Source organism: Diabrotica virgifera, chromosome 2, assembly GCF_917563875.1.
Source record: "Diabrotica virgifera virgifera chromosome 2, PGI_DIABVI_V3a".
Taxonomy (NCBI): domain Eukaryota; kingdom Metazoa; phylum Arthropoda; class Insecta; order Coleoptera; family Chrysomelidae; genus Diabrotica; species Diabrotica virgifera.
This window is the reverse complement of record NC_065444.1, coordinates 85,711,665-85,855,843: the sequence shown is the minus strand read 5'-3', so window position 1 is coordinate 85,855,843 and position 144,179 is coordinate 85,711,665. Positions and strand designations below refer to the sequence as shown.

General features: G+C 33.4%; 2 protein-coding genes across 2 annotated transcripts; one reads left to right on the top strand and one right to left on the bottom strand.

Moving 5' to 3' along the window:
• Positions 1-34,299: 34,299 nt before the first annotated feature.
• LOC114329744 (uncharacterized) lies at positions 34,300-118,127 on the bottom strand. Its single transcript, XM_028278939.2, has 3 exons — positions 117,947-118,127; positions 52,639-52,775; positions 34,300-36,871 (listed from the first exon to the last, which is right to left on the bottom strand). The coding sequence occupies exons 1-3, from the start codon at positions 118,125-118,127 to the stop codon at positions 34,304-34,306; spliced, it is 2,886 nt and encodes a 961-aa protein (XP_028134740.2). The 3' UTR covers positions 34,300-34,303.
• LOC114329745 (chondroadherin-like) lies at positions 108,978-110,093 on the top strand. The gene has a single exon (XM_028278941.2). It carries the CDS (start codon positions 109,047-109,049, stop codon positions 110,076-110,078), a length of 1,032 nt encoding a protein of 343 aa, XP_028134742.2. The 5' UTR covers positions 108,978-109,046; the 3' UTR covers positions 110,079-110,093.
• Positions 118,128-144,179: the final 26,052 nt, after the last annotated feature.

Genomic DNA, 144,179 nt, shown 5'->3' with positions numbered 1-144,179 from the left:
TTTTGCTCAATATCTCCGCCATTTTCAATTTTTTGATAAAAAGTGTAGAAACTGAAATTGTTGAAAATACGATTTTCTATAATTTCATTTAGTATAATTTTTTCGTGCGGTCGATAATTTCCGAGTTATGAGGGGAAAATAGTGACAGTTGGAGCATAATTATTGAATTATTAAATTATCTCGTTTATTATTAGTTTTGCAACAAATATGTACCTGTACAAAAATGAAGAGAATTAAATTCTACATAATTTTGGTCTCTTTTATTTTTTTGCTAAAATTAATATTTAAGGTAGTACGTATGCGGAAATGGCGCGAGCGTAAGACCGGATTGATTTTATAGCAATTGTTTTTGTTCAATATCTACGCCATTTTCAACTAAAATTGTTCAAAATATAATTTCCTCTAATTTCTTTTTAACAATTTTTTTCATGCGGTTGATATTTTCCGAGTTACATGGGAAAATAGTAAAAAGTGGTGGGGGGAGCATAATTATTGAATTGAATTTTGTATCCGAGCTGCCCCAAATTTTATAATTGTATCCTTTAGGAGAGATCAATAGTAGTGTAAATTTAAAATCTCGACTGAATTCCGCAGTTGCATTAGCCGCCATAATGATTTTAAAGGAGAACCGTTGTTGCTTAATATTTCCGCCATTTTCAGCTTTTCGGCATTTCAGCATTTTGGAAATGCAATTTCCTACAATTTTATACGATTTATACGATATTTTTATACGATCAATATTCTCCGAGTTTAGGGGGAAAATAATGGAAGCAGAGGGGAAGCATAATTATTGAATTGTCTCATTTATTATTAATTTTACGACATAATTGTACATAAACAAAAATAAAGAAAATTATATTTTATACAATTTTTGAAACTAGCAATGAAACATCAACCAAACTAAGTATATAAAAGACATAAAAAACATTATATATATTAAGTTCATTTAATTTTATTAACTAGCGGGTTTTATTGGTTGAATTTGTCTGTCGATATTTTAAGTTTGATGTCAGCTAATATATCGTGATGTTCCAACAATTTTTTTTTTAATTTTGGACCCTGTTGGGTGGAATTTTCCCATTGCCAACAGCGGCGGGTGCTGGTTCTCTCGAAAAATTGTAGTAAATCGTAATTGCAACAATTACAGTTCTTACAGTTTTTGTCGAAAAGTTGAAAATGGCGGAGATATTGAACAAAAACAATTGCTACAAAATCAATCAGACGCTCGCACTTTTACCACATACGTACTACCTTAAATATTGATTTTATCAAAAAAATAAACGGCATCAAAATTGTACAAAATTTAATTCTCTTCATTTTTGTGTAGGTAAATATTTGTTGTAAAACTAATAATAAACGAGATAATTCAATAATTCAATAATTATGCTACAACTGTCACTCTTTTCCCCTCATAACTCGGAAAATATCGTCCGCACGAAAAAAATTATAATAAATGAAATTATAGAAAATCATATTTTCAACAATTTCAATTTGTATATTTTTTGTCGAAAAGTTGAAAATGGCGGAGATATTGAGCAAAAACGGTTCTGGTTTAAAATCAAGATGGCGGCTAACGCAATGGTGGAATTCAATGGAGATTTTAAATTTATACTAATACTGACCATCCCTAAAGATTAGAAAAATAAAATTTGGGGAAGCTCCTAATGCAAGGTCAAATGCTATCCCGACTGGGCTATTTTAGTCATTGCTATTCTACGTTTTATTTCTATATCTGGATCTAGTTGGTCATCCGTACTGAGTTTATTTTGTTAATACCATTATGGCTTTAATGATTTAAACACCCTCGTATGATCCCCGGTTTGCTCTGGCTACGTTTCGGATCTGAAGTTCATTAAATATTGTTTGGTATTTATTTTTCTTAGTGTGCCTATCGATTGTGTCAATCATCGGCGTTGTTTGGACTTATCCACCGACTTTCTGAATAATTATGTCCATCAATAATATAATCCATCGCCGTTAATTCTTCGGAATAAACTGATTAATAATTAATTGAACCAACAAATGAGGCTTGTCGGGGTTTGCTTGATTTACACTTGCAGCTAAGAATACCTTTATTGATTTTTATTTTTCAAAGTCTTCTTTGTTCGTCTCCCATCCACTATTTTGTTTTAGTTCGCGTTTCATATTTGTGTTTTTTGGTGACTTTATTTATGGCTTATTTTAATTCTTTTCCATGTTAATTCAGCATCTTCTCTGTTGATATCGGTGGTTTATAGCTTTATAGGTCTGGATCCCGCGTATGAAAAAAAAGTTGATTAATAGCAAGCTGAAAATTTGTTAATAGCTTAAGGGTGTCTAGTCGGATAAACTTTGATATATGGGAACACTGGAACAGGGGTAGTTTTAACTGTGGAACAGGTTAAAAATTTGGAACGGTCAGACCACGAAAACGGCACATTTATTTTGTCCGACAGAATAGACTTAAACTCTCCGAACAGAGATTAAACTCTCATGCAAAAATCAGACTGCTATTTATCACCAAATGGGCGTTTTAATGAGTGGAACATGTAGAATATGTCAAATGACAGGAATTATGACAGGTGATAAATAGCAGTCTGATTTTTGCATGAGAGTTTAATCTCTATTCGGAGAGTTTAAGTCTATTCTGTCGGACAAAATAAATGTGCCGTTTTCGTGGTCTGACCGTTCCAAATTTTTAACCCGTTCCACAATTAAAACTGCCCCTGTTCCAGTGTTCCCATATATCAAAGTTTATCCGACTAGACACCCTTAAGCTATTAACAAATTTTCAGCTTGCTATTAATCAACTTTTTTTCATACGCGGGATCCAGACCTATTAAGTTAAGTATATACGTAAAATTTTTGGTTTTTATAGCCTTTATTATTGTACTTAAAAATCTTCATTGTATCATTTAGTTGCAGCCTGTCAAATGCCCTAGCGATATCACCAAAACAATAAAAAAGAGAATGCTGAGCTCTATTTTTTTCCATCTGTTCGCTCTCGACAAAAATTACACCTTCGGTATCTGTATGAAAAATTTATGGTTTAGATATGAAAGAAAATACAAAAAATTAAAAACGCAAAACATGGCATTATCATCAGTTCGCTTATATTTGTCCACGGCTGAACGCAGGCCACTGAATCTTGAGGTTCTTGCATCCAATTTATGATCATCCGTCCATCTAGTTGGTGCTCTGCTCGAAATGCCTCTTGTGTTGGTCGTCATTCCAGAATCTTTGTGGTTCATCTATCATCCGTCAATCTGGCAATATGTACGGCCCAAGCCCATTTAGTCATGGCTATTTTTTCAAGTGCATCCGTTATTTCCGTTCTTCTTCTTATTGAAATTTTTGGTACTTAATCTCTGGTAATACCTAACATTGGTCTTTCCATAGCGTCTTGTGTAAAATGGATATGAAAAAACCGGTAAAACACATTGGTCAAAAACCTTTCTTTTTAAACAAAGTGGAATATTACACTTGAAAATATTTTTTAATCTACTAAAGGCAACCTATGTAAGACTTATCCTTCTTTGTATTTCAGGTGTCTAATTATCTCAGCCTAAGCGAATCTCGTAACCTATATATATTTGTAAGCTATTTATTGGTCGATTTGAATTTTATCGCCGACTCCAAGGTTGGTCATAAATTTTGTCTTTGCGGTGTTAATTTTGAGACCGATTCTTTTTGATCATTCATAGCGGGTTTCCAGCATTTTGTAGCTTTATCAACTCAGATATAAAAATTATCAGATATTAAAATTATGTCATCGGCAAATCTTAGATGATTCAGGTCCTCTCCATTTATATTATCCTCTCGTTCCATTCGCTTGAACACATATTCAATTAAAGCTGTAAATCATTTCGGGGAGACAGTATAACCCTGTATAATTCCACGTTATATTTGGAAACTTTTGGTATCTTCATGAAGTCGGGCACAAGCTGTACCAGTTTCAAAACTATGTAATAAAATTCAAAATTAAAAAGAAGTATGTGGCACTAACATAGTTACTAACATGTAAAGTATACGATACTAACTTGGAAAGTGCTTATTAGTACCATATTCAATTTTTTATATTTGCTAATGATTTTTCTAAAATGTTATCAAATGTGTTCAAATTTCTCTTATTAAAAAAGCTCAGTATATTGAAAACTTTCAATAAAAAATCTTTACCACGAATTTCTATAAATTCAAATACAAAATAAAACCAATACAAAAATATCCACTCAAGCTGCATAAACCTCGCCTAAGGTGATTTCTGACGATTTTCTACCCGTCTAAAAGTAGACATAATTTCTTTTTTTACTTTATTTTATATATATCATCGACAGACTTTATAAGTATGTGCATAGAACTACAAAAAATAAAAGACAATGTGTACGATGATCGATGAGAATACCTTAAAATTTTCTACGTATTTACAAATGAATAACTTGATGTTATAAAGTACGAGGTACACAATGGACCAATTGTTTTCTAAAATATGATATTAAGTTATTTTAACGTTCGAATAGGATTTTTACAGTTATCTTCATTATTCTTCATTTTACAGTAATCTACATATTTATTACAGTTACTCATCACTAGAAGGGAGAAACCTAACAAAAATTATAACACCTAGCCGCAGGATGTTAAATAAGTGATGTTGAGAAAGAGAATAAAGTTTTCCAATAGAAAAATGTTAAATATATGCTAGCATTTCTACAGTAAAATTTCTAGTCCATATCAATAAAACATATGGAAGAATGGAGGTGGCGCAGGAATATTAAAGAGCAAATGACGTATTCCTTACTGTATAAATATGAATGTTATCCTTTTGTTTCTTAATATTTCTACACTCTTTATAAACATGACTGTATCTTCAACATATTATCTATAAGAGGGGTACAATATCAGAGGCGGCTCTAGCCCATGTAGCGCCCGTGTGCAGTCGATGCTCTGGAGCCCTTTGGCGCCAAAGCAAATTGGAATAGTCGAATAGGTACCTACCTATTCCTAGTACTAGTACATAGGGTATTAGAGGGTATTAGGTACACTTATATTGTAAACAAAAATCCGGACGTAAATAGTCCAATATTAAATGATGTCGGGAGCCAATAGGTATTCACGGCGTCAGAACATCCTACCTAAAAGAGCCCCTGCAGACTTTTTATCGGCAGATAGTTTGCCTTCAAACTAATTTCTCGGCCAAATATCGGCCGACAGTTTAATCAGTGTGAGCTAACTAGAACTTGCGCATACACGACAATTGTTTATCGGTTGATAGTTCAATTCTCTCCTAGTTTTGGTATCCAATACTTGTGCAGTACGAATAATTTTTGAAAATTTTGAGAAAAAATGGCGTCGTCTAATTCACAATCGTTAATTGTAGAAACCTGCATGGCCCAATTAGCATGACTAGTTAATTGAAAGTGACTAAGATCATCCGATAAAAGGCGAAAAACTTTTTTGGGTAATCAAGTAATTTAGAATAAATTGTGTAGAATTTGCCACTAAATAATCTATCACTGAGAATTCATCATCAGCATCATCAACAGCTATTCCATCCATCGCCAGAAGGAAGCCTTCCTCAGGTATTCATTTTAGTTTGTTTTTTGCATCCATTCGTGACCAGCCATTCACTTGATGTCATCAGTCCATCTTGTTTGAGGTCTGCCTCTACTTATTTTGCCAGTCCTTGGTCGCCATTTAAGAATTTGCTTCGTCCAACGGTTGTTTTCCATTTTTATTATGTGTCCTGCCCAGTTCCATTTTAACATGACAATCTTCTGGATCACGCCTGTTACTTTTAACCGTCACGTCGTCTTATTTCTTTCAATGTAAATTATGATGCACTCAATACTCTCGGAATCTCTTCTTGAATTTCCTCCTCCGTTATATGAGAGCGATAATAACATGTCTGGATAATTTTTTCATTGTGCGACTACTAACTTCAACAGTCAAATAAGAACTTTAGTACTAAATCGTTCGAGAATAGTCGGTCGGCTATTGATAGTGTGCGCCCTCTTCACCAACCCGACTGTTTAGTTGGCTCAGTAAGCGAACTAACAGCCCATCCCGACTAAACTATCTGGCGATAAAAAGTCTGCAGTATGCGGGGCTCCGCTTACTTCAGTGTTTTATCCTTCCAGTGTTTTAATTTTTGAAGGAACGAAAAAGTGTCATTATTTTGCTTTAAAAGTTTGAAGCGTTCGTCAAATTTAGTAATTGCGGTATCTAATAGGTAATAGTAAAAGTTTACTTTAAAATGTATTTTCGCGTCAGTTACTGATTCACCTTCCGCCTCCTATTTAAAAAAATTTCATATTTTATGTTGAAACAAAGTAAAGGACCCGCTCCTTGGCGCTCGGCGCCCCCAATATCCTGGCGCCCGTGTGCACCGCACACCCTGCACAATAGGTAAAGCCACCCCTGTACAATATGCATCTCTGTTGTGTTCCACTTGGTGTTGATAAGATATGTGTTAACTGGATATACAGTGTGGAAGGCACTTATTTCTGTCCTTGTATCAAAAAATTATAAAAAACGCTGAGACCCGTCGATTTTTAAATAAAAATGTGCACTTTTCAAACATAAATTTAAATGTACAGGGTGATTCTTGCAAGTCTAACAGAGTCCATATGCTTTATTTTTAACGAAACACCCTGTATATTCTTTAATTTTTAAAAGCTGCTTAACAACCTGATTTCAACAAACTATATCATGTAGGGTGTATTATGAATAATACAGGGTGAAATTTTAAACTTAAAGAGTATGGAAACCACTTATGGAATAAAATTGCTTGTCTTTATTTTAAAAAATTATAAAAAATACTGGTATTACATGTCAACTTTTAAATTCCAATGGGCGTTTTACACACACAAGAATTAAAATATACAGAGTGATTCACGCAAGTACAGCATAGTCCATGATCTTTAGTTTTAATGGATCACCCTATATATTTTTATATTTTTAGAATCTGCTAAACAACCTCATATCAAAAAAGTGTATACCTATTATGTAGTGCCTATTATGAATAATACAAAGTAAAATTTTAAAATTATGTTTAAGTTTAGGCAATATATTAAATACCTACATAAAATTTTTAAATCAATACTTGATTATGCTTTAAATAATGGTATATATTTTAAATTAGCTAAATAAAGGCACCAATTTTCTAACCTAAGTATTAAATCTATTGAGTTTTGTATTTAATGTCTTGACAAAATTTATAAATAACTTCAAAATTTCACCTTGTATTATTCATAAAGGACCTTACATAATACACTTTTTTGATATGAGGTTGTTTAGCAGATTCTGAAATATAAAAATGTAGAGGGTGATCCATTAAAACTATAATACTGTATTGTTCATAATACACCCTACATGATACAGTTTGTTGAAATCAGGTTGTTAAGCAGCTTTTAAAAAATATAAGAATATACAGGGTGTTCCATTAAAAATAAAGCTTACGGACTCTGTTAGACTTGCAAAGGTCACCCTGTATATTTAGGTTTATGTTTGAAAAGTGCACATTTTTATTTTAAAATCGACGGGTCTCAGCGTTTTTTATAATTTGTTGATACAAGGACAAAAATAATTTTATTCCATAAGTGCCTTCCACACTGTATATTTTTGTGCTGGCAGTTTGATTCTGATATTATATTATTTTTAATAATTTTATGGATTTTATCGTCATACCAACTTATTTCGCTATCGCAATAAATTTTTCATCCTATATTCCGTCGGATACATGTTGGTAGTATATAAGACATATCTGGACTCAAGAATGAATAACCATTTTCCATTTCGTTACAACACGAAACTACAGCCGCATCATATTCTAGTTCAATCAGAGAGTGCAGCAAGCACCTCTACCGGTTTCGAAACTTATTAGTCACTATCAGGAGCCACATATGCTGCTCTCTCTGCTAGCAAAAAACTAAGTTTTCAATCTAATACCACATAAAATAATACTAAAAATATTACTCTACATCCCACCAGATTGAAAACAATCCCACATATATGTGAACATTTAATGCCTCTGCGTCTTTGAAATATATCCTGCGTGGTTTATGGGGCTTCTAGTGTCTCCAAAGCGTCATGGAATCCAAACTACGCACGTGATACATGTTCTTCACTGTTTTTGTAGATCCTGCCGCTAAATACTCTAAAAAAGGTCTTTAGTAGGTGGTTTAAGACGTAAATAAGTAAAAGTTAGCTTAAAAGATTGGTACCTATATAATGAATGAACAATGGAACAGATAATACGAAAGGAGGGAGAAACTACCATACATAGCCTTGATGTTGATGTATGTGAAATTATTGGTGTCATGAGCCGAATATCACGTATTGAGCTAAGAAAAATATCCTTTTGAAGATTCTAGGGAACAGATGCAGGAACTAATCGTTTGAATCAAGATAAGAACTAATGGAAGAGTGGAAGAGAACCAATTGTGCAAGGTAATTACTAATCCTATTTGCCCACTGTCAAAAACCTTAGTGATTTTCTATATATACATAACTTTAACTACAACGTCTTAAGAAATTCTGGAGAAAAAAGAGATGTCATAGTTGTGAAACTTAAGAAAATAGATTCTTTCCAGCTACAGCCATGTTTTGGAATACTATATTTAAGGAAAAAATACAGAGAACAATCAAGATTAATAAATAAGGCAACAATTTTCCTGACGTTTATAGATCTTAAGAAAGCTTTCGATTATGTGAAACATCAGGTATTACAGGATGTTTTGATTCTAATATGATATGAAATTAACATTAGAAGTGGCATATGTGATAGATTTCAATATCAATATTAAATAGGGAAATTCAATGGGATTTTATCAGTTATTTAAGTAACCTCGATATTACTGACTACATCTATCTTGTAGCGCAAAGTTTGCTGGCATGAAACTTAAATATGACTACTCTTAAGACCAAGGAGATAAGTTTTTAGGCTGCAAACATCGACCGGTCCTGAAATGTAAGATGAGACAGTAGACTAGCAGCTGACTTTTTTCTATATATAGGAAACTTGTAATGGCAGATAGAGAGGTCTTAGATTATGTAAAGTCAGATAAATCTTTAGAAATCTCAAGCTTTGCATCTTTAACACTTACGTTAAGTCTGTTTTATGCTTATCAGATATGAAAAATAAATAGATAAAACATCACAGCTCCAGATGTTAATAAATCAGAGTTTGAGGTGGAGAAATACAGGACAGATAAGCTTTGAAATCTAGATAAGAGGACTAAAGTGGACGCGGTTTGGCCACACTCTTAGGAAAGCAAATCCTTTTATAAAAGAGAGAATTTTAAGTTGGAACCTTCAATGAATGAGAAGGCGAGGTAGGCCTGAGGCACCTGAAGATGAACTATTGATAAAAAAACCATAAATAATTTAGAAGACTTGGAGCGAGTTGAGAAACCAGCTGGGAATATAGATGTATAGCAAAATCTTATTGGATTCCCTATGCACCTAAGGGTGTTAGAGGAAATAAGTTTTACCGGTTAGGTCCCGATTAGGAGTTTAATCGGGACAGAAACTACCGGCCCTTAATGATACAAGTACGACAAAAATATCCACTTTAATCATTGATTGATTTAAAAACTTTAAATTCTTTAGAAAAGAACTAAATATAGAACAGTTTAACTCCTCATAGTCATATTATTTACACAGAATAGTCTATTTGTTTTTACATGTTATATTTATACCATCATTTGAAACAAAACTCGACAAGTAGCTTGTCGATTAAAAAACAGATAATATCATTATATGATTGATTAAAAAAAAACAGATAATATCATTCATCCCGCATATTAATATCCTTCAAAAACAATTGGCCCAGTTTGTACAAATAAACTTTTATAAAATACAGAAATTTTGAATTTCAACATATAAAAGGTGTTCTAACAAATCTTAAAGCTATCAACTCTCTAATATTGTAAAATTGGTGGGATAAAACTGTCACTGTTTACTGCAGTTCTTTCATTAGAAGTTTTTAAGCCATCTTTTGTTCTTTATAGATTAAAATTGATTTATATTAATTGAGAAGAATAGCGTGGTAAATAGAAATTTTTTTAATAATATACCTATGTGTCTTGGTGGATTCTATTAATAAGGTTGTTATATAAACGGACAAACATTAAAAAAATGAATTAAACAAATGTACTGTAGTAGATTTTTTAAAAATCAAATAATATAGTATAAAGAAAAATAGAGCAACATAACACGAAAAAAGAACAAGAGGAAAATGGTTCTCTCTCCTCCCTTTTTCTCAGACTTTGTGTATCGAAATTATGACATTTATCTTCTTCACGGCTCTCTACTTTTTCTATCTTAAGCTTTCTGTATTTAGTCGCGAATTCTTTTTACGCCACAATACTACTTTGGTCTTTGGTCCTCATTGGCTCCTGTTTTATTTTATGTTTTATGTTAAATGTGTTACATTTTTGTCTTATACCTTGACATGCTGTTTCTTGTTTTGACTCGTAAAAATATAGTCAGCATTCTTTTTTCTTTCATGGTTGTCACTTCAAGTCAATAACAATATTTTCTTCGTTAGTATCTAAGGCTTTTGCATGTCAAGATCAGAAGATGCATTGTTTAAAAAATCAGAAATCGCTGATACATAACCTTTTTTGGTTTTTCGTAGATGACCTAATCTTCCTAAAGCCCCAGCCTCTTTTTACGAACTGGTCTTTCTATTTTCTAAGTTTAATTTAAGCTCATAATTATTATATTAGGATTTGGCAGCCGTTGTATTTAAATTCCCAAACAGCAGCATACTATTATTATTTCAAGATAATCCTCTATCATCAGGCATAGGAAGGATTGCACAAACTCAAATCCAGACACCATCCACTGTTACATTCTTCCTCCAGTACCCAATGTGTTCAATTTAATTAAAATATTTTTAAAATCTGTACAATACATTTTAATTCTTTTAATTTCTTACTTAATACTTTTCCAGATGCAGCTGGCTCGCTTTAGTTATTGTCGAGTTTCTAATGGATCTAATCCTAAACAATAATTTGAAAAACTGAGACAGCAAACTTATGAGCAGCTAACTCCGAAAGTCTAAAGATCGATCTTTTTCTTCTTCAGTCTGTTTACATCCACTTAAGACTTCCCATAGAGTTCTCTATCCTTTTCTGATTTGACATCAGTTTCAGTATTATAGATTATATCTCGTCGATCTATAAGAAAAATATTGCAGCACTTCTTCTTCTTTCTCTCGATAAGCAAATCTGCTTGTTCAGTCTGGCGAATTATCTGGTTGTGGTAATATGGTGGGTTGTCACTATATCTATTGCGGTTTGCACTATACAGGGTGTCCCGAAAAGATTGGTCATAAATTATACCACAGATTCTGGGGTCAAAAATAGGTTGATTGAACCTCACTTACCTATATACAATAGTGCACACAAAAAAAGTTACAGCTTTTTGAAGTTACAAAATGAAAATCGATTTTTTTTTCACATATCGAAAACTCTTAGAGATTTTTTATTGTAAATGGACATGTGGCATTATTATAGCAGTAATATCTTAAATAAAAATTAAATTGAAATTTGTACAATCCATAAAAATTTTATGGGGGTTTTGTTCCCTTAAACCCCCCCAAACTTTTGTCTATGTTCCAATTCAATTATTATTGTGGTACCATTAGTAAAACACAATATTTTTAAAACTTTTTTGCCTCCTAGTACTTTTTCGATAAGCCACTGTTTATCGAGATATTTTGAATATTTGTCGAATCCACCACATATTTGTATATGGTCAAATACGATTATAGAGACCTGTTAATAATCTGAAAATTTATTTATAATTTACATTTTTAGGTATATTTTTAAAAAGAAGCCACATCTCGATAAAAGGTGACTTATCAAAAAAAGACCAATAGGCAAAAAAGTTTTAAAACACTGTGTTTAACTAATGATACCAAAATAATAGTTTAATTGGAACGTACACATACATTTGGCGGGTTTAAAGGAACAAAACCCCCATAAAATTTTTATGTAAATATATTAAAAAATAAGCCGCATCTCGATAAAAACTGGCTTATCGAAAAAATACTAAGAGACAAAGAAGTTTTAAAAACGTTGTGATTAACTAATGGTACCACAATAATGAATCAATTGGAACGTACACAAAAGTTTGGGGGGGTTTAAGGTAACAAAACCCCAATAAAATTTTTATGAGGTGGACAAATTTCACTATAATTTTGTTTTAAGATGTTCCTGCCATAAGAATGATACATGTCCATTTTCAATAAATCTAATAGTTTTCGATATATCGATTTTCATTTTGTAACTTCAAAGGGCTGTAACTTTTTTTATGAGCACATTTGTACTAAGGTAAGTTAGGTTCAATCAAACTATTTTGGACCCCAGAATGTGTGGTATAATTTATGACCAATCTTTTCGGGAAGCCCTGTATATATTATTATATCGGTTTTATAGCGTTTTACGCCTTTCCGTTCCTAATCGCCACTTCTTTCTATTGTGACGGTCTTCCTCTCTTAGATTTGTTTCCGGCATCGCCTTGGAGATGTCCTTTATCCATGTAGTTGCTGGTCTTCCTCGTTTTCGTTTTTCTGTGGGGGTCCATTCTAACACTTTTTGGGGGATTCTCCTTTCGTCCATTCGTCTTACGTGTCCGTACCAAACTAGCTGTTGTCTTTCGATGTCATCTATGATTGTTCTTTCCATTTTCCATTTATTGTCTGATGTCGTCGTTTCTTATGTGTTCCAGTCTAGATCTTCTTGCTGACTTTCTCCAAAAATCTATCTCAGAGGATAGTAATTTATAATTGTACTTGTTGGTTAATTGCCAGACTTCAGCTCCATAGGTTAACACTGGTTTTAATATTGTGTTGTAAATTCGTTTTTTATTTTCTGTTCTTATATATTTTTTGGTATATTGATTTATATGTTGCTATTTTCTTCTTTTTCTTCTTCTTCCTCTTTATAAGAAATTCTTCTTGTTCATTGGCGGATATATACCTCTATGGAAGGTTAATGGAGGATTTATCTCTTGCTATTTTGACTTCCATTCTGCTTATTTGGTTGTTCCAATTCCAGAGTATTTTATTTCCATTACTTGTTGAATACTGATTTCTATTTTAGATCTGATTGGTTCTTTACTGATTACTATGGTTTTAGTTTGCTTTTTGTTTAGTGTTACTACTTTGACCAATCTGATTTACTGCATTCTACTTAATATGTATATCTCCTTTCTTTATTGACTTTTTTGATGATTCTATCCATTATTACATTGAATAGTATCGGGCTTAATGAGTTTACCTATCTTATTTCGTTACCTGACCAATCTTGTTGTCTTGGTATTTGTTTTGAATAATTTTTATGATATCCAACTTCTCCATTATACAAAAGATCAGTTATATTCTTTGAGTATTACCCTGTCGAATATGCTATCTTTTTAAATCGACCAAACATAGAAGCTCAATACTGCACGTATACACAATTTATTTCTTTTTGTTAAATTTGAGTTGTAAGTTTCAGGATGATAATTACCAATATAATGCTGCTGTAACTTTCTGGTCCTCTTTTTTCGTAAGTTTTTTAACAACAGCATTATTAACAATACTTTTCAATTGTGCAAAAATAAGTACCTAATTTATAAATTTACTAGTGTATATGATAAGAAGTGTACAAAAATACCGATAATGGTGTTTTAACTCAGCAACTTGACGTTCCTCATTAAATATTTCGTGTTTTATCTCCCTTATATCGATTTGTTATGTTTATGGCCAAACTGCGTTCCTTTATGATTCTTTTAAACGCGATAATATATATTTTTATTTAGCGTTACATAAAATTGGATAATAATTTTCCACGCTACCATTAATTTTATTTATCTGTGAGTTTATGAGCTAATTTGTAAGTGTATGTTTTTTTGGCGAGAGTATAAAGATTTTCCTATTGTTCCGCTAAAAGATAAAACTTAACGCCTTCATAAAATACTTAATTCAACGCTCAAAATTAACACGATTTAAAATTTGCTCCTTATTTTATACTGGAAATGTGAAATATGTAAAAATAGACGAACGGTTAAACGGTTTTCTTCTTCTTGATGTGCCTGCCTATAACAAGTGTTGGCGATCGTCATGGCAATATTTATCTTATATGCAGAAGTGCGGAAAAACTGTACAAACAACAGTTTTTGTTGAACCAGTCTCTAAGGTAGAGCTTCACGATTTTCGATAAAAATATCGATATTGTATTGATATCGTATCGAAAATCAATATGATACCGATACAATACACACCTTAGCAATAATAATGTCGATACGATACTCATTATCTGAAATCAATACAATACTCTTGTATTGTCGATACGCTTGCCTCGATATTATTGAGAATATTGATATCGAGAAAAAACTTATTATGGTGGAAATCATATATTATGTAGTAGTGTTTCCCCGTTTTTTCTCGGTTGGTTAGAGATATTTTGTGTGTCTAAGCGACGTCCGTACCAGTCGAGCGGTTTTTTTCTGAAGCAGCTCCTAACGAATAAAACATGCTCTTTAAAGATTAAAATATCAAAGAACTCATTTGTATCTTGCGTGAACAGATAGATGAAGAGTTTCTTAAGGAATAATATTTGTGAGGTTACAATGTAATTTATTCTATTTCTTGTATATTTTAAGAGATTTTTTAATAAAGATAAGTGATAAATTATAAAGAATCGTTTATTTATTAATTTAATCCTTTCTATGTCGATATTTTATCGAGTATTGTATCGATATCGTATCGAAATCGATATCAATACGATATTTTTATAAGAAAATATTGCCGATACTTAAAGAGTACCAATATTGTATCGTATCGCGAAGCTCTACCCTAAGATGATTTAACCAGGATATTCTTCTTCTTCCTGGACCTCACTTTCCAAATATCTTTCCTTGCAGAGTGGCTTGTAGGAGGGCATATCTGGATTCATTTCGCATAATATGTCCGAAATATTCTACCAATCGAGATTAGATTTTGATCAGTACCTCTCAGTTCTTATTCATTCTTATGAGGACCTCCTCATTTATGACCCGGTCAGCCCACGGGATTTTCAGTCCACTATATTCTATAATAAGTGTGAATTAGAAGTTCGGAGACGTATTGGTATGGCAAAAAATGAGATGAGTCGCCTAACTAAAGTTTGGAACGACAGATCTATCTCTCAAAATATCATGATGAACTGGTGAATGCCCCTGTATTCTCAATATTTCTATACGGAGCAGAGACTTGGAATCTTCGCGCATGCAAGCGCCAAAAAATTGATGCCTTTGAGATGTGGTGCTGGAGAAAAATGCTGCGCATACCTTGGACAGCTCATAGGACAAACGTTTCCATTCTAAACCAACTCAAGATTAAAAAAGACTGTCCACAATATGTCTGCAACGAATACTGCAATTCTTTGGTTACGTGGTTCGAAGAGGTGACGACAGTTTGGAGAGATTAATAGTTTCTGGAAACGTTCTGGGGAGAAGATTAAGAGGACGATCACCAACTAGATGATCCGACCAAATAAATAATTCAGCTAGAAACTCATTCTGCAAAGCTCTTAAAGCAGCTGAAGATAGAGACCAATAGAGAAACATTGTTAGGAATATTGGAAAAAATCACGATCCTCAGTAATGGGAAAACGACAAGAGAGAGATATTCTATGACATAATTACATCTAAAATGCTTAAAATTTTCTGTACGTACCTATCTTCGTTCAAGGTCCACGATTTAACGCCATAAAAAAGGACAGAGAAGGCGTAGCATCGCAGCATTCTTACTTTTGAGCCAAGAGAGAGGTTGTGTCTCTTGAAGAAGGCCCGTATCCGGTTGAAGGTGAATCTAGCTTTTTCGACGTGTGCTCTTATTTGATGATTAAAAGAATTGCTTGTCTAGGTGCCGTCTCCGCTTCGAAGGATGGCAATCATCAGAGCGTTTCTTACTTTTGAGACCGCGCTATAAATAATTCGTTGTTACTACATCCAAACCTATTGCCAAGGTTCTTCAGTTATGAATTACTTCTCCTTCCTATGGATCTTTTTTGCTGGAATTTTCCTCGCATAATGACCTGGAGTATTAGATATTTATCTTCTCTCATCACATGTCCCATATATCTCAGTTTTCTTATGCATCTCTTTCCTTATGCATACGTTATGAAAGAACTAGAGGATATTAATGCATCCACACTAGAGTCCCCATTTACTTCCTTGCGATTTTCATGTCTTTTGGCCACTGAAAAAGGCGTCACAAGGTTATCGTTTTCAGTCGGACGAAGAAGTACAAGATAGTGAAAAAGAATTCTTAGAGCAACGGTCACATGAATTCTTTAAGCAAGGTATACATCAGTTTGTGAAACAAGGAGACATGTACCTTAATAATTGTAGTGATTATTTTTTGATGATTTTAACTTCCAATCGTATAGTAAGATATTTGATCACGTGTTTAATTCTGTCCAATCAGATTAAAATTATACTGAGAATTGTCTACTGTAGAAAGATAGCGATAGAATTTTTTTAAGTAGATTGTTTCTGTTTAATGGCAACCAGTTTCCTAGTTTTGACAACTGTCACATTTAAGAAAATATCCATAATATACGTATTAAAAAATAATCTTACGAATATCACACGACAGTAAGAGTAAATAAGAAAACAATGCTTCATTTTTACTCAAATTTTTGTTGTCATTGGGCAATAGCCACTCGAACCCTGCGGGCTCTCGTGTCTATTGCCAGCCAACAAATTTTCGAAAAACTGTCGCATTATTTTCAATTTATTCCCACTCTCTTGTGATATTATACCCGATAATTATTTGTAAATATATTTTCCAATAATTTTTTGCTGGACCAACGATGGTCTCAATTGAACAAACCTCGCATATTATGTCCTGTGAAATTTTTTTTGGAAATCATTTCGCGACCACTTATTTAGTTTCACTCTTTTAGGAACTCACACAATTTAGGAACCACCGTTCTAGTTCTTAGAGGAGCATCGGGAATATATAACTGTACACCGTAAGCCTACAGATAGTTTTGGTGATGATACTAACCTTTTTAAACCAATCTATCTTTCTACGGGATTGTGGTGAAGATCTCTGGATTGTGGTGAAGATTCTCGTTCAAACAGCTGCCAATGCCCAACCAGTTTATTTGCTTTCAAATTTATGTATACCTAGTTAATCTATTTTTGTTTCTTTCTGTAAATATTGCGATGTTTAATGTCCTTTTATGATTTTTATCATCTTAGTAATTTCTTCCGCTTAAATATTATCACTTATGTCCAGAGAATGAGAGGAGAGGTAAGTTCAGGAAGTGATCAGCGAGCTTAGAGGGCCATTCTTGTGTTGTATTTCAACAAAATGAATTTTTATTACCAATAAATACCAGCGCACCTTCTTACAACATAATTAATATAAATTAACTTCTTATTTAATTACCTTCCTAACCAGATCCCCGAAGATTTTCTCAAACACCCTTTACTGTTAAGTTTTAACCCACCAAATTAGTTATTGTTAGATTTTCTTCAAAACTCTCAACATTACAAATAAAATCATTTCATCACTTCGTCTTAGACAAAAGTTAATAACCAAAATCAATGCCCTGCAATGAATTCAAGCTCACCTTAATCATTATTCGCTAAGATTGCTTTGTTAACTTTTAATTTGCAACGGTTTGTATCGATATTTTTACGAGTAGTTTCTCAAGTTTAGAGCCCTTTAGGAGGAGAATATTTTATAGAGTTATATTTAGGTTATTGTGAAATTTGCGAAGAATAAATAGGTTTAAATAAAAATTGTAGTAGCTGAAATTTAGAAACCGAAGTTGCGATTCAAAGAAGTAGCCTAAGTTAAAAATGAGGATTACCGTCTTGTACTTTGTACCATGATACTATAAATAAAGAGATAGTATTTTCCCGTAGCGCAAATACGTCCGAGTTCGCGCATTGATGACGTAACTGGAGACCGGAAGTTGAATTTGAATTCTTGTTAAATTTAAATGGGATTTGTATGCATTATGTGATGAAATTATTCAATTAGCAAAATAACATTAAACTTCAATGTATTCGAAAAACATTTAGTGTCGAGATTCCAGTCAAAATAACTGTCAAAAATAAAATATAAAATACAACCGCGAACAATTCAAAGTAATCGGACATTACGAATGATTACGAACCATGACGAACTTGTCGGTCTCCAGTTACGTCACGACTTCCGGATGTGCAATATATTTTAGCCCTATTCTGTAACTTTTAACAAATCGAATAGAAATGACCAAGTCGAATCGTAATTACCCAAAATCGGAATGTTTGATATCTATCGCGTCATTTTTGTGTTTGGATTGGTATTCTGTAACTCATATCGTAATCGAAATCTCTGACTTCTATTTCACGCGGTTCTGAGGAGGCGGCAACCGCGCATTAACCAGTGTTCTGTGACCTGATTGTTACTCGAAATATGCCACCGTTGCCATATCCTCAATGTTTTCATACTTTCTTCATACTATCCTCAAGTTTTGAAAAGTAAATAAAATATTAGTGTAAATACTGGATGCAAAAAGCTCAAAAGAGAATAAATGGTTTTAAATTAGAGTTAATTAAAATTGATATAAAAAAGAAGATAAACTGATAAATAAAAATATAAGTGAAAGTGAATATAAGAAGTATATATGCTTTTAACGCTCGGTTTTATAATCAGTTAAAGTGGACTTTAAATCTTAAGTTGGTACCTTTATCAATGCAATTCATACGGGTAAATGTCAACTTTAAAGTGAACTTTAGTTAATGTTCACTTTAAGTTGATTATGAAACCGGGCGTTTTAAATCAAAGATATTTAAATTGATGTTATTAGGTTTGTTTCAACATAAACTTTTGGACGGTCCAGAAACCGTCACGAAGCTACTTGTACCGTTTGTTGTGCGCATGTTCGTAATTGTGTCGCCCAGTTATCGTCCGATGACGGTAATTTGGAAACTGATGTTGGAACGGTTACCTGACTCATAACTGATTTATCTATCAATATGTATATTGTTGTTGGTATATCCAATGATAAAAACCAAAGACGTATGCCGTAGATATATTAATTATTATGTGACACATGACAGAGGCTCGAAACAAATGACAATCAATGAAAAACTTGAAAACTTGAACAATGAAAAAAAATGATTACTGAAATGGTCATCACGAAACCACAGTATAAAGAGGGACAGTAGAACCACTCTCCGAAAAATTGGAAGTAAAATCTGTAGTCGCGCATGGCGACCGCGCAATGTTCTTAGTCGCTTTTGTCCCACTCTCGCATTGCTAGTCGCATAGAAAAGTACGGGTTTTAACAGGGAAAACCCGCATCCACCACTGGTAAACTACCAATTGCGTACTGCCGGTATTACTTCTTGAGATCAAAGTGCCGACAGAGAAGTGGTTTTACTGTCCCTCTTTATACTGTGACGAAACTGTCACTACAAGAGCACAATTCTTGTTGGAACAGTGGGAAGGACGATCCGATGACGATCATATTTTGTTGGAACGGATTTTGTTTAAATAAATTTTTAAAATTGATATTACTAATAATATGCAATCTTTAAGTTTCGACTCCAGCTGAAATAACTGCTAAACAACTTTTCCCAAAAATGACAACTTTTCTATAATTTGTTCAGACTATGAGCGTTGACTGATAAATATACAAGTAGGTATACTAGTATAATATACAAATATATATATTTATCAATCAACTCATAAGAAGTCTACTGTATGCTATTCTCGTAAATTATACCATTGATTGAAATTGTACAAGAAATAAAAGCAAAAACAATATGGCAACATTGCGAGTGGCAAACATTCAGATGTCACATAGCAAATAAATAAGGTTAGGTCCTACAACATGTCTAAATTAAATATATAATTATCTAAACAAATAAAACCACAGACTAAAAATGAAGCAGCTAAAAAAAAGGTAGAAATACTATAAATAATTATAAATAAGTAGTAATCAATTATTTTTATATATAAAATATAAACGCCAAAACAAAACAAAATGCGTTTGCGTCAACCACAATTCCGATAATCGAAATCTCACCTCGACAGGGTAAATGCTGTCGAAGTGATTTCTATTCACTATTACGATTGTAGAGATTCCGAAGTAGTTATGGAATACGGATTTGGACTATTTCTATTCGACTTAGCCACTTCTATTCGATTTTACTGACTTCTATCATCGAAATGAGTTATAGAATAGGCTTGATTATCTTGTTATTTATAGTATCATGCTTGGTACAATAATACATATAATGATCCCTAAAAGGGTGTGCTCACTACGGAGAGCAATGGATTGTATCCTTGCTCCGACCCTTGCTCCCTGGTATTTATATTCGTGAATTCTCGCATTTAAAATAATGTATTTATTTTACATAGCGATCGAAACTATATTATTATCGATCGCTATGTAAAATAAATACATTATTTTAAATGCGATAATTCACGAATATAACGAATATAAATACCAGGGAGCAATGGTCGGAGCGAGGATACAATCCATTGCTCTCCGTAGTGAGCACAACTTACAGGTGCGCACTGAGTAAAGCATTTTCTTTCGAATAAACGTAACGAACAGAAGGCGCACAAACAAGAAAATTCTTCTCATTTTATTTCAGTGCTAGTCCGACCGCGAATTTACAAAAGCTATACTAATTCAGTCATGGGGGCGACTGAATTCGAGTAGGTTTTGTATGCAGAATATTAGTTACATATTCTATGCTATTACGGTCCACAAATTAACTGTATTGGTGAAGGATTTGTAAACGAAATATTTGATTATTATTGAGTAAATGTATTTACTGTTTCAGCCATGTAGGTAAGTAAAACTAATCAAGTATTTACTTATAAATGTAATGAATAATATTGATATATTTGAATATAATTAAAAATTAAAAACAAATGAATAACTACTAATGTACGAGTATATACAGTATGTCCCTGAAAGTTGTAACCATATGGAAAACTTTTTTTCCGCAAATCGCCAGGAAATTTTGACATTCCTGTCAAAATTTCTTGAAGAAAAAGTCAGGACTTCCTTACTGTAAGGAAATGTCATTTCCTTACTGTAAGGAAATGATATTTCCGTACAGTTGTTAGTGTTCTACATAAATGATAGAAAACACATTGCTATTAAAACCTTGTAAATTACCTTAATCATTAAATTTTCTTTATCTGGAGCTTCCTGGATAAATTTTTCAATTTCTTCCTTCGTTAAAATCTTAGATTTCTTTGCCCTATAACCTTGAGCTTGCCGTTTCAATAAAGAACGAAGTTTTGAGTATGTAGATATATCTACATTGTGTTTAAGTGCAAGGGTTGACTTCAGCATTGAATAATTGGCCCATAATGTTGAAGATTTCATCTTTAAACAAAGGTCTAGGAAGTATGCCATTACAACATTTTCTGAGAAAGAACTCGTATTTTTACTCATGCGATAATCCATAAAACGTCTGTATGCATTTTCGTACTTTTCTCTTGATTTCTTTGGCAATAATTCTAATGAAGCAGTATTCACTGCATCAACCAGCTCTGGAGGAGTCCCAGGAATGGAAATTTCATCATCACTTATCATTTTACTTTCGAGAACACCAGCAATTAAATTTATAAGCGTCAAGTTTGACAATTCAACCTCAATACGTTTCCATAGTAACCCAAGTAATTTTATTAAGAATTTCAAAGCACCATTTATTTGGGAATAAAATTATCGCGTTTTTTTTAAATCAATCAATATCTGTCGAATTTTAAACGATTTGCGGAAAAATAGTATGTTTACCTCGTAGGAAAAGCCACATTCCTGGACTCTGTGTTGCTAAGTCTCGGCTTGCGCCTCGACTTAGCAATATTCACAGTCGTCCAGGAATGTTAAGCTTTTCCTACCCGGTAAACAATGTACTATTATTATTGATTTTACGAGAAAAAGCTATTCTTCATAAAAATTTCTGCGTGGTCTAAAACCTAAGACGCAATCATCTGATATCAAGTTTTATCAATAGGATGCGAGGAATATCAAGAAATATGAATGTATTTCAAGAGTAAAGTAACTTTATATATTTCACACGATTGAAAATTGTTATTACGAAAATTTGTTTGGACTTAAAAATAATGTTCTAATATGCAATTACATTCTTCTAATTGAAAGAAAAATTGAAATTTTTTCTCAAATTACAGATACCCAACATCATTTTTATTTATGATAACTCCGATACTTATTACCTATTAGTTTTACGATAAAAAGTTATTTTTTATAAAAAGTTTTGTATGGTTTGGAAACTAAGATACAACCATATTTTATTACATTTTATCAATTTTTTACGAGGTTTGTCAAAAAATATGAAATTCGTTCAAGAGTAAAGTACTTTTATAGTTCACAATATTTCAATTTAAAAGATGTAATTGTATAATCATAAATATTTTTTAATTCTGAACTACTTTTTATAATATAATTTTACAATATTTTTCAAAATAAAGGTACTTTACTCTTGACCGAAAGTCATTTTTTGACATTCCCCGTATAAAATTGATAAAATGTGAAATATTATGATTGAAGCTTATTTTGTAGAACGTGCAAAACTTTTTATAAAGAATAACTTATTTTGGTAAAATTAATAATTTCGGAGTTATCATACTTACTTAAATAAAATTTTGTGACTCGCCCATTTCCTTACGCCCCGCTCAAATCGTCAGATTTTTTAAATATACACTGTTTTGCATGTACTTAACTTACCCTATCTTAATCTGACGATTTTGAGTTTCTCTAAGAATAGATTTTTTTTCGGACCCCACTTAACTAACTTCCCTGTATTAAGATCCAATATATGGTAGAAGTACATTTACAGGGTACAAGGTTTCTCCCCATGTGATAATCTGACGCGCTCGAGTAGCTGCAAAAATCCCCGCGTGGGCTCCCCTACCATTAGGCAAAGGCGTCAGGAACGATGTTATACCAGAGAACAACGACCACCATTGTGGTCGTTGTTCTCTGGTTATACTCTATACATAATGTCATAGAGAGGCCAGAGCACACTTTATTTCATTTAAACTTAAAGATTTAACTTTAGTTAAAAAGTTTAACTACAAGCAGTTCGACAACAAGCAGATTGAAAATGTGGAGAACTTCACGTACCTTGGAAGTGTCATAACAGAAAGCGGAGGTACAGAAGACGATATTCGTATGAGGATACGAAAAGCTCAACAAGCTTTCAGCATGCTTAACCCTGTTTGGAGGTCTGGAGAATATACTACAAGGACAAAGATCCGAATATTCCAGTCAAATGTTATGTCTGTTCTACTCTATGGATGTGAAACCTGGAAAGTGACAAAATACCTTACAGACAAATTGCAGGTCTTTGTTAACAAATGTCTACGAAGAATTGTTCGTATTTTCTGGCCAAACACCATCAGAAACGAAGATCTGCTACACCTGACCCAACAAAAGAGGGTAGAAAATGAAATAAAATACAGAAAGTGGGGGTGGATAGGTCACACACTCCGAAAAGATAGTTCCAGTATTGCAAAAAATGCCCTAGAGTGGAATCCCCAAGGAAAGAGAAAAAGAGGTCGCTCAGCACAAACTTGGAGAAGATCCATCATGGACGAGATAAGAAGTCAAGGAAAGTCTTGGAATGAGGTGAAGGCCCTAGCGCAAAATAGAACCCGATGGCGCGTTTTCACTGAAGCTCTATGCTCCACTTAGGAGTTCAAGAACATTATATAAAAAGTTTAACTAAATACCTTATTTTCACTAATAATCTTCCATTGCCAATCGTTGTCAGTTATAATAACCTGCAACTATTTTTCTAGCATCATCTACACCATACTTCCATCTATTAGCCTTACTTAATTCTTATATCGGGTATGATATGAAGATTCGTATAGGAGGGTTATTTTGCTGCAATCTTACCAGATGTGCATATTCTGCATAGTGCTGTAAATCCTAGTCTTCCTATTTTTATGAGAGATATCATGAATTTACCACCAAATATCTATTTGTATTTGTGGTAAATCTCCTAGTTGTATCTCCTCCTCTAAATACCGTTTTCAGTAGTAATAACCCAAGGACATTGATAATTGTTCGAAAAAATTTTATAACAGATTTCGAAAGCTTGTTGCTTGGAAACAGACCGACGCCGTAGGCGGAGGTCTGTTGCCTGTAAGCAACAAGCTTGAGAAAGTTGTTAAAAAATTTTTGAGCATTTATCAATGTTCGAGGGTTATTCGGATAGAAAATTTTTTGCTGGTTATGAAAAAAAAATACAGAGCAGAAACAATTTATTTAAATGTGCAATTAACATACAAATTTTTTACTGTAAACAGTATTCTTTGGTATATTTGATTCGATAATTTCATTAATATTCTCATCAGTATTACAACCAAATCGTGACATTTTGAAATATTGAATATTTGAAATGTCAAAATCGAAATGAAACGAAATGTAGGTATCCATAGCTACATGATTGAGTGAAAACAGCCCATGGGATCTGTTTTCAGTATAATGCTGGTTTTATTGGTTGTATTCAATCAGATGACCACAAATTAATTGATTTCATTGGATTTCTAATTGAGCAAAAAATTTTCAGAGATACAAACTAATAATTCCTCACAGGATTATTCGTTCAATTATTCGTTTATCTTTTATTATTTGAGACGGTCCATGTTTCCGATCCATATATGTCAGCACTGGCAAAATCAGGGTTTTATATATTGTTATTTTTGTTTTCTGAAGTAAGTTTCTACCTTCCACATGTACGCGTATCCCAAAATAGTACTTGTTCTAGCCGTTACTTCCTCTTCAAGTGCCATCTCCGCGATGAAGGTTGGCAATCATCATGGCTATTTTGACCTTCGAGGCAGTTGCTTTGAACAGTGGCCTTGAGCTGCAACCAAACCGTTCTCTAAGGAAATGCGTCTCCTTCCTACGCTTCTAGTACCCTCTAATTTTTCTTGAATTATGAGTCTCAAGATGTTATATCTTTCGCCTATCATCACATGTCCGAGATATTCGAATTTCCTTTATTTCATTGTGTTTTCAACTTCCCACTCTCTGCCTATTCTCCTTAACACTTCTATATGCGTGACTGTATCTACCCATTAAATCCTTAACACTCTTCTAAATGTCCACATTTCAAACGCGTTAAGTCGATTTATCGCATTTTAATGTCTATGATTCTGCTCCGTAGTAATGCACACTGTATACTGTATACATAACATTTAATTAGTCTTAGTCTGAGGGCCAATGTCAAATCTTTGCTGCATAAAATCTTTTTCATTATTACGAAGTTGGCACGTGATTTTTCAATTCTCACTCTTATTTCTGCAGTATAGTCGTTATTTTCTGTGATTACCGTTCCAAAGTAAGTATATTTTTTACTCTCTCAATGTGCTGGCCGCCTACCGTTAATATTTTTTCGTTTGTATTGTTGTTCTTGATAATTTTCATAAATTTGGTTTTTTTGGTGTTAATACGTTGACGGACAGTGCGCCAAATGTATAAGCAAGTGTTGTGACACTATATTATGTATTTTGCAAAGTAGAATAGGGAAAATTCAACGTCTATAGACGTTCTGTCACATTACATCAATCGAAATTAGACGTCTATAGACGTTCTGTCAATGAAAGTGTTAAGAGAGAGTCTGTATTCTCCGCTATATCTTAATATTTTGTTCATTACTTTTTATGACTGTATCGTCGGTATACCTAATGTTATTAATGAAACTTCCATTCACTTTTATGCCGACTCTCTCGTTTACCAAAATTTCTTGTATGATTTCTTCAGAATAAGCATGGCAATAATAACGACAATAACGCAATAACGGCGACAGTATGAAATCTTGCCTGACCCCTCTCCTTATCTCCATTTCTTCTGACATTTTTCTACCAATTTTTACATTTGATCGTTGGCTGTAAATGATACATCCCTCATATCTAGATTTTTGTTGTTGAGTACTTGTATAAGTCGGTCATGTTTTACCTTATCGAATGCTTTGTTGCAGTCTATAAAGCATTCATAAAGATGTCGGGTAACATCCAAGCATCTTTGGGTTAGCACATTAAAAGAAAATAGTGCCTCTCTTGTACCCACTCCATTCCGAAATCCAAACTGGTAATCACTAATATCCATCTTCAGCTTAGCGTGTATTCTATTATGGATGATTTTTAGCTAGTCCAGAAAGCTACTGCGCATCCGCTAGGAAAAATATTCCGATTCGGATTTTTTGCACAATCTTACTCAAAAAGGACCCCTTTTAACAAATTTGCATGTTGCCAGGACCAAAAGTGGGTCAAAATTTTTTTAAATGTTTTTTTTGTTTTTTTCCTAAAATTATTATTTTTTGTATGAACAAAGTTTTTTTTAGGTTTTTTGGATCATTCCAAACAGAAAAGGTCTTTAGTGACTTTTCTCTAAAGTTGACAGTTTTTGACATATAAGCGATTAAAACTTGAAAAATTGCGAAATCGGCCATTTTTAACCTCAAAAACTATGTGAAAAACTGAAAATTTTAATGTTGCCAAGGTAGTTAGATATTCTTTAAACATCGATTGATGAAATCCCGAAGAGTTTTTTGCAACACAGTATTCAAAACTCCTTTGTTTTTTAATTGCTAATCAAGCGTGCGGGACAATATTTTTCACCGACAGTATGGTGCGAATGAAAGGAATAAATTCCTTATTTCGCAAACCGGCGACTTTAAGGAAAAATCCCGAAACATGTCGATTTTTATTTTTAAGTTATGATATTGTGGCATATATGGTATACTAGTGACTTCATCCGTCTGGGCGTGATGACGTAATCTATGATTTTTTTAAATGGGAGTAGGGGTCGTGTGGTAGCTCATTTGAAAGGTTCTTCAATTCTCTATCCAGTAATGTAAACATTTATATAATTACTTGCCTACTTGCATAGCCTCTTTGATAAGGGGTAGAGACCCCGAAACACGGTGTCAGAGGATGGCAAGAGACTCGAATTGAATCAAAACGAAAACTATTATTTTCTTTTCTATTTATATAATTATTTATACAGGGTGTCCAAAAATTTTTTATTAAATTAAATTATTTGACAAAAAAAGAAATAAAAGGACACCCTGTAAAACTAATTATATAAATGTTTATATTACTGAATAGAGAATTGAAGAACCTTTCAAATGAGCTAGCACACGACCCCTATTCTCATTTAAAAAAATCATCGATTACGTCATCACGCCCAGATGGATGACGTCACTAGTATACCATATATGCCACAATATCATAACTTAAAAATAAAAATCGATCTGTTTCGGGATTTTTCCTTAAAGTCTCCGGTTTACGAAAAAACGAATTTATTCCTTTCATTTGCACCATACTGTCGGTGGAAAATAGTGTCGCACACGGTTGATTAGCAATTAAAAAACAATGGAGTTTTGAATACTGTATTGCAATAAACTCTTCGGGATTTTATCAATCAATGTTTAAAGAATATTTACCTACCTTGGCAACATTCAAATTTTCAGTTTTTCACATCGTTTTTGAGGGTTAAAAATGGCCAATTTCGCAACTTTCCAATTTTTAAAAATTTTTGACCCACTTTTGGACCTGGAAACAAGAAAAATTGTTAAAAGGGGTCCTTTTGAGTAAGATTGTGCAAAAAATCCGAATCGGAATATTTTTCCTAGCGGATGCGCAGTGGCTTTCTTACTAAGCAGAGTTTTTAAGGTATGTAACATTAGACTGATCGTTCGATAATCATTACATTCTTTAGCATTTACTTTCTTTGGTAAATAAATAAGCCCTTACTAGTCTTAGTAATTTATCGGGAATGTAGAATTTGTTCATTGGTTCCTACAACTTACTTCGTAGCTAAAATGAAATAAATTATCAAAAGTTAAAAAAAAACATTGTTCTGAAGTATTTTATGATGGCATCTTATGTAATTTGACTAATTAAATTGGAAATACGCCACAATCCTAATTTGAAATTAAATTTTTTTGACATTTCAACTTACACTTCGGAAATCGTTATCAAAATACAAAACATTAATAAATTAAACAAGTCATCTACTTTAAAATGTATAATATAATGTTTGAATTGTCAATATGAATGGAAGAAACAAAAAAAAATTGTTTAAGTTATTAATGTTTTGTATTTTAATAACGATTTCCGAAGTGGAAATTGAAACGTCAAATAAATTCAATTTCAAATTAATTTTGTGGCATATTCCCAAAGAAAAATAGTAAATTTAGTTAAAGAAGCAAGCTAAAATTATTGCTGTACCATAAACTTTTCCGCATACTATGGTGGTTTATTTACAGGTAGGTATACGAATATCCTCGTTTTATGCTCAACTGGGAAAAGAAGAAAATGTGTAGATGTTATATCTAACAGTTTAGCGATAAAAATTCTCACATCGTTAACTTTTAAAAGTGCTTTTCAATGGTGTATATCGTTACGGATATAAAAATAAAGTTGTGCGGATCGTTAAAATTCTCCTAAAGCTGAGCATTAATATTTTGTGATGATATTAAAAGGTAGTAAATACCCTGTCCTGTAACTATGAGCAGTAAATATATACATAATTTGTAGGGCAATTTATTGATTTTGAATTGAAGTTTGGGTGGATCTTTCTAATATAAATAGGTACCAGTTTTTTTTTGAAATAATATTAAAGACTTGAGATTTTTAAGAAAGGACATTCAACTAAGTGCTGCAACTACAGAGTAATTATGCTACTAAATACAACGTATAAGATACTGACCATAATTATAAGAAACCGACTAGGTAAATCAATACACAGAAAAAATTATAGGACCATACCAACAGGGCTTTAAAAAAGGAAAATCAACAATATATTCAATACAAATACTAACACAAACAATTGAAAAAAGCTATGAGCATGACATAGATTTACACATAGGTACTATTCATCGACTTCCAACAGGCCTTCGACAGTATATACAGACAACAATTATTAAAGGAAATGAAAAAATGAAGATTCCGGCAAAATTAATAAGACTAACTAGAATGGCAATGAAAGAATAGCAAAAGTTAAAACAAATGAGGGAGATACAAACGACATCAAAATAGAACTTCGGGTAAGACAAGGAGACAGTCTGTCAACGACACTATTTAATATCGCTCTAGAAGGAGTAATTACGGACACAGGGCTGAAAAAGACAATTATTCAAAGCTCAACACAGATCATAGGATACGCGGATGACCTGGGACTGGTAGCACGAGACAAAAAAAGACTAGAAGAGGCATTTTTAGCCCTGGTACGAGAAGCAAAGACGAGAGGATTAATAGTCAATCAGAATGAAACAAAATACCTTATAAGCACAAGAGACAATGTAAATAGAATAACAGAAATAAAGATAGTTGAAAATACATTCCAGAGAGTAGATTGATGCAATTACCTGGGGTGATGGTGGACGGCAAAAACGGAAGGAGTATAGAGATAAACGAAAGAATTAAAGCAGGTAATAGAGTATATTGGAAATATCACAATAATAATATATTGAACAGCTAATAAAAATAGCTGAAGACATAAAAGAGTTTTAAATTGTAGTAGCCAACCTTAAGAAAAGGAAAGCAGAATAATCTTCTTGTTAGTAGACAAACATATATTTTGTCTGCACACTCCTAGAAATGAATACAGTCATCTCAATACAAGAAAACCAAGGAGAAAAGTTAACACAGTTTCATTATTTTTTAAATACGCTTTGTCAAAATTTGGTTTTCATGAGTTTTTAGGTAGTTATGTGATACCGGATGAAAACTGGATCCATTATTTTACTTTACAGTCAAATTTGCTATCTGCTGGATGAACAGTGACAGACGAAAACTATCCAAAGCCACTAAAGAAGCAAAGATCAGCATCAGATGTAAAGCTTGTACCTACGCAAGTAATTTTGTTCATTAATTTCGTTGTTAAATGAAGAACCATTAACAGCGAGAATATATAGTGTTGTTGCGCATTTGGAGGAATACATTACCTAAAAATACAATGAAGTGATGCATTTTTCGAACCTTGGAGCAACTGCAACTTTTACACACCAATGTTAGTTACTATAATCTACACACGAACTTTCTTTAAAGTTTCATTAATTAATACAGTATTGGCTCTTTACAAGCTTTTTAATATCGCCGTTAAAACTAGGAAAGCAAAGTTTAATATCTCTGCAAGTTTTTGAGTAATTTGAAACTCTTATAATAACAAAAAACGAACAGACTTATTCTAATAATCCTTCCACGCTAAGTTTCCAAATGTAATGCTTTAGACGTTTTGTGTTAAATATTTAATTAACAAAAAATATAATTAGAAGTTGTACCCAAAAAACGTCCATGAAAAATTAATAAGGATTACACAAAGCCTATATAGGGCAGTCAATGAGGTTATTTGGCTCCAAATTCCATCCTACTACATCGATTTACTTGATATTTTTAAAATAAGTAAAGAATAGCTCAAGAAACAAAGTCTACCCTATGTGGTTCCCACCCCTTCTCGGTGTTGTAAAATTTTTGGTTAAAATAACCACGGAAGTGGCTAGAGAACCTAATTCTAAGCAAAAACGGTTCAATAATTTTTTTTTGAAAACTCAATAATTTTTTAGTTATTCGTGGTTAAAAATTGGCCGTTTCCATTGAAAAATGACACCTTTCGGGCGGTTTTTTGCGAATATCTTAAAATCTATGCATACTATACACATTTTAACATTTTTACATTTTTATAGCTTATAAAAAAACAAAGAGATTAGTTCCTTCATATACCTTCTAGTTATATTACAAAAAGAGGTATGGTAGGTGAGAAGAGTTTGTTTCTTTTGGTGCATGCTGAAATCGGTGTATTCAACTTGAAATAAAAGAGAAACGGTCGATTTTAGTTGTATAATGCTACCAATACCTTTTGTAGTGATTGAAAAGACCTTTAGAATGAGCCACATTAAATATCGATTACATTCAAAGTAAGCGAGATGTTCTGCAAAAAAATTGATGACTAATGGAATTAAAAAAAAAGTGAAGTACATTTAACCCCTCATCCATCAGAATTTAAATGCATCGTTTTCCTTCCACAACATTTTTTATTATAGTGTTATTTCTATGTTCAAAAAGTTGGACGGGCTTAAAATTGATTGTTTTTGAAAAAAATAAGATCAAATTATATAGCGCATTTTTAAATTTTCTAAACAGTCTTCCTTTTTCTCCATGTAACTCGAAAATGATAAGAGATACAAAAAATGGTATCATACAAAAATGTAGCATTTTGTTAAGTAAAAATTTTGTTTTATGTTTCATTATTTTACCTCTTATCATTTTCAAGTTATATGTAGAAAAAAAGATTTTTAAGGAATTCTAAAAATGCGCTCTATAAATTAATCTTATTTTTTTTTTCAAAAACCATACATTTTAAACCCGTCCAATTTTTTGAACCCGTCCATAATACTATAATAAAAGGTTTGCAGAAGTAAAATGATGCATTAAAATTCTGGTGGATGAGAGGTTAAATATATTTCTCATTTTTTCTTAAAATACATTAATCATCAGTTTTTTGTAGCAAATCTCGCTTAGTTTGAATGCAATGTACCTTTAATATTGCTCATTTTAAAGATCTTTTTAAGCACTACAAAAGATATTGGTAACATTATACACCTAAAATCGACCGTTTGTCTGTTATTTCAAGTTGAATACAACGATTTGAGCATGCACCAAAAAAATAAACTATTTTCACCTACCATATCCCTTTTTATATTATAACTAGAAGATTTATGAAGGAATTAATCTCTTTGGTTTTTTATAGGCTACAAAAATGTTTTTTATAGTTTTTTTAGTTAGATGGATAGTTTTTAAGATATTTGCAAAAAACCGTTCGAAAAAGTGTTGTTTCAATAAAAATTGCCAATTTTCAACCACGAATAACTCAAAAAATATTGAGTTTTCAAAAAAAAACTATAGAGCAGTTTTTGCTTATAATTAAATTCTCTAGCCACTTCCGTGGTTATTTTAACCAAAAAATTTTCTACCCCCGAGAAGGGGTGGGAACCACCCCAAGATAAAAGCACACATCGGCATAGGGTAGACTTTACCATAGCATCGGCATACCAAGTTTCCCATGCAGTGGGATAGAATTCAGAGGTAATATCCTATTTTTGCTCCCATTGACTGGCGTAATATCAAAATAATGTTAATTGTGTCATAAGCTAAAATTCAAAGTTAACTACTTTCAAAACCGCTGAAGGTCTGAGGCAAGGTGGTGTGATGAGCCCTTTACTATTCATTATCTTTATGGATAATATCCTGAAACAGTGTAACAATAAAATATAAAGAAAGTTGTATGTAGGATTTAAAAATCTTCAGAGAATAGAATTCACGGAATGTGCATTTGCAGACGATATTGTCATTACAACAGAAAATAAAAGAGATTTGCAAGAAAACCTTACAATATGACAAAATACTTACAAAAATTTAATTATAAAAATTAAATTACAAGATGAGGAACTGGAGCAAGTGTCGCAGTATCGCTATTTGGGAATAAATATAGGCGGAGAAGAATGGTGAACTATCGGAAAATTACAGTTGATCCAGAGAAAACCCAAGCAGGGATGTTTAGGAAGAGATACGGCGTACCAGCAAAACAACTAGAGATATTGGACACTTCCATCGGATGGTCAAAGGAAGCAGATACCTCGGGTCACCATGGACAAGAGACTCAAATTCACATCCCATGTTAGAACAACAGTACAGAAACAATGTAATGGTAAACAATGAAGAGTGCAAAAATGGTACAAGCGAATATCAAAAGCATGATTATGAGAAGAAACACATTAGCATTCAGAACAAAGATAAGGCTTATTACCAGCATCATACCCATCCTGACATACGCATCTCTCGCATGGGAACAAACCTGTAAGACGCACAGAAAAAAATTCAAGCTGTCCACCAATGGAGTACTATGAGAAGCAGCAAATGTCCCTCGATACGTAGCGGTAAGATTCTTTATAAAACACCCAACAGATCAAAGTATTGAACCAATATTGGAAGCAAGAACAAAATTCGCCGAACTAATAGATAATCTCAGCCACTTAAAATCCCAAAAAAATTGTCATTTATTATTATTTTTCAGTTTCCTGCAAATATGGCTTTACTGAATTTTGTGTTATTTCTTAAAAATTTCAAAATTCCTACTAATTAATTATTTTCTGGAACTAAATGATTGGTTGTGTGTTCATATAGATTTTTAAGACCCTTAAACCTGTGGACAAAAAGAAGAAAAATATAAATGGAATCAGCAATTAAAACATAAAACAGGCATTATTAATAAGGCAGGAAGACCTAAAAAGACTGTATAACGGTTTGCATTTTTTACATGAAGTAACTAACCAAATTTTTTTCAAAAATTATCTTTATATTTTGGTTAAATGAGAGATATTATTGAGATTTTTATATTATTTAGAAAGATTAATTATATCAAATAACATTAATTGGTGTTTGATATTAATTTCGCTCAAGATTGTGTATGGTGTAATGTTGTACGTCCGCTATAACTTTTCCCATGCGTCACGATTCATTTTCAAACAAATTAGGTCAAAACATAAAGTGAAACGAACGTCGATGTGTATATACATTTTGTATACTGTATACTATATAGTACACACATCGGCGTACGTTTCACTGTATGTTTTGACTTAATTTGTTTGAAAATGAATCGTGACTCATGGGAAAAGTTATAGCGGACGAACAATATCTAGTAATTTTAACTATATTTTTTTTTAAACGTGAAGTGCCCTAGTTTTTTAAGCACGTACCTACCCGCGTATATTGTTTGCAAGAATGCACTTTTACATTATTTCTATTAAAAAATATTATTTTAAATAACTAGAATAAACTGGGGTTTCGCGCAATAAAGATGTATTTTATTCTTCCTTAGCTACTTAACATTGAAAATAACTTTCCTCCATATTTCTTACAATATGTCTACCTACTGAGAAATGTACTAATAGGTGAGTTTTTAAGAATATAGAATGTTTAACTAAAATATTTCCGTATTGTTTTAGTGTAAAAGTTGATAGAAATAAAAAAGTTTTTCTTTTCTCTGAGCCGCGTATTCCCTCTCTTAGAAAAGCAAAATTTAAACTCGTAATGACTTCGATACAAACAGTTGCTGAGTCTTATCTAATTATGGTGTAAATGTGAAGATATCACGTGTAACCGTTGTAAATCACAGAAAGGCACCGGTAGATAAAATGTGAGCATTGGGACGGATGAATCGGTTAACTCCTGAACTCATACGGTTGTCTCCCGATCCACATGTATATATTCTACAGGAGGAGTCTTGTGTCAAGAACTTATACTAGAATTCAATAATTTAGGACCAGTGAGTAACTTTTTTTTAGCCAGCCTTCGTCTCCGTCGAGCGCGTGACCTGTGCAACGTTAAGCAAACTAGAAGAATGATTGAAGATATCACAGCTGTTGCTGCAGCCATAGCACTCAGTGGTAGAGAATTTAGTAGCTTCGAAGTGGCGCCACAATGGCTCTCAGATTCATCATAACCAGACGGGCAATGGTCTTTTCCGTCACACCAGAGGGAAGAACTTATGCAAGCATCTAATTCAGGACATTTGTAAGCACATTCCAAGTCAGTTTCATTACTGCTAGCGTTAATGGGGACCTGCAGTTGGTGAAGGAGCGATGAACGAGATCTGGAGATCTCTAACCAACTAAAAGCTGCTTCTCCGCTCTCAGATCCTATCCAGTCAATCATGAAATTAGGAGGTCGTTGAACGATATGAGCTTGGCCTTCTCCCCACCATTCTTCACTGAATACGTGAACAGCTAGAGGACGAGTACCTGGTTCCGCTGGACAAACTACTCGAACTAATTTTGGAGGACGACCTGAATATATCATGATACGATTCGAAGTGGGACAGCGAGTTGATTCTTCAAGTCGGGGTTTTAAGGGTAGAAAAGCTCCCCAACTTAACAAAAATAAACTTCTATTATATCTTGCCTCTACGATCCAAGGCATGCCTTGACATAAGCTGTCGTCATTATCAGAGGGAGGAGAATGCAACTGTACATCGCCCCCATATCCCCTAAGTCTTTGTTTTCTTGGACATTCATCCATTTTTATTATTTCAAACAAAATGTGGAAATGTATAAAAGTAAAGTCTTCGGTTATATTCATATCTTTGGCAGTAAATTGGAGTTCTAGGACTCTAGAGGCAGAAATGAATACCAGTGGTTTATTTGAAAGTGTAACATTATCACAGATACAAGTTTTATGAATTCTAATATCGTCCCAAGGCTTTTCAAATATATTTAGTTCGGCAGTACGAGCTCCTGATGAATACTCACATATCTGTCTTCCCGTATGAGGGTCGTTGACAGTTTCACAAGTAGGATTCACCCCAAAAGAAGCATTGTTTAAAATCAATCGCACTCTTTCGTTGACACTAGCTTCAAATCTATAAACGCAGTCTAAATCTTTCGCACCGCCTCTACCGTAAAGGAAGATATTTCGTGGAGATGTTACTTCTCCTACGTGCTGATGTTTGAACACTCTGTGACAAGGACCACCTTCAAATCTTTTAGGCCATGGTTCTCCTCCTAACTTAGTATCTACAAATTCATACATCAATTTAAATGAGGCTGGATGCAAGGCAGTGCCATCTTCCGTATAATGTCTTATAACTAAACTCTTATCTACTGTCAAGTAACTTTCCTCTCTTAAACAAGGTCTAGTGATTCTAGTATTATTGCTTAACGCGCTATGGTCACACAGTCTGGGAGGTTCGTCACATCTATCTTCTACTAATCTATTCCCATCCCAAATACTTATCCTCGTTGAACAACCATTGTTAGACGTATCATTTCGGAGCAAAGCATGCGCATTCTCTCCGACCAGTAACGCCTTATGGCTGTATGAGATAAAGGCAATCCAAACTAAGTCTTCGGGATATCCGCTAAACTTATAAGTGCAAGTGGTGTTTGGTGGCAAGGAATGTTTAGGACTCAAAAGTTTACCTTTACGGCCTCTACCAGTCCAAATTTCGTCGCTATCGGGACTAGTAGCGTTGATATGAAATACACAGTCTACTTTATGGCGCGAAAAATCTAGCGAATCCGAATCTACAAAAATAACTTCAACATCTAGTTCAAATCCTCTTAAAGTTGATTGAGACGAAGGCGAATGCAACGGTATACTAAACGGGGATGAATGAAAAGCAACCAACATTTCAGGACCACGGGAAACTACTCGTGGGAGCCAGTCACCTCCGCAGTACTTGGCTAACACAGCATCATTTGTTGAACCGCCGTCGTAAAAAATCAGATGATCTCTCTCGCCAGTGCAGTCTCTCCAGGCTTTTAGCATTCTTTCAGTTTTGTTCAAGCCAGCAACATTGATTGATCTCTTCATCTGCATTTTATGCACAGCTTCCTGCCTCACAGAAATCATAGCATGTTTACAAGTCGGTACAAACTTCTGCCTCAAACTCCAGTAACACGAAACATTTCGGGGATACATACCAGGATAATTGGGTGATTGTAATCTACAAGGCTTTCTATAACACTCTTCGAATTGTCTAGTACAGTAAGTACCAGGAGCTATCTGGCCCCTCTCTAAAGGAGACACCGGCGAACCGAACCTAACTATAGCTTCTCTTTTGGAGAAGAACCTATATCTAAGACGAAAAGCAAACGGAATTTCTACTGAGCCAAACAGCTTTACTGTTACTGTTATTGTTGATGTTTCACTGTAGTAAGCAGCTGGACCAGATGACGTACCACACCAGGAGCCTCCAGTGAAGGGTCGGCCTAGTTCGCTGAGTTGCATGTAACCATCTGGACAGCCGTCAAGAGCAGAGGCTTCGTATCGACCTACTTTGAATTCGTCGAATATCAACTGAAACAAAATTTAATGTCATTATAAGAAAACAATATCAGTTACTGCATCAATCCTAATGGATTATTAGGGTATTTTACTAAAAATGTTTAAATAGTATATTGTGCAACAAGTGCAGAAAGGTACTAATTTCTCACGAGTTAGTGCCGCAATTTAAACAAGTGAGAAATTACCATTCTGCACGTGTTACACACTATACTTTTTCTACAACCACAGTTTTTGCTAAAAATAAAAATCACAATTTCCAAACGAAGATTATATACTAATCAATTAATAATAATTAATACTAATTAATACGAATTAATACTAATTAATACTAATCAAATTAAATTCGTTATACCTAACCAAATTACCCAGAAATCAGTTTAAAAATTAATGTACTGCCGCCTTAATAGGCATATTATGTCGTATAATCTGTGTATATTAATATTATACACATATTATAGAACATTTTTGACAGAATCTCGAAACAAATGACAATCGATGAAAAGCCCTATTGTAATTATAATTCACTGTAAAATTGGATTTCTTAAAATTTAAAATTTTAAAATTCACTTAGTATTCACGTAATCAGCAGGTATAGTCGGTTCGCTAAACTCAGACACAGTTGGCTAGTGATTTTAGTAGGTAATTTTTTTGTTTTTGACCAATTTTGCCAAAATTGGCAAAATTACTAACTATTTAGTAATTATTAACTGTTTAGTAATTATTTTTTGCCAATTTTACAAAATTCGCAAAATTACTTACTAAAATCACTAGCCAGTTGTGTCTGAGTTTAACGAACCGACTATAACTAGATAAACAATTATATTTATGCAGTCACGGATTTCCACCATATTTAATTCACGTATCTTGCTGAGGTTGCTGAATCCTTATTGATTAATTATTGGTAATTATAAAGTGTTTAATAATAACAACATTGTAAAATAAAACAGTTGTAATATCCATAATTTAATTTCTAAACGATAATTTCACTCATAGAAAATTCTAACCAATAGAAAGCTTCAGAAATAAAAATTAAAGTGATTATTTTTTAATGATTTTAACTTCCAATCGTATAGTAAGATATTTGATCACGTGTTTAATTCTGTCCAATCAGATTAAAATTATACTGAGAATTATCTACTGTAGAAAATTACCGATAGAATTTTTTAAGTACATTGTTTCTGTTTAATGGCAACCAGTTCCTAGTTTTGACAACTGTCACATGAAAATATCCATAATACTCGTATTAAAAAATAATCTGACGAATATCACATGACAGTAAGGATAAATAAGAAAATAATGCTTCATTTTGACTCAAATTTGTTGTCATCGGGTCATAGCCACTCGAGCCCTGCGGGCTCTCGTGTCTATTGCCAGACAACAAATTTTCGAAAAACTGTCGCATTATTTTCAATTTATTCTTACTCTCTTGTGATATTATACCCGATAATTTTTGATAATATCCCGTCGTCAAGTATATTACGTCAGATCCCCTTCGTTGCTACGAAAAAATACATTCAGTGACTTTAATGAAAATTAATGTTCTAAAGGTTATAAAAGTGATGTCTTTCAACCGTCAAATATTTATAACAACTGTGTGTTTAATAAATTGTACTAATTTGTACTTACATAAATAAATTACAATAAAATTTTGGTTTTAAACAGTTTTATTCATGAAATAATCGCAGCAAATTGCACTCGATCTCTAAAATTATTATCGAATTGTTGCCTTCGTGACACTTTGACATAATTTCACTACCCTTCGGGTCGTGAGATTAAAACTGCCACCAAAATTCGATAATTTTAGAGCTCTTGTGCAATTACTACTGATAATTAAGTCTAATACCTACTCTCTTACAGGTTATATTTGTCTACACTTTCACCACATATTATGTAAACGGAATATAATATACCGTTACTCAGAATAAGGTAGTCATTTGTAGAATACTAAATGCAAAGTTCAAAAATGTGTTAAAGTAGCGAATTTTCCAGATTTCTCGGACATGAGATGTAGTTAAATCGGTTCTTTTTTGAAAAGTATTATCAAATCTAATATCTTAAATAAAACCATTTCATCAAAACATGTTATAATTATATTTATGATTTTTTTGTGGAATGTAATGGTACTGTACAGAAAAGAACTTTCCGACACAGAAACATTACTGTCCTGCACACTAATGTCATCTATCTTATATTGTGAGAAAATATCAATTAAAAAGTCTCCCTGATTTTGTGATAAAATTATGTTTTTAACGAAAAAGAACATAAGTCGGGCTTTTATCAGTCTCTCAATAATTTTGGAAAGTACCTACTGATGGTAAGGCAATAGGTCTTGAGTTTGCAGACATTAGATTTTTCACCACCCTTATGAAGGTAAAGGTTAGGAAGGTAAAGGAAGATTAAAGATAAATTAAAAATTTACCTTTATCAAAGGATATAATACTGATATAAATAATAATAAGTAAAACAAAAATAATACTCATCTGTATAATTAAAGTGTGCTTCAAATTTCTTATAGGTATAGCAGTATTGTTCTATACGTAATATCTGGTAGAACATTTTTTTTCCGATTTTAAAAGAACTATCCGATTTAAATCAGCAATTTTGCCCATCTTATCGTCTGAGACTGTGTAAAATTGTTTCAAAACTATTATTATATTGGCGCTCTGCTCTGAAGTCACACAGCCACTGAACAAGTTATTAAACTCCTGCTGCTTATACTGAAAAGCTACCAAAGAAGCTAAGAATTACTTTTAATAACTCGAGCATGAAAAGAATACTGAGAATATTCGAAGCGCGAACAAAAGAAAAAGTAAACAAATCGGGATCGATATTAACAAATAGAAAATTTTCCTGCTTCCTTTTCGGCGCGAGATTCGCACGTCAGTTGGTTTTTGTAAAACGTGTTATTATGGATTTTTTAGGATTGTGTAGGTATTCGTTAGATATGTTATTTAATGAATAAAATTTTATATAGATTTCTTTTTCCTGTATGTCGAATATTTAGTCTGAATATGACGAATTCTCCCTTAAAGGAAGGCGATAAACAACGTGAATCAGTTATTTTTAGTGTTTTTTGATTAGCCTGGTATTCATGAACACATTCTGCAAAATTAGAATACAACAAACTAAAGTATTTTTTATTTTTCGCAGACCTTAAAAATGCATTTGACAGGGTCACAAAAATGATGAGCGGCTCACCGTGCTTCGGAGGGTACGTTAAGCCGGCGGCTCCCTTGGGCTAGTGTGCATCGACATTCGCTACTTCAAACAGGGTTAAAGATGCAGTGGCGCCGGACCCTGTCCGAAAGGATCTCCCCGGTAAAAATGTTATACGATATTATTATTTACAGCGTCAAATTACGCAATACGCAAGAAAGATACCTCTACAAATAATCAAAATAATCGAAAATATCTACCAGAACAACACAATAAAAGTAGGAGTAGAGGAACTAACTGACCTAATTGAAGATGACAATGGGATAAGACAGTGCTGTTGATTCCCTCAGCTTAGAAACTAAGAAAAGATGAAGTGTCCTAGTCTTCCTTATTGAATTCTTCTTGATTTTTGTGAGTTCTATTTGTGTGGAATCTCCCACATGGTTCTTGTATCGTTTCCTTTCATTATCTTCTATTTCTTCTTGTGTTTTTGAATAATTCACCCCATCTTAGTCCAATTTTTTCATATTCTCTGGTTGTAGTTCTTTTCCAGCTTTTGTCTGATCTTCCATTCTTTCTTTTCATCTCAGGCTGGTATTCAAGTGCTTGTCTCCTATTATATTATTTTGATCTTTCCTTAAGATATGTCCAATTAGTTTCTATTTTTTTCCTTGATTTTAGTAGAGATATGTTAGTATGTATGTTGTTTCCTTTTCCCAAGTTTTGTATTGGTTATTTGGTTGGTCCAGCCTATTTTCAGAATCTTTCATAAAGGTTTCTTTACAAAAGTTGGTAGCTTGCTAGTTATAGTTTGATGCTCTTTCACTGTTTCTGCTCCGTAAAGTAGTATACTTTTTATGCAGCTTTAAAGATTTTAATTTTTGTTGTTTCCGCTTGCTAAATTTTGTTTAAAGCATGGAATGCAGGCATTGATGTTAAAAACCCTTTATTAGTACTTTATATATGATTTTTATACACTCTTCCTCTTCTTCTTCTTCTTCTTCTTCTTCTTCTTCTTCTTCTTCTTCTTCTGGTTCCTATCCGTTTCGGATGTTGGAAATCATATTGTCAATCATAACCTTGCTTGCTGCGGCTCGAAACAGTTCCGTTCAGGTTTTCTTAAACTATGTTCTCAAATTCCGCAGCCATGATATTCTCCTTCTACCGGGTCCATGCTTACCTTTGACTTTACCATGCAATATGGACTGCAGCAGATACTGCAGTTTTATGCGTTTGATGGTAAACACGCTTATACACTCACAAACAAATATGTTGCATATTTTGAAATTAACGTGTGAAATAAAAATTTTTGTGCTGCCCCCGGTGTCATAGGAATAGGATTTTTTTTCCGAATGTCATGATTTGACGTATCATATAAATGGTGTAATCTGATTTAAATTTGATATGGGCTATATGGTGACCAATTAATTTTTAGATTGAATCTCATCAAGGTAAGTATTCCCTATGCCACCGAGATGAAGATCTGCGTCATGGTCCATTAACACGAATTTGTTATCCAATGTACATGTACATGTTTTTAATGTACATATCAGCTGTCATTCACCCAATCACCTATACAAGTTCGGTATCCCATTTCCAAAAAATACCACTCCATAGCACTATGCCGCCACCACAGTATATAGAGGTTCCACAGTAAAATCACTCTTCTGTCTGCGCTTTGATCTCAGGAAGTAATACCGGTAGTACGCAATTGGTAATTAACAAGTGGTTGATGCGGGTTTTCCCTGTTAAAAGCCGCATGTTTCTATGCGAATAGCAATGCGAGAGTGGGGCAAAAGCGACTAAGAACATTGCGCGGTCGCCATGCGCGACTACATATTTTACTTCCAATTTTTCGGAGAGTGGTTCTACTGTCCCTCTTTATACTGTCCCGCCACCAACAAAATTAACACTATGTATTAGGTTACATCTGGCATAGCGTTCATCATATGGAAGTAAGATTTACAAAATGTCGTCTACAGAAGAGTTGGCGAACAGTATGTTAGTTGTAACCTCATACAGTGCGTTAGTTTTGGTGGTGGCGCCATAGTGTTACAGAGCGGTATTGTTTTGAAAGGACATACCGAACACGTGGAGGTGGTTAGGCGAATGCCAACTGATATGTACATTGAAAACATTTAAGAAGGTCATGTTTTGCTATTAGAAAGCCATATTGGAGATGACATATTGGTGTTAATGCACGTCTTCATATCGCTAGCATAGCAAAGACTTACCTTCATCATCATCATCAATAGCGCTACAACTCTTCGTGAGTCTTTGCCTCGTTTAATATTGCCTTCCATGATTGTCGGTCCTGTGGCACTAATAGTAGGCCGCCCTACTGACCTTCTTCCACCTGTCCTTTCCCAGAACACATTGTTTATAATGCGATTTTCGTTATTGCGTATTACATGCCCTGCCCATCTGAGTCTATTGGCCTTTATATATGTGACTAGATTTTCTTTTCCGAATAGAGACTCTAGCTCGTTATTGTATCTGCTCCTCCATTCGTTTGTCACTCTGTCTCTGCAAGGACCATATATCATTCGAAGGATTTTACGTTCCCAAACCATCAATTTATTAACTTCTCTTTTTTTCTCTTACCTTGATGAGGTTTAATTTAAAAATTATACTGGCCAGCATAAAGCCCAGATCAGATTTAAATCCGATTATAGCATTAAAAAAGTTACTTGTGGTTAGTAAACAAGACGTCGGGCCTATGCAACTAATTGTCAGTGATGAACCAATAACAAAAGTTAACAATTTTAAATACCTAGGATGTTGGATAAACGAGACACTAAATCCGGATGAAGAAATTAAAACTCGTATAGAAATTGCAAGAGGAGCATTGATGAAACTTAGATCTATTCTGAGCAACTCTCAGCTATACTTACAACTAAGAATCAAGTTCCTAAAATGTTATGTGTATCCTCTATTACTATATGGATATGAAACCTGGATCATGAAGGTTAACATGATGAACAAATTAGAAGCCTTTGAGATGTGGTCGTATCGTAGAATGCTCAGAATAACTTGGGTTCAACGCATTTCAAACAGAGAAGTCTTAAACAGAGTAGGTCAAGGCGAAGGTGATTTAACCAAGATGATAAAAAAAAACTTGCATATCTAGGGCATATAATGAGAGGTAGCAGATACAGTATGCTGCAGTTAATACTCAATGGAAAGATCGACGAAAAAAAAAAAGAATTGGTCGGAAGAAATATTTATGGCTCCGAAACCTTCGTCAAGGGACTGGCTTATCAGCAGATCAATTGTTACATACCGCACAATATCGAGAACGATATCGGAAAATTGTTATGGAAGCTACCCACGCCTAAAAATTTGGGCACGGTACTTAAAGAAGAAGATAGCATTAAAATAATACTTTAAAACATCACATTCGGAAAAGAAATCACATTCCTATAATGCAGGCGGGCTAAGGATATCAGCACAAAAAATTTCATTCCACATGCATATGTAATAATGAGTATATTATAATCATTTACAACGATTTCGATTTATAGTTATATTTTCAGTCTCCATATTTTCCATGCGAAGGTTGTTCCTCATTTAGTTTTTTAAAATGGCGTCCAGTTTCAAATTTTTAACAAATTTTTTGTTCATTTAGTTCTCTTCATAGTTTTATTTCTTACACCCTTCCCTATTACTTACTTTCTTGTTTATTATTACCTACTTCTTATAGTCAAATACATCTATACTAAGCATCTTTAGTAAATAATTTCGGTACGAAAAGTTTTTAGGACATATTTTATGTACATAAAAAATATATCACTGCGTCCAATTATCTGTGCTCCCTTTTTACCGAAACAAGTCGGGATAAACATGTTTTTCAAATTTACAAGACATCTGAAAGTTTGAAAAACTGAGACTTTGTTTAGTATAATATAGGTATTTTCAGAAAAAGAACTGAATTTGATTATAAATCGTATATGTTTTTCTTACCATTAAAAAAAATCGTTATAACTATTATCTAGCCGTTACCGACAAAAGCAAATACGTCAATAACATAATATTTATATCTTATTCACATTTTCTGAATTCTATAAGAATTCAGCACACAATGAATATGGAAACGCGGTATTTGTTGGATCCCAAATCATAATTTTATATGTTGAAATAACGAACGTAAACGGTATAGAAATTATAACCATTGCGATTGGAAAAGCACTATAACCCCTATTAATCGATATATAAACCTCCAAACCAGCCGATTATATTTCAACCCCACAACCCCCACTTCCAACATAATGTGGTTTCACGTCAATTCATGATCCTAAACTCACAGCATCCTTTCAAAATAGAGGTTGGAAAAGAGGATATAACCCGGATATCTGTTTTTTAAGTACTAACCTCGAATATAGATGTACCAGAGTGGTATATGACCCCTTACCAACAACTCAGCATAGACCAATTGGTATAAACAGGTTTTTAATTGTCTGGGAACTGGGAAGCCAGCAAACTACGAAACAGTTTTAGAATTCCTAAAAAAATTGTCTACGAAAGTTATTTCCGACGGATTTAGACAACAATATCTTCCCAGAATTTTCAGCGAGACTAAACAACTAATGAGATCATACGAAATCATCTATACATCTGACTCTTTTAGCCAAGATACGGTTAACTGCTCTACTCCAACAGCCATGTCAAGTTAGAAAGGAAAAGTGGATCGAAACCCTTAGTCCTGTTCCCAAGGGGGGTACAACGGCCTCCTTTATTCAGCTGGACTTACCCAAGTTTTTTATGTATTTTGACCCTTAGAACACGAATTTTTTGGGTAACAGTTAATCCGGATGTCGATAAGATTGTTATAAACAAAGAACTTGAAGAATTACATAACAGCGGTTTTTCGCAAAACAAAATATTTGTGTGTATTTTTTGGGTCATTCTGAGTAAAAAGTGTTCTTACATGTTTATTTGTAGGATGCATAGTTTTCGAGATAAACGCGGTTGAACGTTCAAAAAATCGAAAAGTTGCAATTTTTGAACCCGAATAACTTTTGATTAAAATATAAAATAGCAATTCTGCTTACCGCTAAGAATCAATTGTTTTATTGTTAAACAAAGCTATAAACACATAGTACTTGAGTAATGTTCTCAATGCATTTCTCATTTAAAATCGAACGAGTAGGCGAGTCTACAAACAGCAATTTCTACATAATATAATAGCCTGCATTAAAACGCATGCATTGACCACGGGAAACACTATTTCTTTTTAGCTTTGTTTGACAATAGAAAAATTAATTTTTAGCAATGAAAATAATCAAAACCGGTATAATTTGACTTGATCTTTCAAATGCGGTACGCAGAATTGCTATTTTATTTTTTAGTCAAAATTTATCCGGGTCGAAAAATTGCAATTTTTCGACTTTTTGAAAGTTCAACCGCGTTTATCTCGAAAACTATGCATCCTACGAAAAAACTTGTAAGAATATTTTTTGCTTAAAATGGCCCCAAAAATACAAAAAAATGTTTTGTTTTGCGAAAAATCGCTGTTATGTAATTCCTCAAGTTCTTTGTTTATATAGTTGGTTCGCTAAACTTAGACACAACTGGCTAGTGATTTTAGTAAGTAATTTTGCCAATTTGGTAAATTTGGCAAAAAAAAATAATTACTAAATAGTTAATAATTAACTAAATAGTTAGTAATTTTGCAAATTTTGGCAAAATTGGCCAAAAACAAAAAAATTACCCACTAAAATCACCGGCCAGTTGTGTCTGAGTTTAGCGAACCGACTATAACAATCTTATGGACATACGGATCAACTGTTACCCAAAAAATTCGTGTTCTACGGGTCAAAATACATAAAAAAAAACTTAAGTAAGTATATCTGAATAAAGGAGGCCGTTGTACCCCCCTGGCGACAGGACTACCTGGAAAAAAGGGATATGACAATACACAGTGCCAAATACATAGCATGGAACCTGATTATAAAACTTGGTGCTATTGATCCTAAGGAACATAAACTACTAGGAATATTGTAATGTTACAAACGTTATACGTTACATTTCTTTGAATAATTATTTTTTCCATTTTCTTTTGGTAGTTGTTTCATTTCAAAACATTCTTCATTGTTCTTTCATTCAAGTCAACAGCATCGCCAATTTGTTTACTTAAACACGGCAAGGGTTCGGCTAATGCATAGACCTAGGTTTCTGTGATCACTTGCTTTATTAATTCTTGAATATTTTTCTTTTCACTCAGAGGTTGATCTGATGGGCAACAATTTTTTCATCTACAAGTAGTAGAAAAAGAAAAGAAGAAAACCCCGTGGTTTAGAGAGGAAGTTAAGATAAAATGTGAAGAAAAGAAGAAAGCCTTTTTACAATACAGAACGAAACAAGCACAACAGGCATACAACCACTACAAACGAATCAGCAACGAAACGAATACTTTAGTGAGGCAAATAAAAAGGGAGCACTGGCAGAGTTTCTCAAAACAGATGGAACACGACATCTACGGAACACAAAAAGAAGTATGGAGAATGATCAGAGGGCAAAGAAAGGAGATGAACGAATTAATAAAAGCGAAACATATTCAGAAGGAAACATGGGCATTAAGAAGCATTAAGAAAATTAAAGAATAGAAAATCTCCAGGAGAGGACAGAATATCGAACGAACTCACTCCTAAAGTACGGAAGACAAGATCTAACTAAGCAACTACTAAAACTAATACAAAAAATAATAGAACAAAACAAAATACCACAAGAATGGAGATCAAGCATCCTAACACCTCGGTTCAAAAAAGGAGACAAATTGGACCCGGAGAATTACAGAGGAATTAACTTATTAAACACAACATTAAAATTAACAACTGAAGTGATAGCAAACAAATTGAATGAGATTATTACATTAGCAGAAGAACAACAAGGTTTTAGGTCGGAAGGTCATGCAATGATGCTATATTTATAATGGGGCAAGTTCAAGAGAAATCGTTGGAATACAACAAACCGGCATATTTGTTTCGTTGACCTTAAGAAAGCATTTGACAGGGCCACATTAAAGGACGTTATTCATTTTTTATACTCGGGAGAGGTACCTCTAGGAATAATTAAAACGATCGCAAACATCTACCAGAACAACACAATAAAAGTAAAAGTGGACGATGAATTAACTGACCCAATTAAAGCCGGCAATGGGATAAAACAGGGGGATTCCCTGAGTCCTTTATTGTTCAACCTGATCATGAACGAAATAATAAAAAAAGCAAGAACTAAAAAAGGATACCAAATGGGAGAAAAACAACTTCAAATAATCTCCTAAGCGGACGATGCAATACTAATCTCTCAACGTGAAGATGATTTACAACGTATGCTGCACCAATTCAACATAATTACCAGAAAATTTAACATGCCAATTTCCTCACAAAAGACAAAATGCATGGTTATAACAGCAGATCCAATAAGATGTAAATTGGAGCTGGAAGGTCAGATAATAGAACAAGTGATGGAGTTTAAATACCTATAGGCATCACACTATCTAGCTACGGAAGGCTCGAAACAGAAGTGGAAGATCAAGTGAATAGAGCAAACAGAGCCGCAGGTTGCCTGAATGACACAATATGGAGAAATAAAAATATCGGAAAAGAAATGAAAGGTAGAATTTACAAAACAGTCATCAGACCAATAATGACATACGCGGCAGACACACGACCCGACAAAAAGAGGACAAAAATATTGCTCGAAACAGCGGAGATGAAGGTAAGACTCTATGGGACAGAGCTAGAAGTACAGATATACGACGGAGATGCAAGGTGTATAACATTAATAACTGGGTAAGAAACAGAAGAATAGAACGGAATGACCACATAAGCCGAATGACAACAAATAGGATAGTCAGGACATCGAGAGATGGTTGCCCAATAGGAAAACGATCAGTGGAAGACCACGAAAACGATGGAACGACAACTTACTAGAGGCAAATTGAAAAAACAGACAGAGTCATGTCTATACAAAAAAAAGAAGAAGAAGAAGAAGAAGAAGAAGACAATTAGTAGGTACAGCCGAACTTTTTAAATTCACCAAAGAGTCATCAGATCAATAATAACATACGCGGTAAAAACACTACCTGACACCGAGAGAACAAAAAGAATGCTAGAAACAGCAGAGATAAAAACCCTTCGAAAAAACGATGGTAAAACACTGTGGAACAGAGTCAGAAGTACAGACGTACCACGGAGATGCAAGGTGGAGAACATTAATACTGGGCAAGGAACAGAAAAGTGAAACGGAACGACCACATAAGACATATGATAACTAATAGAGTAAGGACGGCGAGAGACGGTTCCTCAATGTGAAGACAATCAGTAGGAAGACTACGAAAACGATAGAACAATAAATTACTGGAGGCAAATCAATAAAGGAGACAGAGTCATTTCTACATAAAAAGGAACAGAAGAAACTTTTCAAATTGAATAATAATGACCAATACAGTATATATTTTTACTTTATCTTACGCAATCTACGAAGGAAGAAGAATGAATCAACGTTGTTTTATCCCCGTTTAGGCCTGACCCTCTTCACTAGTCTTCACTGTATGGAATCTACCTTTCAGGAGCATAGGGGTGGCATTTAAGATCTATCTACATCTATGCAATCTACAAAATGACTGCTCTTTTGTATGGAAGAGCATTGACCACATTTATTCTCCAACACTTCTACACGAAACATTTTAAATAACATCTAGTACATGTGGTGAGACCGCTCCGGTCTGAAAAAAATTCTGATTCGTTTTCTTTGTGGATTCCTATTCAAAAATATCCCCTTTAAACAAATCTGAAGGGTGCCGAGAGGAATTTTTGGGCAGAAATTGTTTAAACAATTTTTTTAAACAAATATAAAAGATCACGTTCTTTTGCTCTGAGATATATATTTTTAGGCTTTTGGGTCATTCTAAAGAAGAAAGGTATTTTGTAATTTTTCTAAAAAATTGATAGTTTTCGAGTTGTAAGCGATTTAAAATCTGAAAAATGTGAAAATACGCATTTTCGAGGCTTAAAAACTCATATTTAAATTAGTATTTTTGAGGTTGCCAGATACTTGATTTGAAGGTTAAACAATCATCTTCAACATTCTAAAGAGTGATCGCGTCTAACTTTAATTTATACAGTTGTTTTTTAATTGTTAAATATGCATGTTTATCCGATTTTTTTGCCGGTGCGGCGCGCTCTATTTCAAAAAGCTCTATTTTCCTTCGAAAAATATTTTTTCTAGATTCTTTGGGATATTCTAAATAAAATAAGTTTCTTGGCATTTTCTCAAAAGTTAGAAGCGATTTAAAATCCGAAAAATGACAAAAAACGTATTTTCGGTTTTTAAATCGGTTATTACTTTAAAACAATGCATTAACTTTTTAGAAAAATGCCAAGAAACTTTTTTTCTTTAGAATGTCCCAAAGAATCTATAAAAAATATTTTTCGGAGAAAAATGGGAGATTTTTGGAATAGGGCGCGCCGCACCGGCAAAAAAATCGGATGTACATGCATATTTAACAATTAAAAAACAACGATTTAGATTAAGACTAGACACGATCATTCTTTAGAATCTTGAAGCTGAATGTTTAAGCTTTAATTTAAGTACATATATGGCAACCTCAAAAATACTAATTCAAATATTAGTTTTTAAGCCTCGAAAATGCGTATTTTCGCATTTTTCAGATTTTAAATCGCTTATAACTCGAAAACTATAAATTTTTGAAAAAATTTACAAGATACCTTTCTTGTTTAAAATGGCCCATGAAACTTAAAAATATATGTTATGGAGCAAAAAACGTGATCTTTTGTATTTGTTTAATAAAATTGTTTAAACAACTTCTGCCCAAAAATTCCGCCCGGCACCCTTCATATTTGTTTAAAGGGGACATTTTTGAATAGGAATCCACAAAGAAACCGAATCACAAATTTTTCCAGACGGGAGCGGTCTCACCACATGGACTAAAAAAATAATGGTATAACTAGACCCAAATCCAGACATCCAGACATCCAAACATCCAAAATGAAAGTTATCCTCCAACACCAAATTGTTCTATATGGTCCACATAATGTTCAGAAAAAGGCACACTATTTTGAGCGTCGGGTTTGGGGGGGAGAGAGGGGGGAGAAATCGGTAAATTCGTAGTCTTTTACGTTTTTTGTCAATATTTCTAAAACTATGCGGTTTAGCATGAACAACCTTCTGTACAAAAATGTTCTACATTCAATTTGAAATAAAAAAAGGTCCTGTGCATAATCCTTCTAAAATGAATGGTTCCAAAGTTACGGAGGTAGTATAGTATAATTGGTCCAAAAAAGCTAACTCAGACATCCAAAGTAAAAGTTTTCCTCCAACACCAAATTGTTCTATATAGTCCACATATTGTTTAATAAAAAGTTACACCATTTTGAGCGTCCGGTTTGGGGGGGAGATGGGGGAGAAGTCGGTAAATTAGTAGTTTTTTTACGTTTTTCGTCAATATTTCTAAAACTGTCCTTTAGCGTATACAATGTTCTATACAAAAATGTTCTACATAAAATTTAATACAAAAAAGGTCGTATACATAATTGTTATAAAATCAACGGTTTCAAAGTTACGAAGGGTGAAAAGTGGAGGTTTTCGATACGTTTTATATTTGTTGGGCAATTTTTAATATTATTACTGAATGAAAGAAATTTTCTTTAACAGGATTGTGTTTTGTAAATAAAATTTGCTATTTCAGTGACCGATGGTATGTTAGTGATAAGCCCTTGAAGAAACGTCAACCTCACCACTCAAAATCATCATCAATTGCCCAAAAAATATAAAAAGTATCGAAAACCTCCACTTTACCCTCCGTATCTCTGGAACCGTTGATTTTATAACAATTATGTATACGACCTTTTTTGTTTTAAATTTTATGTACAACATTTTTGTATAGAACATTGCTTACGCTGAAGCATAGTTTTAGAGAAATATTGACGAAAAACGTAAAAACTACTAATTTACCGACTTCTCCCCCCCCCCCCCAAACCGGACACTCAAAATGATGTAACTTTTTGCTGAACAATATGCGGACCATATACTAGTAGAACAATTTGGTGTTGGAGGAAATCTTTTACTTTGGATGTCTGGGTTAGGCCTTTTTTTGGACCAATTACCTCCGTAACTTTGGAAGCGTTTATTTTAGAAAGATTATGCATAAGGCCTTTTTTATTTCAAATTTAATGTAGAACATTTTTGTATAGACGGTTGTTCATGCTAAACCGCATAGTTTTAGAAATATTGACGAAAAATTAAAATACTACGAATTTACCAATTTCTCCCCCCTCCCCCAAACTCGACGCGCAAAATGTGTGACTTTTTTTCTGAACATGATGTGGACCATATAGAACAATTTGGTGTTGGAGGAAAACTTTCACTTTGGATGTCTGGGTTATGCCATTTTTTGGATCAAAATTGTATCATACTAAAACTTATTATATAGGGTGTCCCAAAAGTAGCTAAACGGTCGAATATTTCGCGAACTAAACATCGGATCGAAAAATTGAAAAATACTTGTTTAATCATTTTCAAAAATCTATCCAATGACACCAAACACCAATCCCCACTATACCCCCCTGGAGGTGGGGTGGGGGGTAACTTTAAAATCTCAAATAGAAACCTCCAGTTTTTCTTGCAAATTTGGATTCGTTACGTAAAAGTAGGCAACTTTTATTCAAGACATTTTTTTGAAATGTGGATAGATGGCGCTATAATTGGGAAAAACGATTTATCCTGATGCCATAGGTAAATTATAGAAACTGTCTAAAATCTCCCGAAATAAACTTCCAAATGAGAAACCAAAAAACAGATTTTTAATCTTTTTCGAAAACCTATCGAATAACACCAAACATGATCCTCCAACCCACCCCCTGGAGGTGGGGTGGGGGGTAACTTTAAAATCTTAAATAGCAACCCCCACTTTTCATTGCAGATTCGGATTCGTCATAAAAAATTAAGCAACATTTATTCGAAACATTTTTTAAAATTTTTGATAGATGGCGCTAATAAATCATATTTTTCCAATTAAAGCGCCATCTATTAACAATCCTAAAAAATGTTTCGAATAAATGTTGCTTAATTTTTCATGACGGTTCCGAATCTGTAATAAAAAGTGGGGCTTGCTGTTTAAGATTTTAAAGTTACCCCCACCCCACCTCCAGGGGGGGTTGGAGGGTCACGTTTGATGTTATTCAAAAGGTTTTCGAAAAAGATTAAAAATCTGTTTTTTAGTTTCTCATTTGGAAGTACATTTCGTGATATACTAGACCGTTTCTATAATTTACCTATGGTATCAGGATAAATCGTTTTTTCCAATTATAGCGCACCTATCCACAGTTTGAAAAAATGTCTTGAATAAAAGTTGCTTACTTTTACGTAACGAATTAAAATCTGCAAGAGAAACTGGGGGTTTCCACTTAAGATTTTAAAGTTACCCCCACCCCACCCCCAGGAGGTGTAGTGGGGGTTGGTGTTTGGTGTCATTGGATAGATTTTTGAAAATGATTGAAAACGTATTTTTCAGTTTTTCGATGCGATGTTTAGTTCGCGAAATATTCGACCGTTCCACTACTTTTGGGATACCTTGTACTAAAAATACCCTTAATACATACCTGAATAATGTCGCCATGGTTTTGTCCGTTGGCAGTGAACGTGAGGTGGCAGAGAAACGGATATCTCGCTTCCGAAAGTTTCAGAACTTTCAGATCGTAAGTTTTGCCCACATCTCCATAATATGTCCGGTTACAAACTAAAAAACAACATTGTGTGAGAGGAAGAAGCTTATGTATACATATTTGGAAGTTAAATTAGGTTTGTGTCAGGTATTATATTATTTGATGTGGTAGATGACATGGTCAAGCTTTGAGTATGTATGGATTTTAGAAAATTTTGATTATTACCTTGTTCTAGAAATTACCTAGCGCAAATATGATATTAATATATCGGTATAAAAAATCACACATCAAAATATTTACAGTTGCTGAAAAGGCTTTGCATGGTTACATCACTAAAAATGTATTAGATTTTTTACATAATTTATAATAACAACAATATATACAATATATACAGAGCAATAACTTAATTAAACACCCCATACAAAATTCTAGGAAACATAATAGGCAGGAGACTTAAATTATGAGCTGAACGAATATTAGGAGAAAACCAAAACGGCTGTTTCGGCAGAGTGCCTTTTTCAAGTGATTTAGTTTACAATGTGTTTGCCTTTTTAAGGTCTTTAACTGAAGAGGTTGAGGAGTGGGGAGCTGTTTGTCTCGAGTTGGTCATTCAGAATTATATCAGTATTTTTTAATTGATTAATTTCCATAGATTCTAATAAAGATAGCTTAAGGCCTTTATTTTGAATATGCAGAATTTGAAACTCTTCATTAAAAGAATGATTATGATCTAGAAGGTGAATTGCGTATGTAGAAGTGTCTGTTTTTCTATTGTTGAAAGCCCTTTTGTGTTCTGCTATCCGTTTGTCAAAGGTTCTGCCAGTTTGACCGATGTAAGTTTTCGGACAGTCACCCACAAGTTAGTTTGTAGACACCACTCTGTAGTTGTTTTCTCTTTCGGCTCTTATTGTTCTTAATATATTTGCTTAAGTTGTTGTTAGTTCTGAAAGCTGGTGTTATTCCTTTATTTTTTATGTATCTGGCTATTTTTGTTGTTATCTTGCCAGTATATGTGATGAGCAGAAGGTACTAGGTTCTTTCTGTGGTGATGGATAGACTAATTTCTACCATACTAATAATAAACCTACCCATACTGACACAACTATACACAATTCATCATCCCATCCTACACAACACAAATTAGCAGCCTACCATAGCATGATACATAGACTGACAGAAATTCCCATGTCAAAAATAACTTCGAAATAGAACTGAACATCATTAAACAAATAGCAGTAAACAATGGCTATACCGAACAAACGATTAATAAAATTTTAAACCAAAAACTCCATAAGAAAGTCCTGAAATTAGTCTATCCACCACCACAGAAAGGACCCAGTACCTTCTGCTCTATCATATATACTGGCAAGATAACAACAAAAATAGCCAGATACATAAAAAGAAAGGAATAACACCAGCTTTCAGAAATATTAACAACTTAAGCAAATATATTAAGAACAATAAGAGAGAAAACTTACATCGGTCAAACTGGCAGAACCTTTGACAAACGGATAGCAGAACACAAAAGGGCTTTCAACAATAGAAAAACAGACATTTCTACATACACACTTTATCTTCTAGATCATAATCATTCTTTTAATGAAGAGTTTCAAATTCTGCATTAATCAAAATAAAGGCCTTAAGCTGTCTTTATTAGAATCTATGGAAATTAATCAGTTAAACAATACAGATATAATTCTGAATGACCAACTCGAGACAAACTGCTCCCCACTCCCCACCCTCTTCAGTTAAAGACCTTAAAAAGGCAAACACATTGTAAACTAAATCACTTGAGAAAGGCACCCTGCCGAAACAGCTGTAGTTACAAATAAATTTTGTGGAAGTATAGAAAACAAACGTTTTCAGTGTATTATTGTTATATAAAATGAACTTCCATCAAGTAACGGTCGAATCCATCAATTAAACCAAAACGGGTTCAGACCAGGAATATCGACAATTAATTCCATACATACAGTGGAGCAAATAATTCAAAAATCGGGAGAATACAACAGAGAAATACACCTCATATTAACAGATTTCAAAAGCGCTTTTGACAACATAAATCGAACGAAAATGATGGAGGAGCTAGAGAATCTTGTAATCCCACAAAAATTAAGACATATTCTAACCTAACAGTGAGCCTACAGAACACCACAGCAAAGATCAGTTTCAACGGAACAACTTCTAACGAAATCAATGTAAACTGGGCGTGAAACAAGGCGACTCTATCTCACCGACACTATTTAACCTGATTGTTGGAAGTAATAATAAGGACAAACTTTGCAAAAAAAACATTATTACAGATCAACTTCAACTAGTAACATATACAGATGATTTAGTCATCCTAGCGAAGACAAAGATGACACATCAGTCTATTGTCTGTAAAGATAGTTTCGTTTAGAATGACTAATTTTGACCACAGTACCAATTATTGGAAAATTTGTGAAAAGGTGTTAAACATATTTCTAAACACAGTCTTTTGTTGTACATACTAGACAAAGATTCGATGATTTTAATACGTACAAGGAATAAAAAGAAAGATAATTACTAAAGTGTTAGTATATTTGTCCAATTATAAAAAAAACATAGTAAAATAAAAAAGCGCGTTAGGATAAACTAGTATGGCCTAGGCCAAACTAGTTTGGCTATCGCGCGCGTAGGCCAAACTAGTTTGTCCTAGGCAAAACTAGTTTATCGTGATATAAATACACACACCTCAGGCCAAACTAGTTTGACCTAGGACGAACTAGTTTATCCTGATGTAATAAAGACTCACACTTCAGGATAAACTAGTACGGCCTAGTCTAAACCAATTTAGCCGAGTCGAAAGTAATTTAGCGAACATGTAAGGATTTTACATGCGGGGAATTCCTAAATCACGTCCCAACAGGGATGGCAAAACAATTATACATCGATATATTGTATCATAATATGATACATCGAATGAAGGTATTGATACATGCTATAAATCAATATATTTTTGTATAATTAAATAATATAAAAATAATAAATCAAAAGGTTTTCTCCAAAAATTAAAAGAAAAGATACACTTACGAATAGATTCGAGTACGAATTAATATTAACTTCACTAATTTTGAAAAAATGTGAAAACGTTAAATTATCCACGTCCGTCTGTCCGTCCGTCTGTCTGTCTGTCTGTCCGTCCGTGAACTCAACTGCTCCGTCATTATACCAGGTAGAATGACAAATTAGGTGTCAAGTGAAAGCTTAGAATCCAAGGATGGTACTAAAGGTGAGAAATTTGACCCAGGCTGTCTGTCCGTCCGACCGAGAATATAACTCAATATTATTGTTTGTTTGTTACGAATAAATATAATTTTAATAAAAATGATTATTTTTCCAAGCACAAAGTATTTTATTCAATTTATTATTTATCTTAAGCCGTACCAGTTCGTTGAATTACTTTCATCTTCTTGGCATTTTCCCATTATGAGTTTGCCGTTTTCAGCTTCCATATCACTCTATTTTCCCAGTCGTCATCTCTGAGCTCTCTATCTATCATAGCCTTCCCTATGTGAGTTTTTCATCTCACAACGGGTGTTCCTCTCCGTCTTCCTCCCCGCGGGTCCCAGTCCAGTAATCTTTTCGGCCACCTGTGCTCCTGCATTCTTTGTACATGCCCGTACCATTTCAGGGCTCTACTTTTACTACCACAACTTCTTTATAATTGAGCATTCTACTTTAATTCTGTTTCATATTTCCTCTGTTTTTATTCTATCCTACCTGGTAATTTGTAGACACCTTCTCATAAACTCCAATTTAACTGTTCGTATTTAATTTCGTATTATTGTTGTCACTGGCCTTTCTTCCGCTCTTTTAGGATAATATTCAGCATTCTGCCCTGAAAAATCCTTTTTGTTTTCTTTAGTTAGAGTGTTCTTCCATATCACTCAATGGAGTGCTTCGTGGCTTGTTTTCCCTGAACTATTTTCATTTCTATATCTTTCATACAAGTGCCATCTCGGTTTATTATTTACCCTAAATACTTAAAAGTCTGACAACTCTTAGTAATGTCACATAGTTTAATTTTATTATATTATTACATACTTTTATTCATTTCACAATACTATATACAATCATATCCTTCACACATATATCTACCTCACTAACAGTAATCTTTAGTTATTTAATTTTGTTAACAATTATTTTCCAACTTTTAACAGACATAATTATTCATTGCAATAGTATAATAATAAATTTAACACAATATATAGCAACCTTTTGTGTATATATTGTTTTCTCGCAATATTCTACCGTTTACCTTCAACCTGTTGCCTGCTTGCCTTGTTAGGCAACCAACATTTCATCACATAAAAATACTCTTAAATTCTGGTTTTTTCGGTTTGTTTAGCTTTGTTTTTCCACGCAAGTATAATTACCTTTTATTATGTAGTGTATTTCCTTGTTTCAACAAAACTCAACTTTCATCTCGTCATTTCACATCCTATGACGTCACAACTTAAACCATGTAATATATCTGCATTAAATTTAATGAATCTATAAGTTATTCTGGAATAGAGAGTTGCTAATTTAAACTTTACAGTAGATTTTATTATTCAAATAATTTAAATTATTTTTGCAGACAAACCTTTGCATTTTATGAAAAAATCCAAAATCAAATGAAACTTTAACCAAAAATTGGCTTTATCTTGTCATGTCATGTCACCCTTGTCAAATTGTATATCCACTTCCTAATTTCTCAGTTGGTCTGTGCCCATTGAATTGGCAGGTACCTAGCATCTTCGAGCAGGGAACCATGGCACCCTTTTAGAATGTGTTCCACTTTATTTATCAACATCGACTTGTAGTCATAACATTTTAATATATTACATTATGTAAACCATATACGATGATGCTAACACTATTTACAGTGTGCTAGTTTCAAAATACTCGGCAGGATGTAAGTATTCCCACATTTTTCATTTCAACAGTCACAGTTTTAAACTTTTGCTTTAAACTAACGTGGAAATACTTCATTCTAGGCACTGAAGATGTTCTGTTTAGAACGAAAACGTTCTGCAATCCATGACATTTTATAGTTTTAAATAAACGATTTTATACCAGAATACATCTCGAAGTTTTTAATTCTGTATTGGTTTTTTAAACTATGGTATACAGCCAACTATTGGGATTTTCCCATTGATTTTTTTTTTCTTAATAGTGTCTTCTAAACTTACGTTTAAATCAGCAACCAATCTGTAATCAATTATGTACCTACTTTCGACTAGATTAAATTGGCTTAGACTAGACTAGTTTCATCATCAATGGTGCTACAGCCCTATGAAAGAGCCTCGACCTTCCCAAGCCTATTACGTCAGTCAGTCCTATCCCATTACCAGCCGTTGCCAGTTTGCTGCGCCTATTTTTCTCCCATCCTCATCTACACCATCCTTCCATCTAAGTTTTGGCCTACCCCTATTTCTAGGGGTAGGCCTAGGGCCTATGGCCCCTATTTGGCCTACCTCCTCCGCCAAATACCATTTTCACAGATGCCACCGAATATTCCTCTCAGAATCCTTCTTTTAAATATAAGCAGAAGGTTTTCATCTGCCTTGGAGATGGTCCATGTCCCCGATCCATATGTTAACACTGGTTGTGTAAAGGTTTTGTATATGGTTATTTTTGTTTTTTGGCTTAAGTTTCTGCTTCTCATATGTCTACTCATTCCAAATAGCATTTGTTCTCTAGGATTATCCTTCGCTTGAAATCATTTCATCTAAAATTGGTGGAGGAGGTAGTCAAACCAATGGGCGCCGTAAATTATCGCGCCGTAAAAAATCGCCCGTGTGGCCAAAGCCTAAATGTTTTAACCAAGGCATTCTCCTTCTTTCCACATTCCTTCCTTCTCTTATCTTTCCCTGTGCCACACACACACATTTAAAATTGCCTAATCTGTATACCTAGATAAATTTTGTGAATACTATTCGAAGCAATCTGTTTATTTTAGCTACATAATTTTTTGTAAACCTTCGTAAGAGTCTAAATTGCTAAAAATATAATCTTTACAATAATTTCAAAACTCAAATTACTATCACTATCACTTTCCTAGACAAACTTTTCCATCAGTGGCTTCACTCATGTGGCTTCTCTTTATTTAAAAACCAACTCGTTTGAAAGTGCTACCAGTGTTAAGCGCTCATCAGCATGCAGTTACAACACAATTAGTTTGGGACTCTAGATCAGATGTCCGAATACATAATTAGAACATTTACAATTCGCCTATCATACATTTCGACAAACTAACAACTCATGGAATTCGTTCGGAATTTCGAACAGATTTCAATAAAGTCACTACGCATCTGTTGAAATCTGTAGATGTGTTGACATATTAATGTCGATTAGAAAATCATTGGACTGGATTAAATTTATTTGTAAATAGCTATTATTGCGGTAAAGAAATCAATAGTCTTAAGCATTTTAAGAATAAGCATTCGTTGCTCCATGATCTTTTAGGTTTACTTCTCTCTCTTCTACCTATGGGTTTCTCTCTACGTACATACCATTTTTATAGCAATATTTTAATATTTATTTTTATTGAGGTATTTTTTTCCTTCCCTATTTCTTATTTTATCAATTCTCCTTCCTTGACACCTTTATGGCATACCATATAGCTAGTACCTCTTTTATTATTATGTATTTACATTTTTTTATAGATGGAAATAAATATGGAAAAAAGAAAAAGAATTGACGGCATAAATCTAAATTGACTAAACAACAAATAATATCTTCATGTACAAAAAACAAATAGCGTAGTTTTACCCAAATTTCAGTTCCTTCCAAACGTGAGGTTAAAGTACAAACGTGATGAGATAATAATGTCAGATCCACCTTTTGGTGATTGAAAAAACTCCCCAACAAACCGGCCTCCGTAGAAGAATAAAACGCGGCGCAAATTGAACCTAGCGAGTCACAACCTGCGCCGGCGGGACGGGTGACCTGTGCAGTTATTTTTCTAGCGCACCGCATATTGAACACAAGGCAACCCGACCGTCGGCTGCCGCCGTAACGAATAGAGACGGGCAAAATCAGTGCCGACGTGTAACCGTTACTTTTGATAACGGTTCTCAGTGGTACTGAATACAAATACTGATTACAAAATACTGATGTATCTGATCCTTGTACCGAATTGAGTAGGTAACTAAAAAACGGTAGTACCGTACTTGTAACTAGTAACGTTTTAAAAATATCTTACACGTCCCTAGTAGTCGTAGCGGTATGACTTTCGAAAACATCGAATTTGATCATAAGCGGGTGCATAAAAAGATATCTTAAGCGCTGGTTTCCCCGAAAGCGGTGCCGACAAACTACGACCATGACACTGCGATGAATGACGTCATAAAAAACTGTACCATGCAAAATAATAGCAGTGGTTTCCAAGGACGCGTTGGTAGCCACCGCTTGCTGAATTTGCACATTCCATTGCCACAGTGAAGAACCTTGAAGTTTTCACCATAATCTGACGTAATTCATCGCAGTGCTACGGTCGCAGTTTGTTGGTGCCGCTTTCGAGGAAACCAGCGCTTTACACTGAGTATTTTATTTCTTCATACCTTTATAATAACAAGCATAAGTTAAACACTGCATTGATTGTGATGGCAAAAACGGTTCGCACGTTCGCAAAATCAGTGAGGACATGTAACGGTTACTTTTGATACCGGTTCTAAGTGGTACTGATTACAAAATACTGATGTATCTGATCCTTGTATTTACTGAATTTAGTAGGCAACTTAAAATCGGTGGTTCCGTACTTGTAACTAGTAACGTTTTAAAAATATCTTACACGTCCCTAGTAGTCGTAGCGGTATGACTTTCGAAAACATCGAATTTGATCATAAGGAGGTGCATAAAAAAATATCTTACAGTGAGTATTTTATTTCTACATACCTTTATAAAAACAAGTATAAGTTAAACCCTGCATTGTTTTAAATGGGATTTTTGCTGATTATGTATTTTGCTAAAATATTAAATAACACAAAAAATACAATTCACAACCATCATTTAATTTTTAACGATAAACAAAAGTCTAATATGATGACAAGTTTGAAATTGATCGACTTTGTCGATAACAGTGTCATTAGCAGATATTTTTAAATACCATCAATCATTTTCCAATGATTGTGTGGATTTAAGAAATGCATACTAAACAATGTTTTTACCTGTATAAAGGAGATTATAATTAAGACACATTATGGTACTCCTTATTTTTCAAATAATATGCTCTTGTAAACGCTTAACTTTGATTTATTGGCTAAACCTACATTAGATACGTCACAAGAAATTAAAAATAATTAACATGTAATAAATTCACTGTTTTAATCATATATATTATATTCCCTACTATTGCAATATAATATTTAAACGAATAAACGAAAACTTGTTGAGTAGTGCTGATTGATACAACAGAGCAATAAAATGTTATTCATAAAGATAGTGTAAAATATATCGCCGCTTATCTGGTCCGCTGGTAATAAAGTTATCAGCATTTAATTGCAAAACGGTCTCTTAGCTGGAAAATACTTGTAAATGCCATCCGTATTCATTTCAGATACTTCCATCTCGCAAACAAAAACACGTAAAAATTAACATCTGGCGGTCAGTCACCCGTCCCAAACACAAGAAAACTGTTCGATGACGACAAACCTTCCCAGGCGAGACCTGCGAACGCATGAACTGATAGTAGGATGCGCAGAACGGTCTACGCAGTCCGCCGACGCAGGTTGTGTCTGGCTTAGGATCAATTTGCGCCGGGAGTACATCTTTAACGCAAATGTTTGATTTATATCTACTAAACTGGGTCAGTGTTTCGGACGCATTGTTTTGTGAAGGCACCAGTTTTGATTATTTGTGTTTGTGTATTAAGTTGTTTAATAAGTACTTTACGCAAACAATTATTATTTCTACAAGAGAATTCTTAAAGTTATTTGCTTCCGACAAGGGACACAACAACTTCTACTCATGTTTCATATTATACCTTTTTTTGTGTATCTTCCCACATGTGTATATATAAAATTAATTTACGATAAACAATTAGCGTATACATATTCAAAAAATGTTACAAATGATTTAGAGATGGAAAAAACCTACCAGTTATAACCATTTACCGGTTGTTTTTTGTCTCGGTTATAACCGGTTTTTTTATTTTAAAGTAATAACTGGTGAAAAACCGGATAAGTGGAAAAAATAATGAATTCAGAAAAAAAATGGGGAAATCTTTACTTCCACACGCACGAATGAGAAATTTTAAGCTGACCGAAACCCATTTGACAACATTCATGACTGATTTCTATATTCATATGGATTGACTCAAATGTCAAGATTAAAGCTCAATATAAATGTAACCTATTGGGTATTGGCTATTGACTAAAAAACCGAAAACCGGTTTTTGAAATAACCGGTTTTTTAACCGGTTACAACCGCCAGGTTAAACCGTAGGTGAAAAAAACCGGTATAATCGAAAACCGGTGTTTTGTCAACAACCGCCATCCCTACAAATGACATTCAAAATAACTTACGTTTTGTTGAATTAAAAAAAAAAAAATTATTTAGCTTAATACCTCGACAACTAATTGCATTGACATGGTACAGGGATTTCGCAATCATACAGTATAAGGTGTAGCGTATGTGTTGAGTAAATGTCTTATTACTTAGTAAAGTCGACTCCATTGTCTTTACAAAGAGACGCTTATTGTATCCTAGCGTCCTTTGGTTCCTCCGGTAAGTTCGGATCCAACAAGGATGTTGGAATTAAACGATAAAATAATACTATTTTTCATCAATAATACTTTTATTTTCCGCTTTTTCTTTTTTTTCACTTATCATACAATATACAAATTACAGAGTTTATCTCCTGTTTCCTTTTTCACTCTCTAAGTACTACAGTTTAAAGTTATTTTTGTGAATGGCAATTTTACAATAATTGTTATCTATAATAGTGTTATGTAAAATAAACATCAGAAATCATAAATTAAACCACAGAGATCAGAATATACAGGGTAGCGAGAAAGTATGGAAACACGGTAATTTCTCGGAAACCGCTTGAACGATTGTTATAGATTTTGGTGGGTAAGGGTATTCTAATACGGCCGACATTATGGTGGTAATTACATTGTTGTCAAATTTTTAGTTTTTCTGGAAATCTAATGAAGTTTCTTATTTTAAATAGAATACCCTGTATATTTTTTGCGTTTTGAAGTCGTTAGGAAATACTGATTATTTTTCGTGTTATGTTCCCTATACCTAAATTTCATAATTTCGGAGTTATTGCTACATTTATTTAAAAAAAATTTTAAAAAAATTATAAAAATTTATTTTTTTGGACCGGGTAGATAATATTTAAGGTTCTTTAAGTCATTGGGAACAAAAAAAGTATTTTGTAATTTTCCTCAAAATTTAATCGTTTCCTAGTTATAAACAATTTAAAACTGAAAAAAATCGAAAAAATACGATTTTCTGGGTTCAAAAACATAAGTAAAAAATATTATTTTTGAAACTATGAAGTGCCTAAATTTAAGTTCAAACCTTATTTTATCAGATGCTGATAAGTGATTTGGTCTTATTTCATTCTAAAACATTATTTTTTAGTTAATGCAGTCCAATAGCCCGTCCTCAAATATGAGCTTTATTAACGTTTAAACAAACAACAATGTTTTAGAATAAAATATGCCAAAATTTCTTGTAGAGATCTGATAGAAAAAGGTTTGAGCTTGAATTTAGGTACTTTGTAATTTTAAAAATGATTTTTTTACTTTTTGAACCTTGAAAATCGTCATTTTTCGATTTTTTTTTCAGTTTTAAATTGTTTTTAACTCGGAAACGATTAAATTACAATATTATATTAAGTATGGAGAACGGTAAGGGTTTTATACCGATCGAAGACAATTGTTTGGAGGAGGAGCGGTACGACGACTCCAATTATTGTCTGAGATCGGTTACCCTTAACGTTCGACATGCTTATAACGTTTTTTGTACGATTGATACCATTATAAATTATAAAATTAAACATTTTCGTCATATTGACTAGTTTCATTCATTTTATCAAGATAGATACTTTGGTTGTCAGGTAGTAACTAGGGTGCATAAAAACAATGGAGAATTGAGTTTTTATTTAGTTGTCAATAATTTTAAGTACAATTTTGATTATTATAAATTAAAATATGAGCGAAAGTGAATTTGAAGAAATTGAACGGGCTTGGGAAGAAGGGTGTTCCGCAATTATTCCCGAAAAATCCAAAATCCGTTATCAAAATACCTACCAAAGTTTTAAAAAATGGTGCGAAGGCAAGAATTTAAGAATCGAAGAAAAGACTCTATTGACATATTTCGTTCAAAGACATATGCAGTTGAAAGCTCCTGGAAGCCTCTGGGCAAAATATTCAATGATTAAATCCACCGTTTTTCTTTATGATGGCATTGATATTTCCAAGTTTTCAACTTTGATCGCGTATTTGAAGAGAAAAAATGTTGGCTATAGGCCTAAGTAAGCAAGCATTTTTACACGGGAGCAATTTGAAAAATTTATGATGGAAGCACCGGATGAAGAATTTCTAGTTCACAAATAATTTAACAAATTGTACCATAAGTTTCAATATTAATAAATAATTCGTTAGTTTTCTTTATTCATTCAAAAAATAAATTAAAATAAATAAATAAATAAATTAAATAAGAGATTTTTTAACTCGACGGTAAGTGAATTACTTACCGTCGAGTTGGAGTACTTACCGTCGAGTTGGATTACTTACCGTCGAGTTGCTAGTAAATGTCACCTACTGACGTAAAATCTGTCACGGTAAACAGTCAAAAATGATCAATCGTGCAAAAAAGAACTTTTTTGTTCCCAATGATCCAAAGAATCTAAATTAATGTCTACCTGGGCTGAAAAAGTTGATTTTTATAAATTGTTAATTTTTTTAAATAAATGTAGCAATAACTCCGAAATTATGGCATTTAGTAGGGATGGGAAAAACTTACCAGTTTTAACCTAAAACCGGTTTTACGGGTTTTTTGTCCTGGTTATAACCGGTTTTTTCTTTTTAAAGTAAAAACCGGTTATTAGGTTTTTACGGTGATTAGGATTAGGTTAGGTATTATTTTGGATCCCAATCATAATTATTATTCTCAAGTAATTACTCCAAACAAAACCCTAATTCAAATTTTATTTTATAAATACAGAAGCCAACTGAAAGTGCAAACTCACATCAGCGAGAAACAATTAAGTTTTATTATAATATTTGGTTGAAAAGATATTTGTAATCATAATATTTACATAAGAAGTGATTTGGTTGAAGTAGACGCAAATATCATCTATTTTTTCACACTTGGCTCTTGACATTGAAAGTGGGTGAATGACTTTTTCTGATTACCAAAAATAATGTTCTGACTATGAATATCGAATTACCGATTACGAATACGAATCTCCAAGGGTTTCCCTACGTTTTCAAAACGACACAAACATACAGGAAGTATTAAATGAGTTAAAATGTACCTATTATACAAATATACAAACGAGTTAAAAGAAATATATTATAAATTTTTTTTGATGGAATTATTAAAAATTGTCTTTTATTTATATTGATATTGATGTTCTTTCGATAGTACTAATTTTGATTATATTGATATCGAGTATCGAGTCGAGTGTAGTATCGCAAACTAAAGTGCATTGTAAATGTAACATTGTAACCTATTGGATTAAAAAAACTGAAAACCGGTTTTTGGAAAAACCGGTTTTTTGGTCGGTTATAACCGCCAGGTTAAACCGTAAGCAAAAAAAACCGGTATAACCGAAAACCGGTGTTTTGTCAAAAACCGCCATCCCTAGCATTTAGGTATAGGAAACATAACATGAAAAATAATCAGTGTTTCTTAAGGACTTCAAAATGCAAAAAATATACAGGGTATTCCATTTAAAATAAGAAAGTCCATTAGATTTCCAGAAAAACGGAAGATTTGACAACAATGTGATTGCCACTATAATATCGGCCGCATTAGGACACCCTTACCCACCAAAATTTATAAAAATCGTTCGAGCGGTTTCGGAGAAATCACCGTGTTTCCATACTTTCTCGCTACCCTGTATAAAACAGTGATTAGACCGGTGCTCATGTATGGGTGTGAGACGTGGACTCTGACCAAAGCAATTAAAAGAAAACTTAGATGTTTTGAGAGAAAAATCCTCAGAAGAATGTTTGGACCTTATCACGACACTAATAGCAACCAATACCGAATGAGAACAAATGCTGAGGTCATGCAGATGTATAGGGCGAGCGACGTAGTCTAAGAAATTAAATCACAGCGTCTAAGATGGGCTGGCCATGTCCATAGACTCCCTTATAACTGCCTTGCCAAGCTGATATGAGAGGAAGCCCCCACCCGAAGAAGGCTCTTAGGACGCTCACGAATGCGATGGTGAGACAATATATGGTAAAATTTAAGAACAATGGGGCTTTTGAAATGTGGCTTTATCGTCGAATCCTGAAGATATCTTATACCGACCACATTACTAATCAGGGTGTTTTTAGAAAGGGAAAAGAAAAAAGAGCTGTTTATCAAAATAAAACAGCCAAAATCGAATACTTCGATCACATCATGAGGAACAGTGAAAAATATGGACTGCTGCAACTAATCTTGCAGGGAAAAGTAGAAGGAAAGCGAGGACCAGGAAGGTGAACGATTTCCTGGCTGAAAAATCTACGTACGTGGTTCAACACAACAACAACAACAAATCTTTTTAGAGCAGCAGTGTGCAAAGTACAGATTGCCATAATGGTCGCCAACATCCGAAACGGATAGGCACTACAAGAAGAAGAAGAAGAATAAGAAGAAGAAGAAGAAGAAGAAGAAGAAGAAGAAGAAGAAGAAATAGGGGCTATCCACTAACCCAACTATCATGGACGACCGTTCGAGATGGAAGCAAGTTGTGCAGTCAGCCAATACCCACTCCGGGTTGTAGTGCTACCAGAAGAAGAAATAAAATAAACCAAGCGAAGAAAACCACTGGAAAACATTTACACTTGAAACCAATATAACTTACCTTTATATACCTTACCCCGTGCTTGAAGATGATTTAGAAATAACAACAAAAGACGAGTACACAGCACTCATACCGATTGAGACACACTAAGGGCCAATTTCTCATATCGAGTTCAACTCCAGTTTAACCTGAACTTCTAGTAAACGTCAGTTTAAAGTCAAAATCGTCTTTCTCAATTCGCACGTTCAACCGATGGCAGTTTAAACTTGAACGATGCTTGAACGGTAGAATTCGGCCGTTCAAAGATTTCAGAACTCAGTTCAGATGATTTCATGGACTACGCATGCGTTGTATTAACACGAAACGCTGTCATAATATTAATATATTATCCTATTTTATAAACGATTTTATTATCCAAGCCTAACGATAAACGATAACATTATTTCTGTTTTTATAATATTTATTTATAATTATTAAAATGACTATTTGACTATAAATACTTAAATTTAACTTTATTCAAGAACAGCATAAAAAAGGTAGTTCAAAATGGCGACAGTTTTTTACCTTTTGTCATCTATTGGCATTTCTCGAAAGCTGTAGAACGAGCGCTGACATGAACGTGAAATGAGAAATGCATTCCAAACAAAACCACAGATCACCGGTGAACCTGGTTCAACTGAACCATAGATTAACGCAGGTATGAGAAATCGACCCTAAAAGAATGCGCCGAAAAGCATTATTTTACCGATTTCGGTAAAAACTTTATACGGTTTCATATAATGGTTTTCATAAACTGAACTAAACCTTCTAAACGCATTTGGAATGGTTGGTAAGTAGGGTAGTAAATTCGGTTGCAGTACTTCACCAATATATCGTCGAGCTATCCGAGTGCTGTTAATAAGAATTAGAGGTGATCTCCTTCCCAAACATATAGCACCCTATACCATCCCAGGCAACCAAGTGACATCGATAACGTCAAGGAAGCTTCAGTTTTTGGTTGAATATATACACGTGTTTGAACATTACGTCATATAGACGTCTTTTGTAGGTGATTTTAAATACGTAAGATTAATGACGTTAAAATACGTTTAAAAAGACGTTTAATTGCAGACAGCCTCAGTCTGACGTCACAAAATTGGGAGGAGCTTATTGACTTTGACTCCAAACGATTTCATTTATAACGTTAAATTGTTATAAGAAATTTTTTATTGTTTACGTGCTTTGTTTGGTAAAATTATACTTTTCATTTAGATTTAAATGAAAAAACGTGTTAATTAAGAGATTTTTATTCGTTTTGCTCAGGTGAGTTAGTTTAATGCCGTAATTCTTCTTGCAAACTTTTGGAGTTATGTTTTTGGTATTTATTTTCTGTTAATGAACTAATTATGCGTTATCGAGTCATATTAAATTAATTTTTAGTCTTCTAAGTCTGCTTTAGCAGTCTACAAGATTTAGCTAGGAGATGGCGAAGAAAAATTATGCTCATGTACCTACTACTGTATACAGGTATTCCCAAGAGTTGTTCATGATTCTTTTTGATTTAATGTAGAGCGTTAAATTAAGATATTATGCTGGATAATTTGTTAATAAATTATTTATTAGTTTATATATGTTGTTTCAGTTTTGATACAGCAAGTATATATAAAAAGTGAAATAATGCATTGAGGGTATTTTAATTCTATATATTTTAGAGAGCCTTCCATTTGGTTTTACTTTTAGCCTATGGGCTAAATTTAAAACAGTAAATGGAAAAATTGCAATACCAACAATGCCCTTACGAATAATTATTGTGTATTTTTAAAACTATAAAATGAAAAATAAATCGAAAAACGACCTAAAAACTACGTTTTTGATACCACGTATTTAATACGTGATAAAAATGACGAAATGGTGGGACAAATTCACGTGATCTTCGACGTCGAAAAACCGTGATAAACTGACGTGGCTTGGTGATAATTATGACGCCTTTTCAACGTTTTGTAAACGTTATTTGGTTGCCTGGGATAATGCTTGGTTGTCTTACAGTATCACGTTTAACAGTCAAGTCTATATTTCGTCTCTCACCGCGAAAACAATGAAGCAGAAAAAATTCCATTGGACATTCCAGTGTTGAAGATCCCTACACCATTCTAAGTGTCGAGCATTACGCTGCGGTGTCAAAGATAATAGACGGTAAGCTCTCAGTCCCATTCCAAGTAATCTTTCACTAAGGCCCACCACATACGGTGAAACGCAAATGTAACGAAACTGAAACTGTGAGTTACTTTTGAATTTCATTTGAGTTTATGCAGTAGACGCCTATGAGAGACCACACGACATGATAAAACCATATGGACCGTTTCAGACCGGCCGTTTGAAACGCATATATTTCAGTTTCATTGAAACCGGTGTGCAGGAAACTTGTGTTTGCGTTTTTATCGGGTTTCGTGTTTTTCTGTTGTTGTGGGTACTTTAAAATGGCTTATGACGAAAATAAAAACATTTGATTTGTGTTAGAATTAGCAAAACATCCTTGTTTGTATAATACCACATTATCTAACTACTCTCGGAGGACTGAAACTGATAATGGTAGGGGAGCCCAAGCGGGGATTTTTGCAGTTACTCGAGCGCGTCTCATATGGGGAGAAACTTGGTACCCTGCAGATGTACCTCTACCATATATTGACTCTCAACACAGGGGCATTCGTTAACCCGGGAGTAGTCGCGCTCACTTCTGTAACGTCGATAGTCGCGTGTGAGATGCTATCTCAAAATACGAATTTAAAACAAATTTTTATTTTGTACTATTTTTATCTACTTTTTATATTGAAAATATATACTTCTAACAATTTTATTAAAAAAACCTGTGTTAACGGCCACCTGCCAACATCGGCCACCTCTCCTAACGGTCAGTTTAAAAATTTCTTTCTTTCATTTTTAGTGGCCGTTACTGGCAAATTTTACTGTATGTATTACGAAAAAGGATGAAATGTGAGATTCTATCTAACGGCGCGACTACTCGCGGGTTAAAGCTAAATTGGCTCTCCCCAAAGCCATAAATTCCACAAAAAGAAGAAGAAGAAAAAAAAAATTCCTACGCATTACTACACCCTTCTTCGAGGCACTTACAAAATTTTTTCAAAATTGCAAAATTTTTCATCAAGTTATCACGAAAAAGGATAAAAATTGAGATTCTATCTCACCGCGCGACTACTCGCGGGTTAAGGGGGGCCCGAAAAAAAAAACAATCTATCCTTAAAAATACTCGAAAATGTGAGATTAAGATCAGGTAAGTTAAGTACATGCAAAAGAGTGTATATTTCAAAAATCTGACGAATTGAGCGGGGCGTAAGGAAATGCGTGAGTGCCCAAGTTTCACAAAAAAAGCGAATATTTCGCGAAATGAACGTCATATCGAAAAACTGCAAAATACACTTATTCAATATTTTTGAAAAATCTATCGATTGGTACCAAACACGACTCTTCGCGGAGGTGGGGTAGGGGGTTACTTTAAAATCTTAAATAGGAGCCCCAAATTTTATTGCAGATTTGGGACAAGTTCAAGATATGTAGTTTTGCTCATACGATAACAATCCATGAATTTTCTCTCAGTTTCTTGTAATTCTTTGGCAACCACAGACATACAATGATATTCTTCTCAATGTACAAAGAAATGTATCCACATAGTTCTTCTTTTACGCCTTTTTTTTGTCGAAGATAAAATTACATAACCACCACTTCTTCATCACCTAAACAAGACATTTAACAGATGCATGTTCTCAGAAAAAACTGAACTGATTGTGAGGTTTGGAGTTGCAGCGTGTGTGGTAAACACTTGACTCAAATTTCAAACTAATAATTTCAAGAGGGTTTCGTTGAAGTTTCGTTTCACCGTATGTGCTGGCCCTAAACTGTTCTTCTTTAGACTACCCTTCCTCAAACCATTTAGTTGCAACTAAATGATGAAACCCTCTTACTTGATGTACACTGTCCCATATATTTTTGAGAGCTAGAAGTCTAATGTCGCGTCCGCATTGGTAAATTTTTCGTGCGTACCAGCTGTTCATCGTAAATATTTGCGTGCTCGAAGTAAACTGTGCTTGTGCTAGTGTGGACGTGTTCGTCGCATAAATCGGACGCAAGACTTTTCGACGCACACAACGCACACGCTCCATCGGTTATCGTTTTAGAGCGAAGATCAAATAATGATTTGCGCACCGCGTCCTCACTGGTAAAAATTTGCGACGAACCATTAGTTCAATATGCACGAAAAATGTACCAATGCGTACGCGCCATAAGCTAGCGTAAATCACGGCCTTGCAAAATTCTAGGACGTCCAGATCCTCCACGACGCCGATAAGTCTAATCCTAATCATTGGACCATCTCCTCAAAACTCTTAACACCGTTGATGGATTAGCTTCAGCTATTCGTGTAATTTCTTGTAACCATGATCGACCTCTTTCATACCTACAGTGCGTCCTTGTTCGAAGTGGCGAATGACGAAATTGTCATCTACCGCTCTCTTGGCATTTTAAATTTTTGGGTCAATAAAAAACAATCAAAAATTACCAAAAACTACAAATTACAAATAAACTAAAGTTAAATTCACAGAAATAAACTTGCTTATCGTTTTTGTTTTTGCGAAAAAAAAAAAAGAAAAAACTTCAGTTAAGGAAAAGACATCGAGGTAAAACTTTTATCACATATATATTTTTGAATAAGAATTACATAGACGGGGCTGTATCGTCGCCCCTTTAGCGAGATTATTCCGATTCGATTTTTTTGCACAAACTTACTCAAAAAGAGGTCCTTATAACAAATCCACAGGGTTCCAGGCGGTGCATGGTCAAAACATTGTTTAAAAATTTTTTTAAAACAAATTCACAAAAATAATTTTTTCATTTCGAATAATTTTTTTTGATAATTTTTGTCATTCTGAGTAAAAAAGGTTTCTTGTCATTTTTCTCTAAAATTGATTGTTGTCGAGTTATACGCGATTTAAAATTTGAAAAATACGAAATTGTCCATTTTCAAAACTTAATAACTCGGTTAACAATTATTATTCTGAAAGTCAGGAGTGACCAAATCAATGTTTAAAGTCCCCCCTACAAGATCCTGAAGAAATTTGTGTCATTATTGTATTACTAAGCGGTTATTTTTAATTAGCGCCTATTGAGGCGGCCTCAATGGTGAGTTCGAAAGAGATGCACCATTCACGCCGTCCAATGGTGCATTGATGCATCACATTGACGGCCGCCTCAATACGTTATTAACGCTAATTGTTCATGATTAAAAAAAAAACAGCTTTGTAATAAAATAATGACAAAAATTTCTTCAGGATCTTGAAGGAGGGGTTTTAAACTTTTATTTGGTCACTCTCTGACTTTCACAATAATAATTTTTAATCGAGTTATTAAGCCTTGAAATTGGCCATTTTCGAATTTTCTCGACAAAAATCAATTTTAGAGAAAAATGACAAGAGACCTTTTTGCTCAGAATCACCCTTATCTAAATAAATTTGTTTGAAATGCAAAAATATTTTTCTACGGCCGTGCTAAAAGAGCCACTTTCACGCACGCATTTCGTTTCCGAAAGTTGCACTTTCCCGCACGGTGTGCGTAAAAGTGAATTTTCCCGCACGGCGTGCGAGAAAGTAAAATACCTTGTAATATAGCATTATAAAATATATTATTATGATACATGCAATAAACTAATATTTAGATATGTGTTATTTACTAATTTATTTCAAATTTATCTTATTGTGTTCATGTTTCAATGAAATTAGCGCGATAATTCGATGAAATAACATGATTTTGACATAATATTTAAAAGTCAGATCAGTAGACAATTACAATGGTTTTGAATCATCGTCATGGAAACCAATATCGTCGTCGTGGTAACCCATTATATTGAAAGTTTGGTTTTGACACCCTTGTCAAAGAATTCATTTGTGTATTTTCACTTCTAAATAAAAATTGATATAACTCTATTTTTTGTGGTTTTTTTCCAAACGTACGGCCCTAGAAAAAATATTGTTCCTAACTCATACGGAAAGTGTCTTTCCCGTACTCGACTGCTTGTCCGAACTCCGCTGTCGCGTTGTTCGAGTCAACGGCAATCTCGAAAGTATCACTTACCGCACTAGTTAGGAAAATAACTATTTTCTACGCCCGTGCCAAAAGAGCCACTTTCACGCACGCATTTTGTTTCCGAGTGAAAAGCGTGAAAGTAAATTTTCCCGCACGGCGTGCGGGAAAGTAAAATACCTTGTAATATGGCATTATAATATTATATTATAATACATGCAATAAACTAATATTTAGATATTATTTACTAATTTATTTCAAATTTACCTTATCGTGTTCATGTTTTAATGAAACTAGCGCGATTATTTAATTCATAGGAGATTCTGACCAATAGAAAGCTACAGAAATCTAAATTAAATCGACAATTTTTGATAATTTCCCGTCGTCAAGTATATTACGTCAGATGCCTTTCGTTGCTACGAAAAAACACATTCAGTGACATGAATGACAATTTATGTTTTAGAAATTATAAAAGTGATGACTTTCAACCGTCAAATTAATATTTATAACAACTTTTTGTTTAATTGTACTAATTTGTACTTACATAAATCATCATCCAGCCTCAAAAGTCCACTGCTGAACATAGGCCTCCTCCCCTCGTTTCCAACCCCATCTATCCTGCGCCGCCCTCATCCAGTTTTTATTTACCTTTCTTAAGTCGTCAGTCCATCTTGTAGGCGGTCGACCGACGCTTCTCTTGTCTTCTCTTGGCCTCCATTCCAATAACCTCTTCGTCCATCGCCCATCTGTCATTCTGGCTACGTGTCCTGCCCATCTCCACTTCAACCTGGCTATCCTCTCGATGACGTCAGTCACCTTTGTTCTTCTCCTGATTTCTTCGTTTCTGATTTTGTCTCGCAGAGTTATTCCTAACATTGACCGCTCCATTCTTCTCTGCGTGACTCTTAGTTTGGTAGCCGAGGCTTTAGTTAAGGTAAGTGTTTCTGATCCGTACGCCAAGACTGGGAGGACGCACTGATCGAATACCTTTCTCTTTAGACATGTGGGTAACTCACTTTTAAAAGTTTCTCTCAGTTTTCCAAATGCTGCCCACCCAAGACCGATTCTTCTCTTCAGCTCATGAGTCTGGTTATCCCTGCCAATCGTAATTTCATGTCCCAGGTATTTATATCTATCTACGAGTTCTATTTCCTTCCCACCAATACTGATGTTCTGGTTGGGTACCAAATTTGTCATTATTTTTGTTTTTGAGATGTTTATATTTAAACCAACATTTTCTGTAGCTACAACGAGTTCTTGTACCATCTCTCTTGCCATACCTAGATCCTCAGCTACTATGACTATATCATCGGCGAAACGTAAGTTGTTTAGGTATTCTCCATCTATTTTTATTCCCTTTGTCATCCAATCCAAACTCTTGAAAGCATGTTCTAAGACCGTATTAAAAAGTTTAGGTGACATTGGGTCTCCTTGTCTAACATAAATAAATTACAATAAACTTTTGGTTTTGAACAGTTTTATTCATGAAATAATCGCAACAAATTGCACTCGATCTCTAAAATTAATATAGTATTTTTGCCCTCGTGACACTTTGACATAATTTCACTCACCTTCGGCTCGTGAAATTAAAACTGTCAAAGTGCCACTCGGGAAAAATTCAATAATTTTAGAGCTCTTGTGCAATTACTACTGATTATTTCATTCATAGGAGATTCTGACCAAGAGAAAGCTACAGAAATGCAAATTAAGGTGATAATTTTTGATAATATCCCGTCGTCAAGTATATTACGTCAGATGCCCTTCGTTGCTACGAAAAAATACATTCAGTGACATTAATGACAATTAATGTTTTAAAAGTTATAAAAGTGATGACTTTCAACCGTAAAATATTTTATCTACGACTGATACATATTATATGTATTACATTTGTGGTGTTTGCAATATAATGCCATATAATAATCCCTTAGGGATTAATAATGCGGGATTAATAGCTATTAATCCCTCTGGCACAACAATCACAAAATTCACCACGGAAACAAAATAATCAACCTCAAAAAGTGTCACTGTCAAACGAATAGTATATTTGACAGTTTGTGTTGAGATGGACGAAAATGAAGAATCTTTTAATTGTACACCACCAGAAATTGTAGAACTAGCTACAGCAACAGCATCTACCTTAATACCTGAAACATCGAAATCCATTTATAATAAAACGTACGCAACCTTCAACGAATGGCGTGTTCGAAACAACGCGAAATCATTTTCCGAAAATGTTTTGCTGGGCTATTTCGCTGAATTAAGTGCAAAATATAAACCGTCTTCATTATGGTCATTCTATTCAATGATTAAATCTATGTTGAGAATAAACCATGACGTCGATCTGGAAAAATACGGCAAACTAAGAGCGTTTCTAAAGAGAAAATCGGAAGGATTTCAAGCAAAAAAGTCTTCCACTCTAACCCCAGAGCAAATTAGGAAATTTATTGACAAAGCTCCTGATAAAATTTATCTTTTACATAAGGTAAATATACATATTTAATTTGATTTATTCAAAAACTCATATGCTTATTTGCTTCAGGTAATATTGATCATTGGAATTATGGGTGCATGCCGCTCAAACGAACTTTATCAAATGAATATACAAGACGTGAAGGATCTCCAAACAGATTTATTAATAACAATCCCCAAGTCTAAAACCAAAATTGTACGAAAATTTACCATAAACAGTACGTTTTACAATATTGTGAAGAAATACATCGATCTCCGTCCGTCACATGTGAAAATAAATTCATTCTTTCTAAATTATCAAAAATCTAAATGTACAATACAACGTATAGGAAAGAACAAATTTGCAGATATTGGTAGGCAGATTGCCAAATATTTAAACTTGCCAAATCCTCAAAGTTATACCGGCCATTGTTATCGCAGATCATCTGCCACTCTGTATATTGATGGAGGAGGCGATTTAACTGGATTAAAGCGTCATGGGGGCTGGAAGTCAACACAGGTAGCTGAAGGATACATTGATCAGTCTATGAGAAACAAGGCAACTACAGCAGATACTATCGCTAAAGAGATAAACAGTAATGTACCATCTTCTTGTTCTACAGCAATCGAGATCCCAAATATTTGTATTAAAAACTCTACTAAAGTTAATGATGATTCTCAACCAATTCAGTTTATTAATTGTACTATTACTAATTTTAATGTTTTTAACAAATAAAGTTGTTCATCAAAAATCTTAAATTAATTAATTTGTCGTAGATAAAGTAGAGTATACTACTCGCAATAATGGCTCTCATTCCCTCGGAATGTTACTCCCTCGCCGCTAACGCGGCTCGGTTCGTAAATATTCCTCGGGAATAATAGCCATCATTATTGATTCGTGGTATAATCTACTATGATATCAACTGTGTGTTTAACAGTACTAATTTGTACTTACATAAATAAATTACAATAAAATTTTGGTTTTGAACAGTTTTATTCATGAAATAATCGCATCAGCGAAATAATTTCGCTAACGGGGGAGACGATAGAGGCCGGTCTAACAAAGAATAATACTTTATATCAAAATAAATACCCTGATAAAGAGTGTTGGATTTTTTTCTTATGTTGTCTTAACCACTGCATCCACAACTTGATTATAGTTAGCGGCGGGTGGGATCCTACGATCTATACTATGCGACTATCCATTTTCCTGATTTAATAAAATATATCCTGCCAAACGCGTTTTTTATACTCACTTATTTTCGCTAAAATCAACATCACAAACTGGTACAATGGTTCCATAAATAACCTTCGACGATTGAATGAATCTTTTACGTTTAAAAAAGGTTTTTGTATGGGTCAATCTTTTAATTTGATTAATTATTCTAAACCCTTCCAGACCTTTTTCACGGTTTTTTAACACACAATTCTGCTTTCACGATAAGATTTTATTATGGTTGAAAGATTACTCGAGCTCTTTGTAGCTCAAATCTGTTTTACTCACGATTTTTAATACGTTTTATATTCTAAGTATAATATTATTATTGACTCCATTTTTAAAGCGGCTTTATACTATGAATAACTTTAGATGTACAAATTATGAAGAAAAATAAAATATGTAACCGTTGTGCCAGTTTTCCGCTTATTAAACGTTTGAAAGAAATAAAAAAGTTATATAACGTCACTCTGTGCTTTTATATACACTACACACACCGGCAAAATTACCCGAACACCTTAAAAATGTGACATGTTTGATGTCTCGAATTTCCTTAACCTGTTGTCAGATTTGAGTGATTCTTTTAGTATGTTATAGCCTTATTAGTTAAGAATATCGCTGTAATAATATTGTTGCTAGACAGGTACATCTCATTTTATACCGGGTGTTACAATCATACTGTGTTTTTTTCTTAAAGTTCGGAACACCCTGTGGAATATTCTAGCATATATAAAATATTAAAATTAAAACTCGATTGTAGACTTAGGCTTTCTTAAAATTTTCCTTTTTGATTCTTTTACTTATGTGAGATAATAAAAAAGTCATAGTAGGGGAGGAAAGTATACTAAATTTGCAGTTACTCGAGCGTTATGGGGACCTATTGGATTGTGAAGAGTATGTGCTAAAATCAGAAAAAGGTTAGTTTTCCATAAAGTGGGGGACTTTTCATTTTTTAATTTAATTTTCCATTTAAAACAATCATTTTTCTCCGATTACAGCGCTATCTATCTATAATTCGAAAAAATGTGTCGAATAAAAGTTGCTTATTTTTACTTAAAGAATCCAAATCTGCAATAAAAATTGGGGGCTCTATTTAAGATTTCAAATGAAATCCCCCACCCCACCTCCGTGGGGGCTCGTGACACCCCACGGAGAGGGGTGGGGGTAAATTAAAAATTTTAAATACGAACCCTGCGATATTTTGCGAAATGAATATGATATCGTAAAATTGCAAAATACACCTATTCAATATTTCTCAAATATCTACCGAATGGTACCAAACACGACCCCCTACGGAGGTAGGGTGAGGGGTTACTTTAAAATGTTAAATAGGAACCCCCAATTTTTATTGCAGATTTGGATCCTTGACGTAAAATAAGCAACTTTTATTCGTAACATTTTTTTCAATTATGGATAGATGGCGCTATAATCGGAAAAATCGATTGTTGGAAATGGAAAATTAAATTAAAAAAATGGAGAGTCCCACACTGTATGGAAAACTTAACTTTTTTTTGGTTTTAGCACCCACTCTTTACAATCCAATAGGTCCCCATAACACTCGAGTAAAAACTGAAAATTTAGCATACTTTCCTCCCCTACTATGAGGATTTATTGATAAAAAACATGGCGAGTTGTTAAAGCACATAACTGTTTTATTTTCCAACATAAGCAATTGAATCAAAAAAGAAAATGTTAAGAAAGCCTAAGTCTACAATCGAGTTTTAATTTTAATATTTTATATATGCTAGAATATTTCACAGGGTGTTCCGAACTTTAAGAAAGAAACACAGTATGATTGTAACACCCGGTATAAAATGACATGTACCTGTCTAGCAACAATATTATTACACCGATATTCTTAACTAATAAGGCTATAACATACTAAAAGAATCACTAAAATCGGACAACAGGTTTAGGAAATTCAAGACATCAAACATGTCCCGTTTTTAAGGTGTTCGGCTAATTTTGCCGGTGTGTGTATTTATCTATAGGATCTTTAGTTAACCGCTTCCTACCGTTGTCAAATTTCCCATAATTCTGGCACATAAATTAGGCTGAATTTAGGCTTTCTTAAGTTAAACCTGTATGCAATCTTTGTATTTTATTGAAGTCTGACAGGGAATTAAGGATTCTCATCTTTGTATTTCGGTGGACACTTTTAGACCGAAATATATGGGAGAGGGCAAAATAAGCTCTGTTTGCCTGCGTTATTCTCTTTCGTATTTCTCCATCTTCTGATCCGTCGGCATATATTTCTACTCCCAGGTATGTAAACGTTCCAACCGTTTAAATGTTATCTTCATGTATAATGTTTTGTGGGACATGAGATTACCATGCTCTAATAGCTCATGAAGAATGTCCAATGTCCGAACGCTGTACTTTAGAAACCACATATTGATGGTGTCCAAACAGTGACTTTTTTGGGATTATTATACAGGGTGTAACAAAAATGCAGGTCATAAATTAAATCGCATATTTTGGGACCAAAAATAGTTCGATTGAACCTAACTTACCTTAGTACAAATGTGCACAAAAAAAGTTACAGCCCTTTGAAGTTACAAAATGCAAATCAATGTTTTCCAATATATCGAAAACTATTAGAGATTTTTTATTGAAAATGGACCTGTAGTATTCTTATGGCAGCAACCTCCTAAAAAAATTAAGAGTGAAATTTGTACAACCCATAAAAATTTTATAGGGTATTGTTCCCTTAAACCCCCCCGCCCTCCCAAACTTTTGTGTACGTTCCAATTAAATTAATATTGTGGTACCGTTAGGTGAACACAATGTTTTTAAAACTTTTTTTGGCTCTTAGTATTTTTTCGATAATCCAGTTTTTATCTAGATACGGCTTCTTTTTTAATATGTTTATAAAAAAATTTTATTGGGGTTTTGTTCCTTTCAACTTCCTAAATGCTTGTGTACGTTCCAATTAAACAATACTTGTGATACCATTAGTTAAATAAAGTATTTTTAAAACATTTTTGCCTCTCAGTATTTTTTCGATAAGCCACCTTTTATCAAGGTGTGGCTTCTTTTTATGTTTCAAATATACCTAAAAATGTAAATTATAAATAAATTTTCAGACTACTAACAGGTCTCTATGTATAATCATACTTAACCAAATTATATACAAATATGTGGTGGATTCGAAAAATATTGAAAATATCTCGCTAAACACTGGCTTATCGAAAAAGTACTAAGACGTAAAAAGTTTTAAAAACATTGTGTTTAACTAATGGTACTACAATAATAATTTAATTGGAACGTACACAACAGTTTGGGAGGTCTGTAAGGGAACAAAACCCCCAGAAAATTTTTATGGAGTGCACAAATTTTACTATATTTTTTTTAAGATGTTCTTTTTCTTTTTAAAATGGACATGCTACATGTCCATTTTCTTCTTCTTCTTCTTATATTAGGCCTCTTGGCCTGTTCTTAACCGATTTTGAGTTTATATTCGTATCTGTGATGCTGACTGCCAGCTATCTCGCCCGGTGGCGGCTCGTACCACTTTAAGAAGGTAGTGCCAGAACTCGGGCAGCCACCAAAATTTTTAGTGACGGATTCACGGTATTGTCAAAAAAGGTATACTTACAACAAAAACTGAAAAAATATATGCGCGGATACTTTTATCTTATGTATCTTATGTTTATTGACCTGAGGTGCCAAGCAATTCGCACACCTAGTTCAATAGTGCCACAAGTGCAAAACACAATATTCTCGAGAAATGAGCAAAACGTTCTGTAGTAAACGCGTTTTGCCCTGTAAATAATTTATTTTGAAAATGACTGGCTTCAAAATTACAATTTAGGTAGCAAATTATACACTTATTGGCTGGATCTTATTACAATTTATTGAAAATAAAACGTTATTATTATTTTGATAGGTAGTTATGGCGATATTGCATTGTGAAGAAAGTCATTTATAAAACGATACCTAGGAGATACGGCGTCAATATAATGAAAAAATCAATTGATTTTTGCAGTTGTGGCCGTATTGAAATATATTGGTTGTATTCTGGCAGTGTATATTATCGCCACATCTCTCTTGATTTTTGCAGTTGTGGCCGTATTGAACGTATTGAATTACATCGGTTGTATTGTGGCAGTGTATATTATTGCCACATCTCCCAGTTATGGCCATATTGCATTTTCAAAGCCTCCAAAAACCCTACAGTGAAATAGCGAAGTAACTTACTTTATACTTATCCAAAACAATATTTTAGTTCAGGCTGTATTGCATTAGATGGGCCATTATATAGGCAATATTTTACAGCCTTAACCCAAAATTCGAATTTTTTGCAGTTGTGGCACAATTGAACTAGGTTTGCGAATTGTCCAACATTGATCAAAACAGTTCCGTAAATTAATTAATAATAAAAGCCTCTTAACCTACCACCAGCATTTACTGCTTATAGTGCTTGAAGTTTGATATTAAGATTTAGTCTCTATTTACCAATTTATAAAAATAATACTATTTCATTATTCACACACATGCACACATTTTTGTAATGTCACTTTTAAAGTTTACGATATATGAAGTTCATTCTTCTATTTTTTGGTTGCAAAGTTTGCAATGCCTTTATTATTAAAATTATCAATAAAATTTACAAAATGCTTTTCTGCAGATAGCATACTTAAAGCACTATGTTTTAACATCGAAAAACAGCGTTCTGCTTTAGATGTTGATATAGGAATGGTAACTAAAATACTTAAAAGTTTAATAGTTTCTTCAAATGTGCTTTTTAAACCATCCCTCTACAATAAAACCGATAGCTAAACAGCCCCAGAGGTAGTACTTAATTCGTCTCGCCAATACAGTACCTACTTCTAATTCAGTTTTAAATCGAGTTTTGTTTAAAAGTTTAAATTGTCTCCATGTTTCATTAAGAAATGATTCGGAGAACTGATGCTTATGAGCAGAAAACTTCTCCGACATAAATAAATTAGAAGCAACTAAATGTCCGGAGAAGGTAGACCTTTGAAAGACTTGTACTTTGAATAATATGAACCTTTCAGTCGTTGTCTAATTCGGCGCTAAAATTGACCAGCTCCTTAAATCTGCCTCTATTTTCTGAATTTTCTTTTTCGTCGTGACCTCTTAAAGCTAACTCGAAAGCTCCACAAAACCTTATAACATTTGTAGTTTTTTTAAATATATAAAAAAAATTCTTAAAAATTTAAATTTCTTAAAAAAATTTTTAAGATACTAATCTTCATTGTCAATTAATAAATTAAACTTAAGAAATAATTAAAATATTATTTATACTACACACTATACCCACGATCATGATGCCCTAAAAGTTTAATTATAAATACAAAACTTTTTAACAGAAAATATACATAATAAAAGCGACAAACCAACACGTAAAGAAACTCAACCTCGTGCCCGGCACAGAGATTCACATTTAAAGGTATACTAATAGTCCAATATAACTCTTTCTCTGTCACTTAATTAGAATGCTCGTAAAATCTTTCTCTCTTTAGTCGTGTCAATACTGACTTTGGCACGAAGGAGAGATTCTCCTGTCGACTAATCTTCGCTGTGGCAGGGATTGTATTACGCCCATAGTTGCCATATTTTATATAATTTATGAAGATCAAAAGAAATACACACAAAAAATTAACAGGAATTAAAAAGTTTTGAAGATAAAAAATATGTTTCTGCATAGTTAGCAAGGTAGTGCCATGGCTCTATGGCACTACCTCACGGGCCGCCACTGATCTCGCCACCTTTTAAAGGGCCTTCCTATTGGTCTTCCTGCCTGTTTGCTTCGAATTTCTGGCTATACGGGCTATTCTCTCGTTGTCCATTATCGTCACATGCTGATTCCACTCTCGTCTTATCTACATTGCTACATGTCCATTTTTAATAAAAAAAAATCTATAAATAATAGTTTTCGATATATTGGAAAAAATTTATTTTCATTGTATAACTTCAAAGGAATGTAACTTTTTTGGTGTGCATATTTGTACTAAGGTAAGTTAGATTCAATCGGACTATTTTTGGCTCCAGAAAACCTATGTGATTTAATTTATGACCTTCATTTTTGTGACACACTGTATATTCTCCAGTTTTGTTTACTTCTTCGTTAACGGTGATTTTAAGATGAAAATTAAGCAAAAAACATTCAGCAGACATTTATCTAGTTGAATTTTGTACGGGTGCAGGCCTAAGAAAATTCTCAAAATTCGTCAAGATTTGGTTTGTAAAAGAGGTGGTGTGAATACGCACTACGAATATTCCTCTCAGCAGGATGATTATAGCGGCTGTAAAAGTTGATAAAAACCAACAGTCACAGGATGATTAGGTCACAGTCAAATCTCCGCCAAGCTAAGGGACAATCTTTTCGTACACACAATCTGAACAGACCACCATCAGCATTCAGGTCGATTAACTCCACGAATTGAACAAGATCAAGACGACTAAGAGAAAAATAGCATTACTTGTGGAAGAAGAAGAAGAGGAAGAAGAAGAAGAAAAAGAAGAAGAAGAAAAAGAAGAAGGAGAAAAAGATGAAATGAGGTCCCGACAATTAGGTAAATAACATATTTTTATCGAGGAGAGAAGAAAAGGACGTCAGGACAACATGCATACTGTATCTTCGCATGTCGCATTGTGATTTATTGAACTTGCTCTCTCTGATTAGAAAATAAAATTGTACGCATAATTCAATATTTTGTATTGTAAAAAAACACATTTATCAAATAAAAGGTTTATGCAAAATTGTCTGGTGAAAGCCAGACTGGATCAGTGGCGGATCCAGATATTTGCCTTGGAAGAGGAAATTTGCCTTAAGGGGGAACTTTAAATGAAACACAACCAAAAGACATAAAGACGATAAACCCAAACTACATAAAAGACTTAAATAATAACTTATATGCATTAAGTATCCTTACTTTTCCTAACTGTCGTGTTTATTGGGTTGAATTTGTCTGTCTGTGGTGTAAGTTTCATGTTTCAAAAAAATGTTTCTTTAATTTTGGACCTCATTGTTAGGGGGGGAATTTCCCCTTTTCTGGGGAATATGATACAACTGAAAACATGTGGCTGATTAACTGTGTCATATTATTTAACTAAGACTCTCAAAATTATTGTGCTGTATGAGTATGGAGGCGAATTTTCTTTTTCTGTGTAGCATTTTCATCATGTGGTCGTTCACTCATATTTTGACCAAATAATCACGAGATCTGCTATCAAGTATAATTTCATTACCTTTAGTTGAATCTTAGTATACGTATTTTCCATATAAGTATCAAATTCAAATATACTATTAATTAATTTGAGTTTTTACCGGCACACAAATAATATAAACACAAAATATCGAGTATATAGTTCACTAGTTCCCTACTTTAATTTTATCTGGAGTGTTGAGTATAGTCCAACAATATTTTGAAGAGAATGAATCACTCTTACAAATGAAATCTGACACCGTGAACTCTTGAATTCCACAATTCCAGCGACATCGGTATTTTATATTTTTTTTGAGATTGAATTATTTTGTTAGAAATTAATATCATCGTAAAACTATGGTTTATAAAAATTAGAAGAAGAGAAGGGAAGATAATAGAAGGTTTAAGGAATATTGTAAAGGTATACTGCAAATTTGACGCATATAGATTTAATAACATAGCTGCTACCAACTCTCAAAATTTGGAAGAGTCTATTGCACGACCCTGTATAAAGAACATTTTGGAAAATAGATTCATCTTAAAAAATCTCACCAGATTCTTCCTTTCTTTTTAAAAATATAGTATAGCTATTTTATAGTAAAAAGTAAAAATCACACATATTTTTGTACAACATTTAAAATTTGAACAGATTTTGCAGATTGATGTTTCAACCATTCTTTGTTTTATTAGATAAAGAAATTTGTTATGAAACACAGGAAATCCATAATGTAATAAGCTAGTGCATAATTTCATTCCTAGATAGTTAGTATCCATCACCTGCTCAATTGTTTTGTCTTCATTTGTCAGTTTGCAACGAGTTCGTGCAGCATGCTCTGGATATATTGTATGTTTTATGCCATAATAATTAATGCCTCATCCACATAGCAAATAATATTAACGTTGTTCTGAAGCTATTTTCTTATGGCATCCTAATACAATAATTTATTATTCTTACTGGAAATTAACTACAAATTAAATTTGTATTTTTTAGTGGAGTACAATTAGAACAAAAATATGCATTTTTTCGCAAAAATTCAAACAAGCTTAGATTTTTCTAAAACTTTTTTTGTTAGTTTATATACATGTTAAAGTAAAAAGTCCTACTCGCAGATTTGGCCGCTAATTGTTTATTAATTGTTTAAACAATATCAATTGTTTTGTATAAATAATTTTAAAAATATCGTTAAATTCATGATTTTACTTTGATCAAATATGTTTCTATTTTGTTTTTGATTATGCTGAATCCGAATGTGGCATTTCAATTTAAAAATTCTCATACAGAAGCTCTTATACAGTATGTCTGCGCAGCTAGGAACCACATGGAAAACTTTTTTATTATCAATTTTACGAAAAAGTTATTCTTTATAAAATGCTCTGGATAGTCAAAAATCTAAAACTCAACCATCAGATATCAAATTTTATTAATTTTATACGAGTTATGTTAAAAATATGAATTTCGTTAAAGAGTAAACTACCTTTATATTCCAGAATATCAAAAAATGCTATTATGAAAAGTTGTTTGAAATTAAAAACTATGTTTAAATATACAACTAGGTACATCATTCTAATCGAAAAAAATTTTTTTCAATTTTTTCTAAAAATTACGAAAACTCATCATCTTTTTATTACAATTATGATAACTATTTTATTATCACTTTTACGAAAAAAGGTATTCTTCGTAAAATGCTCTCTCTAGTCTAAAATCTTAGATACAACCATCAGATATCAAACTTTTTTAATTTTATACGAGGTATGTAAAAAATATGAATTTTTCTTAAGAGTAAAGTGCCTTTATTACTTACAATATTTTGATTAAAACGATGTCATTGAACCAAATTTTATAATTCCAAACAACTTTCCTTAATAAAAATTTTCGATATTGTGAAATGTAACGGTACTCTACTCTTGAGTGAAATTCATATTTTTTGACAAACCTTGTATTAAAATTAATTGAATTTGATATTTGATGATGGCATCTTAAATTATATACGATGCAGTCTATTTCATTTATAAAGTAAAATAATTTAGTTCATTTTAAAGAGTATATATCCTAAGATTTAAGAAAGCACTTAAAAAACTGTAATAGATCTGTTCAAACTTGAGTAATACCGTCTTAAATTGATGGTAATTCTATAAATCAACGAAGATTTCAAAAATTACATTTTTTGAGACATCATATCATTTGAATTAAATTTTTGAGATTTTTTTAATGAAAATTCATTTAGTAATATGCTTAAGAGATAAGTTGTGCAAAATTGAGGGTTTGAAAAGAAAAACTGTATTAGTTACACATTTTTAAATCATTTTTAAACAAAATTCATGTAAGGCTCACTTTCCGCCCCCACCGTACTTGTGCCCATACATTTTATATACTTATGCCCATATATTATACGATAGCTTAATTATTCTTCTTTCATGTTCAATTGGTATAATTTCATTTGATCCATCAGTTAAAGAATTACATTAAAATAACTCAACCGTGCACTTCGCCGTACGCTAGTTTACAGTGCGCCAATGTTTGTGAGAAGGATGACTTTAGCATTATAAATAAAAAATTATAGAAGATACAGATTTAATTTTAGAAAATTCTTTACATAAGGTTTTTTTTGTAAAATTTTCTGAATTTTTCAATGGTCAGGTCAGTTTTTTACTAAAATTTATATTTTCGGAGATATTAAAAAAAACATTTAATTTCGTAGTTCATTTGTTTAATAAAAAATGAAGCACCCACTTCTCGAGTAGAACTTTTTGATATGTTGTTAATTAAACATTTCTTAATGAAATTACAAAAAGTTGTATCTTGTTTGATTTTTTCCGAAGTGAAAATCTATATGCACTCCCCTATTTATATAGAATAATTTCCGAGGTGGAAATCGAAACTTCAAAATAAACATGTATGTTATGGCAATAACAAAACATAACGTTATGCTCTGTTACTGCCATATTGTATCCTCTTTCTGTATTAACTCTATAATCTCATCTATTATCAAATTAAACAAAAGGATATAGTCTCATTGTTGTGTATCTGTTTTTCGTTCTATTATTTGCGCCCTTGCTTCGGCAAAGTGTTTTCTGATTCTTTTTGCCATCCATTCCACCATTTGCCATTTTATATGTATTAAATTAGTAAGTTCTCTCGTTTCGGTTTTCTGTTGTATAAATTTCCAAAAATAAATATTCCAAAATTAAAATATTTGATTTTCTCGGCCATAATATTCTGACTAATCTTTTGTGAATGTCTTCCAGTGGTTTGTCTTTGTTTTTCGTACTAAAACAAGTAGTATCTTCGCTTTTCTTCTCTATTCAGTAAATGAAGCAAAGCTGCACATAGCAGAGCCAGATGCTTGTTTGCAAAAGAATACATGAATTGGACCATAGTAGCACATATAGAGTAACGTGATGTTTCCTGAGACCAGATTTCTTTTAAGTTATATTGATTAACGTTATGTTTATTAGACTAAGACAATTAATTGAAAAAATATCAGTAACCAATCAAGAGACCCATCTCATATTTGTTGATCTCCGTAAGGCATACGACAGCGTTCCTGTGACTAAATTGTGGAAATCACTACAAGAAACTAACATCAGCTACACTCTAATCAAAGCCTTAAAAAATCTATATGAAAATTCCACATCACAAGTAAAAATTGGCAACACACTATCTAAAAAGTTCATCGTTAACAAGGGTTTGCGCCAGGGCTGCTGTATTTCACCAACTTTGTTCAAGATATATGTTACCTACCCATAGGAGCTGAGTTATCCAATATCGAACTAGAAGGTAATGTAGAAGTCACGTCCTGTAGTGAATACACGTACCCTGGAAGTAATCTTCGATAGAACGGGAAAAGACGATGCGGAAATAAAGAAAAGGATAACACAAGCTAGAAGAAAAATTGGCTGCCTAAATGGAATACTTTGAGCTCCGAAATAGGAATACAGCGAAAATACAATATCTATGAAACACTTATTAAAAGCAATCAACTTTATGGAGCAGAAACTTAAGAAATAACCGAGAACAACAGGAAAAAATTAGAAGCTATAGAGATGGACGTGTTTAAAAGATCGTTAGGTATATCCCGTAGGGAAAGAGTTCGAAATGAGGTAGTAAGACGACGAATTGGAATAGATGGTTACTTATCAACAGACATTGAGAGGAAACAGTTGATTTCGTGTGGTCATGTTCAAAGAATGGAAGACACAAGATTGCCCAAAAAGATTATGCAGTGGGTACCACCAAACCGCAAAAAACGAGGAAGACCCAAAAAGACATGGAAAGAAGGGGTATCCAAAGCAATGAGTACAAGGGATCTTAGAGATGGCCAGTGGGATGATAGAAGGACGTGGAAGTTAGGCATCGGACAACGTCGAAAGACGTTCTAAAACCGATACATATATATGTTGATTGACGTGCTAGAGTCTGGAGACGACCAGACGAGTACTTTTTGGATTCCAGAATTCAAGAAACTCTGACTTTTGCCGTAGGTTCAATTATGGTTTGGATTGGGATACCTTTAAATCACTGCTCTGACCCAGTAGTTATTAGGCGAGGGGCGATGATAGCAGAGAAGTATATGAACGGAGCTATTGAACCATATCTTGTCCCATTACTTGAAAATATGGGTCAAGAATTATTTATCCTTCAGAAAGATAATGCAAGACTGTACGTTACCAAGATGTTGTAAAATTATTTGACTACCCACAATATTCAGGGTATGAAGTGGGCAGCAAGAAACCCAGATTTAAATTCCATTGATTTTCCAGGAATGGTAAAACATTAGAACACACAGACCAACCTAAATATCTTGGAGTAACTCTGGACCGGTGCCTCTGCACCTACAAACAACACGGGAGGGAAAGTAACAACTAAGAACAGCATACTCAGGAAGCCAACGGAAAGTACATGGGTTACATGCCCTGTCGTTTTAAGAACAACGGCACAGAAACTGGTGATACACTCAGGAAACGCTTGAAGGATCGGTAGCCACTAAGAAACCTACAACATGTCGAGGAAGTTTTCGTGGAAGAATGGGAATGACTAGATCAAGAAACTATTCTCGAAATGTGATTGAAAGCATGCTGCCTGGACGTCGTGCAGGAGTTCGGTGAGTTAGAGGAGCCCATACACGTTATTAGTTATTTTTTTTTAAGTGGATGCTTCTTCCTTTTCATCAGTGTATTTTATTAAAAATAAACGAAAAACAATCAATGATTGACAATATCATATAAGGAAATAGGATTTTTATCCCTCCTGTAATGATCTAATACCCAGTAAAAGATATTAAAACACTTCTTGTTTTATAATACTGGTGTATTGGTGTATTGGTGGTATAAAACAACCAATACATGTTCCAGGTGCAATTCAAACCGACATAATAGTAACTCAATATTATCATGTAATCTGTGATATTATTCCCCCGCTGAACTGAAAATACGCGCCAAATATTTTGCGGGTAATATTATTGGCAAAGCCTGGTTGGCAAGGCAGTTTTAGCCTACATATCGTAGAGCCAAGCGATTGTTACAGAAGAACACATGAATCGGATCATGGCACAATGAAGTAACGTGGTGTTTATTGACGAGTCCAGATTTCTTTTAAATCACGTTTTTGGACGGGTTAGACACTGGGAATAACCAGGCGAGCGCTTTTTGGATTCCACAATTCAGGAACATTTGGTGGAGGTTCATTAATTATTATGGTTTGAGATGGGATAAATTTAAATAACTGCTCTGATCTAGTATTTATCCGGCGAGGGGCCGTGACGACAGAGCTTTACATTATCAAAATTCATGAATCACATGTTGTCCCATTTGCTGAAAATATGGGCCCAGATGGGATAGTGCAGAATTATTTGATTACCCACAATATTCAGGTTATGAAGTGACCAGCGAGGCAACCAGATTTAATTCCAATTGAACACATTTGGAATACACTCGGGAAGCGTTGAAGGATCGTTAGCCACTGAGAAACATGAATTTTTAATTTTTCACGTTTAAACATCTCACATCTAAATTAAGCAAGCCCTTGACCAAGCTTAATTTAAAATTTATCACGTTTAATCATCATGTCGAGGAAGTTCTGGTGGAAGAATGTAAACAACTAGATCAAGAAACTGTCTGGACGATGTGCAGAAGTTTAGCGAGTTAGTAAAGCAGTGTATTCTACTCAAAATAAACGAAAAACAGTAATTAACACGATAAAACTAAAATAGGAGTTTCTATACGTTCTAAAATGATGTAACATCCAGTGGAAGATATTAAAACAATTGTTTTATAGTGCTGGATCTAGACAAAATAGATAAAACAACCAAAATATATGTTCCAGGTGCAATTCAAACCGAGATATAAATCATAGTAACTCAATATTATCGTGTAATCTGTAATATTATTCCCTCGCAGAACTGAAAATGCGCCAAATATTTTGCGGGTAATAGTATTGGCAAAGCTGGTTCGCTGGTTGGTAAGGCTATTTCATCCTGCACATCGTAGAGCTAGACGCTTAATTGCAGAGCACATGAATTGGACCATGGCACAATGGAGTAACATGACGTTAACTGACGAGTCCAGATTTCTTTCAAATCACGTTGATGGACGTGTTAGATACTGGAGAAAACCAGGCCAGCGCTTCTTGGACTTCACAATTCAAGAAACCCAGGATTTTGGTGGAGGTTCAATTATGGTTTGAGGTTCTTGATCCACATGTTCCATTTGCTGAAAATATCGATCCAGATGGGATAGTGCAGAATTATGTGACTACCCACAATATTCAGGTTATGAAGTGACCGGCGAGGAAACCAGATTTAAATCCAATTGAACACATTTGGGAGACACTCAAGAAGCGCTTGAAGGATCGTCAGCCACTAAGAAACATTAATGTTGATTTTTTCACGTTTATGCTTCTCACATATAAATTAAGCAAGCCCCTGCCCAAGCCTAATAATTTTTCATGTTTAATAATCATGTCGAGGAAGTTCTCGTGAAAGAATGGGAACAACTAGATCAAGAAACTATTTTTGAAATGTGATTGGAAGCATGCGTTGGCGTTGTGCAGAAGTTTGGCGAGTTAGAAGAGCCCATAGGCGCTAATTCTGTTTTGTTTAAAAATAATTTTTAGCGACGCTGTTATTAAAAAAATAAATCGAGATTTTCGAATAAAATCGAAAAAATAAATTGAACATTTTATTTTTTTTTATATAAAAAAATTACAGTTCAGTAACAAAAACTTTTTCTATAGGTATTTATAGCGAAAAATATTAAATAAAAATAATAAATATAAGTGGCTCGTTTTTCGGTCGATCAGTCAATTCTACTAAAAATAAACGAAAAAAAAAAATATAATAAAACGAAAAATAAATAATAATAACAAATATGATTCTCTATCGCTCCTAAAATGATGTAACACCCAGTAGTAGCTATTAAAACATTTCTTGTTTTTAATACTGACTAGACAAAATAGATAAAACAACTAATTCATGTTCCAGGTGCAATTCAAACCGACATATAAATCACAGTAGGTAATTCAATATTATCATGTAATCTGTGATAATATTCCCTCGCAGAACTAAAAGTGAGCCAAATATTTTGCGGGTAATAGTATTGGCAAAGCTGGTTCGCTGGTTGGCCAGGCCGTTACAGCCTATAGATCGTAGAGCCAGACGCTTGTTTGCAGAACACATTAATTAGACCATGGCACAATAGAGTAATTTGATGTTTACCGACGAGTCCAGATTTCTTTTAAACCATGTTGACGAACGTGTGAGAGAGTCTGAAGAAGACCAGGCAAGCGCTTTTTGAATTCCCTGATTCAAGAAACCCAGGCTTTTGGCGTAGGTTCAATTATGGTTTGGGGTGGGATAACTTTAAATGGCTTTTCTGACTTAGGTTACTCGGCGAGGAGCGATGATGGCAGGGCGGTACATTAACGAAGTTGTTCAATCATATGTTTTTACGTGGTGAGAATAGTGCACAATTAGTTTTGACTACCCACAATATTCAGATTATGGATTGGCTAGCGAGGAGTGCAGATTTAAATACCATTGAACACATTTAGGATACACTCGGGAAGCGCTTGAAAGATCGTCAACCACTAAAAAACCTACAACATGTCGAGGAAATTCTCGTACAAGAATAGGAACAACAGATATACGGAAGATACCCCAGGTGGGTAGGAAGTTTATTCCACAGTCCCACACCGAAATAACGGTCTGCCTCGAGGATTCTGGGGGAGGCAAGTCGACATTGAAAAAGAAAAACAAGCAACTCCATATAGCAACTTACAACATCCGTTCCATGGCAAAAGACGAAAAACTCTACGAACTAGAAGAGGAATTAGGGAATTTGAATTGGGATATAATGGGACTAGCAGAAGTTAAAAGAAGGGGTGAAGGGTATGTGGACTTACATTCAGGCAACAGGCTCTATTATAAAGGCAATGAAGACTATACATACGGTGGAGTAGGTTTCTTAATCAACAAGAAGAGAAAATCACAAATTCAAATAATTGACAGCATCTCAGACAGGGTTACATACATGATTTTAAAACTAAATCCAAAAACCAAATTAAAGATTGTGCAAGTTTATGCTCCAACTGAAAAGGCAACTGATGAAGAAATAAATACTTTTTACGAAGATCTTAAAACAGCTATAGACACTAACAGAGAATCCAAAATAATAATAATGGGAGATTTTAACGCCAAAATTGGAAGTAAGATTGAAGACTCTGAAAGCAAGATTGGAAATTTTGGATTCGGCACAAGAAACACAAGGGGAGAAAAACTTATGGAATTCCTGGAACAAGAAAACATGTATGTTATGAATACCTTCTACAAAAAGAAACCAAACAGAAAGTGGACATGGGTTGCACCTAACGGAACCACCAAAAATGAAATAGACTATTTTCTCTCAAACAACAAAAGAATATTTGAAGACGTAACAACAATCAACAACGTAACAATGGGTAGTGACCATCGTATAGTTAGAGCAAAAATAAATATTAACATGAAAGAAGAGAGAAAAAGAATATTTAAAGAAACAACGCGAATAGATGCATTTAAAGTAAAAACAAATGAAGAGCAATTCCGAGAGGTCTCAGCGGATAAGTTCAAATATGATCCTTCACATAATCAAGATGAAATTGACGAAATTAACAAAAACATCAATAAGAACCTTCTCGAAGCCGGACTAAAGGTCGCAAAGAAAACAAGTACTAAAGAAGACAAAATAAGCAACGAAACTAAACAACTAATGACGGAAAGACGACAACTACTAACGCAAAACAAATGCCATACTCAAGAATACATAGAACTTAATAAAACAATTAGAAAAGAGTTAAAACGCGACTTACGAAAATGGAACGAGAACTTAATAGAGCGAGTCATTGAAAACAACAGAGGCTTAAAATGTCTAAGACCGGCACTGGGTGTTCAAAAAATCAACAAAATTAAAACGCCAATAGTAAGGAAGAGAAGGACAAATATAAAATTACAAAAATAGTCGAAGACCTCTACAAAAGCTTGTACAGCTCGCAAAGCCAGCCTAATGAATCAACAAAGGAGAACGTCAAAAGAAAAATAAAAAACGTGGGATCAGAAGTACTACCAAATATAAAGGGATTCGAAATAGAAAGAGCTTTAAAAGAACTAAAAAATAATAAAGCTCCATGACAGGACGGTATAGTTGCCGAGCTCTTGAAAACAAGCAAAACAGTAACAATCCCTATACTAACAGAGCTATTTAATAAATGTCTCCATAATAGCAAGATCCCTAAAGACTGGAACGAAAGTCTAGTAATACTTTTACACAAAAAAGGGGACAAATGTGACCTGCAGAATTATAGACCGATATCTTTGCTCAGTCAAGTATACAAATTATTCATGAGAATTATTAACAACCGGTTAACCTACAAAATGGACAATTACCAACCAGTGGAACAGGCTGGCTTCCGCAAAGGATATAGTACATCAGACCATCTGCTGACAATGAGAACATTGATAGAGAAGGAAAATGAATACCAACTACCAGTATTTCTTGCCTTCGTAGACTATGAAAAGGCGTTTGATAGTATCGAGATGTGGGCCATAGAACAAGCTATTAATAATTGTAGAATAGATTCGAGATATAGACAACTAATACATAATATATATGAAAATGCAACTATGATAGTACAACTAGACGAAAATACAAATCCCATCCCTATTAAGAGAGGCGTGAGACAAGGAGACGTAATATCGCCAAAGCTTTTCAACCTAGCACTAGAAGACGTCTTCAAAACGACAAATTGGTCAACCTATGGCATTAACGTTAATGGCAAGAAGCTAAACCACCTCAGATTCGCTGACGACATTGTGATTATAGCGAGCTCATTCGAGAAACTGCAAATTATGATGGAGGAACTCGCAGGCAGCTACCAATACGTCGGCCTGAAAATGAACATGAAGAAAACAAAAATAATGACAAACACAGATGACCCCAGACGCATAACTATAAATGGCAGTGAGATAGAAAAAGTCCAGGAATATATCTACCTAGGCCAAATCCTGAAACTAGACAAAGAAAACCAAAGTGCGGAAATTAATAGGAGAGCAAGACTAGCATGGGCAGGATTTGGAAAACTTGGTTGGATATTTAAGAACCGCAAAATATCTCAATATTTTGAGGACCAAAGTGTTCAACCAGTGCATCCTTCCTATCATGACATATGGATGTCAAACCTGGACCCTAACCAAGGCAAATATGAATAAACTAGCCACAACAGAAAGAGCTATGGAAAGAGCAATGTTAGGTATACGACTGTCAGATAAAAAGAGGAACGACTGGGTAAGATCAAAAACAAAAGTCGAGGATATAACAACAAAAGTTGCCAAACTTAAATGGAGCTTCGCAGGCCACACTGTTAGACAAAAAACCAATGTTGGAATGCAACGATACAACATTGGAGGCCTTACCAAAGTAAACGACCGAGAGGAAGACCACAGATGAGATGGGTTGATGATATTAAAAGAGTAGCCGGAACGAATTGGAAATATGTTGCTCAGGATAGAGACCGATGGAAGGAGTTGGGAGAGGCCTATGTCCAAACGTGGACGATAGAAGGCTAAGAAGAAGAAGAAGAGATCAAGAAATTATTCTCGAAATGTGATTGAAAGCATATAATACCCGGACGTTGTGCAGAAGTTCGGCGAGTTAGAGGTAGTGATGTTGATTTTAGTTATTTTCGAGTATTCGTTACAAATCGTTACTTTTGTATAAAGTAATCATTTAAAGTATTCGTTACTTTAATTATTTTTGTTACTTTTGTATTTGAGTAGGTACTGGTAATCATATCGAGAATCGCATTCCTCAGTACATATTTTGTATTCGCGAACCCAAGCGAGGGTGCTGCCGCTTATTTGGAACTAGAGGAATTGAGATGAAAATTTAAACACACCATCCGTTAACCGTTTAACCGATTTATTTTTTTAATTAGTTACATTAATAACAATCAAAATACGTTATTCCAATTATATCGGCCATTTTCATGCAACTGCACTGCCACCTATAGTCGATTGAGTTCGCGAATTAGTATTATAGGCTATTGATTATATTCAAAATAAGATAGCTAAAAGGAACTACAACGTTAACGGGGTTTTATTATTTCATATGGTTAATGGACATCTATATATGAAAATACCGCGGAGTGCTACCATTTAAAGGGGTGCGTTTTTGAGAAATGGGTGAATTAGTCGCTGGGCACAGGTTACATTAGGGTGAGTTCTATGCACTTTTGGTATAAACATACCTACATAAAAATTGTTCCTGGTTAAATTTCCTATCAAAATATCGCTTTTTAAAGTCAATGATACTTTTTTTTACAAAAATATATTCAAAAGAAAAAGCACAAAGAAACCCAAAAGAAAGAAATTTTGTTTTTTGTCCCATAACTTTTGTCCACGAGGATATAGGTAAAGACATTGCTTTACAGAAAAAAAATCTGCATATTTCTTCTTTAAAATGTTGTGTAGTAGAGGTAATTAGGATTTAGAGTTTTCGAAATATGATTTTTCAAAGTTCGCCACTCACAGCAATTTTGGGCAATTTTCCTTGTAATTTCGCAAATATTGTTCTGTAACTTTTTTCCACGTAACTTTAGGTATATGAAATGGTACACGTAATAGAAATATTAGAAATCAATTAGCTTTAAAATGGTCTACTGTCTAACGTTGTACGACTTTTTTTTAAAGAGATTATGGTTTTTCAAAGTTTTATACTTTTAACGATTTTTTATAATATAATATAAAAATAAAATTATATTATTATATGATATATTGTATATTATATAATATTATATTATATATAGTATATATAATATAATATTATATTATATAATATATAATACCTAATATAAAAAAAATATTATTTTTTACATTTTTTACGATTATTTTTGAAATTTCTCTTTATAACTTTTTTTCTTCTACATTTAGGTATATATTATATTATATAATAAAAAAAGCTTATTTTGTTTACTTTAAAATTTTGTTTTACAAAAAATTCGAGGATTATTTTTGAATAAGATATTATTTTTCAAATTGTAATAAGTACTTGCAACGATTTTTGATTTTAGGATTATTTTTTAAATTTCTCATTATAACTTTTTTTTCTTGTACATGAATATACTATATATTGCTGAATAAAGAGAGCTTACTTTCTGTTCTTTAAAATGGTGTATCATCTATATTTAAATAATGGAAACCGAGTGATTCTTTGATATTTTTTACCTGTATTATTTAAAATTATTCCTTTTACAAAAATTACATAAACATTAGTCTTAGAAAACATCACTTTAGTTAAAATTATTTAAACGTTGATATTTAAAAAATTTCAAAATCAAAGTCCATCTCTTCGTTAGCATTAGCTTCAATATCAAGTCAAGTCAATTCAAATTTATTCATCACATGCGACATTATACAAAGTTGTACATGTATGAGACAAGTCAAAGTTACAGACATATATAATGTACATATTAAAAGTATATAAATTAATAAATACGACAAAACATACTTAAAAGTTATTTGTAGAATATGGCTCTAGCTCAAAAATGTATTGATGTACACACCTCCGAAAGTTTGGCTGATGTAAATTCATTCGTATATCTATTGGCAATTTGTTAAAGAAACTTATGGCTGAATAATGTGTGCTACCTTCCAACAAAACAGAACGATGCTGTGGAAGCATAAAGTGATTGTCTCTGAATCTTGTTGAATAAATATGGTTAAATTGAAATTTATTGAATTCATAAATTTTGCAATGTAAATACATTATACACGAAAATATATACAGACCAGGAATTGTAAGAATATTATTTTATCTAAAGATACCTCTACAAGAATCTCTAAATTTCATTTTATATATTATCCTAATAGCTCTTTTCTGAAGTACGAATATCTGCTCTAATTCAGAGGTACAACCCCAGACTTCAATGCCATATTTGGCTATTGAGTAAAAATGGGCAAAGTATACTGTTTTTAATATTGATGTATTAAAGAGACGTGAAAGAATTCTCAATGCATAACATGCGCTACTTAATCTGGATTTCAAATTAGAAATGTGGTTTGACCATTTAAAATTACTGTCTAACAGGACCCCCAGCAGCTTCGTGCAGTCTGTTTTATCTATTGCTGCTTGTATAGTGGCTTGATGGTTTGATAAATTATTTGACGTGAAAATCATATACTTTGATTTCTCTTCATTTAAAACTAGTTTGTTGGATAAAAAATAACTGTTGATGGTGGATAGTATCTGTGTAGTTTTATTTTGCAAATTTTGATTGGATGTTGCTGTGACTAGAATGTTGGTATCATCCGCATAACTGATGATGTTAACTCCACTCAGTGAATTAGTTATCAAAGCTATATCATTAATATATACTATAAAAAGTAGAGGACCCAATACACTACCCTGAGGGACACCATAATGGATATCCAACGTGTTTGATTCGTATTTAAGTCCATTAGATGTTATCTTTACTTTTTGTCTTCTATGTTCTAGGTAGGAAGTAAACCATTTTAGAACTACACCACGAATACCAATCCCCTCAAGTTTTATTAGCAATAAATTATGATCCAAAGTATCAAAAGCCTTGGACAAATCGAGAAATAAACCACATGCCTACAGAAGATGTAAAACCATGTTGAAAATTATGCAAGACACTATGCTTTTTTAGGAATGTGTTTATTCTAGTATAAACCAGAGTTTCAATTATCTTTGAAAACACAGATAAGAGACTTATGGGACGGTAGTTGTTAAGGTCATCTTTATCACCACTTTTGAATAAAGGGATTACAATAGATAGTTTAAACATACTAGGAAATATTCCTTGTTGAAAAGAGGCATTACAAATATCCGTCAGTGGATCTGCGAAAGCGTGAATGCATTGTTTTAATAACTTAGGGGAAATCTGATCAAAACCACAACTGTGTTTGGATTTAAAACTTCCGACTACACTAGTTATTTCCTGTGGGTTAGTTGGATATAAAAACATAGAACAACTATTACGGTTTTTTGATGCTGATGTAAACCCACCTATTTTAATAGGATCCAAAGCAGCAAGTAACTTTGGAGCCATTTCAACAAAATGGTGGTTAAATTTGTCTGCTAAATTATTATTATTATCACTAGGTACTTTTGAGTTGTTTTGTTTCCCGACTGTTAAGTTTACTAAATGCCAAATACATTTTATTTTATTTGATGATTCGTTTAACTGTCTCATGAAGTGACTACTTTTAGCTGCTTTTAATTTAATCGAATATTCTGTCTTTGCCAAATGAAGGACTGGCCTAAGATTACTATTTTGCTGACAGATCGTTTCTAAAAGTTTTAGCTGATCCCTTAAATTGTACAGTTCCTGAGTAAACCAATTCGAACGTGTATATTTTTTAGGTTTACATTTAAGTAGTGGAAAATGGGACCGAAAGTAATTTTGGATAGTGTTTAAAAAAGCTAATGATTTATCCTCAGCAGAAATTGTATTAAATACCCCTGACCAATTTGTTGACTCAAGGGTTTGAACAAAACGATTTATGTTCCTTTCACTATATGAACGGATGAATATATAGACATCATTGTCTGTGTTAATGCTACATTGGAACAATTGCGCACGATGATCAGAGATAAAACCTTCCACAACCATTGTTTTTTGTTGGTGATTTATGTTTGTAGCAATATAATCAATTTGAGTTTTACTAGTTGCAGTTACTCTTGTATAATCATTTACAGTTACGGTTAAGCCATAAGAATCTAAAACATTTACCAAGTTCTGCTTACTTAGTGAATTTGATTTGAAATCTATATTAAAATCACCTGTTAATATTATAGCCTTACCTTCGGAGACCAGCACATCAAGTATTAGATCCAGTTTTGACATAAAAACATCAATAGAGCCACGTCCAGGCAGATAAATACACAACACAACACAATTAAAAAGGCAATAGTCTATTTCAACAGCACTCACTTCAAAATTATATATCTCAGATTGAGAACATATATTAGAACGTTCCTTCCAAACCACACCCTCTTTCACATAGATTGAAGACCCTCCATGTTCCCCTTGGTCACGGCAGAAAGATGAAGCCAGAGAAAATCCATTTATATGGTGTAGTTCTAGTTGTTCTTTAGATTTACAGTGCTCAGTTAAACAGACACATACATTATGTAGACCTTCGCACTGCAGGAAGAACTCTAGTTTTTCACTGCTTGTTGATACACATTGTATATTTTGATGAAGTAAGCCAAAACTTTTTTGATTGATAGTTGAAGCATTTTTACCAACTGTGTCAAAATTAGGAGAATTGAATACTTCTAACTTATCCAATTTAAAACCAGTCTTCTGACTAACACTTGGGATATTTAATAATGTAATATCTGGATCAAAAACTAAGCTTCTTCTGTCTGTTTCTTCTTGTGGTAAAAAAAAACGGCTTACAACAGCTCCGTGAGGCCAAACTTCGGGATTCATGGCCTTGTTGAAGTTCCCTGAACATATATTTACTTTGAACGATAAGTAAATTGTTGGATGTTTCAATTGAATCATTTCACATGTTGCTTCAGGAAAATTCACTTTAATTAACTCGGTTAGAGAGTCAGTTGTAGTTTCTTTATTAATTCTTGTAACATGTAGAGTTGAAATTTTTGGAACACCCTTAACCTCATCGCTATTTCTATTGCTACCTTCTATTGCTATCTTCCTCTGACACCTCAGTTATCTTAGAGTCCCACAATTAGTACCCATGCACATGCACCCTTTGCAGAATATTGAAAAACTAATTCCTATCTTCCTACAACCGCAGTTTTTTGTACATCCTTTGGTACATTTACATGCTATTTTTTCAAGCAAAGCTTGTGGTGCAGGAGCTTTGACAGTAAATATTGGAATTAATCCATATTTTGATGTTTGCCCGGCCGAGTCAAGTGGATCCAAAGTATTACCTATAAAAAATAAGATTCAATCATAACACACAATCACATAAAAAAGTTATAAGGAGAAATTTAAAAAATAATCCTAAAATCAAAAATCGTTGCAAGTACTTATTACATTATTTTGAAAAAGCATATCTTATTCAAAAATAATCCTAGAACTTTTTATAATACACCATTTTAAAGTAAACAGAATAAGCTTTCTTTTTTATTATATAATATATACCTAAATGTAGAAGAAAAAAATTTATAATGGGAAATTTAAAAAATAATCGTAAAAAATATAAAAACTTGTTAAAAGTATAAAATCTTGAAAAAGATAACCTCTTTCAAAGAAGTCGTACAACATTATACAGTAGAACATTTTAAAGGTAATTGATTTCTATTCCTCTTACATGTACCATTGCATATGCCTAAAGTTGCGTAGAAAAAAGTTACAGAAAAATATTTGCGAAATAACAAGGAAAATTGCCCAAAATTGCTGTGAGTGGCGAATTTGAAAAATCATATTGCGAAAACTGTAAATCCCAACGACCTCTACTAAGCATCATTTTAAAGAGAAAATATGTAAGTTTTTTTTCTGTGAAGCAATATCTATACCTATATCCCCGTGGACAAAAGTTATGGGACAAAAAACAAAATTTCTTTCTTTTGGGTTTCTTTGGGCTTTTTCTTTTGAATATATTTTTGTAAAAAAAAGTATCTTTGACTTTAAAAAGTTATATTTAGATAGGAAATTTAACCAGGTACAATTTTTATGTAGACGTGTTTGTACCAAAAGTGCATAGAACTCACCCTAATGTAACCTGTGCCCAGGGACTAATTCACCCATTTCTCAAAAACGCACCCCTTTAAATGGTAGCACTCCGCGGTTTTTTCATATATAGAGATTCATTGACCATATGAAGTAATAAAACCCCGTTAACGTTGTAGTTCCTTTCTATAGTACATAATCAATTGCCTATTAGTAGGATACTTTGATTACTATGATTACTCTTCTATTTCGTATAAGTATAAGATTCGATGTGACGACCTTCACCGATCTATTTAACGGATAGAAATTAAATGATATGTAATTGCTCTGTCATTGCTGCTCCACAATATCAGTAATCTCGAGTAATCTGTTTGTATCAATTAAGTGCCAAAAACAAACCCTCGAAACTCTAGATGACGTACGTTAGTAGTAACCCTGGGCAACCAGGTGCTTTGGAGGTCGGTTCTGATTGCATATTCGTGTTCAGTGACCCCAAATACCACGAACTAAGAAAATCTGGCCCTTAATATGCCGATTTTAACATGTTTATGGATTTTTCGATGCGTTTTATACACTTTAAAATATAATAATGCATTTTCACCTATTTTTTTATTGTAGACTTTTTACCAGACGTCATCCTAATCCTAAACACAATGCAAAAAGTTGCAAGTCTCCATGTACCTACTTTATTTAAAAATATATTTATTCCTGTGTTTTTGGTGTTAAATGCCCCAGTCTAATAAAAACAATGCCATTCTTCTTCTTCAGGTGCCATCTCCGCTACGGAGGTTGGCAATCATCATAGCTATTTTAATTTTTGAGGCAGTAGCTCTAAATAGTTGTTTCGAGCTGCATCCAAACCACTCTCTCAGGTTCTTCAACCATGAAATTCGTCTTCTTCCGATGCTTCTTCTGCCATCTATCTTTCCCTGCATTATGAGTCGTAGGATACCATACTTCTCGCCCCGCATCACATGTCCGAGATACTGTAGCTTCTTTTCTTTAATTGTAAGTTCAACTTCCTTTTCTTTACCTATACTTCTCAGTACTTCAATGCCATACATACATGTAAAATTAAAGTTGATGATCCTAGTCTAGAAATATTATTATTTCCACATATTTTCCAGCCAATCTAAGCTATTTTTTCTAGGCCTGATGTTGTTTATTTATTATTAAAATCTAATGTGCTGCATTTTTATTTTCAAAAGAACTAACATCTGGGAAATTCTGTGAATTCTCTACCTCGACAAATCGTATAGACATCGGTTTTTGGGTGCATGCTTCGTTAAATGATATACCTCCCTCTGTTTCAGCTACTTCTCAGCGCCCTGTAATCCTGTAAAACTCTTCATAGCCTTCGCCCTTCACAGCTAAAATTTTAGTTAACTGTACTGATAACGAACACTCGTGGAATACCGGTCCGACTCCGATATCAACCTATATCAACCGAGTAGATACAATACTCAAAATCAAAATATGTACTCGTTCTGATACGATTGGTACGAAGTAATCAGCGTAATCAGAGTAATAAAAGTAACGATTTACCTCTCTGTATGGTAATCGTTACTTTCGATATTAGTAAATAACGAGTACTTTGTAACGAATAGTTACTTTTTCAACATCACTAGTTAGAGGAGCTGTGTTTAGGAACGCTGTTATTAAAAAAATAAATCAAATTTTTCACATTTAACACTTTTTATTTTTTTTTCACGAGAAAATTTACAGTTCAGTACCAAAAACTTTGCCATATTTATAGCGAAAAGCTTTAGATGTAATTAAATATACAGTGTGTCAATTTTAAAACTTACAATGGCTATATCTCACGAACAAAAGCTGATATTGAAAAATGCTTGAAACCGTTTCTAGGATAGTAAGGGGGAACTAAAATGACATGAAAGAGAACTCACCCCCATCAACCACCTAGGCCCCACCCATCACAACCAAAAAAGTTTAAATTGCAAACCCCTACTTGTGATACATCATTGAAAAGGCTATAAAAATGCTATTCAATGGTATAAATAATAATTATACAGGGTGAAGCAATAATTGTGAAACTTTGGCTTAAATGAAAAATTTAATAAGGTTTTGTTGAATTACAAATTTATTAAAAATGTCAATTAAGTAAATATTTAATGTGAATTCCGTTGTTTGCTAAACAATAATACAGCCTATTTTCAAATTATACACGAAATTTAGCAAATGTTCTAGTAATAGGGCGACATGCTTGAGTAACTCTTTCTCGCAATTCCCCAAGTGAAGCAAGTTGAGTTTTATAAACAACTGATTTAGGGTAACCCCATAGAAAAAAGTAATATACTATCCTACTATAAAAAGTACTCTCCAATGGTATAAATAATAATTATACAGGGTGTTAATATCAGCTGGCTTACTATGACTTTTGTATTTGTAATGCCATCTCCCGGACTATTATTTTAAATGGTAAGTGTCCGCTCGTACTTTTTTTGTTAATTAAAACTTAATTTGCCATTTTTGACTTAAATCAGTTGTTTATAAAACTTAACTTGCGTCACTTGGGAAATTGCGAGAAAAATTGCTTATTACTCAAGCATGTCGCCCTATTACTAGAAAAACATTTGTCAAATTTCGTGCAGAATTTGAAAATAGACTGTATTATTGTTTTCAAAACAACGGAACCCACTTTGAACATTTACTTAATTGACATTTTTATCAAATTTTTAGTTCAACAAAACCTCATTAAATTTTTCATTTAAGCCCAAGTTTCACAATTATTGCTTCAACCTGTATAATTATTATTTATACCATCGGATAGCATTTTTTATAGCCTTTTCAATGATGTATCATAAGTAGGTGTTTGCAATTTAAATTTTTTGGTTGTGGTGGGTGGGGCCTAGAGGGTTGATGGGGGTGAGTTCTCTTTCATGTCATTTTAGTTCCCCCTTACTCTCCTAGAAACGGTTTCAAGCATTTTTCGTTTTCAGCTTTTGTTCGTGAGATATAGCCACTGTAAATTTTAAAATTGACACACTGTATATTAACATAATCATAAAATGTAATTTACTATTTTATTTTTGAGAGTATTTAAGTTTGACATTAATTTATTTGACGTTTCGGCTTCTTCTGCGGAAATCGTTATTTTGATAACGATTTACGAAGTGGATGTCGAAACGTCAAATAAATTAATTTCAAACTTAAATTGTTACTTTATTCCCAAATAAAATAGAAAATTACATAAGATGCCGCAAGGAAATAGTTTCAGAACAATATTAGAACCATAAAAAAATTGGTTCAAAACTACGACCATCTTTATAAGTAGTTTTTTTTTTGTTTTGATCAGTGTATTTCACTAAAAATAAACGAAAAACAATCATTGATTGGCAATATACAAACAAATAGGATTCTTTATTTCTCCCAACATGATGTAACACACAGTAGAAGATATTAAAGCGCTTATTTTAGAATACTGGATAGACAAAATAGATAAAACAACCAATATATATGTTCCAGGTGCAATTCAAACCGACATATAAATCATAGTAACTCAATATTATCGTGTAATCTGTGATATTATTCCCTCGCAGAACTGAAAATACGCCAAATATTTTGCGGGTAATAGTATTGGCAAAGCTGGTTCGCTGGTTGGCAAGGCCGTTTCAGCTTCGGGCTAGGAATATACATAACGAAATTAGCACGTCGGCCTGATGAAAGTCGACTTCGTCGATATTGACTGACGAGAAAGGGGAGATATATCTGACACCGATATTTCATGCTTACATTTTTATATAAAGATTTATATTTAGATATAAATCAAATAGAGACTTTTGATGCCAACTCGATGTTTAAAAATTAAACTTTGCGAAAAACAATGTTTATTTATCAAAAAGAAAAGAGTGTGTGTACTTTATACACACCTAAGACGTTATACTTCTATTTTTATGAATTCAATGAAACAAATATAGTTTAAACATTTTAATTGTATTTTTATTTAAATATTAAACTAATTTTAGTACTTAAAATAATACCAAAAATTAAAAATAACGTTAATACGTCATTTTTTTAGGAACTGGAGCGTCCCCACAATTGCTTTTCTCATAAGGAATCGTATAAACTCTAGAAAAATGTCGTTTCTCGACAAAAATGTATACTATAATTTTTTCATGGTATTTCTGCTTTCGATTTTCTTTTGTATTTTCGTCAAATTTTAAAATAATTATAAATGATAAATTCTCGATAAATAATGTTAATCCGTCATTTTCTGACGAATTGGAGCGTCCCAGCAATTGCTTTTCCCTCGAGGAATCGTAGAAAATCTAAAAATCGTCAGATTTTCTACACAATTTTAATAGAAGTATAACTTCTGACGTGCATACAAAGTGCACACACATTTTTTTCCATAGTAATAAATATGAAAAAAAAAACTATTTAAAAGTCAGTAAAACTATTAACTTACTTTTGTCTCTGTTCTCAGAACTTGTAAAACACAACTTAGCAACCATAACCATAATAATAAAAATGACAGCACATTCTTTAAACACAGCCGCCATATTGGATAATTTTCGACATGTCATTTGAGTACCCATCAGAGCAAAAGTATAACTGATCTGCGCGTAGCACTAACAATTTTGAATTTTTACATTCACTCCCAATCTCGCTTAAAGAAGTACAAAAAATATTTTTTTCTATTTTCTGATAGCAGTAAAATGTATTTTTTCTACAACCGTGTTAAAAATGCAAGTTTTAGCACTCCATACGAGCGTTAAAAATGCTACTTTAAGGCACTAGTGCTTTAAAATTTTTAAGGCACACCAGTTCGTATTGACCGTATAGGCAATTTTGATGTAATGTCAAAAAAATATAAAAATGGAATGTCAGTCAAGTTCAAGTAAAAGTTTTTGTAGATATTGTCCTATAATTATTACGTTTGTAGAAAAAATATTGTATGATATGCGTGTTAAAAAGTACATTTTTAAGGCACTCATGTGAATTGCAGAACTCGCTTCGCTCATTCTGCAAACTTTCACATGAGTGCCTTAAACGTGTACTTTTAACACTTATATCATAAATAACTATTAGGTTTGTTCTAGCATGGTGAATACACCAAATCAATAGCGTTGAGTTAAGCTTTCAAATGGTGTCTAAGCTGTCAGGATCAGACATACACACGGCTCAGTATAGCCGAAAAACTGAAAAACTAAACTTTGAAAATTTTGGTTTTTCGACAATTACTCAAAGTTTCAACCTACGAATTATGCCAATAACTTAGCAATTATAGAAGAACTCTAGACGAATCTAACGGTGTATACCTTATATCCGGGAAAATTCGAATTTTTTAGTTATAGGCTTCATAAGTATGATCAAATATATTTCTTATCGGAAAAACGGTTTTTCAAGCTCAATAATTCCTGTAATAGCTTCAGTTATCATACTTGACCTTAGATCCATAAGATACTACTTGTCAATACGTTTCAAACTGATGTTTAGTGAACAACATCGGTTAAACCGTTTAGAAGTTATTAAGCTACAAATGTATAATCCAATTAACGATTATTCCCTAAATGGTTTATGTAGTTGTAGTGGTTACGACGCTAATTTGATCTGGCAACAGGCAATCCGAGTTCATTTACCGGCCATCTCAATATTTTTTTTTAATCTATTTCGAATAGAAAAAAAATCTAGTGTACATTCGATGGACACTAGATCATTTGGGAGATAATGCGACACAGGCGACCGTTTGTAAAGCTTAACGTGTTATCGAGAAACACTGCATTCAATTTTATACATTTAATTTATAAATAACTTTGAAAAACTCCTGATACAAGAATAAAAAACCGCTAAACGCCGTAAAAATGAGTGGCGCATACAATATTCCAGCTACAAAAGATCTGATATGAATATTACGTGGCGCGAAAATGTATTTTCATTTTGATGCAAAACAAAATTCTAGTTTTATTTTAAAAGATTTTTTCATAGTATTTGCTAAATTTGAAATAAACGCGCCACAAAAGAGTTTCAAAATTCAAACTGTATCAAAGTTTCTCTTTTGTGGCGCGTTTTACTTCAAATTAGGCAATTATTATGAAAAAATCTTTTAACATAAAACTAGAATTTTGCTTTGCATCAAAGTGAAAATACATTTTCTCGCCACGTAATATTCATATCACACTTTTGTAGCTGGAATATTGTATACGCCACTCATTTTTACGGCGTCTAGCGGTTTTTTATTCTTGTACAATTAGACCTTTCAAAAAACAATAATAAAACGTTTCTAGCATGAAAATTAAGCGACTTTTTCTCTACGAAAAAATCAGTGAAAACAACCCCCTAACTACCTTCCCGATTCAAAATTGGTCTTCACCTTTCTGTAGTTCCTTTTATATTTATATTATCAATACACTCAAGGAGTTTGACCTATTTAAAATGCCTAATTTTGGAAAAAATTGGAGTTTAAAGAAAAATTGATTCTGTGCAATTTGGTATTTTTCACCTTTTACTTCAAAATATCTCCGAAAATACTGAAGATATGAAAAAAATTATAAACTACTAAATTGTAGCTTTTTTAATAGCTAAAATTTCTCTGTGCATAGATTTTCACTATAGTAAATAGTTAGCCAGATATAGCTGTTTAAAACCTCTAATTACCAGCAAACACCCCTTATTCGAGCTCTTTAAACCCGCCCCAATTAAAAACTAAGGCATCCTGCGGAATTTGATTTACACAGTCTTATATCTCTTTCAAAATCCTACAAAATAATTTTTGAGCGGGCTCATTACTGAGAGGGTATTAAAGTTGCTTTCCTACGAAAATAATTAAATCCATTTACTAAGGCTTAAAATCAGTACACAATGAGATATAATATTTTTCCAAAATTAGGCATTTTAAATAGGTCAAACTCCTTGAGTGTATTGATAATATATATAAATATAAAAGGAATTACAGAAAGGTGAAGACCAATTTTGAATTAGGAAGGTAGTTAGGGGGTTGTGTTCACTGATTTTTTCGTAGAGAAAAGCAGGTACCGACATTTTTTTTATTATAAGTCGCTTAATTTTCATGCTAGAAACTTTTTATTATTTTTTTGAAGATATAATTGTACACCTGAAAAAAGATATTTTAAATTTTCCTCGAAAAATGCAAATTTTTCCCATTATGTGGCTTTGAATATTTCAAATTATGCATTTGACGAAAAAAGCTTACCTTTAACATGCCGTATCTCGGTTTGTATTGGTCTCAAAGATATTATTGGGAAAGAACTTGGTTTGTGTTACTAAAAGATACAATTTTGATATCCACAGTTTTTTTGATTAAATGCATATTTTTCGAGATATTCTCAAAAAACCCTCTAGAAAAGTCGACTTTTTCGTCGAAAAACTGTTGTTTTCAAGCGCGAATAACTCGAAAAATATTAGTTTTACGAAGAAAATGTAAAAAACATTTTTTTCTTAGAATCACTTTTTCCATCGAATTACATGGTTAAAATGTAATAAACAATTCCCACTCCCGAGATGGGGTAGAAACCAACCCCAAGGTTTTAGCGTATGATAGCGGCATGATATAGAAAATGATCCTTGGACTATTTCCTACCTTCTGTGAAAATTCCAAGTAAATCCATGCTGGACGAAAAAATTACGAGCCATTGGCTCTGTCCCGTCATACAGTTGACCGACTATAATAACTTTTATTTATATTTAATTTAGAATGTGTGTACTGATTTTCAGCATTAGTAAATGGATTTAATTACCTTCGTAGGAAAGCAACTTTGATACCCTCTCAGTAACCCCTCTTCTACGTTTCGCTTGACCGACCGCAGTATGTTTCTCTACACACTCACAGTAATCAACTGTGAAAAATCTAGTTTTAGTAAATTCAAATAGATTTTTCAGCGCTGCCTCTCCGTCTATTATATTTCATATTTTTAGGAGCATGTCGAATTTAAGAGTTGAAATTAAAGTTAACATTTTTTACGAGCTCTTTTTTCTAGGACAAGGATAAAATTAACAATCTTAGGTATTTAAAAATAAAACATCTACAAAATTTAAACATACAAAAAAAATTACAAAATATAATGATTGATTAAAAGCCCAAATAAAAATGTAGGTACGTACGTTATATTTAGAACTGTCAACACGAGAATCTAGTTTAAACACCAACAAACAAAAATAGAAGTGCGACCCCGATAAATTGTTGATAATTATTACTGTTTACATAACCTTAAAAGTGACCCGTGCCACACCAAACAATCTCCAACTCTGCAACCTATTTATTTGTTCTTATTCAAAATGAGAAACATCCAAACAATATTTTATGTGATCGCCTTAACAGCATTTATCCTAGTTGAAGTGTCCGGTGAAGTACTGTTCAAACGAGGATTCTACAAAGCGCACAAACGTGGAAGCAAAGTGACCATAAGTGATGTCGAGTCTATCGATAACGTGTACTTTCCAAATAAAACTTACTTGAAGTTGAAAGCCAAAATACCTGTTCTGTTTTCCGGTGCTGTACGAAGACTGCCCAATTTGGAAACTTTAAAATTAGATTACTGTGAGATTGTTGACGTCCAAACAGGAAGTTTCAGTGAGTTGCCTAGTTTAAAAACAATTGCTTTGAACGATAATGATATCGAGGGGATTAAAAGTGCTGTGTTTAATCATCTCAACATCACTAATTTGTATCTACAAAGAAACAAAATCTCGTTTATAGAGACAGAAGCTTTGGATAACTTACCGAATTTGAGCAGAATCAAGCTTAACTATAATTTAATTAGTTTTTGGGACAATAACTGGTTCAAAAATACACCACAGCTGACAGAGTTATTCATCAGAAGAAATTCCATACGGTCGTTACCTAGTCACGCATTCAAAAATCTTCAGAATAAAAAACTGATCATCTACCTTAGCAGAAACCTTATAACGACTCTATCACCAGACATATTTGCAGATTTGAAGCACTGTAGCCAAATTTGGCTAGATAGAAACGAGATACGAGACATACATCCAAACACCTTCTCTCAAATAGAATCTCTTGAGGTATTATTCTTATCCGGTAACTTCTTGAGCAGTGTGCCAAAAGATCTTCTTAAAAATTTGAAAAATGATTTAGTAACCCTAGATTTGGCACATAATATTAATCTGACGTGTATTGATTATGAAATTGTTAAAAGAGTTAAGTTGACTAATTTGGTAAAAATTAATAAGTTGGATTGTGACTGTATAAAAACTTTAAAACATAAACTTGTTAGTGCAAACAAAAGTTATGAAATAAATTCTGATTGTTACATCTTTTATTTTATTTTGTCTACGTCTGTGAGATAAGAACGATTTATCTCATTTATTTTGAGCTTTTTTGTGCTCACAAGGTGAGCATCTTTCATATCGACGGTTGAAAGGTAAAAGGTTGTAACCCACAAATCAACTCCTTTCAGGGAGTAGAAAAAACGCTCCATGCAAGTAATTTTATGAGGAATTAACCTAAACATTTTTTTTATTAATTTGTAGATCAATAATTCATCTATACATTTTAATGTAAAGAAATTGTTAGGTTAATTCCTTATAAATTTTACTTAAGAGGAAACAGTAGTGATCAACAGGCAGCAAAAACGCGTTCCAAGATTGCGGCTGTAATTTTGAATATTTTTTCGAGATATTTGGCACAAGTATTCGTAATATAATAAAGAATGGCGGTACAGAGCCCAATTTGAAGAATATATTAATATGTGGAAATTACTCTGTAATTATATACAATATTAAAAAAACGAGCCTGTACCGCCATTAAGAACAAAAAATACACTTTCTTCAAATAAACTTTTTTATCTGATGCCTAGATTTCGTGTCATTTTGGAACAACTAAAATTTTTTATTTCATTAGTAGTTCCAAATCTAGGCATCGGATAAAAAAAGTTTATTTGAAGAAAGTGTATTTTTTTATTCTTCTTAATGGCGATACAGGCTCGTTTTTTTAATATTGTATTTAATTACAGAGTAATTTCCACATATTAAAAAATGTATAACCATTTTCAATTTCGTTGCAAAACGAAAATACAGCTGAACCATATTCCAGTCCAATCAGAGAGTGCTGCAAGCACCTCTACCGGTTTCAAAACTTATTAGTCTCTCATCAGGAGGCACATATGCTGCTCTCCCTGATCCAACCAAAACAAACCCCAGCGTGCAGTCCCGAATTGCAACGAACGAAATGGCATAGATGCCCTAGCGGCAACTGCTAGCAAAAGACTAAGTTTACACTCTAATGGCATATAGCATATCCCACCAGAATGAAAAGAATGGGAACCTTCTCTGGTTACACCTCCAAGGCTTCTACAATTTGCAAGCCATACGGATGCTGAGACTAAGGAAGATGAGGGAATTCTACAATTTACAATTCACGTCCCATTTGCTCAGCGCGGTAAAGTTCCAACGAGACTGGTTCCCTTCATACTCCACACAGAGTAAATGTAAATAAAAAATGAATAACCATTTTCAATTTCGTTGCAAAAGGAAAATACAGCTTAACCATATTCCAGTCCAATCAGAGAGTGCTGCAAGCACCTCTACCGGTTTCGAAACTTATTAGTCTCTCATCAGGAGGCACATATGCTGCTCTCCCTGATCCAACCAAAACAAACCCCAGCGTGCAGTCCCGAATTGCAACGAACGAAATGGCATAGATGCCCTAGCGGCAACTGCTAGCAAAAGACTAAGTTTTCACTCTAATGGCATATAGCATATCCCACCAGAATGAAAAGAATGGGAACCTTCTCTGGTTACACCTCCGAGGCTTCTACAATTTGCAAGCCATACGGATGCTGAGACTAAGGAAGATGAGGGAATTCTACAATTTACAATTCACGTCCCATTTGCTCAGCGCGGTAAAGTTCCAACGAGACTGGTTCCCTTCATACTCCACACAGAGTAAATGTAAATAAAAAATGAATAACCATTTTCAATTTCGTTGCAAAAGGAAAATACAGCTGAACCATATTCCAGTCCAATCAGAGAGTGCTGCAAGCACCTCTACCGGTTTCGAAACTTATTAGTCTCTCATCAGGAGGCACATATGCTGCTCTCCCTGATCCAACCAAAACAGAATTCCCTCATCTTCCTTAGTCTCAGCATCCGTATGGCTTGCAAATTGTAGAAGCCTCGGAGGTGTAACAAGAGAAGGTTCCCATTCTTTTCATTCTGGTGGGATATGCTACATGCCATTAGAGTGAAAACTTAGTCTTTTGCTAGCAGTTGCCGCTAGGGCATCTATGCCATTTCGTTCGTTGCAATTCGGGACTGCACGCTGGGGTTTGTTTTGGTTGAATCAGGGAGAGCAGCATATGCGCCTCCTGATGAGAGACTAATAAGTTTCGAAACCGGTAGAGGTGCTTGCAGCACTCTCTGATTGGACTGGAATATGGTTCAGCTGTATTTTCGTTTTGCAACGAAATTGAAAATGGTTATTCATTTTTTATTTACATTTACTCTGTGTGGAGTATGAAGGGAACCAGTCTCGTTGGAACTTTACCGCGCTGAGCAGATGGGACGTGAATTGTAAATTGTAGAATTCCCTCATCTTCCTTAGTCTCAGCATCCGTATGGCTTGCAAATTGTAGAAGCCTCGGAGGTGTAACCAGAGAAGGTTCCCATTCTTTTCATTCTGGTGGGATATGCTATATGCCATTAGAGTGAAAACTTAGTCTTCCACATATTAATATATTTTTCAAATTGGGCTCTGTACCGCCATTCTTTATTATATTACGAATACGTGTGCCAAATATCTCGAAAAAATATTCAAAATTACAGACGCAATCTTGGAACGCGTTTTCGCTACCTGTTGATCACTACTGTTTCCTCTTAAGAGTAGCGTTTTTTTTACTTCCTGAAAAAAGTTGATTTGTGGGTTACAACATTTTACCGTTCAACCGTCGAATATGGTTCTGAATTTACTATTGTAATTGGGAAATAAACCACAATTTAACTTGAAAAATGATTTTACTGAAGTTTCGACTCCCACTTCGGACGTCGTTATCAAAATAAAAAATATTAATATTTTCAATAAAATCATTTTTCAAGTTAAATTGTGGCTTATTTCCCATTTAGAATAGTCTTCTTCTTCTTCTTCTTCTTCTTCTTCTTCTTCTTCTTCTTCTTCTTCTTCTTTTTGTGTAGACATGAATCTCTCTGTTTTCTCAATGTGCCTCTAGTAAGTTGTCGTTCCATCGTTTTCGTGGTCTTCCCACTGATCGTCTTCCTATTGGGGAACCGTCTCTCTCTGTCCTTACTACTCTATTTGTTGCCATGTGGCTTATGTGGTCATTCCATTCTATTCTTCTGTTTCTTACCCAGTTATTAATGGTATCCACCTTGCATCTCTGTCGTATATCTCTACTTCTAGCTCTGTCCCATAGAGTCTTACCGTCGATTTTTCGAAGGGTAAAAATTAGAAATAGTAAATTACATAAATGCCCCAAAGAAATAGCTTCAGAACAATATGGTTCTAAATCACCATATTATGGTTCTGAATCAATTCTTCGTTATTAATCATATGGTTCTGAAGCTATTTTCTTGTGGGATCTTATGCAAATTTACTATTTTAGTTGGGAATAAGCCTCAATATTAGTTAGAAATTAAATTTATTTGACGTTCCAATTTCTACTTCGGAACTAATTATCAAAACACAAAACATTAATCAATTAAACAAATTTTGTTTTTTTGCTTGGCTAAAACTTTTTCTAATAAAAAATCACAGCATGTGATTTGTCCTTAAAAAGTCAACCACAGCAATGATGACAATAAAATTCCCGTGTTGGTGATTCTATAGTACATTAAGACAAAAAAACCAGAAAAATTGGGTGTCTTAAATTTAGTTTGGGTAGGTACTCTGAAAATTGACACCAAACTCAGATTTTATATTGTATGTTATTTTAATATACAGGTTATCCAGAAACTCTCCCGACAAACGAAGATCGAAAATTCTTCAGATAATTTTAAGAAAGTTTAATCCAATTTACCTTGTCCGAAAATGCTTCCTAAGGGAGCTAGAGCTCTTTAAAGATGGCGTCTTGGAATTAGTTTTTCTTAAATATCTCCAGAACGCATCTATTTAGAAAAACAAAGACTGCTACGCTTCTTTATCTTCTAGAGATAAATCGATTCTATTGATTTCGAGTTTCTAGTCCCGGTCATAAACGCCCGTTTTTGGGTGGGGCAACGGTAATTTTATCGGATAACTTTTTGTCTATAACTTCTAAGAATTTTTGACACTGGATTATTAAATTGTGAGGTATTCTAGTACTAAAAGGTACTCTTGTTTTAGGTACGTAGAATGCACCGTTTTCTAGAAAAATAAATTTGAAAATTTTTCGTTTTTTGAAATTTAAAAAAACATTTAAAAAAACGGTGAATTTTACCGACTTAAAGCAAGAGTAACGTTTAGGACTAGAATACCTTAGAGTTGAATCAACAGGTGTCAACAATGCTTAAAAATTAGAGACAAAAAAGTTATGCGGTAAAATAACCGTTGACCTACCCAAAACGGACGCATATGACCGGTACTAGAATTTCGCAATTGAGAAAATTGATTTATCTCTGGAAGATAAACAAACATACCAGTTTTGGTTTTTCTAAACAGTTTTTTTTTGAAAACTCTTTTTCAAATTCAACGAACGAAAAATATTCAAATCGATTTTTATAGATAACGGTGTATCCTACCGAATTAAAGCAAGAGTACCTTTTAGTACTTTAATACCTCACAATTTATTAATCCAGTGTCAGAAATGCTTAAGAGTTAAAGACAAAAAAGTAATGTGATAAAATAACCGTTTCCCTACCCAAAACGGACGCCTATGACCAGTACTAGAAATTCGCACTTATGAAATCGATTTATGTTTGGAAGATATATAGGCGTACGAGTTTTCGTTTTTCTAAATCGAAGCGTTCTGGAGGTAGTTAAAATAAACTAATTACAAGACGCCATATTTATTTTCGGGCTAGGAGAATTGAGTTAAAGGCTATTGAGGGCTAGTCTCCATTTTTGGGCTAGGAGAATTGAGTTAAATTGTCTTAAAATTATCTGAAGAATCTCCGGTATTCGTTTGCCAGAAGTGTTTTTAGACACCCTGTATAAATGATGTATCCTCGATATGTTCTTCTTGACTTACTAATCGTGGTGTTTTCATTTTCTTGATTTCCTCCTTTAATATGGGTAACCACATCCTACTATATTCTGCCCAGGAATTTGTGAGACAGTTGGTCTAATTTATCATAATTAGAGCCGCTTCTTTAATTGTTCGCTTTTTACCATATGTTTCTTTCAGGACTATACTTAAATCTTTCCACTGAACTCGATGTTCATTGTCCCATGCGTGTTACCCTACATATTTTAAGATCTATCAAATTCTCGATTTTTAATGTAAAATTGATGTTCGCTTACTCTAACGTTTAATGGCCTTGATGTTTCACCGAAATAAGGTGGCGGCCGTAGCGAAGTGGCTATGTTACTGACTTAACAATCTGGAGTGCCCGGGTTTGAATCCTGACACTGACAAATTTTTCAATTTCTAATTTAACTGAGCCGCCACCGTGCTTCGGAGGGCCCGTAAAGCCGTCGGTCCCGGCTACGTAAGTAGTCGTTAAGTCATGTTAGGGGGGCTTGCGCGATCTGAAAACCCTAAGGCTACGGCTCCACGGGCGAGAAATTGACGCTAGCAGTAGCAGTAAAATTAACTTAAGGTTCCGCGGAACGGAATGGGAATAGCCGAACTGAACCGACTACGCACAAGTCCTGTAGTCGGTACAGTTCGGCTATTCCTATTCCGTACCGCGGAACCTTAAGTTCGTTTTACTGCTACTGCTAGCGTCAATTTCTCGCCCGTGGAGCCGTACGCTAACACTAGACCTTAGCCAAAGGTTACACGAAGTTTACTTTACCTAAATAAAAATGATCGCATTCACAAGGTATTTTGTAAATACAATATATTCATAGTCGAAGTGCCCGGTGAATTCCTGCTCAAACGAGGATTTTGCAAAGCGCACGAACGTGGAAGCAAAGTGACCATAAGTGATGTCGAGTCTATTGATAACGTGTACTTTCCAAATAAAACTTACTTGAAGTTGAAAGCCAAAACACCTGTTCTGTTTTCCGGTGCTATACGAAGACTACCCAATTTGGAAACTTTAAAATTAGATTACTGTGAGATTGTTGACGTCCAAACAGGAAATTTCAGTAAGTTGCCTAGTTTAAAAAGAATTGCTTGTATTAAATATACTGGCCCAACAGAATAACTAATACAGAGCTATGGAACAGAACAATGCAAACTAACATATCTACTACAGTCAAGGAAAAAAAAATGGAAATGGATTTGCCACACTTTGAGCAAAGACCAAAGCCATATAGCAAGACAAGCACTTGCTTGAAAAAAAAAATAATGCCAAACAGAGGAGAAAAGAAAGAGAGGAGGACCAGACAACAGCTGGAAAAGAATAACGACAAAAGAACACGAAAAAATTGGACTAAGATGGTGTGAAGTCAAAAAGAGAGCAATAAATAGAAGAGATTTTAGGGAACTATTATACAGTTTATCCAGAGAATAAAAACAAAAGAAGATACGCTGTCCCGGTTAGACAGCAATCTTACGCTTTTGACCACGAAATGCATAAGCGCCCAATACTCGACGAGGAGGGGTAGAACTAGAGAGATCTGTTGTTCTAATAGGGGTACAATTAAAATTTAGATACATATTTTCAGTTCTAATGTCCAAACTACTTCCCGAACATAGCTAGTAACGTCTCCCCCTCCTCTATCTTTTCTCCTTCGTAAAGATGTAGTGACATCAGGTGATCTTTTCTCCATTGAAATGTGATTATTTCTGTCCAATTTTCTCCCACTTGTGCGTGTTGTTTTGTTTCGGAGAATGAGTAACCGCTCTGGTCGTTTATTTGGTCCGACCATCATACTGGAGATTTTCCTCTTGATATTTTGCCTGCTACATTGCCTTCAACTATCATTCCCCCCATGCCTTCTCTTCTTCTAGTTACATATCCATAACATCTTAATATATTTTGATTAATAGTTGTGGTGAGTGTAGTTTTTGTGTTAAATTTTTCTTCTTTAAGTACCGTGCCCAAATTTTAGATGTGAGTAGCTTCCATGACAATTTGCCGATATCGTTCTCGATCTTGCGCGGCATGTAGTAGTTGATCTGCTGATAAGCCAGTCCATTGACGAAGGTTTCGGAGTAATGAATATTTCTTCCTTTTAATGAATATTTCTTCAGTCGATCTTTCCGTTGAGTACTAACTGCAGCGTCCTGTATTTTTTACCTCTCATTATATGCCAGAGATATTTAAGTTTTCTCTTTTTTATCACCTTAATTAAGTCACCTTCGCCTTGACCTACTCTGTTTAAGACTTCTCTGTTTGAAATCCGTTGAATCCAAGATATTCTGAGCATTCTACGATATGACCACATCTCGTAGACTTCTAACTTGTTCATCGTGTTAACCTTCAGGATCTAGATTTCACATCCATATAGTAATACAGGATACACATAACATTTTGAGAAATTGATTCTTAGTTGTAAATTCAGCTGAGAGTTGCTCAGAACAGATCTTAGTTTCAAAAATGCTCCTCTTGCAATTTCTGTACGACTTTTAATTTCTTCATCCGGATTTAGTGTCTCGTTTATCCAACATTCTAGGTATTTAAAATGGTTAACTTTTGTTATCGGTTCATTACTGACAATTAGTTGCATAGGGCCGATGTCTTGTTTACTAACCGCAAGTAACTTTGTCTTTGTTGTATTCATGCTAAGTCCGTTATTGGAACATTCTCTAGTGACTCGATCTATAAGTTAAGTTCTGCTAGTATTGAATTATTTGTGCGATATGCGGTCCATTATATGCGCAACATTCTACTGTAGTAGACCCATATCTCAAATGCTATTATACGCTTCGAATCTGCTTTTTTGATTGTTCAAGTTTCTGAAGCGTAGGTAGCGAGAGGAAATAATATTAATGCTCGAAGGAAGCGTAATTTGGGTTTTTTTTTGAAATGTCAGTGTTCTTCCATATATTGGCGAGTTTGGCTGTTGCCGATCGGGCCATTGTGATGCGTCGATGGATCTCGTCTTCGCATCCTTCACTATTAGTAACGAAGGAATGTAATAGAGGGAAAAAAGAGGAGCAATGTATACATACCTGTGCAAAATGGCGGTTCATCAGAAACATCGCCGCAGTCATCGGTGCCATCGCAATATCCATTCAGACGTATACATTTACCATTTCTACAGGGAAACTCGCTTATTCTACAGGCGGGACCCGGGCAAATTTCGTGGAAGTTTACCAGGAATATAACCATGAAGCATAACCACAACGACATCCTGAAATAAAAAGTTGAGTAGTTTTTATTGACATAAAACTATACGTGGTGGCAAAATAATTTTTGATTATTTGCTATTTCATTATATTTAAAATGTTTGGTTTGGAGTTTGTAATGGTTTTAAAATATCTAGAAACACAAAAGACAATCATAGGCAATATTGGTTTCTATAGGAACTAGGTTTTGTAGGTAATAAAATACTTGCAGTTGGAAATTTTGTAGTATTTTATTTTTAACAAAATAAAATATATATATATATATACCGATAAATGTTCATTCTAATGAAAATAACTGTTCAAGAAAAAAGCAGAAAAGTGCTTCTTTCTTCAGCAGGTTTTTTCCTTAAAACCTGGGAACTGAAACCTCTTCTGTAAAATTCAGTGCACAAAACGACAAAACTATCATCTAAATTATTTTTTCTACTTTCATACTTTCATCATCATCATGCAACCTCTTGTGTCCACTGCTGGACATAGGTCTCTCCCATTCTTCGCCACTCTTCACGGTTCTGTGCATTTTGTTGCCACCTCTTGGATATTCGGTTAATGTCGTTCATCCAGCGTGTTGGTGGTCGTCCTCTGCTGCGTTTTTGTTCTCTTGGGCGCCAGTCAATTAGTTTTCTGGTCCATCTGGAGTTTTTCAGTCGCGCTATGTGACCTGCCCAATTCCATTTCAGCTTGGCTATACGTTCAACGACATCAGTGATACCTGTTCTTTTCCTTTAGTCTTGGTTCCTTATTTTGTCTTTCTTTGTCACGCCGAGAATCGATCTTTCCATGCGCCTTTGTGCCACTCGCATTTTTATTGCTGTTGTTTTTGTGAGCGTGAGAGTTTCTGCTCCGTATGTCATAATAGGAAGAACGCATTGGTCAAATGTCTTCCGTTTCATAGCTGTCGGGATGTTGCTCTTAAAGATGTCTCTTAGCCCGACCGCACCTCAAAGAAACATGAAACGTAAATTACGTTTCATGGAAATAAACCACTGCTAAACAAATATACGTCCGGCCATTTATGAAACTCTCCGAAAATAAAAATGTGTCATGAGCATGAATCACACTCGTTTCATTGGTAGGCGGACGTTGAGATTTGTTTAGCAGTGTTTTAGTTTCATGAAACATGTTTTTCGTTTCATGTTTCATGTTTTTCGTTTCATGTTTCTTTGGTGTGCGGCTTTGCTTAGTGAACCATACGCCGCCCAAGCAAGTGTTATTCGTCGTTGAAATTCGCAAGTCTGATTGTCCTTGCCTATTCTGATTTCATGACCGAGATATAATATGTACTTTTGTGTCAATTCTTCCACTTGATTTTGGATGGTTAGGTGTTCGCTGGGAACTAAATTTGTCATAAATTTGTTCTTGCTGATTTTATTTTTAGACCTATTGTTAAAGATACGTTTTCTAATTCTAGTAGAATTTGTTGTGCTTCACCCAGATCTTCGGTAATAAGTACTATACCGTCGGCAAAACGCAGATGATTGAGCATTTCTCCATCCAGAGAAAAAATTCATATTTTACTAATATATCAATAATAATTATGATTTCACTCCCTGTATCATAATGAGCTTCATTATGATACAGATTTTCATTATGATACAGATTTTTAACCAGTAGAATTGCGAGATGACATTCGCGATAAAGATGCCACATGAGTAGTGACCAATGTCAAGTCAAATACATACGCTTTGGTAGTTTTCAATATGTAGACAAAACTAATTTAAAAATTAATTCTTTTTAAGAAGATATCTGAAGAATATAGGGATATTAAAAATTTATCCTCATGTTTCTTTCTAATTTAATTAAGTTAATTTAACCGTCTAAGTACTTAATTTATTTACGTTACAATATTAATCAATTTGAATATATTTTTTGTTGTGAATTATCTTAGAAAAAATCTTGTATACAACTTGCATTTAATTATCATTATGAAGCTCGTATTCTATACGTATCCATCTTACTCACATCATAATGACCATCATTAAATTCTCGTTGCATAATATTATTATACTATTATGGGCCTGATGCGTGCAAAATAACGAGTTGTTGTCATTTTTAACACCACCGAGCAAAATATATCTTCAAAAAAAATTAAATATTGACACAATTAGAAAAACAATTACTGTTGCAAATTAACTGCCACAGAGAGGATTCCGGGTTGAAATATGGCGAAAGGGAGTCCATCGTAGCCTTTAATTCGTTTAGCTGGCTTTGATTTGATACCTCCCGTGATAAATTTTTCGCTAAATTAGGTTTTGAAACAGAAGTGTAATAATTGGTGGTGTGGAATCCTGCTTTTTTTGATCCCTCGGGAAATGTGAATATAATAACCGCAGGTCCCTGGCGTTGTAAAGGGTGTGTGCGCGATATCAGTGCACATAACAATTTTTGTATAGCTAGTCGACCAATTAGATGAGGTTGTTTATCATTTCGGTTGAAAATTTTGGGTATTTACAGGGCGATTGTATAAATCACGCAGTGAATTATGGACCGTTTTGCTTAATAAGGTAAAGCCTCGGGTTTAATCATAAAATAGGGATTATGAAGCATATTTATAAAACAACTGGATTAGACGTAACTAATACGAAGATTTTTTACATTAATTAACATGGAATATTTTAAATATTTAAGTACTTGATGAGTTTGGAAAGTGTACAAATCATATCACTGAGAATATATTATAGCAAGAATTTGCTATAATATATTCTCAGTGAGTCTCAGTATAAGCTTTATATTATAGCTGTAGTTGAGCCTCGACCTCCCCAGCCAGTCTATTTCACCAATGGTTTTGATCATCTTCTTCAAAACCTCAAATCTAACTAACTTATTTCCAACTATTCGCGTCCTCTTATTTACTACATCAATATGTTTGTATATGTTATAGTCAAAGCCCGAATTTCAGGCACTCCTAGGTTTGACTAGGCAATCCTCAGGTCTGACTGACGGTCTTAGTCAAAGCCCGAAATAAATTAGAATTTCGGCCTTTGACTAGTCAAACCTAGGAGAGACTAAGTTGGTCATAGGCCAGGAACCGAAGCTTTTCACCTCGCAATTTTTACAGAATGGATAGATTTGCTTGAAAATTTGAAAATAAGTAGTAGATAGACCAAGGATCAAAATCTATATGATGCGGAAAGGCGCTTTTACCATGGGGGTGGTTGTCACCTCATCTCGGGGGTGGAAATTTTTTATTATATTTTGACCGCAAAAGTTGATAAAAACATTCATTCTAAGCAAAAAATGTTCTATACATTTTTTTTATAAAATTAAGAGTTTTCGATTTATTTGCCATCGAAAATGTTAGTTTTATATCGAAAAAATCAATGTTTTGATAGGTATACTCATTTACGATTCACTCAATTTTTGCCGTAGAAAAAATTTTTTCAAACCAAGTTCTTGAGAATTGAATAACCTACAATTTTATATTGAAACATTTTTTCGTATCTCTGATGCTAATCTTTATATTCTAAAGAAAATGGCATTTTTTTACCAAGCTACAAAAATTCGTTATTCGCTTTTAACTCCTGTTTTTAAAAACTAATCATTCTAAGCCAGTCAAACATCTAGAATCTATTAATAATACATAAATAAATAAGAATAAGTAAGGCCAATGACTAAAAACACCGCTAACTTACATTATTATGCTTCCAATTGGATTTCTACTTTTTTTTTTTTCAAAAAAAATATATTGATTTTTTAACCCTAATATTTTTAATTTTGATCCTAGAAGTTTGGTAAAAAAGAATTTTGTAGGTTTTTATAAGGTCTATAAGGCTATTAATATTAATTATTGCTAAAATCCTCAGTCGCAAAAAGAGGTGACTTTGAAAGGGTTGATAAAGGTGGTTTTTGCATGGTTTTACAAGTTTTAATTGCCGATAGCTCACTCAATTTTTGCTGTAGAAAAAATTTTTGCAAACCAAGTTTTTGGAAATTAAATCGGCTACAATTTCATATTTAAACATTTTTTCGTATCTCTGATGCTAATCTTGTTATTCTGAAGAAAATATCATTTTTTCCAAACTACAAAGATTCTTTATCCGATTTCAACTCCATCTTTTTAAAAACTAATCATTCTAAGCCGGTCAAACTTCTAGAACCTATTAATAATACATAAATAAAAAAAGACCAAATAAGATCAATGACTAATTTTAATTAGGGTGGTGATTAGGGGGTTGCTTCCAATCACTTTTTTGCTGAAAAAAATATGGACTGACATTCTTTTAATTATAAGTTACTTAATTTTTGAGCTAGAGACTTTTTTATTTCTGGAGATAGATATTTTTAATACTTTAAATTAGTTTGAACAAGTTGTCCTCGAAAAATGCATAGTTTTCTCGTCTTTTGACTTTGAAACTACAATATTTAGCATTTGACGAAGAAGAGCCATCATATAATAAAGTATAGCTCGATTACTATTGGTCTTAAAGAAAATCTAAAAACAAGTTTTTGTTTATTTTTTCAAAAGGTACATTTTTGTTAAGTAAAGTTGTTTTGATAAAAGAAAACTTTTGGAGTTATTAGCAGAAAACTTATTAAAAACATTGATTTTTTCGATATAAAACCAACACTTTCGATAGCGAATAAATCTAAAACTATCAATTTTATTAAAAAAATGTATAGAACGTTTTTTGCTAAGAATGAACGTTTTTACCAACTTTTGTGATTAAAATATAATAAAAAATTTCCACCCCTAAGATGAGGTGGCAACCACCCCCATGGTAAAAGCGCCTTTCGTCATGATATAGATTTTTATCCTTGGAGTATCCACTACTTACTCTCAATTTTTCAAGCAAATCGATCCATTCTGTAAAAATTGCGAGGTTTTGTCCTATTTTAAGCTTCATTACATGGACTATCAGGCAAAGGTCGAAATTTAATTTTATGAAATCGGAGTTTGACTAGTCAAACCCCGATCAGCTACCAAAATGTCGTAATTTGTTAGATTAGGTTTAATAAAATTTCATTTTTTAATCTTAATGTTTATTATTTTTATATTGTCGTAATTAAAATAAAAAAATTAGTGTTTATTCTCACATATTGAGGCATTATAGCATTTAGAGTTGCACAATACGTTAGACCCTTTACACTTATATTATAATTTTGAAGAGCATTTCTTATTGCAGTAGCATTTTATAAAGCCTTGTCCTCCAAATTTAGAACCTTTTGTACAAATTTCTCTTTATAGAGACAACTTAACATCTGGAACATCTTCGAAATTAAGAAAATTCTCTTTGCATTCTCTTATTTGATTTCTTGAAAAACGTAATTTGGTTTGACTAAGTATATGAATTTTATTTTAGCACAAACAGATGGAATTTGAATGTCATCGTCAACTGTGAAAGAAGATATTGCAATCGTAGAAAAAACTAAGGATCACCATAATACTAAGGAAGCCCCTGGACAGTCGTCACTTGGAGAGGAAGAAAATTGTCAAACAAGTGCATAATTGGTAATTAGGTGGTATGTACATGTTGTGTGCGCTGACAGCACACTTGGTGCATACTATGAAGATTTTGACAGAAAAGGTACATGCATGCGTTGTGCACAGACAGAAAAGATTAAAATAAATAAAGGAAAGGCAATTGAAGTTATTCATGCCCAGGATATTAGTTTACTCTAAAGAGGCCGAAATCATTATACCGAAAACAGTAGACCGAACTCATTAGACCGAAAAGCACTTTACCGAAACCTCACTAGACCGAACAGTAGGAGACCGAAAATCAGGAACAAATTAGAAGCAAATAAAATTTACCATTAATTTCTTTTTACTTGTCGCAGTAAAACAGATAACACAAATATAAAATTATAACTAAATAATATTTGGATGGTTATTAGAAACAGTTAAAATGGTGTTAACGTCACTCTACCCTTAATTTATTTTTAACTCATAGATTGACGTTTTATATAGAGTTGGTACGAAATTATAAACAATAAACACATTTTTTTCAAGAAATCAATTTCTTGATTTTATTAAAATTTATAAAAGAGAATTTTATTAATTTCGAAGATGTTTCAGACGATAAGTTGTCTCAAAGAGAAATTAGTACAAAAAATTCTAAATTTGCAGGACAAAGCTTTATAAAATGCTACTGCAATAAAAAATTATCTTCAAAATTATGTAAGTGTAAAAGGTCTAACGTATTGTGCAACTCTAAATGCCATAATGCCTTAAAATGTGAAAATAAACACTATTTTTTTTTATATTAATTGCGACAATATAAAAATAATAAACATTAAAATTAAAAAATAACGTTTTATTAAACCCAATCTAACAAATTACGACATTTTAATAGCTGATCGGGGTTTGACTAGTCAAACCCCGATTTCATAAAATTAAATTTCGACCTTTGCCTGACCAACTTAGTCTCTCCTAGGTTTGACTAGTCAAAGGCCGAAACTGTAATTTATTTCGGGCTTTGACTAAGACCGTCAGTCAGACCTGAGGATTGCCTAGTCAAACCTAGGAGTGCCTGAAATTCTGGCTTTGACTATAACAAATATACTGTTTTATTACTGTGTAAAGTTTACCGTTATATAATAATATGTTACTGCAAACACAAATGGAGAACATATGATATAGGATATTGGAAGTTGAAAATGACACAAATCGTCCCTTAGCTTACAACACCGCTCAAGTCGAAAATTAACGGTTTTGACATATACAAACCGTTGGATAGGTCTGCTCATTGCGCATCTAACTAGCGTCTAGCTAGAGTCTAGCTCATAGCTAATTTGTCACATGATTTAGATTTCAGTCAATCAGATGCCGTAATTCAAAAAGTAATGACACCGCGCAAGTCGTCAACACCTGTATCATGGTCAACACCGCACAAGTCGCTCTGTGATTATATGTTTGTACGTGAGTTTTACTGCTGAAAAGTCAGTCTAGTATCCAAGAAGTTTTTTATAGAAGATTAAGAGGTAAGCTATATAATAAAGTAATGTTTATTCATTTACGCTCATTAATATAGAAAGAAATGATAATAAAATAACTTAAGCGGTGTTTACTAACGGTATTTTTATTAACTTAGGCGGTGTTTCAAAAAGTAGTTTTTTTCGTCTCCTGTAAAGTTGGTAAAAATGAATTATGCGGTGTTGTAAGCTAAGGGACGAAATAACAGAACTATGCTACGCAGACGACTGATGATCATTGGGGAGTCAGAAAATCAATCACAAAAAAATATACTGTATGAAGAGCTAAAAATCATAAACATGAAAATAAACAAAGAAAAATCAGAAACAATGATAACTGGAAGTCCAAAAGAAAAACGTAGAAGTAGCTGGCAAGCATATTGAACAGGTAGACAGGTATAAATACTTTTGGGTAATCATAAGCCGGGATAGAAAATTAAAAGATGAGTTAAAGAAAGAATTTCGAAGACTGGTAAGCTGCACGATAATATCAAGAGTAACTTTTTAAATAAGAAAGAAATATCTAAGAATATACAAACGGAAATAGTAAAAAATATTGTGAAACCCACTCTAACCTATGCTTGTGAATCTTTACAAAAGGGCATTCACAAAAAGACAACAGAATAGACTAATAAGCACAAAAATGAGATTTTTGATATAGGGGGAAAAACAAGGAAAAATAACATTAGAATAAAAGAAAAAATCTGAAAATACACCCAGTTACAACAAAAATCGAACAAGGCCAATTAGATGGCTCGGACATATACTGAGAAGAGGAGAAGAATAAATAGTAAGACAGATATATGAAGCAAAAGATATGGAAAGAAGAGAGGAATACCAAGAAAGACGTGGACAGAAGAAGTGAGGGAAGCGACCGACAAAAGAGAAATAAAATGGGAGGAAACAAAAGCATTGGCCCTATATAGAAGGAAATGGAAGAAAATGTGAAAGAAACCGACGGAGAACCCAACTCCAAAATATCTCACACCGAAAGGTAGAAGAGTTCTGGATTAAGAAAATAAGTAAGTTATTGCTTGCCTACAGTAGGAAAAATGAAAGAATACCCATGAACGAACATATAAAACACGCTGTATTTTCTTCTCACCGTGTCACACAAAAAATTGGCTAGCGCAATTACATGTAATAATTATTGTTACATGTACTTGCACTGAACAATTTTCTTTGTGACATGGTGACAGGAAAATACAGCGTGTTTTATAATGTTCGTTCATGGTTATTCTTTCATTTTTCCGACTGTAGCAGAAAACCACTATGTCATCAAATACACACCGTTGTGTGTTTTATATTCGCAAGTAAACAATTGATCATATTATATTTTGGTATTTACCAATCTATAAATAAATATCGTAGTTAATTATTTCGTATTTTAAAGGATTTGTAAACTAAGATTTTATAGGGTTCGTCTGGGTGGGTAATCTCATTTGCTCTTAACACATGTAGAAACTATGTAAACCTACTTATTTTTAAGAAAGACATTACCTCTCCACCATTTACTATTTCTTTTTACTTCTCGTATACAAGTCGAAATTGTATCGCCTTCTCCATTTTAGGGGAGTGCATTTAGATTTTCACTTCGGAAAAAATCAAACAAGATAAAACTTTTTGTAATTTCATTAAGAAATGTTTAATAAACAACATATCAAAAAGTTCTACTCGAGAAGTGGGTGCTTCATTTTTTATTAAACAAATGAATAGCGAAGTTACAGGTTTTTTTTAAATATTTTCGAAAATATAATTTTTAGAAAAAAACTGACTTGACCATTGAAAAATTCAGAAAATTTTACAAAAAAAATCCTATACAAAGATTTTTCTAAAATTAAATCTCTAGCTTCTGTAATTTTTTATTTATAACGCTAAAGTCACCCTTCTCACACACATTGGCGCACTGTAAACTAGCGTTGGAAGAAGTGCACGGTTGAGTTTTTTAAATGTAATTCTTTAACTAATAGATCAAAAGAAATTTTACAAATTGGACATGAAAGAAGATGAAATAAACTATCTTATGGTTGTAATAAAAAAAAAATAAAATGTATGGACATAAGTACGGTGTGGGCGGAAAGTGAGCCTTACATGAATTTTGTTTAAAATGATTTAAAAATGTGTAATTAATACAATTTTACTTATAAAACACTCAAATTTGCACAACTTACCTCTCAATCAACTTACTTAACGATGTTTCATTAAAAAAAAAACTCAAAAATTTAATTCAAATAATACGATGTCTCAAAAAATGTAATTTTTGAAAACTTCGTAGTTTTACAGAATTCTCACCATTTTAAGACGGTATTACTCAAGTTTGAATAAATCTAATACAATTTTTTTGCTATTTTTTAAAGCTTGAGATGTAATTTTTAAAAAACACTGAATTATTTTAGTTTAGAAAGGAAATAAACAATTTCTTTTTGAGAAAACTAAGAAAGGTAACAAAAATGTAATACAAAAACCGAAAATTGGACTTGTTTGTGAGACCTGTTTGTAAACACACGTTTTATAATTTACGGTCGATTTAAACAAATTGCCGCTAAATAATAGCCTTTTAATAGTTAAGTTTTACTAGTGCAGTAACATAAAATACCAAGAACAGCAACTGTGAGTAAATTTTTAATATTAACTGCATCCAGACGATTTTTGTTAGGCTGATTGAGGTTAGATATCAGATACACAAGACTGAAAAGTAATTAGCTAGTAAAAACTCGCCTAGCGAAATAAAGAATTTTTAACAACAAAAGGCAGGGTCGGCCTGGGAAAAATGTTTTGGACAATAATTATATTTAACAAAATAACTTAGCAAATTTGAATATTTTAAATAAAATGTCACAACCAACATTTACAAATCAATCTTCATCCACCAACACTCACCCATATAATAATTTAAATAATATGAATACCTCCAACACATCTTATGCAAGCACTGTCTCAAAAAATATCTACAAGTATCCTAACAAAGACCAGGCACTTATCTTCGGCTCCATTCAGGGAGCAAAACTTCAAGATTATCTTCTCCAATTGGGACCTCTGGTAAAACCAATAAACATCATTTTCTGTAGCAGAATTTCACACAACAGAATATGTGTTTATCTAACCAATAAATCACTGGTTGATGAGTTTTTAACTAATCATGGTCAAATTGTTGTCAATAATGAAGTCATCAAAGCAAGACGTCTAATTTCACCAGCAGACAGACTAGTATTATCGAATGTAAGCCCAACGATCCCACACGAAACTCTTGTAACCTTACTGGAAAATATTGGATTAAAATTAGTTTCTCCAATAAACTTTCTTAGAATAGGTGCATCAAATCCAGAATACCAACACATACTCAGCTTCAGAAGACAGGTGTATATCGCTCCTTCCCCAGATATTACCATACCCGAATTCTTAGAAATAACACATGATAATCTATCATATCATATCTTTTTAGCCCTAGACAGTCAACGCTGCTTCATCTGCAAATTATCGGGTCATGTTGCATCCCAATGCCCTTCGGGCAATATTAACCCACATTCCCAACAATCATCACAACCCACACATAATGTTCCAATCTCGTCAATATCTCAACCGGATGAAACATCTCCTAATGACTTAAATTCCCACTCAATAAATAATATTCTACCCGAAAGTTCCTCAGTAGTAGAAAATTGTGCAAAAGTCGTCAATACTGCTTTGATCACATCCAATCTGGTAACAAATCCAGATCACACTGCTCAATCTGAAAATATCCCAACCTCGGACAAAACTACTAAGTCAACAACTTCATCCGCAACAAAACGAACAGCTGAAGATATGACCCCAGCCACTCCAGAAGAACAAATGCCACCCAATATTTCTACCTTCTCTCTTCCCCAAACAGTCGTTCAGAAAAACAAAAAACCCAAATCTAATACATCAGATCAAGAAATAGAACTTACTGAATCTATTATAAACTATATAGACTCTCATTCTCCTCACTTCATAATCAACAGCCATCAGCTTAAACAGCTCCTAGAAAATACATACGGATCGAGGGATGTTCTTAGCATTGCGGAAGACTTCACAGAAGATATTCCAAAACTAATAGATATGTTAGAAAAACTTCATCCTCACGCAAACACTAAAAAACTAAAAACTCGTGTCACAAGGCTAAAAAAGAAATTACTAAAGCAATCCCAAGATTTAAGTGATACCCAATCTGATATCTCAAATACATCTCAAGATACCCAATAAATACATTCGAGTCATTACTCCAGTGGAACTTAAATGGGTACTATACCCGTTTAAATATGCTACAGCATATCATAGCCCTCCATTCTCTGGACATATTGTGTCTACAAGAAACTCACTTCCGAGACGAAAATGTCCACAAAATGAGGGGATACAATGAATTCGTTAAAAACCGAAATGTACAAGTTGCGAGTGGCGGCGTAGCCATTTACGTCTCAAAGAATCTACAAGCAACACAAATTAGAATAAATACAAACCTAGAAGCGATAGCCGTAAAAATTAAAGCACAACTAAATTACACCATCTGCAACATATACATTCCTCCTGACCATTATTTAATTGAGGATGAACTGGAGTCTCTAGTTAATCAACTTCCAACTCCTTTCATTTTTCTAGGAGATTTTAATGCCCATAATTACTCCTGGGGTTCTCAAAAAACAGACAGAAGGGGACGAATTCTATCAAACATATTCAACACCATGAACATAAGTTTACTGAATGATGGCAGCAATACTAGATTCAATATAGCTACTGGCAATTCTTCTTGCATCGATCTTTCATTATGTAGCCCAACTATTAGTCCTTACCTTGAATGGAGAGTTATGGATGACTTACTAGGCAGTGACCACTTTCCTATAAAATTAACGAATTCAATTATAAAAAACAAAATATCAAACGGAGATAGTATCCATCAGAAATGGAAAATAAAGAAAGCCGACTGGAGCTCTTTCTCAAAAACCATTGAGAATAACATATACAAAATTAATGAGTGGAAGGACGCAAATACAGCAGTAACTCAACTTAACGAAATAATCATAAAAGCCGCTGAATTTTCAATAGGAAAAACAAAACATATCAAGAAATTTAAACCTGTGCCTTGGTGGAATGACGAATGTGCCGAAGCAATACAAAACAGCAAATCTGCTCTAAATAGATGTAGGAGGGAGAAAACCGCAACAAGTATAATTGAATACAAAAAACATAGGGCAAAAGCAAGATATATTACCAACAAAAGTAAAAAAGAGTCATGGAAGAAGTTCGTAGGAAGCATAAACAGAAACACTACAATATCATCGGCATGGAGGAAGATACAAGGTATTTATGGAAACAAAACTTACCATGTCATTAAAGCATTAGATTATGACGGCAAACGAATAAACCAAACAAAAGAAATAGGTGAAGCATTCGCAGACTATTATCATAAGCTTTCCATAAACAGAAATATAACTAATGATAACATTGCCCTCCCTACGGAATTCAAAGAGCTGGAAAACCTTAATTCTCTAAACAAGCCACTGACAAAAGAAGAAATGGAGGAATCTCTCTCATCACTAAAAGACAGTTCTTCTGGTCCCGATGACATCCCTCCAGTTTTTCTAAAAAATCTCCCAGAAACAGCGAAAGAAATCCTGCTTAATATCTTTAACCACATGTGGAATAATAGTGACTTCCCCTTAATCTGGAAGAAAGCAACAATCATCCCCATACTTAAATCTAACAAATCTTCACTCTTGCCTGAATCTTACAGGCCAATCTCCCTAACCTGCTCCATGAGTAAATTGCTAGAAAAAATAATCAACAAGAGACTAATATGGTTTTTGGAACCTCACAAATTATTAATTCCCGAACAATCCGGATTTCGACCATCTAGAAGCACACTTGATAACATTATTGACCTAGAAAGTCATATTCACGAAGCATTTGCTACTAAAGATAAATGTCTAGCAATTTATTTTGACATCAATAAAGACTTTGATTCTACATGCCATAAAATCATCCTAAATAAACTACATCACTGGGGATTGAAAGGCAATATAATAAATTTCATACGCAATTTTGTATCTCAAAGAGAATTCCAAGTCCGAATTTCTGGAACAATATCATCAACCAAGAAACAATTAAACGGCACACCACAAGGATCAATTCTCAGCCCAACTTTATTTTTAATTGCTATGAATGATGTCTTAAAAGATTTAAAGAAACCAGTTGTAGCCAGACTTTACGCAGATGACATGATCGTGTTTATCAAGGGAAGATGTCCTAGCACCATGGCTCAAAGCCTTCAGCAATGCATAACATCCTTCGAACGTTGGTCTATAATGTCTGGGTACACTTTCTCCCCAAACAAAACAAATTGCATATTATTCTCAAAAAGAAACATACCAGAGCAGCATCGACCATCAATATTCCTATACAACCAGAAACTAAGCTATACTCCACACATAAATTTTCTGGGCATGATATTCGACGAACGTCTGTCGTGGAAAAATCATATTAAAACACTAACTCTTTCTTGTCAAAAGGGCTTAAATTTATTAAGATGCTTAGCAAACAAATCTTGGGGATTTGATGGTCTAATGCTGCTAAAAATATACAGAAGCCTTATTCGATCGAAAATTGATTATGGATGTATTGCATACACATCTGCTCGCCCTTCAATATTAAAATGCTTAGATACTATACACAACACCGCAATAAGAATAATTCTAGGGGCTTACAGGACAACGCCTGTAGAAAGCCTATACTGCGAACTGGGAGAACCAGCTCTATCTTTCAGACGACAAATTCTTAGTTTATCCTATGCCTCCAGAATAGCATCAATATCATCAATTCCTGCGCACAAAAACACGTTCTGTAATCGTTTCAAATCAACCTTTCAACATAGCACCTCTCCACCACCCTTTTATGTTAGAATTCACCGGTATATATCAACGTTAAATCTCCAAAATTTCCCCAGAACGTGGTTAATGAATGAACACAGCATTCCTCCATGGATTATCAGTACCCCACATGTAAACACCCAATTGACGAAATATAATAAATACGATACCAATCCACGTCTTATATATCAAAATTATAAACAAATAGTCGCAAAATATAAAAATTATACCCACTTATTCACTGATTCGTCTAAGTCTTCCCAAGGTGTAGGAGCAGCAGTATACATAAACAATGAAACCAAATATTTATTTAAGCTTCCCAGCTCCTACAGCATCTTAAATGGTGAACTTTATGCCATATTACAAGCGTTGAAGCACATTTCCAATGCACAAACCAAACACTCCTTAATAATATCTGACTCACTCAATTCACTGAGACTCATACAACAAACCACGAAAAATCCTATAGTCATATTAATCAAAGAAATATTACACAGTCTGCATCAAACAGACTCAAAAATAGTTTTTCTATGGGTTCCCTCTCATTCTGGAATCGAGGGAAATGAAAACGCTGATCGTTGGGCTTACACAGCTGCGCAATTACCAACATTGGCAGAACAATCAATTCCAGCCGCAGATACAAAACAATTACTAAAATCAATGACTCTCAATTTATGGGGTGAAAAATGGAAAACATCCACGAGCAAGTTAAGAGACGTTAAAGAAGATACTGGTCCATGGAATCCACATACAACCAACAGATCGAACCAAGTCATCTTATCTCGTCTTCGGTTAGGACACTGTAAATTTACTCATGAGCATCTCATTACCCATACCGAAGCACCAAAATGCAGAAGATGTAATATACCAGTTTCAGTAAAACATGTGCTAACAGAATGTGATGAATTTGCCGCTTACAAACAATCTATATCTGGTTATTCAAACAATATGAAAGACATTCTTAACCTGAAAACCGACTGTAAACCTCTTTTTCAATTCCTTAATAAATGTAACCTAGCAAGTAAGATTTAATTGTACACAATTTCATACTTTTGTAAACTTATTAATTGTATTCTCGTTACCCCGCTGATGACCTTCGTGGTTAATGCGGTTATTTCTAAATAAAAAAAAAAAAACCGAAAATTACCAGCTGAAAAAATGTATATACAGAGTGATCAAAACTTTTTTCTGTAAAACTTACCTAAAATACATTTATTAATAAGCTTCAACAATAATAAATGTTCAATAAAAATATTTTTTTTTAGCTCTTATTATAGTATGTCTGCGAAACTTGGAACGTATTGATAACTTTTTTAATATCAGTTTTACGAAAAAAAGTTATTCTTTATAAAATACTCTGCATCATATATATCATAAGATGCAACCATCAAATATCAAATTTTGTTAATTTTGTACGAGGTATGTCAAAAAATATGAATTTCACTCAAGAGTAAAGTACCTTTATATTTTACAATATCGAAAATTTTTATAAAGAAAAGTTGTTTGGAATTAAAAACTATGTTCCAATATGTAATTATATCCTTCTAATCGAAAATTTGTTTTTTTTAAATATTCTTTCTAATACATTTTAATTTTTAATAAAATTGTGAAAATTATTTGTTTATCTTTTTTTTTAAGAATGAAATTCCATATTTGTTTAATTGGATTCTACTTGTTTTTCATTTAAATATCCGCCATTTTGGATCCGCCATTTTGAAATTTAAATTTTTAGTCTTTAATTCAGATTCAACAACCTGTTAAAAATAAAGACAATAAATGTTTTAGAAAAATGTTCTTTTTTATGTTCTTTTTAGAAAATCCGCATTTTGGATCCTCCATTTTATAGTTTATAATGTTAACATTTAAGTTAGGTTTATCAAAGCTCTCAAAAATAAATATAATATGTAGAAATAAATACATTTTGTAAAGAAATTATGATTTTACAACTATTTTTTAAGTTATCCGCCATTTTGGATCTGCCATTTTATAATTTAAATTATCAAAATTTGATTCAGGTTTAGCAACCTCTCAAAAATATCCACATATATGTAAACAAACACGTTTTATAAAAAAAGTTCGGATTTTACAACTACTTTTTAAGGATTTTTAGGAAAAATCCGCCATTTTGAATCCGCCATTTTGAATTTTGCAAATTGTAATGTCAGATTCGGGTTCAGCATAATCAAAACTAAAATAAAAACATTTTTTATCAAAATAAAATGTTGAATTCACCCATATTCTTAACATTATTTATACAAAACAATTGTTATTGTTTAAACAATTAAGAAACAATTAGCGGCGAAATTTGTGAGTAGAACTTTTTACTTTAACATATTTATAAACTAACAAAAAAGGTTTTAGAAAAATATAACCTTGTTTGATTTTTTCCGAAACATTGTATCTTTTCGTTCTAATTGCACTCCCCTATTTGGCATTTTTACAGATTGTGCCCATTATTCTTCCTATTATTTTCCTTCGCCCATTCTGTACCCTATACTCTTTTTTTGACTTTATAAATAATTTCATCCATGATGAGGTTAAACAGCAGCGGGCTCAATGAGTCTCCTTGACGTATGCCTCTTTCCACTGGTATCGGCTGTGTTAGTTTGTTATTAATTCTGGCCTGTGTGTTATTCCTGCTGTATATGTTTCCTGCTACATCTGACGGTATGTAGATTGTAGATAATATCTGACGGTATGTTTCGTTTATATAACAGGTGAATTACGTCATTCACCTTTTGTAGATCTATGAAGCAACAGTAAGCCGGGACGTTGTATTGTAGTGAATTTTCCATGACTTGCCTGACGACAAAAAACTGCATCGTTACAGGATCGTCCGGATCTAAAGCCTTGTTCATCTTCTTATTCTTTTGGTGCCTATTTGTTTCGAATATTGGCGATCATTCTGGCTATAATTATTGTATTAACTGATGCTTTAAATTTGTTTAAGATTAGTTGTTGTTGTGGGGAACCATTTCCTCAGGTTCTTTAACCAAGATATTCTTCTCCTCCCAATTCCTCGTTTTCCGAATACTTTGCCTTGAAGGATTACATTAAGTAATCTGTATTTAGTGCCGTTTCTCATTATGTGTCCGAGATATTCTAACTTTTTTCCTTTTAGGAAGCTCGCAGACCAAATTCAACACATAAAATAAAATTCATACGTAAAATGTTGCACAGTTCATAATTAATAGCGTACATCTGTTTACACTCAACAGAGATAACGTCGCATCACACATTTTATATATTATGTAGAATACAGGAGCGTGCCAATTTTGGAACTTCATTAAACTGCAACTTTAAGCTTTTTGACTTAAACTGGAACAGAAAACAAGTGTCAGTAGGAGATTCGAAGCTCGGGTTAAATGATGCCATAAAAAATGATGCCATAAACTTTTGTCTGTCAAGAGGAGGCAGTTCAAAATAAAAAACATTTGGAATCAATACTTTTTCTTTTATTAAAAAGGGCCTACCTACCTATCTTCCAAGGACCAATGGCCCAGTCAAAAAAATAACAACATACGGTGTCAGAGTGTCGCTAGAAAACAGAACAATACAAATAAATATACTATTTACAAAGTAAAAAATATAAAGGGCTCCATACACGAAAAAAAATATTAGAGGAATTGGAGAAAAAGTACAAAAAAAAACAGTATACAAGAAAGTCTAAGCAAAATCTTGAAAAGCCTTAATGATAAAATTAAGCAATTGGAGAATGAAAAGCTCTGGGCAGTATGCGAATAAGAATAAGTTGTAAAAGAATCGTATTATATTAGTAGGATTAATTTCACTGGGGATGCTGATTAGGTGGTAATTTTCACGATTTCTTTTTACGAAAAAAGGAAGGGACCAACGTTATTTTAATCGTAACTTACTTACTTTTGCTACTAAAACAAAATTAAAGTTTTCTAAACAATTTAAAAAAGTGGTAATGAGTTTTTCCCAAAAAGTGCTTTATTTTTTGGATATTCCACGTTGATATATTCAATTTGAAATTTGGCGAGTATCAATGTGTTTTTTATTACTTATAACTCTTCTTTTACTAGGTAATCTCATACTTAAACCATTTTTTTCACTTTTTTATGGGATATATTTTTGCTAAGAATGTTATTTTTTCGATAAAATACTTACTTTTTAAGTTAGTTGCAAGAAACCGTCTGAAAATGTGTTTTTTATGAACATACTTACTCGCAAATAACTCGAAAAGTTTTAACTTAATGAAAAAATGCTATGAAACAAAAGTTGCTTAGAATTAGTTAGTTTATCCATTTTCGGTCTTATTTTGAACGTATATTTTTTCACCCTCGAGAAGGGATGAAACTCGCCCCCATGCTACCTATATATGTATATGCCAAATTTCATGTCAATCTAAGCGGATCTTTAAAATTTATAGGTTGTGCATTATTTTACCGTCAGCGAACAAACTATCAATTGCCCATATACTTTAAAAATATCACTTAACTTAATTTGTATAAAAAATTATTTTTTTGTATTATTAAGGAAAGAAATATGAAAATAAACATGGAGAAAACAAAGTCATGGGAAATGAGGATAATCAAGTAAATATAGAGATAAATAACCAAAAACTAGAACAAGTAACAACATATACATAAATACCTGGGTGTGAAAATAGAAAATGGAGGAAGATCAGAAGAATAAATCAACGAAAGGATAACCATGACTTCCAGAATGTACTACAGCTTAAACAGAGCATTCATTGGAAAGAAAGAAGTAACCAATAGGACGAAGATGGGGGTGTATAAAATGATCTTCAGGCCGATCCCCACCTATGGTAGTGAGAGCTGGGTGCTAACACAATCATCGAAAAATAGAATAAACTCAATGGACATTAAGTACTCATGAAAAGTAAAAGGAATTACAAGACGCGATAGAATAAGAAACAGCATTGTAAGAGAAGAACTACAAGTCGAACCAAAAACACAAATACTAGATAAGAACAAGCTTAAATCTTTTTGGGTTTTGTGTAGAATGAACGACAATAGACAAGTAAAACGCGTATGGGAGGCATCAGTACAAAACAAGGGAGAAAAAGGGAGACCAAAGAAAACCTGGAACGATGAAGTGGTAAGAATTGTGAAGAAAAATACAACTTGGACTGAAGCGAAACGAAGGTCTAAGAATAAGCAAGAGTGGAGACGATTTGTATATGATATAGATGCATGAAATGTATTTTTCAAACACCTTAAGAAAGGTTTAGATATAGATTATATATATAAAATTATTTACTACTTGGACTAAATAAAAAAGGGATTTGTGTACCAATTTAACAAATTTAAATTATACTAGAAAAAAATGATTTGTCAAAAAACTGTAAATATTAATCTGTAAACATTAGATAGATAAGTCAAGAAGCATGTTTATTCGTTTAAGTCTTTTTTAAGTTTATTTTATTATGTAAGTAAACAAATTATTGTAAAAAATTGATTTCAATAAACCTATTATCTCAAAAATTATAATGCCCTAGGATCCCTCTCGTTCTACGCTTTCAATCCCAAATATGTATACACATCTGGGCATATGCAACGGCACACTCTGCCCTTTTTTTGAGAATCCGACCCCGGACGACGTTTCAAAGAATTCTAGGTAATAAGAATAGGGTAGTTTAAGTGTATTAAATACATATATTGACGGGTGATATTTATTAGACCATGCTGTATCGTTGTCCCCGTTAGGTAAATTATTCGGATTCGTTTTCTTTGCACAAACTTAATGAAAAAGAGGTCCTCATAATAAATCCACAGGGTGCCGGGAGGTGCCGCGATCGGAAAATAGTTTAAACATTTTTTTGAAACAAATTCAAAAAATCAATTTTCTAACTTCGTACAATTTTTTTTAGATTCTTTGGGTTATTATGGGCAAAAAAGGTTTCTTGTAATTTTTCTCTAAAATTTATTGTTTTTGAGTTATACGCGATTTTAAATTTGAAAAACGCTGAATCCTCTTTTCAAAGGGTCTGGATTTTCCATATTCCCTTCGTTAAATTCATTGTATTATGATTCTCAAATAACTATTTTATATTTTAATTTGAAATATTATTATAAATTGATTGATCGTTCTTAAGAATTGGTCATTAATGTTATGTAGACGATTTTATATTGAAATGAGGGTTGGACTTCCTATATTAACAAGTTCCTGATACAGGTCAAATTGATTTATTTTGTAATTGGGCATTCAAATAACATATGAGTTATACTTCGTATTTGTCAACATTCACAAAAAGGAGTATCACTATAATTGATTTTAAACAAATAATGATCTGGTGTGAGGCATTGACCCGTTCGCATCCTAATAATTGATATCAAGCGCCTTCGATCCACAAATGTGAATTTGTGGAACCAAGGGTTTGTAGAAAAATCACTTTGGTATTGTTGATACCATTTCCCTTTAGTTTTAAACTGTTTTGTCCATTCAACTTTAAACTCAATTACAACTCAAACTACAATTTTGTGTTTAATGAAAGGTAAAAAGTCAAATTTATATATTTCAGTGTCTGCAGAAACGTTTAAAGTCTTGCCTATATTTGCCAATTTATCAGCCTCTTATTCCCCTTTACTCCAGTATGGCCTGGAATCCAAGCTAAGACTATATATAACACCAAAATGACCATTTTCAAGGCTTAATAACTCAGTTAAAAATTATTATTATGAAAGACAAAAAGTGACTAAATAAAGTTTAAAGCCCCCCCCCCCCTACATGATCTTGCAGAAATTTGTGTCATTAATGTATTACTAAGCTGTTATTTTTAATTATTATCAATGAGCGCTAACAGTGTATTGAGGCGGCCGTCAATGTGAGTGCGAAAGAGATGCACCATTCCGGCAACCAATGGTGCATCTTACTCGCACTCACATTGACGGCCGCCACAATACGCTGTTAGTGCTAATAGTTAAAAACAGTTTAGTAATAAATTAACGACAAAACGTTCTTCAGGATCACGTAGGGGGGCTTTAAACTTTGATTTAGTCACTTTCTGACTTTCATAATAAAAATTTTTAACAGAGTTAAAGCCTTGGGTTTTCTAATTTTAAATCGCGTATAACTCGACAACAATTAATTTTCGAGAAAAATCATAAGAGACCTTTTTTGCTCATAATGTCCCAAAGAATCTAAAAAAATTAGTACGAAGTGAAAAAATTGATTTTTTAAATTTGTTTAAAAAAATTGTTTAAACAATTATCCGACCGCGGCACCTCCCGGCACCGTGTATTTGTTATTAGGACCTTTTTTTAAGTAAAAACGTTTGTGCAAAAAAAGACGGATCGAAATAATTTACCTAACGGGGACGACGATACAGTCTGGACTATATGGGATGTTGCGTGTTACATATATCGATCGGATATCGCTTTTGGTATGAGAGCTTCCTTAATGGTATACATCACCTCTCTTTCTTTCCCCATTCTTCGTATTACAGTCTCGTTGTTTATCTTGTTTATCTTGTCCGTCCATGATATCCTTAGGATTCGCCTGTATAGTCACATCTCGAAGGCTTCAAGTTTTTTCTCCATCGCTTCAGTGAGTGTCCAAGATTCAACTCCGTAGTATAAAATTGAGAAGATATAACATCGCAGGTGCCTTACTTTTATCTCCAGATTAAGGTTGTGGCTTTTAAAGAGTTGGCCACGTTATTAAATGCACTCCTATAGCCTTCTCTATTCTATATTTTATTTCTTGTAAGTGATCCCATTGTTCATTTACTATTGTTCCAAGGTAGGTATACTGTTTTACTCGGTCCGCTGGTGTATTCTTGATAAGCAATTGGGCGTCTCTTATTTTATTTTGCTGATGACAATAAATTTAGTTTTTGATATATTTACTTGTAGTACAAATCTTTCACTTACTTCATTTACTTTGTTTATTAGTTGCTGCAAACTGTTCAAACTGTCTGCAAAAATAACGGTGTCGTCTGCATAGCGGATGTTGTTTAGGCGTCCTCCATCTAGGAGTATTCCATGTTCACAATTTTCCAAGGCTTCACTAAATATTTCCTCTGAATATAGGTTAAAAAATATAGGTGAAAGTATACATCCTTGTCTAACACCTCGCAGAATCTGGATCGCTTCCGTTGGTTCATCTCCAAGATTTGTTATTATTGTTGCTGATTGGTTCCAGTATAAATTTTGTATTATACGCCGGCCTTTATCATCCATTTGGGCTTTTGTTAGAACATCCATCATTCTTCGGTGTTGAACTGAATCAAATGCTTTTTGGTAGTCCACAAATCAGGTGTAAATATCGCAAGTCATATCTCTGCATCTTTGAAATAATACTTGTAAACTAAATAGTACACCTCTTGTACCTACGCCTTTCATGAATCCAAACTGTGTCTTGTATTCTCTCTTCGCATAGCTTGTTCATATTATATTCTACGATGTATAATTTTAAGAAAAAGTTTTAATGTATGGCTCATTACACTTATTAGCCTATATTCTCCGTACTTTTTGCTCCCTTTTTCTTTGGTAACGTAATAAATTCTAAAACTAGCCAATCTTTTGGAATATTTCCTGTGTCATAGATATTAATGAAGGTTTTACATATGGATCAGGGCGCATCTGTAAAAATATTAGTACATTTGGACGTTGAGAGGTGTAATATTTAAGTTATCCTCCCACTCAAAAAGGTCCGGGACAAGTTTTAATGTATGGCTCATTACACTTATTAGCCTATATTCTCCGCACTTTTTGCTCCCTTTTTCTTTGGTAACGTAATAAATTCTAAAACTAGCCAATCTTTTGGAATATTTCCTGTGTCATAGACATTAATGAAGGTTTTACGTATTGATCAGGGCGCATCTGTAAAAATATTAGTACATTTGGACGTTGAGAGGTGACTCATATTTTTTGCAGAAATTGCTTGAAAATAACTCATAAAATAATATTTAAGTTATCCTCCCACTCAAAAAGGTCCGGGACATTGTTTAAATAATCAAAATGTCAAAAAATGAAGGAAAAAGTCGATTTTTTCTTCGTTTTTTGATTGTAACTTTGAATGTATTCATTTCTAAGAAAAGTTGTACTGACATAAAAGTTGCGCAATTAAATTTACTACAATATAGAAACCGTTAAAAATTTTAAAAATTGTCACCCTTGTTGCAAAATAGCAATAATTTCGAAAAAACGATAATATTTTACCAAAAAAACTTCATGATATAAGAAGACAATACTGTGAATTTCATTAAGATCGGTTAAATAGATTTGGCAAAATAAATTTTGTAATCCAGCTTTCGCAAAAAAAATTATTATATATTATTTCAAAATTTTGCAGAAGTGAATATAAAGCAGACAGCAAGTTTAATTTTTTTTACATATAGAAGAATACCGTACCTTTCATTTGCAATTTGCAAAATTAAAATCAGTTAACCACTACTGCGTCAGGAATTTTTTTAAATACACATTTTTTTTTGGTGTTACGCGCATGACAGCGGATAGTGTGCTCTGATTGGGAATTCCAATGACCTTTAGTACATTTCGATATAAATAAATAAATTTGTTTATTTTAAAATCAAAACACATGCTCTGTCCTTTGAAATAACACTTTTTTGGCAAAAATTTTATTTGTTCATATATTTTAAGTTAGAGAATAAAAGTTTATTATTTTTAAACATATGCAACTCTTTAGACAATATTTCACAAACAATAATAAAATTAGTTTGAATTTTGTGGAACTAAAATATTAAAATACAAAAAAATATAGTGTAAGAAAATAATATATTAGATAAAGATTGGAAGAAATTTTGGTGGAAATCAACTTGTGTGAATCGAACACCGCTGTCCTGCGCGTAGCACCAAAAATTAATGTTTATTTAAGAAACTTCCTGACGCCGTGGTAGTTAATGGATTTTAATTTCAAAAATTGCAAATGACAGGTACGGTATTCTTCTACATGTAAAAAAAATTCAACGCGCTTTATTGTACCGATATTAATGAAATTTACAGTATTGTTTTACTATATTATAAAATATAGTTTTTCTGGATGAAATATGAAGGTCCTAATTGTAGCATAAATGGTTGAAAAACGTAAAATGCAAATACTTGTTTTTTATGTTTTTTTCGCAATTATTGCTATTTTGCAACAAGAGTGAAAATTTTTAAAATTTGTAACAAATCCTATATTGTAGGAAATTTAATTATGCAACTTTTATGTTAGTAAAACTTTTCTCGAAAGTGAATACTTTGAAAGTTATAATCAAAAAACGAAGAAAATAATCGAATTTTTCCTTTCATTTTTTGATATTTTGATTATTTAAACAATGTTCCGGATATTTTTGAGTAGGAAGATAACCCAATTATTATTATAGAAGTTTATTTCAATAAATTTCTGCAAAAAAAATATGAGTCACCTCTCAACGTCCATCTCAAAACAGATGCGCCCTGGACTAATAGTATTCTTAAAGATTCATGATCAAGCAGTTTAAGAAAATCAGATTGTACTCCGTCTGCCCCTGAAGCTCTCCCTTCTTTTAGTGATATTATGGCTGCTCTTATTTCTGCCACTAGTATATATGGTCCTATTTCCGTGGGTATTGAGAACTAGTTCTCCCTCTCATCAAAAAATAAATTTCGTATGTAATTTTTCCAGGTATTATCGATACTCTCTTTGTCCACAATTATTTCTCCATTGTCATTAACAAGTTTACTTATTTTTCATGTTTTTACATTTGCCTGTATTTTCTCTTACCTTCTTGTGAACGTTGAATTCGTCGTATTTACTCTGTAGAATTTCGATTTCTTGGCATTTTTTCTTTAGTTCTTTCTATTTGGCTTCTCTGATCTCTCTCTGTGTCTCTCGTTGTAATGTTTTATACATGGAGTTATCGTTCTTGTTTCTCCTTCTTTCTTCCATCAGTTGCAGAATCTCTGTCGTCATCCATGTCTTATTCTTACCTTCTTCGTTCTTCATAAAATTGTCTTTAATGTCGTCTATCGTTTTGTTAAGGGATTCTATCTTATCTTCTGTGCTTTCCGTTGTATTATCGATTTCTTTGAATTCCTTCTTGTCCATCTGCTAGATCTATTTAGTTGGTGATTTTGGTGGTTATGATTTTTGCGGTCAATTTTAGAGCGGTACTAGGCGGGTTTATTCCTTTGTAGTTCTCGGGTACCGTTTTATCACCCTTTTTAAACATTAATATCGTTGTACTAGTGTGCCAGCTATCAGATATTGTACATCCCGAATGAATGTTTTGTGTAAGTATCCTTAGTTTTTCAGTTAATGTGTTTCCACCGTATTTTAGCATTTCGTTTGGAATCTTTTCCAGTAAGAAAGTTCAATGTGATAATATCACCAAACAAAAAAAAAGTATGATAATCTAGAAAGATCCAATAAGGAGCAAACTGGAAGTGGACAGCAAAATTATCCAGCAAGAAAGAAGTATTATCTGGAAGTGCTAATGCCCAGTTGTGGGAAGCGGAAGTTACCAAACAAATAAACAAAGCCAACGGAACAGCAGGATGTCTTAAACACACTATCTGGCGCAACACACACCTACGGACGGAAACAAAGGCCAATATCTATAGGACAGTAGTTAGGTCAACTATGACTTACACTGCGGAAACAAGCCCTGACGCCACAAAGACAAAAAGACTGATTAAAACGTGTGAAATGAAAAAAGTCCGAGATATCACAGGAAAAATATTATGCGATACACAACGTAGCACAGACCTTAGACAAACCTGTAATATACAGATGGACTGGAGAGAGCTGTAATATAGTGACTGGACACTGAACAGAAAAATATAATGGTATAGCCATATAAGCAGAATGGGAGAAGGAAGACTGTTAAAGATAGCACGAGACAGATCACCAAACGGCCGAAGGAGTATAGGAAGGCCAAGGAAGAGATGGAGTGACAATCTGGATATCTGATGAGGAGGCATCCGAAGATGAAAAAGGCGCGAGCCTATTAGAAAGCAGGGAGAAGATTATCTTCCTTTCGAAGACGAGCAGATGCTTAGCATCTGTTTTCGAGCTGTTCATATGTCAGCGCTGATAGGATGAGTGTTATATATATTGTTAGTTTGGTTTTCTGGCTAAAATTTCTGATTTTTAAGTGCTTGTTTAATCCAAAATAACATTTGTCCTTCTTCTTCTTCTTTTTGTGTAGACATGACTTTGTCTGTTTTTTTAATGTGCCTCTAGTAAGTTGTCGTTCCATCGTCTTCGTGGTCTTCCCGTCGTCGTCTTTCTATTGGGGAACCGTCTCTCGCTCTCCTGATTACCCTATTTGTTGTCATTCGGCTTATGTG

Coding starts and splice junctions, on each gene's coding strand:
- LOC114329745 (XM_028278941.2), top strand. CDS start 109,047: ATGAGAAACATCCAAACAATATTTTATGTGATCGCCTTAACAGCATTT.
- LOC114329744 (XM_028278939.2), bottom strand. CDS start 118,127: ATGTCGTTGTGGTTATGCTTCATGGTTATATTCCTGGTAAACTTCCAC. Junction 52,776..117,946: donor TGAACCGCCATTTTGCACAG/GTATGTATACAT, acceptor GTTGTTTTTTAG/TTTGTAACCGGACATATTAT. Junction 36,872..52,638: donor ACCATGGCGACATTATTCAG/GTATGTATTAAG, acceptor ATTTTGTTTCAG/TTGATATTCGACGAATTCAA.